The sequence below is a fragment of the Amblyomma americanum genome, chromosome 2, assembly GCF_052857255.1.
Source record: "Amblyomma americanum isolate KBUSLIRL-KWMA chromosome 2, ASM5285725v1, whole genome shotgun sequence".
NCBI lineage: Eukaryota > Metazoa > Arthropoda > Arachnida > Ixodida > Ixodidae > Amblyomma > Amblyomma americanum.
In genome coordinates this window covers 81,074,470-81,198,943 of record NC_135498.1, presented here as the reverse complement: position 1 = coordinate 81,198,943, position 124,474 = coordinate 81,074,470, and the positions used below count along the sequence as shown (strand labels likewise).

Below are 124,474 nucleotides of genomic sequence, written 5' to 3'. Positions count from 1 at the left end.
TTGTACCAGAACGGTCAGAACGACTTCGGCATCTGTGCTCCGGCAGCGGTCACGAACAGCAGGATCATTCGTTTTTCGAAAATAAAATGCAGCTGTTACATTCTGCACGGTGCGCACTTCCCGCACAGTTTCTAATAATTTTCATGCTCTTTTAGGCAGTTCGAGCTGGTGGTGTGCGTGCGACCACTCCCGAATTTCAGCTACGTTGCTGCTGATGCCGAGGAACTTAATGGGGTTGAGTGGGCCGAGCAGCGCGGCCAAGTGCATGGCATTTCATAACTTATGCACAAAACATTGAAAGGCAGGCTGACAGCAAACTCGGTGTTAACTGAACACTTTTACATTTACCAGCCCGTGGTCGATTGCCGCATCTCTGGGACTGTGGTGGCTCAAATTATGTTACCGCGCTTATCAGAGCGCGCGTTTGAGAGCGTTTTCGCCTGTCATAAGTGTCGACGCGGCGATGTGCAGTTCGATGGTAGCGCCACCATTGTTTTCGATTTTACGGGAAAGCCTGCACCGTGCTGCCATCCAGGCGTTTCACCAACACTGTTGAGTCATGAAAAGAATATGAATTGATAACCAAATGTTTTAGCCAACATTTCAAAATTTAAGATTCATTGTTACAGACTATATACTTTTTCTGCTACATACCACTGTTAAAAAATCTGCATTGCCTATTACTAAAATTTGCATTCTTTAGGCGGTTTCAGTATGGGTTATATCTGCTTCAGAATTAAGCTGATGTACAGTGTTCATATTGTTTTTTTTTTTTTTTGGTGGGTTCAAAGCGTGCTTGCATGTTCGATTATTCTACCGATATTTAGATAGGCCTGCTCCAAACTGCATCCAAGTCACCTTGATGGTACAGTGCTTACGGTGCACACCTGCTGACCCGAAAGACGTGGGTTCAATCCTGGTCGAGGTGGTCGCATATTTATACAGGTGAAGTGCTATAGAGGCACGTATAGAGAACTCTCACTGCGGCATGCCTCATAATCATAATGTTGTTTTGACACATAATACCCCGGCAATTATTACACAGACTGCTTCAATACGAAATTTTATCTGCTTCAAATTGCTCGAAAATGAAATTTAGTTTGCTCGAAGAAGCTCCAAAGTGCAATTTTGGCTGCGCCAAACTACTTCAATATGCAAATTTGCCTGAGCCATATTGCTCCAAAACACGAATTTACTTGCTCCAAAAATTGCTCCAAAATCACTTTGTGCAGTCCTGCCACTACAAGTACCAAACAATGCTTGCATGATAATCCACAGCTGTGCACTGATGTTGAGTTCGTAAAGAAAATAATATCCCAAGAACTCCTGTTTTTTGGCTGGAGGACTTTGACCCCAGGATTGTTTGCAAATAAGCACATCGGTAAAAACAGCAGATGCCCCAAAATATTGGACGTAATGCAACTACTGCCCTATGGCCATCAACCTTTTTTGGCAGCAGCTGGCGCTTTCGTTTACCAAGCTCAAACATTATGCAAACTGCCACTCTTGTGGCCTTGCCTGGTTAACACTTGACACATTCATGATGTGCTAGGAGGGGGGAGGCTTTATAGATGGTGCTACAATAAAAAACGGGATATCTTTCCCTGCTTTCGAGTTAGTATACTGTGACAGTTGGGATAGCGCGTTTGTGTGTTACATATAACATTCGGAGTTAATTTTGTTCTACTGCACAACATTACTGCAGAAATGCATGTGCCTTTACTATTGTAATACAGTAGAATCTCGGTGATAGAACCCGGTTGATATGAATTTCACTATGATACAAATTCGCAAAATTGAGGAGTCCGCCTACCTGACTCGTAGAACACTTCAATGAAATAATAAATGTTTTATCTCTCTCTCTCTCCCCAGCCAGGGTGCACTGTGTATGATGTGCGGAATTTCGGATGTTCCAAACTCTCTCCCTCGCCTCTACCGGTAATACGAGCCGCGACCGCACCCTCGAGCACTAAGCGCTGCCTGCACATCGCCGATGGCGCATTCGCTAATCACGCGGTACATACCGCGCGCAGTGAGCAACGGTGCACGGCCCACACATCGCCAAAGTCGCGATCGCTAATCGTGCGGTATGCACCGCGTGCAGTGAGCGGCGGTGCGCGGTCCGCAGCCCCGCACATCGTCAAATTTGCGATCGCTAATCATGCGGTACGCACCGAGCACAGTGAGCGGTGGTGCGCGGCCCGCACATCGCCAAAGTTGCGATCGTTAATCGTGCTGTACGCACCGCAAGTAGCGAGCTGTGGCCGCACAGGAGCGAATAAATCTCATCAGTCGTAAACAGATTTGCATGAATGCATTTTTCATGCTTCCGCATACGAATTTTGTTCGTTTGGATGACACGAATTTTTTCGTGGCCCCGTGAGATTCGCATCACTGAGATTCTAGTGTTATGTCTTCAAAGTTGGTGCCAATTCCTCTCCTACAGAAGCCCATACAGTAGACTGCCATTGAGATGAACTCTGTTAAGATGAACAATGCGAGACCGTTTGGTTGGCTTCCCATAGAACTCTCTAAAGAAAAAAAATTCTCATGTCTTTCGGCTAATACTTCACAGCAACCGCGAGCCATGGAGACTGCACAACAGCACTCACTGGCAGGGCTGAGCACGGTACCTCCTCAAAAAAGCATCTTCGTTACCAATATCAGATACCCTCAAAAGTTGTATTTCTGATACCGATACAAGATACTCTATACTTCACCGCAGTTGCCTATATTAACAAAGCTGGTAATACAGTCGACTAAGTTAAGAAATTTCTCCATGATTTCTGGAATCTTTAGTGTACTTCATATAGTGTACTGTATTTAAAAGGGTTTTAACGAATCCGGCCGTACAGATTCCTTTAAGCTCCATTGTCGGCTCAGCTGGTTTCATAAGAACTTCAACATTGGACTGGAGCCAAGGTTGACATTGAAACAACCACTTTCATAAGTAGCCTAGCAGAATCTTTTTTTAAGCTAATGTTCTTTGTGCGAACTGGTCTGTGGGCACTTGACTACATACAAACAAACTTGAAACTCTTTCTGATGCTTTTCATTTGTTACTGCAGTATTTACTAGGTGATCTCTTGACATTGCCCTGTGGTAAAAGGTGAAAGCTCCTCACGCTTGACAAAACCAAGCAGTTATTTCCATAGCACTGTGTGTAACAGACATTTGACATCAAACATTCTGTGTTAAATGCTGTAGAAGGAAAACGAAAATAAAAGAGCTGAAAGTTTTTATTAGCCAAAACATATTTGGCTCTGTTCTATAGATGTTGCATTTACTTAACGGTATTAAGTAAGAGCATTTGCTCAGACCACCAGTCTGAGAAAGCCCCGCGATGCAGCCATGCTATAAGCTATGAAAAAGCCTCTCTACTGGAAAAGACGAGCATGTTGGCATGTTATAATATAAAGGTGCCTTTTTTCAACGGATAAGAGTGAAGCATAGCCATTTCGACTGAAGGATTCGACTGATTTCCCTAATTTAAGTCAGATTAAATGTCCCGGCCCCTGCCTTTTTTTTTTTAATTCAACGCTGAAGGTAGGAGGCAACCAACGTGTGAAGAGCCAGTCCCCATGGCGGCTTGCCACTCTGCCATCGGCGGAGCGATACATACATCAAAGAGTCCACGCGTATTTTTATTTCCATGGGCCTAATTTGCAGCTACATTGTCTGCGACTGAAACTATTTATTCACAGAAAACTAAAAAACAAAATAAAATCGAAAGCGAAGCCGCCACGGCTGAAAGGCACTCCACGCGTTGGTTGACTACTCCTACCTTCAGCGTTGAGTTCGAAAAAAAGCGAGAGTCTGGACGTTTAATCAGATTTCCAATTTAAATCGGGGAAATCGGCCGCACAGGACAATAATTTGAAGTTTCTGAGAATGCTCGGAACATGTAGATCGAGTTCCGGCGCTAAAAAGATGAGTTCAGATTCCTCTTTAAAGCGCCTTTAAGAATATGTTCCACATGTTCCAGTGAATGTTGTTTTCAACTTCTACATAAACCAGTATATATTTCAACACAAGTATGCCTTGTCCAGGGTGTATCTTGCTGTTTTATTACAGTCAAAGCAGCAGTGCAGTTGAGCCCAAAGATTGCAACCATCACGAGGCACACACGTCTGGTTGTTGCACAATATTTTATTTACGCACCCACCGATCTTCTACAGACACATGGTGACAATGCACATCTAGAATAAATATGTAATGCCCGTTTTTCCAAGCAAAATTGCCTTAATGTCCTGAATTACAATTGCACCAGCATACATATAAACCATAGGGACAAGGAAATGTCAACACCTATCTTATCAGCACATCCTCCTTGGCATTCATTCGTGAAAGCACAACTATTTTACAAATTTGACGAGCCTCATTTAGTGACGCCACTTTTTCACTTTGAGCAAGAGAAACCAGCCGAAGCTTGAAAGATAATGCATGTATTAAGCATGTAGAATGAACTGAAGATTAAAGAGAAACTGAACAGCAAAGAAAAGACTACTCTTAAGGAATTTTGGAGCACACAAAATACAAAGACTTGCAAAAGAAATTAAATTCCAGTTTTAAATGCAAGCATGCCTCTAGAGTTTGACGACACCCTTCGGAATGGTTACCAAATTAGAACACACTTTTTTTCGTTATCACATTCAGCTTTCATTATCATTTTCAGCTTTTGTTTCATTATCACAGATGCTCAGCTCACAGAGCTTACATCACAATAATAAAGGCAGTCAAAAAGGGACAGGTAAATCCCATTGTGAACCAGAAAACATGCCAAGCGGTACGAATAGCATAACGCTTTAAATAACCCTTCGTGTAAAGAAATTTGAGCTGTGTCCACGATTGTTCTTCATTAACACCCTGTTGTTCTTCAAACATTTCAGACCATTACATTTAATGAACTGCATACTGTTTTGCATTTCCAACAGTTCAAGCAGAAAGGCTGAATGGTGAAGAGCTGAAGTGATCTTTTTTTTTTCAAACTGCTGCTAAACACACAGCACTGGTAGCTGTGAAAAAAAGGCAAATAACTCATTTAGGCAGCGCCATATTTAAAGTGTGCCGCTGGACCACGACAGCTTACTTTTCCTTCCCATTTTCCACTGATCTTACTACTTTATCAAAGCTATGTTATTGTAGGTGCAAAAAGCAACAACTTCAGTGAAAATGAAACTATAGGCCATGGGGGACCATTAATGTTCATGACTAGTGCAGCACAAAAATGCAAACAGCAGATTTTGCAGTTGTATCTCATTTCATAATACGCAACGCTACAAGCAAGAAACACAAATGGGGGCAAGTGGTACTTCTCTGCTAAATGCACCCTCCCAGTTTTCAACGTGGAAAAATACTTTGCCCTTGCTGCCTGTTGCCCGATATGCAGTGAAAAGCTTTAAATGTAGCTATTCACTGCTGAAAGCAGAGAACACACTGTGACTCGCATTACAGCATCCGCAGTTGTACTGCATGTATTTTGCAGCTGTTCAAGGACACTGAGGACAACGTATGGTGCCAGTTTGTCCGGCTGTAAGAACGCATTTATCTGCGAGAAAATAGAATTAAAAATCTCTCCACCAGTTGATCAAAACTCATGGCGTCCTCACCAAAAAGGACGGGTTGCCACCATTTTGAAGCGAATGGCAGTGTGGCGTAGCCTGTGGGATCTAAACTGAAAAATCGGTGCTGACGCATGCATTTTACTTGCGAAATCGGCCGGTGATGGCAACAGCTGCATTTTGTCGTTTTTCTCTTTTCTAGCTTAAGAAATCTCCATTCTTGGTGAAAATGGTCTCTTTGTGATCAAAAAGTGGTACCCTATTGATACAAGCTAACTTCTATTTGTCTTCAGTGCGCCTTCAAGACAACGCTTTAACAGCATCTAAGAAATTCGGAGAGAGGCAATACAGAACCATGGCATCATGTGCCACAATGTCACGAAGTTTTTAGTAATGGTCTTGGAAGAGTGTTTGAGCCGTATTTCACAACCAGATTTTGCACATCATAAGACTTTTGCAGCAAGCCTTAGCTGCACCATGCAGGAGATGAAAAAAATATGACAGTCCATGACATCACCTATAACAAAGCTGCAGGAGAGCACAGTACCGTCTTGTATGGGGAAATTCCTCTCATCTCTTCATATGCCCTTTCCATTTAGGTCCCTCTACATGCAACCGATATTGTACAGGCATTTCAGCAAGACAATGCAACTGATCTCTGAATACAGAACCAGCCACAAAAAGTGCAGCACTACAATGACACTTAGCTAAATCTATAGCTGACCTAAAGCCTAGGAGCTAGCAGACATACACCTGCACTCGGCCTTCCATGCTACAGCCGACAGATCTTCCATCAGTGTGCAAGTACAACACCGTTGTCAAGAGTGCCTAGACAAGGCGGCCTCTGAAACCATGTGACTTTTTTTTCCACACTTTCTTCTATGGTATGGTGTGGGTAACTGCTCTCCAATCCTATTTCCTTCCTCTATGAATTACACAACAAAGCACATGTGGCCAACTGAGCCATACACAACCACATACACTATAGCCCTGGACAGATGAGAAAGGTTCACTGCCTTGTACACGGCTAACAGATCTCAATCATGGTTAACTATTCACTCATACAGCATAAACTACGTGGCACATGCAACTGTTATTCAGTTTGTGCTGAAACAGTTCAGTACAGCATGGCTGGTGCAGTTCGCCTACATGACGAAATAAGCGACTGAGAAAGGTACCCGTGCCTCTCCCGTGCAGTTGCAAATTAGATGCAACAGTTACTGGAAACAAGCTAAACAGCGTAAGGCAAATGATTCATTGAGAACATCATTCTTTTTCATCAACAACTGGCCAGATCATTTCTGGCACATAGAAAAGCATGAAGAATCTCGCAAAACCTGGAGTTAGCGTCCCGTACCAGACAGGTGTGAGGAAGATAGCTGTGCTGAAGCATGTTTTAAAAGTTGCAGCACACATTACCTCTGTGTTCGTCGCAAGCCTCCCTTAGAGATAATTGTTTTTCACTATCCACAAGAATCTCACTTAGCCACTCAAAAAAAAAACTGGCACATCTCATACTTTCAACTGCTGGAATACTCTACAGTAAAAGCTTCCTAATATAAGAGTGAATTAAAATAGGATCCTTCATTCTTTTCAAACACTACATACACCACTGCGTACAAAGCAAACTTGCAGCTTTTTCCGGGTGTGTGCTACAGCTAGCAGTAATTTCTTTAAGACAAATGTAGCACTCTTCTATCGCAACTGGGGATGCTGTTCTATGTAAGCTGGCCAATGCAGTTGGTAATATTTCTCAAAACAGACTGATATTGGTATACTCATGCAGACAATATTTGTCACCCATAATGAGATCATTTTATTCTGGGCTTCTAGCATCCTATGCACTTCGAAAAAGAAAATGTACAGTCGATCCTGGATATCCCGAACACGAATATACTTTCACGTGCTTTGCGTCACCACCAAAGAATAGTGTAGAGGAAGAAGTGGCTGGTCGGTTTCACCGTGCTGAGCTCTCCGTCCCCGTCAGAGAATTCACTGTAAATAAACTTCTACCTATGTACTCCATAGGCAACAGTTTTGATGGAAGTTGCAGAGCAGCCCAACACGTATCCCTATGGCTTTTAACGGTGCCACAGACTCGCTGAATAACCACCGCTGCCATTCCGTATGCCATGAGACGGCGAGGCTGACTAGTTTCTCTCTCTACACTCTTCTACACTTTGATGGTGACACAAAGCACATGAAAATACTGAGTTATTGTTTATATCAAACAGTGAGAACATTCCCTCGAAAATTCCATGAAAAAGTATAGCACTACTCTCCACATTTTTCGAACTTGTGTTCACCGAAACATTCGATAAATTGAACGGCACGTCGTGCTCATTAAGTGGCGCTCCTCCTAATGGCACACTTGCAGTCACTTTTCGAGCGTGGACCCAAGTAAGAAACTCAGCCTTGGACACCTGCTAGCAGCACTAGGCACTCGAGAACGTTGTAAAACCACACGACAGAGGGAACATAGATTGCAGTTGTGGATAGCCTTCGGTCTGGCGTGTCCACTTTCCAAGTGACACCACTGACACGCAGAGATGCTGGCCTATGGTGCACCGCTTGCCATGTGGCGAAGCCTACCTAGCTGATCACAAACGCATCCTTCTTGCCCACCTCCTTTCTCCGCGTGCGGGCACATTAGAAAAGATAGTGCATTAGTGAATGGCAGATCCCACTGCCCATGCTCCGGCGGGCGGCATGTCGCTGCAGGAAATGTGCCGCTAGCATGGGTGCACTGTATTCATGCTCCTAGGTCACAGAGAAGCATATCTACTGCCATGTTTTATATTTCGAATTACCGATATACCGATCCTCTTTGAGTTCGATATATCTGGGATTTCGACTGTAGTAATCCCCCAGTCTCCCCAGTGCTAATGTGAAATGACAGATCGTGGTGCTTCTAAGCTAATATTTTAAACCATTTGTACATGCAACGCTTGATATTCCGCACTGCAAAACCAGTTGGCTTTCTTGAGGCTTGCATAAACTGCTTAGGCATTCTTTTTTCATTCTATTTCGAACATAAACAGTGAGAGGAATCTGAAAACTTTAAAGAAGTCCCGAGGAAGAGCAAACATACACCCACAATCAAAATAAAGCATGCGTGGGCACAGTTTTCTATTTTTCTAATCGATGTTTCGTGATTGTGTTGAATGGCCAGAAAACCTCATAAAATCAGAATGATGTCATTAAAAAAAATTATAATACAGGCATTACAAAATAAAAAGACTTAATAAGATAAGCAAAATATTCCTAGATGAAAGCAAGCAAATGTGCATATTCAGTATATCATCTGGAGCTCAAAAAATAATTTACAATGCTTATCGTAAGAACGAAGATTAATAAAAAGCCAGCAAACAGCTCGGTTCGAGAGCAAAAACATTGGTTACCATTTTTAATAATCAAACTCGCTTATATGGCCAGCAAAAACACGGTGTCACTCGGGAAACTGTGTCTGTACAGCAAGAAGTTTAAAGAAGGCAAAACTGAAATGTTCTAAATAAGGAATGATAATATACAGACAGATTTTAATTCAGACGAAAACAAAGCTTCATCACACATTATATACACACGTCATCACAAATTTTCAAAAGCCATAAATAAAATGCTGCAGTGTGCACTGCTTCATTTGGGCGTATGAAGATTGCTGAATTCATTACACATTCTGCAAAAAATCCTGCCCTATCATGCCCGCCTGCTTCATATGCGTTCTATTTTCAGTGAGACATACTACAGTATATACTAGAATTTCACAACAGCCAGGTATACTGTGGAAGTCACAAGGAAGATTCAAGTTCAGGGAGGTCAAAATCCGGCTACAGGCAACATCAATTTTTGTACATGACATTTCTTAAAGATTCACACACAGAAAAACACAGCGTCAGTGTCAGAAGAGTCATTCCCAAGACAGAGCCTTCTTTCTGATTTCTGAACTGCAGTAATGCTTCTATCTCGGCTATTGACACCTGCTTTGATCAGTCCACTTTGGTCACAGCTGTCCCACACACCTCCGCTGAATAAAGCACCCTAAACTATTGATACATAAAGAAAAGATACAAGTGCTAGTTCGTTCTACCTTGGAAATGCCACAAACTATCCCTAGCTTGCACTGCAAGTTTGACAGATAAGGAACAGATATAAACATTAAATACAGGCTAGGTCAAATGCAACAGATAGACTCATAACAATTCTTACTAAGAACTGCTGGTGAGTGTTTCCAAGGGATTCTAGAACATCTCTAAAAAGAACGCAGCAAGCTTTTGTTTGTAAAACCACGGACTCGTCAGACATCGTGGTCAGTGACCTTGACCGTGCCAAGTGTCACGTCGTACTGGTACAGGCTGGCAGCAACGTTGCGCGCGTGGTTGTAGAGGAACACGCCCGCGATGACAATGAGCGTCCCTAGCCCGCTGAGGAATGTGACCTGGTTGCCAAACACCAAGACGGACAGCCAGATCATGAGGGCTCGCTTGACCGTGTTTGCAACACTGCGAGGCAGAGATGGGCAAACAAGTGAATAAGCAAACTGATAAATTCGGGATTGCAGCTCCAGCAGTACACATTTAATAACACATTTGTGGGGTCCTCAGTTCTTGATCTTTATATCTTCTGAAATTCAAGGGGACAAACAGGGAGCTATTCTGAGCCAAAACAGGACACTGTTCTTATCAGCACCAGGTCAGAAATACTGAAAGGAGGAAAATAAAATCAAGAACTTACTATGTGTAAGCTGTGAATCTATACACAACAGACGCAAGGTATAACACAGCAAAGTTGTGCGCACATCCTTCCTTCAGGATTTAGAAGGTTCCTTCTTTATTTCTCTTAAGAAAGCAAGGTGTGGAGCCACCGTTTTGAAATCTTCTGTGATCAATGTCGAATTCTCTAGATTACAGTTTGCATTGTATTCATCAACTAACCTGACACCTAATGGGCACAGTGCAAAGTATTCTATGCTTTCAGCAAATGGCTGATGTCATTTGCTGAATCGGATTTTGTTAACTAGATAATTTCAAACACTCAGAATGAAACAAACAATAGTAGTCTTTCAACGGACTAATCCATGGGGTGAAAAGTCACTTCTTCGTTTAGCCTATCCCACTTTTTTATGTGGGGTCGGTAAGGCTAAGAAGTTTTGAAAATTTTTTCCAAATTACATTTCCACTACATTACCAACTGAACTTGGGGCACCATTCTTTCAAAGTCTTTCAATAGACAATGAATAAAGCATGCTCACATTCCAATAACATAATGAAGCACACCGATCCAAGGATGAACCAAAAAAGCATGTATCAAGCAAAGCTTAGCAAAAGGTAAATGGAATTTTAAGCTCTGGGATTACGAATGTGCTGTGATAGGCACAGCGTGCAGTGACTTCAGCATGATGTGCACCAGCAGAAACTCTGATATTAGCAAGTTCTGTCAACTCACAGGAACGAAACTGCCAATAAAGCCTGTTGCATATGCACGAAAGGAACAGAAAATTAATTAGTCTTATCAGAAGTTTGTCCTAACAGAGGTGCCCCTAAAGAAGACATATGAGCAGGCTAGGTGTGTACACATATATGTTACATAAAAAGTTTAAAAACAATGAATAATTTAGCCTCTCAGAGAGATAGAATAATTGCAAATAAAGTATTTGTTGCACTATGCATGAAGTTAGCTGAAGACGGAACGTGAAACAAGCTCACTTAAAATGGTAATGATTCAGTTTCATTTTTTTTCAGACTTTTTTTTTTCTCACTGCATCCCATAGAGGCTGCTATTTGTTTTCTTTCTTTCTTTCTTTCCATCCTACCCCGAGCACATTAAAGCACTTTGAAGCCAAAACGCGCACCTTTCCGCATGCCGCACCAATATCTGAGCATCCCTGCACCGCAATAACGTGTTACGATACCGCGCCAACTGAAAATGCAGCTCCGCATTTTCATTAGGACAAACTTCTGATAAGACTAAAGAATTTTCTGTTCCTTTCGTCATAAAAGGAGTCTACTGTATATGCAACAGGCTTTATTGACAGCTTTGTTCCTGCAAGTTGACACAACTTGCTAATATCAGAGTTTATGCAGGTGCACATCATGCTGAAGACAATGCGCGGCACGTGACGCGTGCACAGTGCCAAGAACTAACCACATCAGATCTCCGCACCAACATAGGTGCTATGGCGTCCTGCCTTTTTCACAATGGAAAGAAGGCTTCCCTCTAAGAAAGCACGCACCCGCAAAATGGCTCCCCCACAGTTTTGCGCGAAGGTGCACGAAAGCCATCTTGTGGGTGTGTTTTTTCTTGTGCAGAAGCATTTTTTTTTTCCTTGACAATGCCGCACGGATGCTCCATGGCTGCCATTATGCAGGGGCGACGCGTGGTTTTCGATCACCACGAAAGTTCGTCGTAACCGAAGCATACCCGAAACAGTTCATCTTAAGCGAACTTTCTTATAACTGAATCCTACTGGAAACCAACCAAATGGTCTCGCACTCTTCATCTTATCCGAGAATTCATCCTGAATTCGTCTTAACAGGACTCTACTGTATTCACATAATTGCTAGTTGACCCTGCAGTAGCTATACAAACCACTTGTGCAATGACAATGTTTGAACCTTACAATGCCAAAACCAACCATGCTGCCACAGTCAACAAGTTTGCAGTTAAATTCTTGAAACAGCAACAGTCTGTAACAAGCACACTGTCACGGGTTATCTTTCATTATCATCACCACCATGGTAGTTGCATCCACAAATGCGCACCCCAAACAAAATGTGTATCACATGATCAGGGGCTGTTCTGCCATTATAGATTGCACGCTGGTTATTTGTTCTCAACATTACACAGACCCGGGCCGGACGTGTAATGCAGCAAACAGATAGCCGATGGTCTTTTGGGGTAACAGAGTGGATGTCAAGGGAATAAAAATGTAGCCAGGGGCAGCCAAAGCCAGGTGAGGAGACGAGACGAGAAAGTTCGTAGAAATGAGGTGACCACGGCTGGCATGACACAGGGATTTTGATGAGCATCAGGAGAGGTTTTTCTCCTAAAGTGGCCATAATACAGCGGATGCTGATGATGATGACGAAAAGAGCAAAAGCTCTGCTGAGTCACCTCACTGAACGCCAACGGCCGTATGTTAAGTTCAAGCCAAAGCCTGACCAACCTGTGGGTGACAGGCGAGATGTAGCCCAGCAGGATGTATTCGGTGAAGCTCTGGCAGTGGAAAGAAAGGCCTCCGAGCACCAGTGTGCCCACTGTGGTCCACGAGGAGGTCTCCCACACTTTGGAGAAGTCCACCAGAGCCAGCATGGTGGGCACCAAGATGAACACCGAGCTCAGGCTGGTGTAACACTGGAGCTCCACGGGTCTGCAGACAATCCCCCGAGGGGGGAACAGGGTGAGAAAACTGGGTGCAAAACTCAGTCAGCATCACAGTGAGAATTCATTGCGTTTGCTTGGCAAGCAGTGCGAGAGCAAAGAAAACGTGTAATACTGTTAAGTTAGGCATCCCCACCTGTGCACTGTAAGCATAGCCCTCATCCCATTGTCATGGGCTGTTCTCCCACTCTAGATTGCATGCATTCATAATAGCAAAATTCTGCAAAGGTGACCCAACTTTGCAAAGTAACCCGGCTCAAAACCATGACAATGGTTTGGGTTGGTTTGGTAAGGTTAGGATTTCTCCTGTGGTTAAACTAAAGCAGAAAACCTGCCTTAGCATAAGCTCTGTTGGGATACCTGTTATGTATATGTAGCAGGTCAACAACCCTCGAAGATAGACTTCAATGTTGAAAGTTAGACATTACACTGCAGGGCAAGGTGTCAACTGCACAATCTCTGAGTGGGTGCACAAATGAACTGGTGAGTATGTGAAGTGGACAGGAATGTGTAGGAAAGCAGAAAGCACGACTCACAGGAGCTTGACCTTTTCATCAGTGAGCAGGCGCTTGGAGAAGACATTCTGAAAACTGATTGCACAAGAACATAATTAGCCAATCAGGCCCATTTAGGACATGCAAGATGCACGAGAACAAATGAACCAAACATGTGACATAAGCAAGCCCTTTTCTTTTCCGACACTTTCCTTCAGTGGAATGCCAACAAATATGGCTCTTGTTGTCGTGTTTGAGGAATCGGCTTGCAACATCTGTGAACAGTCGTTATGCGTACAGCTAAATATGCTCCATTAGCTTAATTTAAAATGTCACCTCAGAGGCCACTCTTTACCAAGCAGGCCAATGTGAGAGTGCCATCAAGTACAGCAAGTTAAAGCTGCATAACACACTGTACCAGTGACAACAAGTACTCTCAGAAAGAGCAGATTTACTGTTGTGTACCAGCTTACAGATCAGCTTGACTGTTGAAGCCTTGGCCTGCTTCTAAGCACATGCTTTCTTCCAAAGGTGCTTAAGCTCATTACCACCACATCATTGGAAACAAAATCCTTCCAAACAGTACTCAGTGTCGCAAAACAGGCCAGTACCTCAGCAAGCTCAACTTCAGACTGCTGAGCTGAAATGAAGCTAAGTCATCCGGATAAGGGTAAATCACTCGTAATACATGAAACTCGTATGTAATTCTTTTTTAATGCTGACATAAAATATGGCTTGACATAACTTCCCACTCCAATGCTCCGAGAATGCTGAATAAGTCTAGCTCGAAAAGGCAGCACGTAAAGAAAAAAGGAACTGTGAAAAGAAAATGAACAGAAAGCTGCTCTATTCTTTCATCTTTCTAATGGCACAGAGCATGACTCACTCTGCTGCTGCTGGCACTATGGCTTGCAAGTTCTCTTAACAGACTTTTGGAAATTCAGCACTAGTAATCAAAGCCTCGTTTTCGCCTGCATAAGCCTCCAAGTAAATATGCTAATGAGAAACAATATGAAATGACAGATGGTGAAGAGAGATACAGGGTGAACACTTGAAATTTATTCCTGTGATGACAGGAAAATATACAAGCCATGAAAGGTGCGCAAGCACAATACAAAATGAGAAAAAAAAACATAAAAAACAATGTGGAACATAAAAACAAACATAACAAAAAAGTCCAGTGCAAGTGAGCCAGAAAGGTGCAAAGTTCACCTGTCTTTTTGCGCCTGGTCAAAAAAAAGCAACACCGGTGAGAAAGCAACATTGCTCACCATTCCGATAGGTTTGTGGAAAGCGAGGCGATGAAGCCCGGGAGGTTGAAGCTGAGCTCATTAGCGCTGCACAGTGCTAGACCTCCCATCACGGGGAAGAGGCTCATGTTTATTAGCCAGGTGGTTGTCTCGCCCAGCACCAGCCGCGAGATCACCACCGTGAACACTGGTGCCGAGCTCTTCACCGTCTCGGCGAACGACACTGGCACATACCACAGGGCCACCAGGCCTAGGAACACTGTGCTGAACCTGCAATGCACAATAACCGCAGGCAGTGCAGATCACTCATCTGCAGAACATGTGGGAACAAAATAGTTATGCATGGATCGCGTCTCATGGACAAGAAACAAAACTTTCATTGCATGCTCTCTGTTTGTAATGATGTGGAAGACATTAGCAAACAAAAGTGCCACATGAAACTTGCCTAAACTGGCAAATGATTTATAACTGAATTTTTTCTCTCGTTTCAATTTCGGTTTCAACAGCTGAGCAGTGGTTATGATATCACAGTTGACTTCAGGCCAGGTGAGGTATGTCAGTCGCTCTCGAGGGCTCGACTGGGAATAAATGAGAAAGCAGCTAGAATATCACAGTTATTTTATGCCTCACATAACCTAAGTCAACTTAGATGTTATAGCTACCATTGAACATGAGAGGAGGAACTCGATTATAAATCATTTACTGGGCGTACACAAATTCAACATTTTCATACATGGATACTAATGTCTTATGCGGCATTCGAAGAAAGAACAAACGCAATCATAAATTTGGCATCCATACTCCTTTCGGTAAGAAAAAATTCAATTCTTATCTTACAATGGTAGAGTAATAGTAAGGGAAAGGGCTACAGTATGCCACTGCTGACCTGAATATTGCCAAGTACACTAGAATCTCGATGACACAAACTCGGCTGATAAGAATTTTGGGATGACACAGTGTACAATGTGCTGAATTTCAGATGTTCCGAACACTCTCTCGTGCCACTTGGGTGGATACGAATGCACGCGCTGCGACTATTAACAGTGAGCGGTGATGCGCGTCCTGCACATTGCCGGCTCTGCAATCGCCAGTCGCACAGTATGCACAGGGAGCAGTGAGCGGTGGCCTGCACATCGACGACCTCGCAATCGCACGAGTAGTGAGCTGGAGTTGCACAGCCATAAGTAAATCCCGTCAGCCGTAAACATATCTGCGTGAATGCATTTGCCATGTTTCTGCATACGGACTGTTTGTTTTGAGTGATGTGGAATTTCCGATCATACAAATTTTCTCATGACCCCGTACGATTCTTATCATTGAGATTCAGCTGTATAATATCCACCTGCACCAAATTCTTATCACAAGGTCAAGAACAAAAGACTCCCAAAAAAATTGGCAAAATGAAAGCCATAACCTCTGTAATACGCATTTCTGCGGTCTCCAAGCTCATTCTTAAACTTTGAAAACTTGCAGAATGCCTTTCCACAATGCATTCCCAGTGCAAAAGTCTGCTACGGCCACAAAATGTTACATGACAATGATGTCACAGAAAAGGGTTTGAAAACTTTTCGAGCAAGCTCTTTACTGCACAAAACCGTGCTCATAAAAAGGAAAAATATATAAATAGACTTCATCAGTAGCATTAGTCACAAGCATAGCTGGTGTTTATGATACCTTGGTTATAATTATAAGGCCTCAATTCCAGTCAATTCAGCAGTTATTTCAACAATTCTTGGAGAGACTATAACCATCACAGCAAAAGAGCAAGCTGGCAACGTAAGCATGCTTTGCCTAGAAATTGAAGCCAAACACTACGCCTGTGTGATGCCAAAGAGAAAAGCCATAATCCATACGCCAATGTGTGCCAAGAGGCCCTTCGGGTTCCTTGGTACTTTTTCTTGTGCTCATCAATTTATGCAATTTACAATATCCTGGCTTCAACTGCCTCAAGCAAACAATTTGGATAATGTTTTACACTTCGACAGCAGAGGAATCCCTCATGTGACTTCCCTAATGACTATTTTCTGAGCATGAGCACTCATTAGGCAGCCTAGGTAAACAGAAAAATATTCCATTACTTGTTATAAATGAAGCCACCCGATTTTTGAGCAATAGCAGCATCAAACATACTACCATCATCAACTGGAGCAAATATTTAGAAATTTCTACCACAGGAACATGCTTTTACAATGTGAAGAACAAATTGTTACGAAAGGTTACACAGTCTTGTATGCAACTAATTCCTGGCAGTATCTAGAAAAATAAAGAGGGGTGAAATGTTTCTAAGCATAATTTTAATAATTTCGTCCAGCTCTAGCCAAGCAATCAGACGTTCTTCCAAACGTTCTGTGCAGCTAAACACTGTATTCTTACCTTAGTGACCCAACGAGGATGACATTACGCATCTTAGGAGAGTTCTCTTGGGACAGTTTTCGCCTTGCCGTCATCTGCATCTGGACGTAGCCACAGATGAAGCAGCACAGCATCTGAATTGCACCTGAAAGAGTTTGCAAGTCCACAGTGAAATACTCTACAAAATTTGGTGAGAGGCTAAGAGCAGTGAAAATGCAAGCAGTTATAGTTAGGTTAGAAAGGCAGGCAGGTAGTTATGAAGGTAGCAAGCAAGAAAAGCAGCTTGTGACTGCTTCAATATTTTGTGCATTTTTAAGGATTGATTTGAAAACATATCCTTTATTTTTCAATCTAACCAGTGTACAGGGTGATTTTTTTTAAGCATTTGCAGATTTTTATTTCAAAAACTATGACAGATACAGCTGTGTGGTCTCTGCAGGTGGATTTACAGCAAGGCCGACATTATGTACATGATAGAGTTTAATAATTAGATGATTAATTAAGTAAAATTACCTAATCAAATTTGACTTTTTATTTTAGGAGGCAAGATTGTATTGCAAAATTGAAGACTGTCAATGCCTAAGGTGAGCCCAGTTTTGAAATTTTCTTTATAGCAATGTGGTTCAAAATATTCCATCAAAATTGCGCATTTCTAAGCTCAATGCAATAGCAAGGCGGGCGAGTTGGTGATACATATTTGAAAAATTACAGCGCGGAAAACGGGGACTTCAAGGTTTCCTGTGTTTTCTACCCTTGAAGTCCTCGTTTTCCGCGATGTAATTTTTCAAATTTCTAAGCTCGTTGAGTTGGCTCTCCTGCGTTGCTACGTCTAGTATTATCGCTGAAATCACATTAACTACTTCTAAGTCATAAAATACACAAACGGAATCTGCATTTGCTGCATCAGAAATGCAAGCGACACGAATTTATAATATGCAATGCAAGAAAGCCAACTCAATGAGCTTTCAAATGCATAATTTTGACAATCATATTTCAAACCACATTGCCAATAAAGAAAATTTAAAAACTGGGCTCACCTTCGGTGTTGACAGTCTTAAATTCTGCATTACAATCTTTTCTCCTAAAATAAAAAAGTTAATTAGTTAACTTTACTTCGTTAATCATCTGATTATTGAGCTATATCAAGTATGTAATATCCACCTAGCTATATGATACACCTGCAAAGACCACACCAAAGTATCTGTCATAGTTCTTAAAATAAGAATCTGTTCTCTGCTGTGTGTACAAGTATATTATTTGGCTCAGATGTTCATGACAACATAGTATAGTGTTTGAGCAAGTTGATGTGCTCTCCTCAGATGGTGTTTCAGAGCCCCTTTAAACTACGGCACGTCTGTAATGACTGCAACCACCTTCTGGTCACTACATCTTCTGTTTCGACTCATAAGCTGCTGCTCATAATATGCTGTTTTAACTCGCATATAATTTGCAGGGGCCTATTTAATTATGCAGAGGCTACATTTACTAGTTTCGCAATTAAAACTACTTTAGTGAGCGATGCATGAGAGTACCATTTTCAGTAAAAGTAAGCCTAACAATCAGTTCTCTTTACATCTCTACTTTACTCTGCAATAGGCAAAGCGCGAGAGTAGCAATGTCTGCAGGAATCGCCTGTTTTGAGTCGTGTACTTCTCATTTTGCTAAAATTTTTTTCACCAGTTTGATATTTTCACCATGAATCCTACACCTTGATTGTATGGTCGAGGTACTCAAGATATGGCCTGCTTAATGTGGGGTTTAACATCCCAAAGATGCACGTGGACTATGAAGGATGTCGTAGTGGCGGGCTCTCAATCAATTTTTACCACCTGAGGTTCCTTCATACAATAAAGTTGTACAGAACACAAGCGTATTTGTATTTTGCTGCCATCGAAACGTGGTTACTGCAACTGGGATAAGATTCCGCAACCCTGAGCTCAACAGCTGATCGCCAAAGCTATTGAGCCACCTTGGCGGGTATACAGTTTGCATAAATGCCACTTACAGATTGCTCTAAACATATACAGAGCCCTCAAGAGGTGTTCCTAGACTAGATTAATATAGTGGAGACTTTCAGGCACAAATTTTGGCTCTGATAAATCCGCCATCACCTGAAAAGAAGCTTTGCGGCTCTGCACGCCATACATACCCAGCACCACAGGGTCCCCGGCCTGGTACGAGAGGATGCATTTGTTCAGCACCAGCGTGGTAAAACTGAAGAAGTACCAGATGACAAGCACAACCAGTGCTCCACTGCTGTACAGTCCACTGCGCCTCTCCAGGACTGGCACACTGGCCAGTTCAACCTCTCGCGACGAAGGTCCATGAAATGGCAGGCCACTCATGGCATCTTCCCTACGGCCTGCGCTGCCGCGGTGATGTCTACTCAAGTGGTCGCCATACACAGATCCCTTCACCACACAGTCATCCTCAGCCCGGCTGGCCTGTTCACCAACCATGTCGCCCTCCTCTGCATGTGGAAAGGAAAGTTTTGCTAGGAACCTGTGACTAGGATTTTTCTATTAAGACTGGCTTGTTGGTTTCTATTCATCCTCGCAAGGAAAACAGTGCCCACACACACAAGGGTGGAATGGAAGGTCAGATGCAAAAGATTAACTTGCAATTAAATTTATCTGAAGGCACAGTGACATGTATACTTTTCTGCTAACGAAATATAAAAAGTAGGGACAAAAAATTAAAATGCAGCAAAGTGACCAATGTGGCTCCCATGTCCCTTTTTTCAGATACAGTTCTCAAGGCAATGGACTGCATGGTATCATCACACTTCTTTTTCTTATGTCAGCATGGATTCCTCCACCACTATTACTGTTCTAGTGCTTCACTCTTGTTCAGTGAGAAAAATGGGTGGAATATGCTGGCCCATGTTGAGACAGCACCACAAATGAAAGTAAAGAAGGGGTGCAACAGAAAGCAAAGAGACCAGGTAACGGAGTGCTATCTCAAGCACTTTTCTCGTTTTCACATACACACAATTATCCACCCTATGATGCAACAACATTAAAAAATGTCTCAAACATTGAATGAACATGCCACAACTATGCAAACATGAAATAAGATGAGCTAAATCTGGCTAGGTGGCAGTACTTGACACTTCTGGTTATGCACTCAAAAGTGTGCCATTTAAAGCACAGCAGCTAAGCTGACGTTATTTGGCTTGACCGAAAGCGCACGAAAGCCTCCATTAAATCAGCCTGGATAACAGAGGTAAGAGTATTGTGCAGCCGATGGTAGACCTTTGTTGCCACAAGGCGGTATAATGCACCTTGCTGCGTCAGGGCACTGAGCACCAGTCAGAGCCCATGCAAAAGGTCAGCTTGTACTGGCTCACTCTCAACACACGAATGCTCTCTTTGTAATACATGTACCAGTGTAGGCATGACGTGTTTGAAAACAACCACGATTGAACATATATGCCAATGCAACAGTGTTCAATCTAAGCTAACCTATATGCAAAGGTACTTCAAAGGTCATCAAATATGCTGATGGCACAGAATATGTTTAATAGAATGAAGGTTCTTCACCATCTAGTAAGATATACTCTCATTGTATTATAATTGTTGGTGAATGTATTATCCTAATTACAAAAGGGTGCTGGCCATACCTCAAATCTGGTGTCAAATTTTATTTCAAGTGCCACGTTGTAAAACATTCATTTTCATGCATTAAATCTGACCTGGTACAACAACCACACTTAAATAATAAGAGTATGCTGCTACTTGGTACGTTTTACAAATGGCATATCATACGAACTCATTTTAGAAGAAAACACTTTGGGTGGGTTTTGACGTTCACATAAGTACCTCAATTACATTTCTTTCAAAAGCACGCAATGCAGATTTCACTTAGTTTCGCTGAGATCAAATGAATTCGCAGATTTTAAATTCGCACAAAACTTTGTTTCACAGCAAGTGCCGCGGGTTTCGATGTAAAAAGAAAAAAAATGCATAAAATTACGTGGCGTACCCTGATGACATGATGAAGTCCCATTCATTCTACGGAGAAAAATAACACACGAAGCACGGCAGCAAATTGGACGGCGTAAACGTGAACACGTTGAATATACCGACTCGCGACGCTTAATATAAACGTGGAAAGAAATGTAGGCGTTTCGCAAACATCGTCAGGCGTGCCACTTGTTTCGCGCACAGCAAATGAATACCAGCGAAAAAAAAAAGAAAGAAAAGAGTAAGCGCCGCAAAGACAGCGCTACAAGCTCAACGTCAGTGGCGTTTCAAGGCGACGCATCTGTACGATGACGTGCAACGGACCGTAAGAAATGCTTCGCGATCTACGACTACGTACAGTGGTTGCCCCGCGGTGTACTGTTATCGAGTCCGTTATCACTCCGATAAGGGGGCATCGTGAAGCGAATACAGCAGCTAACAATGTATTGCGCTCATCTTTAGAGCTATACCGGTTATACACCGAGCGCTACATCGAGTACGTTGACGAAACTCCGAAACTGAAAGATAAAAATTGCCTTGCAAGCCGCCATACTTGCACCTCGTTGCTAACAGATTAACAATAATAAGCTGTAAGCAACAACGCGCAACAACTCAAAACTTAAAATTTAAAATAAATTCATGTAAAAATTAGCAAAATTTTTTTAAACAAAGATATATTTTAAAACTTTATGTTTTGAGTAGTTTTAGGAGATCTACGCCATCTACGCTAACTGACGTCACGTGATGAAACAATCGCGCTGCTCGTGCGTGAATCGCGAATGACGGAAGGCTTGAGCTGGTGACGGCGGTCGGCGGAATCGTCGGCTTCGTCGCATTCGCTGCCGGAGAGATAAGAAGTCCGTTCGCTGATATCGCATCGGGACAGCGTGATAAAGGTATCGGTGCGTCGAGGAACCAGTGACTCGGTTTCACGCAATCTGTTTGCTCAATCAGCGTACTCAACGTGAAAGCGGCAGCATCGTATTACAGAACCTTCCGGCAGTTGTGGCGTGCTGTTATCCGATTTCCCTCGTATCATTTGTCAAAATTGCGAACTGTAGTCGCACAGACATCACTTGGTCTGCCTGCATCTGTGCAGGCGTGGCCGAATGAGCCAGATATGCTGACCTCACGTTGGTTGCTCGATACGAAGCTGCTTGTTCGCGGCATTGATTGCTCGCGTTGTTTACATTTTCTTGTTGTGTAAACGTTCGATTGCCTTTTTGCTAGCTTGTTGCTACGCGTTCGAACGATAAAAACAGCCTTTAAAGCTAGTATGAGAAACTAAATTCGTTTCTTCAGTATCGGAAGTCTGGCGTGCTGAAAGTATGAAAAGCTAAACAAGCGATCGGGCGATTGCCTCGGGGAAATATCCACGCCGGATCTAGATGCCGGATAAAAAGTGCTCTCGATCGTGTTTGGAAGTAATTACAAGCCAGCTTGTAGAATGGGCTAATGGATCGAGTTCTGGGCGCGGGTGTAAAAAAAAAAGCAAGACTAAATTAGACGAAATCTTGTCGCTTAATTCAGTACCGGTATTTGTGCCGAAACTATCCTTATTGCTTTTTGTGGCGTGCGCATACTTGCCTTGAATATGTTGTTGTAACGCGCGACTTTTTTTTTGCTGTTTTTAGCGATGCTAATTTACAGCGTGCTTTTAGCGATGCCAATTTACAGCGTGCTTTTAGCAGCGTTATTTTATTTTGCTTGTTTGCTTCCTGTTTGTATGCACGTTTTCTGCCTGTGATCCATAGACGGCATGATGTTCATATAGGCCTGCGCCGGTCACGCGATTTAAGCCAGTGCCTGTTTAAGCGTGTCTAAATTAAGCTCTAATGCCAGAAATAGAACATTGAAAACTAAAAGAGAAGGGATCTCTATTGGTTTCCTTAACTTTTCTAGCGAACGGCCTGAACTTCAAGCTCGGTCGTATGATATATCTGTTATATGAGCAGTAGAAATGTACAAAGTCATCTAGTCATCGTGATGCCTGTGCGAACAAGAAGCGTGTGTTATTGTCACGTTTCGGTTTTCTAGAACCTACTGGGCATCCGTTTTTCACTCGGACTCAAAACGACCGCGCATTAGCAAAGGTGGGCTCGCCCTACGGGCGCGAAAGCTAAGCGGGATAACCAGCTTTACGACATGCGCCGGCGTCGAAATTATCGCCCGTCCGTTCACGCTGTTGTAGCGCCGTTCGGAATTGGATTTTTTTTCTTCCTGGATTCCCTGTTGTCGTTGTAGGTACGCTAGGCAGACTTGAAACAGGCCCCTGCTGAAGGAGGGTAGAGGAGAGGTAACCGAGATACACTATCTCGATCTAGAGCCACCACACTGCACTGAAAACCACCACCACAAACATGAGTAGGAGCGAAGCAGTGAGGTATCGCATGTAAGTCGTTTTGTTAAGTTTTATTTTTTATCTATGTTGTGTTTGTCTGTTTCCGAACGATTTATTGCACACTACTGCACCTACACATATTACGCAGGATATCGCAAACCGAGTCAGGCAGTTTGAATAAATTTTATGGCAAATGTGAACCGCGCGGTTTGGTGCACTTCATTTTTAATGCGATAGCGTTAAAAGCCTCATCGGGGGAAAAATGTATCGTCGGTCATAAATTCGCCCATTGGCTGAAAGGAAGTGACATCACTAGACCAGATAATTTTTATTAGTTGAATGGAACTGACGTCACTTCCGGTGAAGGCATCAACAGCTTCTAATGCTATCGCATCGCCAACACACAAAGTATTAGCTGTCCCTGTGAATTTTTGTCACTATAATTATACCTCACACAACCAGTTAAAGTGCCATTAATTGCCACCGGTACGTAGTCAGTGACACAAATGCTAATTGCTGCTTGGCACGTTCATTTCATAAGGGTAATATTGAAAAAAATTTTCTTATTCCTTTTCAAAGGGAACGCATACTTGTGAGCTTTTATCAGTATTGCCTGTCAGTCAGCTTGCTGAATAAGTACTGCAGCGTTTTCGCTTGCATGGATATTGTTCATAACACTCCAGCTGTTAACATGGAGCTATGCGGAGCTTTCTTGCATAGACTTTTGTTGTTCACATCTTCCTCGGACACAGCATGAATGCTTTTGTGTGGTCAATGTGTGAACTCCGTAGAAACATAGGACTTGCTGTTGTCATCAAAAACTGTGGCATGTAGGGGTGTTCGAAGAATCGAAATTTCGAATACGAATTGGATATGATTGTTATTCGGTTCATGAAACTGATATTTGAATATTGTCGTATATTAAATTTCCGAATATTCGGCAGCAATCGAATATGTACCGCGCCGACTGTTATAAATCCGATAATGGCAGAACTACTTTATCTGGCAGATTATCCGAAAATCGAGTTTTAAGTGTCGGGAAAACCGTACAAAGGCGGCCTCTTCGCATTATTCTTCGTCGGACGCGGGCAAAGTGCCGCAAGTGGGCTTTCTCACATTATAGAACGTGACCAGAACGAGATGGTTGGCCTCTGGTTTCGAACAATTCCATCGTGAAAGGGCGTTATTGTCGCTCGTTTAGTAATGTGTAATGACACTTGCTTTGCCGCCATCGCACCTTTTCTTATGTGAGCTCCGCCACATCGTTTCAGTCGACTACGATATGCGGAAAAGCAAACTTGAGGAATTTCACATATGGGGCTCCCGAAGGGGGACGAGTCGAGGTGTCACCGGCAGGGAAAGCGATCGAGTGAAAATCCCGCTTACTTCATAGTGCATTGTAACTCGCACACCTTTGACGTGCGCGTAACACGGTAGTAAAGGAAAGCCCATGATGTGAGGCCAAAAATAGTTTGGGCGCGTAGTTCCGATTTCTGAACTTGCCGCGAGCCTGCGGCGACGGCGCCTACCGGCGGCACATTCATCAGCTATCCGAATCCGTCTGCATTTTGTTTTTAAACACCGTCTGGCGCGTCACTGTAAATTGCTTTTTTTTTCTTTTTAGAAGAAGTCTCGCCGTTTCTACGCCAGTGCGCGTTCCAGGCCTCGCTTGCCTCCTCATTGTTCGTCCAGCACGGTGAAACTGCACGCTCGATCACGGGCTTTTCTCTGTGCGATGGAGCCGCCTCACAAGGTTTCATCGCATTTTCGAATTTTCGGCATTTTTTGTGGGGGAGCGGCCAATTTAATAACGCGACCTTTGGATAGCTGGGACATTTTATTAGAGTCCCTTTAAGTCCAAATTAATAAGGGTTTACAACGAATCATGGTATTCGTATCAATCAATTTGTGTGATCACATACAGGCTGCATATTCTTATGCTGCCTAATCGAACGTAATACGTTTCTCTGCACGTCTTGTTTTTTTGTGTGTGCTGCTGAGTCAGTCTAGGTTTGTTTATTGCAATTGCAAAGACCATACACTATTTTGTAAAAAAAAAAAAATTAGGACAACAAGATTGGCTACTTCATTTTTCTTTAATTTTTTTTTCATACTGGACACGTAGTCGATTCAATATTTGAAGTCATTTTCTCTTCATATTTGTATGCAGTTCGTATTTGAAAATTTCAATATTCACACACCCCTGGTTGCATGGTATTATTTGTTGTGGGCAGCTTCACCCCATGTAAATCATTCGCATGACATCAACTCTGTGCATGTCTTGCAGATGTACTGTTGTGTTTCTCTCATGACTTGGATTAGGCTAATACAATTGGTGAAACATCTGCCTATTGGTGGGGATAATCCATGCATGAGTTGTGGCCTTTCTCTCTCAGTGCTATGTCTATATGTGATGCCCGTCTGGTGCACCAACAACATAAGTGCATTCTCTTGTGGGTGCATGTGCTCCTGCACTGCCTGTTGCAGGGATTCGTGTGGCAGCAGTGGTGAAGAGGCGGAGGGGAGGGGCACCACCACAATGGCCGACTACATCAGGGGCAAGAAGACGTACACTAAATGGGATGCCGACACTGACAACGTGGACATGGATCTGTCACCCGAGGCACCCCGTGTCCAGGTGGCATCCAGCCCTGGATGGTTCTCGGGCACCAAGGGAAGGGTGCTTCGTGTGAGTCTCCAAGTTTTCTTTTTCTGCGCCAGATGGATTGTTTCACACGGTCCATTTGGTTGCATGATCTGTGTGCATTTAAGTAGAGCTGAATTGATCACATTAAGTGTACTAGGACTGATTGTGTGAACTGTCATAAATGTATTTTGGTGCAGCTGAATGGGAACATATTGCCAACTGGTGGTGTCCGGTGGCGCCCGAAAGATGACAAAGTTGGGGACGCTCTCGCGCTTTTCGACTTGGGGCTTGCTGAATAGCTCTTGTCGCTGTGTCTTTTACGTTTGTGAACTCCCCTGTTTTTGGGACATTTTTGTGGAGGTGCTGGGTATTGATCCCGTACCTCACTGCGAGAGGTACGCTACACGGAGAGGTACGAAGGAGGTATGGAGAGGTTTTGAGAAGAGGAATAATGCCACCGGACACCACCACCAGGCGGCAATATTGTGTAAAATGTCGCAAGACAACACGGGTGCACCTTCATGAAATGTGTGAGGCATCCACATGCATTTATGTGCGTATTGACCTCCTAAAGCACTTAAGCCGCCGCGGTGGTGCAGTGTTTATGGTGCTCAGCTGCTGGCCCGAGAGGTGCGGGTTCGATCCCAGCCATGGTGGTAGCGTTTCAATGGAGGTGGAATGCTGTGCAATGTTAGTGCACATTAAAGAATCCCAGGTGGTCGAAATTATCTGGAGCTATGGCATCTATATGGAGCTCCATAGCTCCATATAGATGGATTATATGGAGCTATGGGATCTATGGCATTCCTCATAGCCTGAGTCGCTTTGGCACGTCAAACTAAGGCATTTAAGTGCATTTAAATGGATCTGTTTGATTTATTAACACGTATTTGCTAGCATCAGCTCATTCCAGCAGCCAGCAACTGTGATTGGAAGAAGAGGAGCTCGTAGAACACAGGATAGTGCCAATAAGCGGAAAAAAAAGGGGGCTGTGTGAGGTCTTTACAAAAGGTGCTTTTTTTAAGCACCTTTTTTTTTTTTTGCTAATACAGCAAAAAAATCGCTTCTGTTGTGACAAACAACCTGAAAACATCAGTCACTCTTGTGCTCTCAAGAGGACGTAATCTATCTCTCCATACTTGTGGCATCTCTTGTGGCCACGCCCCGGTTTAGAATGCATTTATAACATATTCTGCTTCTTAAAAGTGCTGTCAGGAAAACATCACTGTGATGATAAAGAAGCACAGTTCATGCAGTCTTTTTTGGGCCTTGCGAGCTGTGGTTGCCGGTGCTAATACCGCTGGCTTGTGCAGGTGCTTCTGGTGGGAGTCATTTTCCTGGTGGGGCTGATGTGCGGCTACGTGGCGCGCAAGAGCATGCGGGATCTGAGCCAGCCGATGCAGGCCTCCTGCCCAGTGCCAGGGGGCATCTACTCTTTCAAGGAGGGCTTTGCAGAGCAGCTACTGACCGGCGTCGACAAGAAGAACCTTGACAGCTGGCTGCAGTTAGTTCTCATCTCTCCCACGACTACTCTAGCTAGGCGCACATTATCTTGCTGATTTTGTCAGAGTCTGTCTAGTTATGGTGTCATAAATGATATTTTGGCCCTTTAATCAACGTTGAAGCTCTTTTGATTGAATTCTTAAAGTGAATTAAAGTAGGGCTGTGAAGAGAAAAGCATCAAATATTCGCATTTTATAGAATTGTCTTAGATTTCGCAAGTATTTAGACTTTGGTCGGTTGGGGCCTGTGAAGCTTTTACCATAGAGGAACAGTATTCACGTGAACGGGACAGCAGGCATATCTTGTTCGCATTAAAAAATTACTATTGCATCCCCCTTTACCGGGACAGTTCACTGAGAATGACAGCAGCAAATCCCATGGATCTAACGAGTGTAGGCTGAGGAAAAGTTGCCTGCAGCCGTTATGCTTAAGTGGTAGCAAAACTGTGTCAGGCAGAACAGTAAGGGTTTATGAGATAGCTGGCACAGACTACTATTACCTCAACACCTGGCCAGCAGAAACGGTATTTCCTAGGCTCTGTATTCGGTATATGCCACATACCTTAACTATCTGTCTTCAAAGCTTACAGATTCCTTTGCGGCAAAATGGACACAGCTCTTATTCAAGCATGAAAAGCTTAATGGTATGCTAGTCCATTGTGCTATGCCCATGTGGGTTCGGATCCCATCCTTGCCCTTGTCACCATTACAGAAACCAGTATGCAAGATGGCCTTCTGATTCCAATTGCCATCCTACTTCTGACACCATGTTTCGACGTTTGTCATGGAAAGGAAATAGCGTGCGGAGCACACCATGTTGCTGCCGACTGACCGTGGGAACGGGAGTGCTAGAGGGCCTTGCTCAAGCACGGGAGTTTACGGTGTCCAATGGCTACACTACCGGGCGCACAAAAAAAGAGGTGGCACAGCGTGCGGGCTTCCAGCGGGTGTCACCTAACACGCTTGCTTTCTCATGGCAGACATACACACGTTTACACAGTGCACATTATGGGTACCATTCCATTTGTATCAAAGAGAGGCAGGAGCAGGAACCACTCATTTGTGCCTAACGCGGTGTTATCGGGATGTGCACATGATGGTGAGTTTGATTTCGTGACAAGCAAATTCAGCAAAGGCAAAGTGAACCCCATAGCGATACTTAAAATCTGTTCGTCATGGGGAAAGGTGGTGTTTTATCCAAAGAATTTGAACCTATGGGGACATTTATTTTCTCCTAAAATACCATGTATACTCGTGTAGAAGCTGCACTTTTTTTCATCAAATTTTCTCAGGTGCATGTTAAACACGAATCAGGCCTATAGCTACACATTAATACACTGTGGTGCCACTGTGACTACTGTGTCAGATAATTGAAAAGGTGGCGACAGATACAAACATTTTATTTCATCATTCATCGCTTCTTTCGCGCTAATCGTCGTCGGATGAGCTCAGCTCATCGCACTCTCATTGCTGTGGGACGAGCTGGCCTCATTGGCGTTTTTGGAACTCGCACTCTTTCCCATGGAAAGCCTTCCGGGTTCGGGCAGTCTCAGCAAGGTCGTGCATTTGCATACATCAGCAGTGAACACACTTTTTGTCGATGTCAAACTTGTGCCCGGCCTCCCGTTTTCCACGTTCCGCAGCGTATTTTGCCACTTGAAGTTTGAAGCCTGCAGTGTAGGACCATCTGCTTTTGCCCATTGCTTTTTGTTCACGTTCAAAAGCATGCAGCCTGCCACACGACGGCACACGCAACACAACAGATTCCACAAGCAGTCCAAGCACTTCAGAACGAAGCACCGGATAGCGGAGACCAAATGGCGCTGGGCAAGGCACCATGAAAACCAGAAACAGAAAGCCGCGGAAGCGTCATGTTGTGCAACGATTGTGTTAATGGATGTGGTGTAGGAAAAACTAACTGGCGCCATTTTGTAGAACCTTGTGGGACTAGGCATGTTTTAGTTGTTTTTTTTTTTTTCAAATTTTTGCTGCCAAAGTGGGGGGTGCGGGCGATACACGAGGGCGGATTATACACGAGTATATACGGTACTCTGAGTGATGGCATAATAATATTGGTTCGCAGAGTGGGATTTCATCTTAGATGGTTGTAGCCTTTGGGAAACAAGCTCTTAATGCTCTATTGAGACCATACCTATGACATACAATGTAATTTTCTTCCTAGTGCCAGATGGTGACAAAGCTATCCACTGCAATGCATTTGCTCTCTGGGATGGTATAGACTGGTGGTTGTCTTTATGGCTTCGATACGAGACCCACTTCACTTCGTAGCACAGCTGTTGACGTCATCTCCTTACGTGCGCCTTGCGGTTTGCCGTCGCAGGGTGATGAATGTGGAGCATCACATGGCCGGCAGTGAACGAGGTCAGCAGCTGGCTATGCGTATCGAGCAGGCATGGAAGCTTTACGGTGTGGACAACACACGTACTGAGACCTTCAAGCCTCTGCTCTCCTTCCCCGACAAGTAAGGGTGCGGACTGCATTGCCCCGAAAAGTTGTGAGAACAGCATTTGTAGGGGCTTTGCCACGAATCAGTCAGTGCTGAACCTTGGACTTGCACTGCGCAGTGTCAGTGCTTTGTAAGGCTTCAAGAATGAAATTCTTGAAAGGTATTTTCTTTGGTCTTGAGTCACGCGTTTAATTGTGTTAAAGTGAAAACCGTATTAAACTGACCTCGTTGCTATGGGAGTCATACAGGAGGTTACGGGGCATACGAAAGGTGTAGAGTGAGAGGATGTTGAACCAGCAGCCTGGGAAGCAGAAATTTGTTATTGATTTAGCTGCACTGCAGTTGCGAGAGTTCCAATAGCAGTGTAGCAGAGGCATAGCACTGTAAAGTCTCTTTGCATATTTTCACATAGAAATCTACCCACCTCGATGCATTTAAGATTTTTGTACCTGTACTTAACTGACATAAAATGGCATTTGCTTTTTTTTTGTAAACACAGGTAAGGCTCCTGAATTTTGTTACTTTTCAAAAGGGCATTTTCGGGTAGCAAACTATCTCTAGACTCATGCTTACTATGGATTAAATTTGCAATAATCTTCAGGACTAGTGGCAGAATAGCTCACCAGTGTAGTCATTTGTTCACTTGTGATATATAACCTGCAGTAATGACAGAATCTGTTTGGCTGTGGTGGCCTTATTGTACATGGATACCTTTTTCGTTTTCATTTAGAGAACACCCCAACGAGGTGCGAATCATGAGGGGCACCAATGTTCTCTTCAACACTTCTGAGACAGGTGCAGAGGCAGCCATGACTGTGAAACCATTCTCTGCCTATTCGCCAAATGGCATTGTCAAGGTAATACATGCCGACTTTGCTAAATCTACTCATTTTAGTGTAAAGGCTACATTTCCCTCGCCAAATATACAGATAAAAAGTTACCTTCTGGTGGGAGGCTTTCATTTTGGCACTTTTTGTTGAGGTCATGGCATAGGGGCAGTGGCATAGGAGTGGGGCATTCATTTTGCATGCGCATGTACTGGGCTTGAATCGTGGTTTGTCTGGAAACCCACTGGTCTTTATAATCGGTACAAGGGTCTTTCACTTCGGTACACTGTGTTCCGAAGCATGAACTGCATGTAAAAAGTACCTCTCAGTTCCCAGGACTGAACTGTTTGTCCATCTCCTTGCACTTTTCCAACATTTGCATCCCCCCCCCCCCCCCCCCCCCAAAAAAAAAAAAGTGGAACACCTAGCTGGGAAATGCTTGTACTTTTTGAAGAAACCTATGGGTAGCAGTGATTCCAGGGGTTTAATGCAGTACCTAGTGTATCTGAGGTAAGGGGTCACTCACTAGGTCGTTTTAGTTCTCTGCTGCTCTTCTATTTAAGCTTCTCTGAGCATATGACCACTTTTACTTTGGACATCAGAAGTTTATGGACTCTGTGGATTGTGAAAAAAATTGGTGAGAAAACACTGTAGTGTGTGCCAATCATTTTTGTGTTGGTTTTAAACGTTTGGCACCATATGTCTCACTTAATTCTGCTTGAGTTTTTGGGAACGCGTCTCCTAGTCGTCGGCTGTTTATGATTTTTTTTTTTTCAGTTGTGAACAAGTGTATGGCATATCTTGTGCACTCATTACACGTTTTTGATATCAAGGGCAAGCCCGTGTATGCCCACTATGGAACAGAAGCCGACTTTGCACTGCTGAAGAGCAAAAATATTGACCTCAACAATACCATTGCCATCATCAGATATGGAAAGATACACCGAGGCTACAAGGTTAGTGTAAAATATATTGTCATGATTTACGGTTCTCGCATCTGATCAGGGGTGTAATCGCAGTTGTACTTGGGAATAACTTTACGTACTCAGCCATCATTGTAGAGAGTAGTCATGTATTTTTAACAGTCACGTATTAAAATGCTCTATGTCATAGCAGGGAAGCAGCTCCTGCCTCCTTGTTGTTTATATAGTAAAACGACAAGCCTGGGCTAGTTTGTACAGACGCATTGTTGAAAAACTATGCCCCAGTCCTGTCCACTTCGGGCTTCTTCTTGTATGCATTTGTTGGTGCAATACAGTTTCAACTAGGGTTTATCTGGTCATGTCAGTGTAATGTGTTCCTGCGTAGCTGCATGTGAATGAGCTTGCATAGTGAAGCGTAAAATTAACATAAGTCAACAGTAACCGAAAGCTTATGAGAGGGTTCTGTGGGCAGCATAGCCTGGAAGACAAGCCCACTTGCGAGCCATACCTTTCTGGTGTACTATCATGTGTTCCCAACCTGGGGACCAACAGAGAACAGACGCAAGCAGTCCAGGCAAACTGTACAAATATTAGGGCACACTAGGGACAGTAAGTGCTTGTTGTTAAGGACACGTAGCAGTAGCTCTAAGGGAAGGACCCTGCTTTGGCATTTGGGAGGTATCTTAAAGGGGTTAACGTGGGGTACGCCTTTGCAAACATTTACTGGCACATGAGCACTGCAAGGCAATGAATACGAGATTTGCGGAGTTTAAAGGAGAGCATACAGCCTCATCTGCTTCCCCGATACCTTTGCAGAATCATGAAAAATAGTGGGGTAAGATTGTTGCCTTCAGTATATGATGAACAACAGTTCAAGTAAGGCTGGCAGTGCTCAGTGCACAGAGTCATGGCTCTGACTTTTGCTTTGGATTTGCTGATCATCTTCCACTGAGGTCACGCATGTCCTGAATGCATACGAGCCTTTTCCCTGTTTCACTAAGAGATCGTCCTTGCACTTCGTGCTGTTGTTTTACATTCATTAAGATAATGAGCACTTTTGCTAACTTGTAGAAAAACAATGTGTGAGTGAACATAGACTGGTGTGGCATCGGAATATAGGCCTAAAAGACGCATAGTACGTATGTACCATAATGAGCTCCTGCTCTTAAGTGTCCAATGGGCAACACATGCAGTGATATTACTCTTTGCTGTTAATCTGGCCAAACAGTTGTAGTTCTGTATAACGAGATGTCAACTTTGTGATACACGTTGGGATAAACTGCAAAGTGGAGTGCAAGCAATGGCTGGCACGGCAGAGTGGAGCAGCTGCTGTGTGTGTTTTGCTAGGACATTCATTGACGGCATTTGCTAGGCTCTACATTGGCAGTTGAACAACTGGTTCAGGTGAAACTGGCCGAGGAGAACGGAGTGGCGGCAGTGCTGCTCTACTCCGACCCCTTCGACAGTCCTGCTGACAGGACTGGCCTTCCCGTAGAGTTGCGGCTGCAGGGAGATGGCGTGGAGCGTGGGAGCCTCAAGAGCTACCCGGGTGATCCTGGCACCCCGTACCTCCCAGCCACAGGTCAGTGCCTTCCTCACGTTTTGCAGTGTCACCTGTTATATCCAGGTAGAACTGCATCGAGGCTGAGGCCTCAAATTTTACAAATTGATGAGAGAAAATCTTCATCATTCCGCGGGAAACCTTTCACATAGCAGTGGTCGTAGATTCCCTCTTCTTGCCTTGCTGCTTCATGTTTCATGTTGCACAGTTCTGTGCCGGTTTGCCCTTTTTTTCCCTTCCCTATTCATCTTCTCAGAGTCCGGCACCAGATTCTTTGCATGTATGTAGCAACTCATTCTCGTGAGTGCATGCCACATGTTTCACCTCAGTGGCCCAAGGCCATCGAGACCTTGGCTTTTTCTCACAGCTCACAAGGCTTGGGGGTGAGCACACTATATTTATAACTTTGTTCCAAATATAACACAAGATGCTTCCTGAAGCAGGTGATTGAAGGGAAAAAAACTACAGAGATTGTTTACTACATTTGAATCTGAGCGAAAGCGCAGATTTGTGCTACATAGAGGACAACTGTGAGCAGGCAGTGCCACGGGATGGAGCAGATGGAAGTTGATGAAGACAACACTCTCCAATGCACAGCGTGAAAGGGTGGTGCAGTTTAACACGAGGCGTGTTGGCTGCGGCGATAGCCCAGTGGTCTCGCTGGGCGGCCCTTAAAGGAGATCTGTTCGCGCAGCTGCGGGTTCGACTCCCGGTCATGGATATTGATTCAGTTTCTTTTTCTCTTTTTCATGGTTTGACCGCTAACTCAGCTGAAGGTGAAAACTAGGCTCACGGCGATCGAAGCACAAAGTCTCGTAGTGAAGCTTTCGCTTCTAAAAACTAGTAATATATTTGTGCAACTACGCTAGTACTGCTTTTAACGGGCATCATATTGTTAGTGTGAAAGCCGCAGTGCTTTACTTGCTAGCTTGTTTGAGTGAAAGGGGGAGCAAGCATATTAATGCATCGGCTGAACTTTTTTTGTTACCAGGTTCTACCTTTCAAGAGAATTCAGATGATTTAATCAATCAAAGTCCTATCATTCTAAAACTTTTGTCCGTAAAGTTCCGAGACTGAGTCCATTAAAAAAATTGTGTTTAACATTGAAATTATCTGCGCAGCACCCCTTCGAAATAGTCTCCCTTGCAGTCTATACACAGCTTCCAACGCTTCTTGAGGTCTTGGAAACAGTTCGAAAATGCTTCTTTTGGCAGGGCTGTCGGCTCCTTTGTCGTGGCGTCTTAAATGCCCTCCATGCTCCCCATCCAGCGACCTTTTAGGGCTCTCTTCACACGGGGAAACAGGAAAAAATCGCATGGGGAGAGGTCAGGCGAGTATGGATGGGGAAGTACAGTAATGCTGTGCTTGGCGAGAAATTTTGTCACACTGAGAGCAGTGTGCGGCCTTGCGTTATCGTGGAGAAGGCTCCATTGTCGAGATGCCCATAAGTCAGGGCGACGGCATCGCAGTGCATCACACGTGTGTTGGAGCACGCGGATATAAAACTCCTGATTCACCGTCTGCCCTTGTGGGACGAACTCGTGGTGTATGACACCTCTGGCATCAAAAAAAACTATCAGCATCGTATTTGTTTTGGTCTTCTGTCGCCGCACCTTTCCCAGCGCTGCAGGGCTTGTGGACCGCCATTCGGCGCTTTGCCTCTTTGTTTGAGGATCGTATTGAAAACCCCATGTTTCGTCGTCAGCAATGATGTTGTCGACAAATGCAGCATCCTTCTCTGCCTCGGAGAGCAAATCAGCGCTCACTGATGCCCGCGTGTCCTTCTGGTCCTATATGAGGGTGTGCGGCACAAGTCTTGCATTCAGCTTTCGTTTCCCCATGTTATCACACAAAATTTGGTGGCTTGTTGTCTTTACTAATGTCGAGAGCATCTGATAACATGAGGAATGTAATGGTGTTGTCTTGCTGTACGATTTTCCTTATCCGAGCCACGTTGTTTTCATTTCGTGAGGTTGTGGGGTGCCCCTGCCTTGTGTCGTCTTCCACCGACGTTCTCCCCAAAATGAACCTCTTGTGCCACTCAAGGTCGTGCCTGCGATAATTTCTCGTTGTCGTAGGCGTCACGAAGGAGCTCATATGTCTGTGTGGCTGCCTTGCCAAGCTTCACACAGAATTTGATATTTACACGCTGTTCGAGGTGGACATCCATCTCTCCACATTCACTCACAGTAGAACGTGCACACGACTAGTGATAACGTATATTTCTACATGTAGTGCCATCCAGCGGCTGCCACAGCTATTAACATAGGTTAGCCCGAAAAGATGGCGCTGCACATATGCACCAACATTTGTTTTGGGGAATCATTTCCAGAGAATGAAATAAATCAGGCTCGAAACTTAACGGACAAAGGTTGTATCGTTCCTACTGATGTCATAAAGTGCAATATCATCAAAAAAAGAATTGGGCTGCTAACTAACTCTGAGTTCCGCAAAAAATGCTTCGTGGAATCGTGGGATACTGAAGGCCTTAATCATGGCATCAAGTGCAGTAGCACACTAATTTACCAGCTGCACAGGGAGAGTTATAGTTACTGGGTCATCATGGCAAGAATAGTGGACAGGTGACAGACGTGGTGCTCTCGTCACAAGTTGTGTCACAGGGCTGCAGAGATAAAGCCTGGCATTGCGTGCTATGCTGCTTTGTCATCAGGCAGAAAATCTTTGGGTACCTTTATGTTGTTCTGTTTTCTTGCTTGAATATATTGTTTTGAAGAGTATAGACTCCATATTTTAGTTGTATGTTTTCTTGTTTGTAATGATGTGCAAGACTTTATGGATACCATGTGGTATTCGCTTACAGCCGCTAAATAATTTATAATTGAATTTATTCTCTCACCTGATTCGGTTTCGGTGTCAGCTGCCGAACAATGGCTATAACATCAAAGGTCAGGAGAGGTCGTGTGAAGCATAAAGAAAACCTCAATATAATCGCTACTTGTTCATTCATGATTCTGTCTCTTGAGGCAGGCTGATTTTAGTGTCTTAGTGAATTAAAACGATAAAGCAGTGATTATGCTGCAGTTTTGTGGCTGTGACGTATGCTGGTCTTTGACGTCACAGCCATCGCTTGGCTGTTGAAATCAAAACCAAGGTAGGTCAGAGAAGAAATTCAATTATAAATTACTTAGCGTCTGCAATCTATGTATGGCAATCTATGGCAATCTACATGGCAATCTATGTATACTAATAGTACCTTGTGCATCATTACAAAAAAGAAAATGCACGGTCAAAAATTAGGTATGTATCTAGACTCCCTCAATTCGAACCACTTTGTTTTTTTTTTTTGTGTTCAGTTTTTAGCCTTATACCACATTAATCGTTCCTTTGTTTGGCAGTGTGCCGTGTGCATGTCTTCTCTGGTAGTGACATCAGTGCTTCTTATATGACTGCAATCTTTTGTTGTGGGGTACTGCGTGGACTCTTTTGACAAAACTCATAAATCAAAAAGTTACTCATGTAACTTTGTTTTAACTAGTTCTGCCAGTGTCTCCAGCACTGCAGCAAGAAAACTGAAGAAAACCTAGTGGGTTGACATAGAGTTTAAAGACAGCGAGGCCTTTTCAGTTAAGCTTTCTGAAATTCACTTTGCCAAGGGCAGTTAGCACAAGGCTATATGTGAGTACTACATGGTTGGTTACTTACGCTTTCTTAAAACATTTGTGCAAGCCTGTTTTTGTGCTTATTCATTACAAAGTGATATATGTATCATATGTTTACTCATCACCTAACTACATTTCTCTTTTCTTCTTCCTTGCATCATTTGTTCCACCTTTCTTCAGACGACGTGTACATGCCTCCAAGGAGTGACCGCAAGTCCCTGGGTCTCCCCTCAATTCCCGTGCAGCCTGTGAGCTACAACGATGCCCGTCGATTGCTCAAGTAATTTATTGGTCTTCCGCATCTTTTGTTGTTTTGTGCTGGTTGGTGCCTGATCTGACCGCACATTGTGTATTGCAGCAACATGTCCGGCAGCATGGCTCCTGTGGAATGGCAGGGAAGGTTGAACATCACGTACAACCTGGGCCCTGGCTACAGCACTGGAGATGACGTGTGAGTGTGTTATGGACCTGGGAGGTGAGATGAGGTGTGGCCCAGATGCATAAGCGAGTGCAGCTAACACACAGCAAGGTTGAGCTTACTCCTTGAAAAAAAAAAAAAAATGCAGTATAGATTTTTTAATCTGTTTTGAAGAAGGTATATAGGTTTCTTTTTAATCTTGTGCATTTTGAAATGGAGGCGAAAGCAATGCTGAGATAAGTCATTCATTTGGTGGAGCACAGCACAAATTTACAAGGTATTTACTAGTCTCTTAGTGATGTGTAGTTCATTCTGAGCACCATTACTACAGACCATATTTTGAGCAAGTCTTCCTTTATTTCAGTCAAAGTGAAGGGACTTCGAAGTTCAATAAGCTGGGCCTAGTAAAACTGGCTTAAAGTTAATGCTTATTGCATCGTTGATATCGGGATTGCTGATGAAAAGGAAAGGTGATGACAAAAGTTTGAGCTACTGATCACCTTCAACTGTTTGCTTCTTTGTTAGTGCCAAGACATAGACAACCGCTGCATCCACCCCCTTGATGATGACTTCATCTCTTCCTCCATGTAGCCAGGTGGAGCTGTCGGTGCACAACATCCTGCAGCGTGCCAACATCTACAACGTTATCGGTGTCATGATGGGCAACTTTGAGCCAGGTTGGTTTTCTCACCTGCATAGCCATCCAAACTCAAATTCTTTGCACTGTTGCTTGTGTTTGCTGCTTCTTTGTAGTATGGCATTTGCTCGTTATAATTTACTAATGATTCATTGCCTGGCCTCTTCAGAGAGATTTCAGTGGGAGTCAAGGCTCTTGTTAGCTGAAATTAGTACCCATGTTCTTTTTCTTTCTCTCTAGCAATATTTTATTGCAAGGCTTGACCAAGCACAAAATAAGATGCAATTGAAGCAAAAGATTCGGTGCAGCATTTCAGTTAACTTGTTCTAGAATGTCTTCAAGAAAAAGCATAACATGCAAAAAAATTTAAACAGCATGCAGGGTTTTGGGTCTTATAGCAGTGCTAAACGTTTCAACACATAGTGTTAAATAACAAAGGCTTGTATCATATTTGGATCCTGCCAATTGGAATGGCAACCTCCAAACAAGGAAAAGGCGAAACTTGGTAACAATGAATTAAAGAAAATGGTTGAATTTTTTGGTTTTGCAGTTAGGTCTAGTACAAGGTATAGCTGCTTGCACATAGTTTATGGTTCCTTATCTTCCGCTGCCAGCTAGAGGAAAGCAGTGGGTTATGTTTGCCTGAAAGTTAGAGCAAAACTTAGCCGACGATTTCGTTTCTTGGTAACGCGATTTTTGCACACAGCTGCTATGGTACTTGAATGATGGCGTCCCTAACGGAGTATGCAGTGCCAAACGGAGGTACTGGGTTTCGGCTGGAAGCGGGCGGTGGCACTGAGAAAGGGAGTAGGTGCCGCAGGTCGCTTTTTTGCTGCATTTTCCTCCCACTGACTTCCCAAGAGGATTCGCAGCATCTAGTCTGTCTGCATGCCGCTTTGCTAACGTTGCGGGGAGGAGGACCAGGGCTGTGTGCTGAAACACGCTGCGCTCTGTGCTTGGTCACGCCGAGGCACACCGCACAAAGTGTGAATGGCCAACTAAGAGCTGTGCTCTGAAATAATGTATATTCAATTTTTATTAATGATTCATCTTGGAGCTAGCAAGGGTTGCTTAGGGGTATAATCCCTTGCATGCTGTTGTCATTGACATCATAACTTATCAAAACATCATGACGCAATGATCATTAGGAGTGCTTATACTGAATTCAGCACTGTTATTTTCATCATCACTATCATTGTAATCACCACCATCATCAAGGACGTTTTTGCAGGCTAGTTCTTGTATTACTGGAATCGGTTTTAAGTGCAGAAAGACGGCACAGGAAGGAACGAAGGTAGTGCTCTGTCCTGTCAGCTTTGTTCGTTCCTGTGCTTTCTTTCTGCGCTTAAAACCAAAACCACCATCACCATTTTTCAGGTGGTCAATACTACAGCTTGTGCATGGTACACCTGTGCAGGCAGATACGTAATTGTGGGCTGCCACCATGACTCGTGGACCAAAGGTGCTGGGGATCCCGGCACTGGTATGGCTGCCCTCATGGAGCTGGTGCGGCTGTTTGGCAACCTCAGAAAAAACGGTGGGTGCCATGCCTGCTCTGTTCCTGTTTAAACCTAAACATCACAAAATGGGCTTACATCGTACATTCGTAATGATGGGTAATAGGAATAATGATGGTTGGCCGCTTTTACTTTTTGCATACTTGTAGGTTTTCAGGGCTCTTGTACAGTTCTTTTTTTTTGTTGTTGAAAGCGAATAGTACAAACTATGATTGGTGTATAAGTGCAGTGGCTAAAAATTGTGGCCCCGTTTTCATTCATTACTTCACGTGAAGTCTTGGAAAACTTTTAGGGTCGTTACTATGACAGCAGCTTAGCGTTTCTGTTATAGCGGCACTTGCCAAAAAAGCTGGTGTTGTCCATGCGAAGCCTCTGCGAGTAAAGCCTCCATGCTCCAGAAGCACTACCCACTTCCCACTATTTTCCTCCGCCCTCCACAAGGCCTCCACCCACTAGTAGTAGCCCACGCAGCAGTGGAACTAAAAAACAACAACAAAATCAAATTGGAAGACGTAGTGGGAAAGCCAGCTGCCCTCCAGAAGCACCACCCACCCAGCAAAAGCATTAAAGGGACTATGCAATAAATTAATTGAGATTACGTAAAGCAGACGAGAGATAGGCATTTCATCACTCGTCACCCCAACGCATGAATATTTAAGCTAGCATCAATAACACCTAAGATACAGACGATTAAAAATTACGCTCCCCCTCTCCCCTTCAACTCGTACACGCGGGGCACCAGACAAAAATAAAGAAAACAGCTCTGGGACTGGGCCCCGCCCATGAATATGTCATCCGCTGACGTTCCTTTTGCAACTTCCGGTTGTCGCTCCTAGCACCCCAGCAGCAGTGTCGGCGGTGTGATTGTGGCGCGTGTCGGGTTTCTTTGCTTGTCATTTGTTGTAGTGAGCAGTAATGGACCCAGACCTCGAGGCACGACTGCTTGCTCTTACGGCCGCGATGGGCATCGAGCCCTATGCGTTCACGCCGTACCGGCTGAACGCCAGCGACGTCAGTAGCGACTCGGCGAGCCACTGCGAGTGGCTCCGGAACTCCCAACAGAAGGAGGCGGCAGAGGAAAATTGAAACCATATGCGCGAAGGCAATGCCCTGGCTCGCGCTTGCCCGAGAGGGTCGCGCGGAGGGTCGTGCGGCGGCACGAGCAGACGATTTTCACGGCTACCGGAAGTGTGCCCGTGACGCCGTGGCTGCCGTGGCTCCAGCGAATGACAGCGTGGGGTGGCCTGGCGACGTCACGGGTACAGTGACGTCTCTTTTCAAGATTTTAGTTTCAAAATCGGTCCCTACGAGCGCACCAATCGGCCGGCGAATTTTAAAAACGCGGTTTTTAAAAATTCATAATAAATTGCCGGCTCAGTTCCGAAGACTCATACTTGGTGTGAATGCTTCTTAGCATCATTTCTAAACATTGAAAACATTTACAAGCGACTTTTTATTCATTGCATGGTCCCTTTAATTTCAGTTAAAGCATCAAAGTGATCATTGAGGGTAAATCTAACGGGTAGCCTTCTTGCATCAGGTTTCATTACCGATGGCGATAAGGCCATACCCTTTTGTTTTTGTTCGGGCGATCACACTAGGGGATCTGACCAGATAAGAAACAAAACAAAATATAAACATAAACACTCGGGGAGAAAATCCTGAAGAATTTCTTGTCTGCGGTGCGGCCGAAAAGTCAACGAGCCGTCAGCTCCCTGCATGTCAAGCCCCCCATCAATTTTTTTGTTGCCTTCCGTTTGCAGGTTGGTCCCCTGGGCGGACACTGGTGTTTGCAAGCTGGGATGCAGAAGAATTTGGCATGGTGGGCTCCACTGAATGGATACAGGTAGCTGCACATTCCTTCCCCAAGTTGCCCTTTACTGCACATTTCTTCGAATACCGTGAGTCCCGGAAAAGACAGTTTAAATGTGTGTGCTGTGCTCTGCTGTCACCTACAGGCACACGAGCAAGAGCTGTCCTTCCGCACTGTGGCGTACATCAACCTGGACCAGGCAGTTTCTGGTGAGGGTGCTCAGTGTGATGCATGCACGTCTTGCTTTTGACATTAAACGTAGCATTAAGCATAGCATTGAGGCTCACATTCTGCAGAAAATCCGGCGGTGGTGGTGTAGGCATTGTGAGTGAAAAATCGGCCGGCGTAGGGTGGCCACCGTCTGGCCAACTAAGGGCACCAAGATTCTGTTTGGCCTCGCACAACCTGCCTTGGTCGAAAAATGAGCTGGCCATGTGACTTCGTCACAACATCCTAGGTCACGTGACCTTGTGGCATCGTCACAACCTGCCCATCGGATGGTGAGCTAACTGCCCACCATGGCAGTTAGCCCATGGTAGTTAGCTCAATGGTCGTGAGAGGCTCGAGAAGAGCAGCTTGGGCCTCGTATGCTCCATCGATGGCAGAGCAGTGGCACGTCGCTTGACCGCTGCACTAGCAGTAGAAGTATGAGAACTCCCAGGGACCTATGTGTAAAGTATGAAATGACCACTTTGGCGCACATGGCCATTAACCAATTAACACTACCATACTTAAGGTGGAGCTTAAGTGCCTCCCCCAATTTTTTTGCTTTTTTGGGGGAAATTAATGCACAAAAAAGACCTTCCATGTTGTCAGTCTTAGGGAAAAGTCTAGCAAATGGCATTGTTTGTAAAGAGGCCGTGGTACAGGTAGTGGGATCATTACTGCTACAATAATTAGGTGTTTGGCTGCTGATCTCAAGGTTGTGGATTTGATCCCGGCCATGGCAGCTGTACTGGCGAAATGCAAAAAGGCCCATGTGCTGTGCAATGTCGGCGCACAGTAAAGAACCTCAGGTTTTGTAAGTTATTCCAGAGCCCTCCTCTACACCATTCCTCGTAGCCCATATGTCACTCCAGGACATTAAACCACACTGTTCACAGTTCAGTAATTTGGTCCACTAGCAGGGACATCCAATGTAACCAACAGCTCAGCATGCATGCTCGCCAAGCATATCCCAGTTCCACCACTTTTACTCTCGCAGTCGCTTCTTAGGCAGCATGCGTCTTCTTCAGCATCACTCGTTTAAAGCATCGAAGTTGAGTGCAGTTGGCAGTCCTGCGCTAATGCCTGACTCATCTTCTTTTGCCTGGTTCCTCGTGCATAACGTGTGCAGGGAACAGCTCACTATATGCACTGGCGAGTCCGTTGCTGCGCCAGGCACTGAAGGAGGCCACGGAGCTGGTGCCCTGCCACGAGGGGTCGCACTCGGACATGAGTGTATACGACATGTGGAGGATGCGCAAGCCCCGCGTCCCCAACGATGCGCATGCACCACCCCTGTGAGCCTTGTCTGTCTGCTTCTGGCTTTCATACCCTCTTCTTCTCGGACATCGATGAGATCTCTTCTTTTTGAAAATTGTTTCCCTAAGCGGTGATTTCCATGTCATCCTTTATCTCATTGGCTCAGTGTCTGTCTGTCTTGCTTCAACTGGCTACCAAATGCACTGAGTGTAACTAAGAGAAACAAAGAAAACTAGATGCAGTCCCGTTTGGTTTTGAACAGCTGAATTGGTGTTTGAAGACAATAGCTTGTTTGCTTCAATGGCAGACTTACATACCTTTCGATGGCAAACTGCATATGCTGGACATTGGAGTAATGGTGATGTCGTATTAATATCGCGGAATATCCCTAATACTGACGCTTTCATAAAGCAGATTATAACATGACTACCGACATTTAGCGTGTCTCTCGTCTTCCACTTCTCTTTTCTCATCTTCCAAAGAGCAACTCACACAGCAGCCAGGGGCAAGTCTTTGCTACGGCTCAACCACTACTGAATTTAGAATTTTCCGTTGCTTTGAACTAAAGCTTTAATATGAACACCACAGCAAGAAAAGAAATCCTTCTTCCTTCTTTTTTGCCCAAAGCAGAGCCTTGGGTGCACATTTCTAATGATATGGCAACAACATGTAGTTTATTTTTTGACATGATGTTAAGAACTGCATTAGACAGGTCATTATCTGGCATGACAGACCTTGTGTGTTACGATTTTTGATTTCTTTTTTGTCTCTGTCCCAGAATAATGCCTCCAGCGTCGGGTTCAGATTTCGCTTCCTTCCTGCTGGGTCTTGGAGTGGCTTCTGCGCACCTTCAGTTTGTGGGAAGAGACCCGGTGAGCAGTAATCATACTCATTGCAGAAGCTAAACATTGCTGTAGCCTGGTACACAAGATGTTGCTGTAACAGTGCAGATTCCCATTTGTTCTTGAGCAGTAAGTCTTTAGGTCATATGACATCCCACTGTTGTGGCCTGTCTTTTCTTGTTAGTTTTGTCAGTCCAGTTATAAAGTGTACTTTTTACTGGAATTTACTCTGACTTACGGCCAGAGGCTTGCTTTCTAATGTAAATGCAGTGACTTTTTAAATGCCAGCATCAATGTTGGTTTGAATGTAATGTTTTGCAAGCGTAGACTTTCTTGCGGTTTGACAACCCTCAATATGCACTTTAGATTGTACGGTTTGCTGTGACAGTGCATGCAAGCAAACACCATTTCTGTAGGGGCTGCAATTAATTTTTATATAAATTATGATCGATTGAAGCTTGCTGTTGCTGCTCCAAAAGTGTTGCTTGAATGCAGTCGAAACAGTATGTTTTTTTTTTTTTTTGTCATGCTTGCAGTCTTTCAGTTTTTGCTATCACAGTGTCTGCTGATACAGTAGACTCCTGTATGTGAGACCATTTGGTTGGTTCCTCATAGGATTCTGTGTAAAAAAATATCCACTTAAGACAAGCTGTTTCGCGCGTGATTTGTGATGAAATTTCGCATCAACCGCGAACCCCGGAGACCCCATGCAACGGCACTCTCAGGGTGTCTGCGTGGCATTGTCGAGCAAAGGAAAAGATATAAAACACTTCCACACAAGAAAGTGCACCCCATCAAGATAGCTTCCGTGCGACTTTCCATGTGCAGAGGAGCTGTCTTGCGGGATTGCACTATCTTGTGGGTAAGCTTTCTTGCTGATGCAGAATAGGCAGGGCACCTTCGCTTCTGCCTGTGCGGAACGCAAAGATGCCAGATCACGATATTGTGCATGTGTCACATGCCACGTGTTGCCACCGGCGGACTAAAAGGCGCAAAGGCGCGAAGTGCACTGCTCTTAGACATAGGGCTTGAACAGTTGGAAGCTGAATTTTTAACTGGCACTTCGTCGCAATACGCGTTATCGCAGCGTAGAGTTGAAGCAAGTGTTGAGGTGAATTATTGTGATCAAGATGTGCTTTGCACTTGAACATAGGACGGCTGAAGCCACCTGTTTTAAGCACTAAATGCTTTCAGACTGCATTCTATGCATATGTTCCCAGGAATTAATTTAATCATACCTAAGTTAATTACATAATAAAGCCGAGTCTGTCTGTGTTGGGGGCAGTCAAGGCTGTACTGGGAAAGGCAGTGGCGTAGAGACCGGCAGCCTACAAATTTGAAATTTAGGATGCTACATCTGAGCACCACAGGACAACAGCTATGGGAAGTTACTAGGAATTTAACAGCAGCCAGAAGGATGCAATGGAAGGTTGTTTTTTTCTTTTGTAGGTGTAAATTCTAACAATGCTGAGCTATTCGCTGCTTAGCCTTCTATGTTTTGATGCACTTTCAGCCATAAGATAAGTGATGATTGAGAGCAATGAAATGAGTGCCTGGAATACCCGCTCACCAACAATTGCTATGAACACATGTGGTGATTCGCAGGCTTCGGACTACCCGCCATACCACACAGCGTATGACACATACCAGGTGGTGGTGAACCAGACAGATCCTGGTTTGCGCTCACTGGCTACCCTGGTGCGTGTGGTCGGTGTCCTGTTGCTGAAGCTTGTGGACTCGCTTCAGCTGCCCATGCACGCAGCCGACTATGCTGAGCAGATACGTCTTGACTACACCGTCTTCGAAAAGTCCTACTCCCAGCTGCTCAGGGACCACAACATCGACCTTGGTCAGTAGTGCATGTTGATGCTGGGTTTCGTGCTATGAACAGCCTTGTGGTAGGAGAAGTGCCGTTAATCCACCTTTGTTTTGTTTTGATAACACTATGCATGTACTGACAATGTCGTGGGTAAGGCATGAAATTCTTTAGCCATGTAAGAAAGCTGCTATTTTGCTCTAAATGCAGGGATGTATGATGGGCACAGGGCCGTTAGTGTTATTTGACTATGATTTATTCTGCCTACTTGTGTTTTTGCTTCAGTTTCGTGTGCCGCCACCTGTACTTTGATGCTGGAAGTAAATTGGGAGGAGCAGAAGTTTTCTATAATTGTACTCGTCAGTGAATTGCAAAAATTTTAAAATTGTCAGTGAATTTTTCATGTTGGCAAAAATCTTGCTTTTCATTTAAGGGTTTGCCTCTCTCTGCCTGTGCACTTCAGAGTACATTAAGAGTAAAGTAATAATCACAAGCGAAAAAGTATTTTGTACCTTTGGCTTGTTAGTAGGCATATGTTCTAAACATCTAATTCTTGCTATTTAACACAATTTTTTCCATGGCTCTCATATTGAATTATGCTAGTTTCTTTGTTTACACACGTCTTATTCCTTGTTGTTTGATATGCATCATTATGCTCTGGGAACTACTTTGTGTTTTTTAGACTTAGCCCAATTTAGTGGGCTGCCTTGCTCATGGTCTGAAGACTTATACGGAGTGAATCTGTTTGGGCTCTTAGAAATTTAAGTAACTGTAGTTGTCGCATAATTATTCATTACCATATAATATTGTTTCAGGGTGCTGCTGCCTTTATAACATAAAAAAGCAGTGGCTAAAATTCCATAAGCTGCGTTTTGTACCAACTGAAATGCATGTTTGATGATATTCAAATTATTCCATATTTGCACACTCTCTGCCATGAACATGAAACATAACATGATATTATGAGGAAGAAATTAGAAATGTGGTCACTAGATGTAGTTTGCCACTGATAATTTAGCTCTCTTAAGAGGTTGCACTGCAGACTTGAAAGGCCCTGAGTGCCAATGTTTAAATTAGCAGACATACAATAGACTCCCATAAAGACGAACTTGATTGAGATGAATCCTAGGATAAGGCGAACAATGTGAGACGATTTGGTTGGTTCTCCTCAGGAATGAGTGTCAAAAAAAATTTGCCCCTGGTGAACCGTTTGGCGTGTGCTTCAGTTAGGACGAACTTTCAAAATGGCTCTCTTGAGATGTCTGCCCGGCTCTGTCAAGGAAAGAAAAAAATATACACTGTCTTCTTGGGGGTAAGCTTTCTTGTCAGTGCAGAAAAGGCAGGAAGACGTCGGATCTCAGCATCACTCCATTGTCACATGCTACCTGTTGTCTCGGGTGGACTAAAAGGCGTATAGGTGTGGAGCACACCCGCTCATTTTAAACAGTTGCATGCCAAATTCTTAGCTGGCACGGCATCGCAACACACATTATCACGGTGCAGAGATGGCCAGATATTGGTGCCGCATGCGCATTGCCTGCAGTGGATGGAAAGATGCGTAGTGCATCTGCTCCTAGAGTGCATTTATGCTGTGGAAGGGGTGAGATAGATAAAGACGCACAGCTACCCAGCTGAGCACCTTTGGAGCACATCTAGCCTCAAAAATAATAAAGATCTGAGGAAAACACAAATAGCAGTCGCTGCGGAAGAGGTAGCGGAAAATTTTTAAAAAAAAATCTAGACCAATTCTCTACTCAAGTAGGATGTGAGCTTGTTTCATGCCTTCATTCTTCAGCTCACCTTATGCATAGTGTCATAATTGTTCTATTTCCCGTTATCCTTGCACTGCAAAGCCATTTTATTCATTTTTTTCATGTAACATTTATTTGGACATGCTTAGTATGCGCACGTATCTTTTGTTGGGGCACTGCTGATGAGACAAACAAATTTTCATGGTCTCTTTAAGCTTGTCTTAGAGAGAGTCTACTGTATTTGATGTGTTTTTCTGTTTAGTGCTGAGCTTTTTGTTACATGTAGAGCTTTTTCTCGCATTTGCCTCCGCTCTTAAAGTTTTCCCTCACCTTTTTTTTTTTCTTCAAAGGTTCGCTTAAAATCCTAAAATTTGGCCATGCCCAACTTGATTTTACCATGTTTGAAGCAGTTGTACCCATGGCATAGACTGATATGAAGACCTTCACTATGCTGCATCGTATACTGTGTGTAGTAATTTACTGGGAATATATCTTTTCTTGCGTTCTTTACAGAGCCACTGTCCAAGGCACTCGTTCAGTTTGAGCAGGCGGCACTGAATTTTCATGACAACTATGAAGAGATGAACAAGAACAAGTAAGAGCTGTTCAGGTTTTTCTATAGAATATATACATAAGTGTCTTCAGTTCTGTGGTAGTCGAGAAAGGCTGAAGCAGAGTAGCTGAATCTTTAAGGTGTGTTGGAGAAAGATTTTGAGCTCTAGGGTGAACTGTGATCCGCTCTGAATATTACTCTAGGCCCGCTTACTGAAGTATACTGCTGCAAACAAGCGCAAATCTAAGGCCACATTAGTTATAATTCGCCTGGAGCATGTAACTGCCCTCTGTGGACCTTGGGCTGAAAAGGCTTACACCCACATTCACTGTACGTTTTGAATGTGTACATGCGGCATTGCAATAATTTTGTGGTACAAATGTATCGTGTGAAAAAAGTAATGCTTTTAATAGTTTCCCTTCAACTGTTGGCTAGTAGATGGGGCATCAGTAATGAAGTGTTTAATCAAGAGTAGTGTCATCACATCTGAATAAGAAACACAGCATCTTTGCTAACTCCAAGGTATTTGTGGAAACCTATGAGGACAGTTTGTCGTTTGCAGAGGTTTGATGGGCATGGATTCAATGTAGGCAAGAAAGCATGAGTTATGAACAGCAATTCATGCCACTTACAAGATCAGCAACATCTAAAGACTAAAATTCATCTAAGGAAACCTTTTTATAGCTCTGGATTTTTGTTGTTTCTTTTGTATGCATGCTGTGGTGGCCTTTGCACACGGGCCAGTCCTCATGTGGGCATGAATATACTCAGATGAGAGTACTGGCCCTACTTGTTGCTGCATGCTTCTGATACTTTTCTCGTAGATATAGTTATGCACCTTCCTGTACAGTGATCCACTGTGCTGACTTTCGAATTTGCCTCTGCACAGCTTGCTCCTGGCCCTTCAGGAGTATAACGACCGCCTGATGCAGCTGGAGAGGGCCTTTCTGCTCCCAGCAGCCTATCCACACCACCCACACTTCAGGTGAGAGCTCTCGATGGTAATATGGCGGTTTCTTGTGATGCTTTTACTGTGCAGCCATTCAGCTCAGCCAAAGTCTGAGTTCGGAGCTTTAGCCTCAACTTTCTCCTTTTGGCTCATCAGCACCACCTGATGTGCACAACACGTTCCTGGACCACTTCGTGTGTGACTGTACAGTCGACAAGAAAGCATTGGTGCCTTTTTTTTGTTTTTTGCACATCATTTCCTATAAAGATGTTATGCATTCAGGAGAATGGCCCTTCTTATACTCTCTTGAGCATCAGACGACTCTACAGTACTTGTCTGTAGGGTTTCTGAAGGGTTAAAGAGTATATTAGATGTTCGTGTTATAGTATACCTGCGAGTGCCTCCTGTGCTCACAAAATCCTGTGAAAGCTATGTGTCAAACATGTTGCATCATGTAACTCTTGTTCTGTCTGGTGGCAACATGATGCAGGCACGTGATTTATGGGCCGGACGTCGACAGCGGCTACCAGAGCGTGCTGTTCCCACACCTGACGGCGGCCATTGCGAGCGCGCGGCAGGACAACCACTCGCCCAGCTGGAACCGGGTGCGCGAGTGCCTCTCCTACGTGGTGCATGCACTCCGGTCGGCCACCAATGTGCTCAGCAGCGCCGTCCTCACCAGGCACAGCGGCGACCGCTGAGCAGCAGCTGCAGTGGCAGCCGTCCCAAGCCTTTACCCCGTTCTGGTCACCCACTGTGCTCTGTCTTTTGTCCCCCTTGTCCCCTCCCGCCACTGCTTCTTCCTATCCTGGCATACTACATCGCAACGTCAACACACGAGCACCATCTAACTTTTGCAGCAGGAGTGCATTCCATTCTAAAAGTCATGCTTGGTGTCGGAGCTGAGTTTGAAAGCATATGCCTCTTTGCGCTGACCTTCTTTTTATGCTGCTAATTTGGTGGTTCCGAGCATTTTTCAAAGCTGTTGTTGGGCAAGGGAGAGTGAATCTGAAAATGCGGCCACCAGAAACGCATTCTCAGCAAGAATTGCCGCAAGATTAGTCACCCCACTCTCCTTTTCGTCTTTCTCAACGTTAATTCTAGTGAACTGCATCCCCCGTTGCTTCCGCTGATGCTAGCCGAAGGCAGGAAGAATTGGTCTGCATTTCTTGCACGCCAGTATTGTGATTTGTGCACCAACGGCATTTAAAATCTTAATTTTAATCCCTATCTTGATGTTTCTCCTGTTTCTCAGTTGCCTCTGCACCTGACTTTGCTTCTTTGCTGGCATCTTAGCCGAGTTGAGGCAGCATTTGAAATGCACTCTCATTGTCGTACTTTCATTGCGCAGTGTGCTTGCAGGTTTGCCTGACATCAAGCCGTGTTTACTGATAATTTGTCTCTGTTCAGTTTAACCCTGAGCTGGCAACGCAGTTTGATAGAGAAAGCCATGTGCATGGGTGATCCACTAAGGCATGGAATGGTGCATTTATAAATGCTTTGTTGTGCACCTTACTATGCCACCATGAAAACTGTAGTTTGGTATAGGCTGGCCAAAAGAAATCTCAAATGTTACTTTGTGGTCACTAATTTTTGCCAATGAAATTTACTCGTTTCCACATGCAGAAATTTTACTAGAGGTAAGACGTAACTTGCACCCCACATGTTTGACAACACTGTATTGTTGAGTGGAATGTGAGGTTCTGTGACCGTCCGCATGATACAAAACATGATATTGCCACATCGGCAACACCCTTCAAAAACATTATTTTTATGGTAACCATGTCACTCAGCATAATCATTTCAAGTGCACCTTGGCTTTCTTGTCTTGCTTAACATAGGCATGCTGTTGTTTTGTGAAATCTCAAAGCTTGCATATGACACATTTTCACTCATCTGCTGTTGTGCTTCTGCCGGCGTGTAAGCTTTTTTTTTTTTTTAATGACTTTCGTTGCTGGCATTAGCTGCTTTAAAGAGCCCACCGAAAATCGTGCCATGTCCATGCTTCTTAACCGTCCTGTCATTTGTAAACATTTCGGCATGGTTAGTTTATGTACCACACTATGGACACGTCATGAGGAACCCAGATTAAAGGTGTATTTGTCACAGACAAGCTGAATCGAAGTCCTTTGCATACAACTGAATATTTAATTTTTCCTTTTTTTTATACATTAGTTTCAATGTTCTTGCACAGCCACCTCGGAGTTTTGCATGTGCATTTGAAATCTTATAAAGGCCAGAGATTACCTGAGTTGGACAGAATATCTGCGGAATGGGAAAGTGACTGGACAGCTTAGGCAAAAACTGAGCCGCAAAACACTAGAATAAACAAACTTTGACATGGAACTTGGCGAGTGGGCTGCTGCTTCTGTTAGTAGTTGCACTGTTTTCATCCCTCTGCTCTCCATCCTTGTCATGCATGCCCTGCTTTGCTTTAGGAAACCTCACAGGGACATTGCAGTGCTATGTGCTGTGGAAGCATGGCCTGAAAACAACTTGTTTTGACAGAACTCAAATTTTTGTCGCTTTTGCTATTTTCATGTGGGGCTTTGAGATAACTGGTGATGTTCACAGCTTTTGATGATAAGAGTTAAAAAGGTGCCTTTCTGGGAGCACTTCTTTCCCTAACATTCGTCCCCAGCTGAAGCTATGTTGATTTGAGGATTTAATGGTGTTGGCGACTGTTGGAGAACTTGCCACAAGGTTTGAAAAAAAAAGGGGGGGGAAAGCATTGTGCTTTCTTTGGGTCCGTGGTTGTGGAGTCTGAAAGCCAAAACCAGGCTATGATGTGTGCTTTCATTGTCTTTTGCACTGTACCAGGAGTGTCTGCACAGTGTTTATGGTTTTGTTTCGTCTGTGTTGATTGCTCAAGCTCTACGAGGTTATGTATACCATGCGTTTTTCAAAGCTCTTCGTCATATTTGTGTTATCTAAAGGCCATTGACTAGGTGAGAAGTTTGCCTTCACGATTTTCTTTGTAGGCTCTAGTATTTTTTCTTTTTCACTTGTAAAAGATGTTATTGAATACAGAAATGCACAAATTTAATTTTTTTATGCGTGCTGTATCATCTGGAAACTGAGCTGAGGTAGGTAGCCCAGGATTTTAGAACCCTTGCGTCCTGCAAACTTTGCATGTGTTGCTGCTACGAGAGGTGCAATACTTGACTGTCTGGGAATTATTGTAAATCTTTTTTTTTTCATGTTGCATTTGGAGAGTAATGGGCTGCCCCTGAGAGTATTCCTATTTTATGTATAGCTTGTCATCTTATATTATCATTGCGCTTTCTCCATTCACAATAGCTCTAGGATGTACAGGAAGTAAATTATCCCTTGTCATCAGTTCTGTTGGGGCACTGATTCCTCATTTTATGTATTAAGCTGCCTGCCATTCGTCTGTGCAGAAGCAGCTCATAACCTGCTTCTTGCATGAATAGTCGAAGACAGGACATTAACTACCGGGCCTGTTAGGTGATCACTCTTGGTTACTACACCGTAAACAGAGAGGAGTGATGCACATGATATGAGCAGTGGTTTGATATGCATCTTTATTGGTTGTTGCTGTTTCTATGCTGTTGTGATAAAGAATGGCAAACTGCTTCACCTAGGGAAGGTCGGGGATCTCAAAGTATGCGTGTTGTTGAGTGCGTTCTTAGCTTTACAGCTTGAGATACCGCGTCTTCTTTTCTGTTACTTTCTCAAACTCAATTTTTTTTTGTCGTGGAGGATAACTACTGTCTGTTAAAATTTACTTTTTTTCATTATTCTGTGCTATAATTTGTAGTCTGTCTTAAGGTTTTGTGTTCTGTTGGTATCAAACTGACACAGCTGTGGTTAACGTGTTCACGCTGGCACTAGTACCACTTAATTACCAAGGAACGCTTCCCTTTGGGAAAGTGTGCACGCAGTTGTCAAAAATAATTTCATGTCAAGAGTTGGAGAACATCTATTTTATTGTTCAACATGATGTCGCAGTATGTTATTTAGCTATTCCTTTTGACGAGTTTGGGCACTAATTTGGTACACTGTCTTCTTTTGTTTGGACTGTGGACAGGTGTACAGGAATTCACTTGGCAACTGTTTCGTACCCATACTACAAATGTCCCTAGCTATGTCAATACAGCAGTTATTCAGTGCACAAAATCCTCTGTTGTTGTAATGTTATTTGTTCTTACATAGTTATTTACCTTTCCTGTTTGTGGAAATTTGTGAACTCTTCAAAACATCATCTTTTAATCAAATGAACTCTAAACCTGAACGTCAACTTTTTATTGCCACAAATGTTGTATGATGAGCTCTTCATCAGACCAGTGCATCTCCTTTCTTTCGCTCTTTTCGTCACATGGTTACCTCCATATCTTCCTATATTTGCTCCTCATTTGCCTGGATATCTTGAAATAGGTGCGTGTAGTGTAAATACCACTTTTAGCACTTTCAGCAATACCTTGTTGTTAAACAGTTTGACTGCCTTCACCTGTGTGACTAGTATTGGTTGCAGCAACTATGCCAACTGGCACGTTGAAATGCATAGACTATCAAGTTCTCCCGGTGTTAGCTCACGTGTCACTGGCAAATGTTTGACAAGTTAAAAAGTCTCCTTTCTGTGCTCTTTTGTGATGGCAGCTAGCGGATGGCACGTTTGCCTGCCATGAGTCTTTCACAGATTTTATGCAAGCGCATAAGAACACAGAAGTGGACAGTGAGTGCCAAAGGTGGCCACTGTTTCAACGACCGAACTTGGTCCTTCTTTTTCTACTCTCAATGTTGGGCATCCTTCATGGGTGTACTAAGAATGTTGGCAGCTTTTTTTCATCAGCTGCTGCCGGTGGCACGGCTGTGCGAGGCAACAATGGCAGCTGACTGAGCTTTCGAAGTCTGCTGGTTATTCATTGTATTTCGCACTATACCATGTCTTGCAAATCACTGCCGCTAAAGTGCTGGCTGCAACTCTTGCTTGATTATCAAGGACGAATTTGAAAAGCTGTTTGTGCATTACAGTGGTGCACTTTTGGACGGTAGTAGTGTAAACTGCTCTCACGTGCCAAGAACTGTGCGAGCTCAGTTTATGATTTTAATTTTGTGGGTTTGGATCTCGGCCATAGTGGCCACATTTTAATAGAGGTGAAATGTAAAGGCACATTGTATGCTGTGTGATGCCAGCATGTGTTCCAAGAACTCCCAGTGGCCAAGATTAATATGGAAACCTCCATTAGGTTTTCTCTGATAACCCACTTGCAGCTTGATGATAGACCCCGACATACCACAGCACACCACTCTTATTTGATGCTGTAAGCAGTATCTTTCAATGTAGTGGCAGTAAATTGTGAGACAGAGTGTAGAATGTGGCGGACATTGTTTTGCTGACATTTAGCTGTTAGTAACATTCCATTAGCAAAGCCCGTAGTACCTGTATAAAGTGTCATTCACCTGTAGAGAAGAAAAGATCAAAACTTAGAACATTTTAGTATTTGTTTTCCTAGAATCTCTTGTAGCATCTTTGCTGTATACGGTTGTGAAGCGCATGCACGGCTCTGAATTCGCTCTTGGCATCTCATTGCCAGGTCGAATCTATGTTCCAGTTCGGGAGCGTTGCATGTACCAAGTTCATGTACAGTTCCGATGGTGCGCACCAAGTGTAAGAAAGGGCTGGCAAGGATGATGGCTTGTGTTGACAGAGAGTGTTTTTGAGACTTGTTGTGCTTTGTTGCTCATAACACGGTACCCAACTCGTATTGCTTCTAAGATATTTTGGAAAAGTTGCAAGTGATCTTCAGTATTTTTTTCAGAAAGTGGATATTATTTGTGATCACCATTCACTCTTCAGTTATGGTTTATAAGTGGGTTTAAAGTGTTAAAAAATTGAGTTTGGGAACTGCGTGTCAAGTTTTTCTTGCTAGAGATGAGAGGCCTGAAAGGGCCGCAAGAAACTACTGTTGATGAATTCTTTGTCTTGTGTGATACATCATGAAATATTTACACAGTCAGCTTTCGGTTATAACTATGGTTTCGGTCTCGTTATAACTGCTCCTTGTTGTGGGCCTTTTTTGCAGGTGGTCTGGGAGCAAAATTAAGTCCTCGCAATCTTTTGAAAACAGGACTTTGCATGAAATTTTTCCTAAGTGCGCAGAGATAATTCTGTTCTGTTATAAAATTTCAAGGCAAAGGACTGTTACCTGTGATACCTCACTTACCAAGGGCTGACTTATCTAAAATAGTGAGTCCCTAACCCCTTTTAATTATTTATTGACATATTTTTGAACATTTTCCTAACAATCTTTAGTGCACTGTGCAAGTCGCGTGAAGCCACAATCTTTCAGAATCTGAATCTAGTGGCTGGACTGTTACTGTGTTGATTTTTCTAGGCAAAGTGTGTATGCGTTTGTTTGTCCAAATACATTCTCAAGATTGGCTCCAAACCTGTAGACCAGCTGCCTGATGCAAAAAATTAGTTTCACTGGAATTCAATTTCAGCTGTTAATGTGTAGTCTACAGAGATTGCTTGTCGAGCATTCTAATAAATTGTCAAAGATTTACTGTTTTAGTTGTCACATTTAGTTTGTGAGGAGTTCCCTTTTCGTCTAGTCTTATACACATATATTGAGTGTTCACAAAAATTATTGAGAGCACTGTCATTATTTACATTCACTTTATTGCGATCTTATTCAGTGGTCTTTAGTTTCTGTTTGGTATTTCCATTCATGCCTATCAAGAATGGTGGTGGTTGTGCAGGTTGATGTTCTGTACATGTTGCAAATAAAAGCCATTCTCTTTACACAAAACTCAACTTATTTGTATTGTCCACACTGGTGTTCAGTGCTGTTTGAACTCTTAACTCAAGAGCTGTTTCACTTTAGAGAAAAGTGTGGATGCAATGGTCATCATCATATTCACACTATCAGATGACAGAGAAGTGGGCAGAATGTAACCAACCCCTTTATATAGCCTTCATCGATTACGAGAAAGCATTTGACTCGGTGGAAACCTTAGCAGTCATGCAGGCATTGTGGAATCGGGGTGTAGAAGAGCCTTATGCGAAAATACTGTAAGATATCCAACGACTGCACAGCGACCATAGTTCTTCATAAAGTCTACAATAAAATTCCAATTAGGTGGGGTGTTGGGCAGGGAGACACGATCTCGCCAATGCGCTTCGCTGCCTGTTTACAGGAGGTGTTCCGAGGCTTGGATTGGGAACAGTTGGGGATAAGAGTTAGTGGAGAATACCTGAATAATCTGCGATTCGCTGATGACATTGCCTTGCCGAGTCACTCAGGAGATGAGCTGCAAATCATGATCAATGAGTTAGACAGACAAAGCAGAACAGTGCGTCTAAAAATTAACATGCAGAAAACCAAAGAATGTTCAACAGTCTAGCAAGAGAACAGCAGTTCAGAAATGGCAGCGATGTGCTGGAAGTGGTAAAGGAATACGTCTACTCAGGGAAGGTAATTTATTTATTTATTTATTTATTTATTTATTTATTTACAGATACTGCAGGCCCTTCTCGGGCCCATGCAGGAGTGGTTACAAGGAGGGAATATAAAACAAAGGGAATACGTAAAGTACAAGGGTACAAAAATAACATTTCATCGCTATAGTGGCACAGGGTACTAATGACGTCAAAGCCAGCAGAAGAAACTAGCGGGTTGAAAAGGAAACACATGTAATTGCAAAGAAAATACAAATGACAGCGGATCTGGATAATGAGAGGGAAATAATTAGAAGGATGGGAATGGGGTGGACTGCATTTGGCAGGTTCTCTCAGATCGTGAATAGCAGGTTACCAATACCCCTCAAGAGAAAAGGGTACAGCAGCTGTATCTTACTGATGCTCGCCTATGGGGCAGAAATGTGGAGGCTAACGAAAAGGGTTCAGCAGATGTTACGGACAATGCAGCAAGCCATGGAAAGAAAAATGATAGGTGTAACGATAAGAGACCGGAAGCGGGTAGAGTGGGTGAGGGAACAAACTTGGGTTAATGACATCCTAGTCGAAATCAAGAGGAAGAAATGGGCTTGGGCAGGGCATGTAATGCGAAGGCAAGATAACCGCTGGTCCTTAAGGGTAACGGAGTGGATTCCAAAAGAAGGCAAGCGTAGCAGAGGGCGGCAGAAGGTTAGGTGGGCGGATGAGATTAAGAAGTTTGCAGGCATAGGGTGGGTGCAGCTCGCAAAGGACAGGGTTAATTTTAGAGACATGGGAGATGTCTTTGCCCTGCAGTGAGTGTAGTCAGGCTCAACATTCTTAGACTGTCCAAGAAGGTTGGTCAGGCTCATCGTTTTGGGCCAGGCTGCTGATGATGATATTTCTTTGTGTAGGGATTGGTGAGTGAAGAAATATGTTCCACAGCTAGAAAGCATTTTCTTTTTTTTATTCTTGTTTGTAGGTTAAAATCGAAAATGTGGGATGTGAGTACTTCATGGACATTACGTGTGAAGCTTTACCTGTACTCAGTGTTGTAGGCGTTACCGAAAAAAAAGTAACTAAATACGTTACTCGTTACGCTAAGAAAAAAGGAACGCATTACCGTTACCGAAAAAAAAGTACCGCACGTTACTTTGCCGTTACCTCATGGCCATTAATTTTAATTAGTGCGTATTCGCCTTATAAACTCATGATAACAATTCCATACAGCTCATATTTCACATAAAACTGCTAGCTCAAAGGACGATTTTACGCGAAATCCTGATTTAACGAGAATACTTTGCACAAATGTGCAGGAGTTTAACAATGCTATAGTGGCATAAAGTTGTCTGTAGATTTACAAGTGATAGATTCTAACTCTGTGACACATATGGTGAAGCCATTTTCTGAATGTGACATTAAACACAAAATGACGCTACATCATCAATTCTAACTTCATAAAAAAAACACCGCTGAACTCTCAATAAATTTCAGGTAACTCTGAAAAATATGATGTTCCAAAATGCTCGGCATGCTTCCACCATAGAGATTTGTGTGTGTGAGTGGTTCGGGAAGGGGAGGTAGGTGAAAGCAAGTGTGTGAATGCGTGTTTGTGCATGTGTTTCGTGCTTTATTCTGTCTTTTTTTTTAGTTGGGTGCGTCGTCAACAGCAGGTGTTTTCTGGCATGCATGCGAGCTGCAACAAAGGTCGTCGAGAGCATCTGTTTGTTTATTTGCAACATCAATTTAGGTGCTCTACGCTTTCTTTTTCTATAAAAAGGGGGCAGAGTCGGGGACAACTGGAACAAAAGTAACTAGTAACGTGACACCTCACGTTACCAAAAAATGTTAACGAAAGTATGTTACCCGTTACAGTTCCCAAATGGTATCGAGTACGTTACTAAGTTACCGAAAAAAGGAACGCGTTACCGGTAGCGCAGTTACTTGTAACGCGTTACCGCCAACACTGCCTGTACTCAACAAAAATAACCGATATCCTAGGCTGTGAGCCTCGTTGACTTTTGCATCATAAACTCTACTAGATAAGACCATATTGATTCGTACTGTGCTCTGGGAATGCAAAGCATTTCAGAGATGACCGAATACTATATGAGATATAAGCTCTAACATTAAGTGGATTTCGGTCGGAAACCACTTGAGTGCAGCTCCTAAAAGAATTTTCATATAGGAAAATTAAAGGTCATGGCCTTTAATTTTCCTATATGAAAATCTTGCTTTATATGTATAAAGTCTTGCTTTATATGTATAGGACAAGACTGTTTTGAAGCATGAATATTTGAGAAAGCTAGCTGCTTTCCTCTTTTTGCCGGGCTTAGCTGACGACATGGATGCCGCCAATTCTACGCAGCTGATAGGCCTTGTGAAAAGCTTATGCAACGGCATATAAACATTCAGAAACCGTTTTTCGAACAGTTATGTCTGGTACTGTATGTAGCGCTCTATGCTCCATAAGAACTAGCCCGCAGTTCAGTGCCTTAATGATGAACCTTATTTGTGTGGCCTAGCTGTCGTACGTAAGCAGTGCCATAAAGCCTGCTGTGTTCCATCTCGTAAAATGTTAGAAAACGGACGAAATTGGTGCGATGTAGCTTGCTGCTAGACACGAGAGACCTATTCCTCTTTGTTGTTGTTTCCTCAGAAGCGATGTACGACCTAACCATACGTTTTCTTTTTCTTTTTTTGCAGGCCACTTGTGCACCTTCCAACTTGTGCTTTATACTATATAGGAAGGCAATAATTTATTCATGGAGATTAAGGTGAAAGGATGCCGTTTCGCTGATAAGCGCGTCTGTGTTTTTTTCATTAAACTCGTTTTGCGCGCGATTGACGATTTCTTTTTTGTTGCGACGTTTTGCAGTGTTGGCGCGCAGTGATTGGCGTTCGCGTCACGGCTGGCCCCAGCTGGCGCCGATCTGCAGCCAATCCTGCTCTTAGCCGAGTTGAGCCGAGGCCGATCCATTGAGCGTAGCCGGCAATCTCGCCGGCATCGCACACGCAGCATCCTAGCGGACGCGACGGTGGCTGTGTACACCTCCGTAGCTTTAGCGGAACGCAGTTCACGATGGTGCGCGGCCTTGTAGCTGTGCTTTTATGCGCCAGCTTGGTTTTAGGAGAAGAGGCGGTACATGAGAAACCGGAGGACACTGTGATCACCCACGCTCGCGTCGAGGTACGGACCTGTTTTCTTTTCGGAAGCTGTGGCGGCTTTTTGTGCGCTCGTGTTTTGCGAAGCTGCCATAAAAAAAACTGCCTACGTGTAACCCTCTTCCGTTTCAGAGCTGCGGTGGATGACGACTGAATGCCTATCCCGAAGTGAGAGCGTTTGTCTACGAAGACATTCCTCAGTAGTATCCTTTTTGTGCGTTCGGATTTAGCTCGCAAAACAGTTGCGTGTTCATATACCTTCTTCCTTTTGTCATAATTTTTTTTTGCCGACATTAAATTGATGAAAGGATCCTTGACGCCCACCACCAGTCACAACGCGGAGTTTAAAAGGGTCCCCGGACACCCACCCGAGATCCTTTTCTTAAATGCAAACGGCGAAGAAGTCGAGGTACGTATATCTCCGTTTTGCCTGTAGACCACAGAGCGAATACCCCAAAAATAAAGCGCAAAATAATTTTGATATGTTCTCTATTCGTTGCGCATACCATTCCATGAAGCGTCGTTCTGTTACGTCGGCCTTAAAGTTGCTTGGAATTTACGAAAACATCGGAAGTTTCTCTCAAAGCAGTTTTTACTTTCTTCTTTGAAAGAGAGGGAGGGAGGGCTGCTGCTTGAAAAACAAAATTGCACGTGGACTAAGTAAAGTTTTCTAGCCCCGAGAGTGAGCAATATAAATTTTCTTTGTTTCACATTTATATGGTTCTTAATGGTTGAGTCAGCTTGTTCCCGAAAGGTGAGCGGGTCAGCAAAAAAGGACCCTTACCTCAGATTGCTGCTAGTTTGGCAATCAAAACCATTTAGTGACTTTTGAAAAGTACTAAGAGAAAACATGCAGTCCATATATGCACAGAAAATGCCACATAGCTGGAAAGCTGCACTAGTGGTGCTGATCGTGTAAACCTTGCTACTGCTGTGAACCTGAGGCGGGCTTGACTGCAAAATATTTTCATTTCCAGCGCCTGAACATGGAGAAAATGACCCGTGAGAAGTGCAACCAGATGATGCTCGACCGTGGGTTCCACAAGAAGGAAAAGGAGCCAGAAAAGGAAGAGTCCGAGGAGGAGCTTGGAATCAAGGGAGAACTTTAGGCACAACTGGAGTGCAGAGCTCAACATGCGCATTCCACATTTCTGCCTGCTGTGCAGCTGTTCAGTATGAGGCCCAGTTGTCAGTCATGCCGTCGAGACAGGAAGCGAGGTTGTGTGCGCAGCTGCGCATGCAGGAAATGCTGCGAAAATGAAAAAAAATAAAATGCAGCCTAATTTGGTGTAGTCGAAAGCCAGCTTAGTTGAAGCCAGTGCTCATGTTTCCCTTTGGCATTCTTAAATTCAGTGTAATATGATTATTCTTTTTAGCCTTGCTAGAAAGTGCAAAGTTTTTCAATTTTCCGATTCTTCAGTTATTCCCGCAGTGGGGACTTAATCATTGTGTAACAATGTGACGCAAACTGCACTATATGCTGTGCACCTTGATGTGTTGCCAGATCTAGTTGAAGCTGTTCCTTAATTTGTTGGGTGGTCAGGTGCACGGGAGCCAAGATAACTTCCATTCCCGACAAACCCACCAACAAGACTTTTCGAGTGTTACTCAAATTAGAAAATTCACTTCACAAGTTCAGAGTATGTTTTATGTAAGTGGATGACTGTGAATCATACTGTAATACGGCTGTACTGCAGGCTATTTGTGTTCCTGCTTGTTGAGATTTTTGTAGAGTTTTTACGCTCCAAAATGTTTGCAGCTCCAATCTTTTATACATGGGCCACTATATGCCAGCTCTTGAGCTTCTTTGCAGTCACTAATCGGGTAGCCTAAATGAAGTTGCTGCTGGAAATTTTCAAAATCGGCCGTGATGGATGTCATGCATCTGGTTTTTGGTTGTACTGGAGCTCTGACTGGTGTTGGTGATGTACATAAATAAAAGATTTGGAATAACCTTTCTTGTGCATGAAATTTTTTTTCAATCAAAGATAAAATCAGCTTATTTCAAAGAATAACAGATTTTCACTTGAAATGCGGGCCAAGAATAATGATTTAGGATCTTTTATTTGTTTGAAGCATTGCTATAGGAGCTTTGTAGGGATCATTTGTGTGAAACATGCCACTATCTGTTGTACATGACTGCAGTCTGCAATGACGAAGCAGTTGCTTCCCATTACTGGTACACTTCATGAAATAAGTTTCTGAAATTCAAGAAAAACGGTCAAATCGAATTCTTGGATGTGACAAACAGTATGAATGTTTGGCTGTTTTCCCACAGAATGGACAGAATTGGCTTCATCAACTAAACGTCTGGCCATCCTCTTATGAACCGCTCAGTGTTTCTTAGTCAAGAATTATCTAGAACAAAGCGGTATTGAATTAAAGTATTCAAGAAATATCTGCGTAGCAGCGCTAATGAACCCAGAGTTTAACCTCTCACAAGCACACAGACGGACGGATAGGTGTATAGTGCTCCTGTTTTATGGCATTTTTTGCAGAATTGCGTGTTAGCCGACAAGGTGCAAGCTTGGGCATGTTGGTATGTCATTATCGTTGCAGCGCAAAAGACTAGGGCGACACGAGTACACAGACACATGGTACAGAGACAGCGCTGTGTCTGTGTACTCGTCGCTGTAATGATAATGTGTGTTAGCAGCCTTTTTTTTTTTTGTTACTGCCGCCGCGGTGGCTTGGTGGTTATGATGTTTGGCTGCTGACCTCAAAGACGCGGGCTCAATCATGGCCGCGGCGATAGAATTTCTATGGAGGCGAAATTCTATAGGCGTGTGTACTGTGCGATTTCAGTGCATGTTAAAGAACCCTAGGTGGTCGAAATTTTCGGAGGCCTTCACTACGCCGTCCCTCATAGCCCGAGTCGCTTTGGGACTTCAAACCCCATAAGCCATCAACTATTTTTGTTACTGAGGTACGTAAATCGTTTCCTCTCGAATAACATTGACAGATGGATAGGCTGTTTAGAAAAGGGAGAATGCACGCAAAGAGCTTACCTAATTCCTTTGCCTCATTCATACACACGATGCTTGCTCACCTTTTTGACTCTGTTAGCGTGCTTTTGTTGACAGCACCCAACTTCGAAAATGCTCCTTCAACATTAGGACTGGAGATGTTACAAGGAGGTTGGGACAAAACAAGGTAGTCGCACGCATGCAGTTTCAGAAACAATTCGGCGACGACCACAGCACTGTCATTATATGGTGGCAAGTTTCTGCCTCTGGCTATAGCTTTTTCAGGCTGGAGTTGTTCGTAACTACGGGTCAGAAGGTCTGATGGTAGTGCATGAAAATCTCTTGCAGCTCTTTCTTGACAATTTGGACGTTTATCTAGAGATAACCTGTGAACTCGAAGTCATTGTTTTGCTAGATGTTCTTAAACAACTTGTTTGATGATATTTAAGAAAGATATACAGAAGCTGTGACCTGGAACCCTAGGTCCTCATCTACCATATTCATTTGACTGGCCACGCTTCAGCGGCCTTCTGCAGTTCCCGATTCCACTTCTTCAGCAGGGCAATAAGCTTCACATCAAGGACAGGACACAACTCATATAGGAGGTCCTTGCTCCGACTGAAGGGTCTGCACAAATTCTCGTATAGAAAGTCCATCCCTGAAGTTTCTGCAAATATTATAGATTAGACCAGTGCTTTGAGCTTTCGGCTCCTCTCTCTGACAGTGTCGGTGCTCTTGAGAAACAGCGAAATTCGGCACTAATGCTTCACAACATCGGTGACAGGATAGAAAATAATCTTCAGGGGCTCACTGTGGAGATGGGTTTTTTGTTGTTAAGACCTAATAAATGATAGGTGTTTAACTTATCACCGCTTATTCTGGTAGCTTTTCATCAGGGCCGACGTGATCAGTTACTCTCTGCTGCGACATTTACTGCTTTGCCCATGAGCTTGGTCAAATTCAAGGTTTCTTCGCTGTAGATTTAAAAATGTGGTGCCACGCATCGACCGGTAAAATTGGTACTAATGACAAAAACTTCCCTTGAATCGAGTGTGCTGCCTGTGCTTAGGTGCTCAGTTGTGCCCACTGCGCTCTTCAAAAGAGGAAACAGCATTGCAGCAATATTCTAGTTGACAAGGGTTTGAAATACCAATGGTACAGTTCTGAGTATCTCCTCACTGTTTCTGCTCTTTGAAAGGAGGTAAAAGTAATACTGTGAAATAAAGGAGTATTGTTTCTCGGTGAAAAATGGCTGTCGGTCAGCCTCAACATGACCAGAAACTGGTGGGTTTCAGTTTTATCAGAATCCATGATTTTTTTACCGGCGTATGTTTATCGGCGTTTTTCGGTTAAAACCATAAATTACTCTGCCTACTCATGGAAGGTTACCCTCGCTTGTGGTTGGATGAGGACGTTTTGAGCCTGCGTTAAATGTTTTTATTTTTTTCATTTTCGTGAAGGCTGAAACTCCCAAGCCCGCAGTGCAACGCTCTCACCACCTTTATCGGCCTATCCTTTCTCCCCATCCCTACTGCCTCTGTATCTTCTGCGCTGTCCCTACGCAGCTCTGGTGCAAAGTTGGCGCGGTCGACACGGCACTTCCCCCCACCCTCCTTTTCTCAGTTTCTGTAAACAAAATCACTCGCACACACTTTTCCCGCGGCGCAGACGCTGCAGCAGGTTCATGTGGTGTTTTGGTGGACATTGAGCCGGATCTCAGTACCCGGGTTCGAACCCGGCGGCGTTTCGCTGGAGGCAAGACTCAATTAAAAGGCGCCCGTGTGCTTTGTGATGTCGGTACACGTTAAAGATCGCCAGGTGCCCGATCTCTGAAGCCCTTCACTATGGCTCCTCTTCCTCTATTTCGCTCTCACCTAGCTCCCTCCATCCCCTCACTGCAGTATGGTAGCAGTGTCCTCCAAGAAGTGAGATGATATAGTTCATGTTGCATATTGAAGCGAAAAGCTTCACTACGCTAGTCAACACCACGCTTCGCGCGAGCCGGCGTATGTCGGAGCACGAGTGACGTCACGCACGGCGTAGGAGGCCGCCGCCGACTCCGTCGCCTGACCATTCGCCGCTGCCGCGCGTGACTCACGCGCGGCGTAGACTGCGGTGTGCTATGCGTCATCGTTTGACGTTCGCCGCAATTTCTCTCTCTCGCTCCCTAGTCACTACTTCGCATGCGCCACTAGATGCACCCAGCCACTGGTGTGGCGCAGCGCCGTGCCTTTCCTCAAATAATAATAATTGATTTTTGGGGGAAAGGAAATTGCGCAGTATCTGGCTCATATATCGTTGGACACCTGAACCTCCCCGTAAGGGAAGGGATAAATGAGGGAGTGAAAGAAGAAAGAGGTGCCGTAGTGGAGGACTCCGGAATAATTTCGACCACCTGGGGATCTTTAACGTGCACCGACATCGCACAGCACACGGGCGCCTTAGCGTTTTGCCTCCACAAAAACGCAGCCGCCGCGGTCGGGTTCGAACCTGGGAACTCCGGATCAGTAGCCGAGCGCCCTAATCATTGAGCCACCGCGGCAGGTTTCCTCAAAAATCCTGGGTCTAGCAAGTGGCGAAGAAGTTGCCACTAGCTATACCCCGGACAAACTAGGACGGCAGCACAAGGGCAGCTGAAAAGATTAGTTCACAAATACCAGGGCACGGCTGAAGACCTAATAGAAGAACTGAGGAAAAGATACCTCAACACAGACAAAGGGGGCTCTTCTCTAGCATACCAAGGACCGACCAGATCTAGAATGCAGAGCTATAGATAGGGACATCTCGATAGCGGAGGTATGGAGAGCAATGAGTCAACTAAGAACCATTTCGGCGGCGGGGGCAGATTCCAACAAAATGTTGTGGAATCTAGATCTAGTATTCATTACGGCACTCAGACTTCCTAAACGAGATATGGAAACAATTAAGGCAGTCTACCTTCAGAATGGAAACATGCTAAGGTAGTCGTTATACCCAAACCCGGCAAGAAACTTGAAGTGGGAAACCTCAGGCCGATATCGCTAACGTCGTGCCTGGGGAAGCTGATGGAACATGTAATACTAAACAGACTCCAGGAGTACGCAGAGGAAAAAAGTATTTTCCGAAACCATGCTAGGATTTAGGAGCAAGTTGTCCACGCAGGACGTAATGCTCGAGCTCAAAACAGACATCATAGAGCCACCCAAAAAAAGGGGGCACAAAAACTATACTGGGCCTCGATCTATATAAAGCCTTTGACAACGTCAAACATGACGTCATGCTAACTAATCTGGCGGAAATTGCCCCTGGTAATTGAGAGAACCTATATGAATACGTTAGGGACTTCCTAACCGAAAGAACAGCAGAAATAAATTTAGGAGACATTAAGTCGGAAACCTCTAAGCTAGGAGACAATTAAGGACACCCCGCATGGCTCAGTGCTGTCCCCTTTCTTATTCAACTTAGCGTTGAAGAACCTACCACCGCTATTGAAAACTGTGAAAGCAATAAAACGCGCTATATGCGGACGATATCACAACATGGACGCACACAGGCAATGATGGTGAAATAGAAGAAAATCTACAACAACTGGCTATCGACATTGTCGAGGAATACACGGAATGGGCAGGGTTAAAATGCTCGCCAAGCAAATCCGAACTTCAGGTGATCCGGGGGGCTAGCAAACGCGATACCAACGCAGGAGACTTCTGGTAGAGTCAATGAGACACCGGTAGCCAGAGTGGGCAAAATCAGGGTCTTGGGACTGATAGTCCAGGACAATAGAAAGAACACAGAGACAATAAACAGGCTTAAGTCGACAATTAACATGACAACCAGGCTGATAAGGCGGATAGCCAACACAAGACGAGGAGTCAGAGAAAGATCTGTGCCGAATGGTTCAGGCTTTTGTTATAAGCAGAATAACATATATATATGCCATCCCCTATCTCAAGCTAGGGCTGGCAGAAAAGAACAAAAAAGAGGGGATAGTGAGACACATGTAGGCATATAAAGCAGCCCTGGGACTACCCCACTGCACCCCTACGGAAAGACTTCTTAAACCTGGGATCTACACCATCGCGGAACTGTGCGAGGCACATCTAATCACACAATTAAGACGGCTCGCCACTACACGGGATGTAAAGATCCTGGTCAACCTATAGGCGTGATAGAATCCCGGAAAAAAAAAACGCGCAGGCAAAACTACCGACTGAAGTGAGAAACTCACTCACTATCAAACCGGTTCCAAAAAACATGAACCCTGCTTTTCACGAAGGCAGGAGGCGAGCAAAGGCCCTTGAAGCCAAGTTAGAAGGCTTAGAATACACGCGGCGGAATACGAGTCGCTAAAAAAAATTTCGCGAGGGGTATGATCTCCAAGGAGACGTACAGAACGAATCCTAAGGCATAAAGACTGGAACCAAAGATAGGTGGAACTAATATGGGTGCCGGCACACTCGGGGAACAGGGGAAACGAGTTGGCTCACAGTATATAGCTCGAGGTTATGTCAGCCGAGCAGTGAGCCAGGTTGAGTCTCCCAATTTCACGAGAGATACATTCATATCCTTTCACGACTACACTAATCACTTTAAACTGGAAAGGAGGATATATCCGCCACCAGACAAGAAGCTCGACAAAAGGCAGGAGGTAACGTGGCGTCGGCTCCAGACGCGAGCCTTCTTTAGCCCGTCAAAACTAGCTCACATGTACCCAACACAATACAATCCAACTTGCAAAGAATGCGGCGAGATAGCCGGATACGATCATATTCTATGGGGCTGCAAAAAGGCGCCGCCACCGGCGGACCTATACCCTTCTATAGAGCGGTGGGAGGCTATACTGGCCAGCCCAGACTCGTTGACACAAGTCCGGGCCACTGAGTGGGCTCACAAGATAGCCGATAACCACGGGCTCGAGGCCATCTAGTATAGCGCCCACATAGGGCTCAATGCTGACAATAAATGTTTACCAATAAAAAAAAAATCCTCAAAAATCCAACTTCCAGTTTTCTCTTTCTTCTTTAATCTCCCTCCCTCCTTTACCCCTTCCTTTACGGCGCAGTTCGATGTCAACTGAGATATGTGAGACTGTTACTGTGCCATTTCCTTTCCTCAAAAACCAAATAAGTGAGCCGACAGCGTTCATATAGAGTTCATTGGCGTTGACAACTTTGCAAAGGCCGTTCATTTTCACGAAAGGAAAGGCGCACAACCAGCTTTGTGGGTCAGTGGAGACCTCAATCTCGCTTTCGCTTTGTATATCTTTGATTAGCTTAGCTAATCCACATTAATTTTCTTTTTTTTTTTGCACCACGCGCACTGCATTCGATCGGGCCCTGCTGGCCGCTTTTCGTTCGGCCATTCTGCGGTGGGAACCGAGTCGATAGTACGTAAACCCAGCGCTTGCCGCCACTCACGATCGCATGGCGCACAGCTGAGTGCGCGACGTGCAACTGGAGTAGCCGCTCGGTCGCACCGCAATTTTTTTTTTTTACAAAAGAAAAGGTGCATGCAGTAACACTCTTCTCGGCAGGCATGTCCGCGCCTTGAAGGAAGGAGTGAAAGAGGAGACACTGTACGTATTTTGGAGGGCTCCAGATTAACTTCAACCGTCTGGTGTTACTTCATATGTGCAGTGACGTCGTACACGGGTGTCTTGTATGTACTCCACCCGCCGTCTTCGAGCTCAGCAGCTGAGCGAGACTGAGCCGCCGCGAAAGGTCCCTGGCGGGTCCGCAGAACAACAGTTGAAAACCTGAAAATTAAAACAGTTGCAGCCATGGTTGCAGCCGTGCAGAGAATGCGCGGCCCTTCTCTCTCCGGCCCTACGGGTTCCGCCGTATGCTAGCACCACTGCCACCATATGCACACACAGACGTACACCTATGTAGTACATGCGAGCACCGCGCATGTGCCATAACCATAGACAGCTTTCTCGCCACATGCACTTTTGTTGCGCCTTCCTCTTTTTCTCCCGAGACCACAACCGCGACCATATTAATCCATAAACGTACGTGCTATGTCACCGCACGTAAACTGTCTTCATTCCAACTAGTTAGCAGCAGTTCCCAATTTTCACCAGGTGAAATTAATCCACGATTCTCCACCATGGCACCCTTTCTCTCACTCCCCTCCCTTAATTACACGGTTGAGATATCTACCGATGTTACTGCGCCTTTCCTAAAAAAAAAAAAACAAATCGAGTTGAGTCACTAACGGCCGTCACTGTAAAGCTACCATGGGGCTAGCCGGCAGGGCACCCTAGCTCGGAGCAGATCTGACGTATCTGGGCAGATATTATTCCGAGAGGTAAAAAAAAAAACAGCGTGGTCGTTGAGACGATACAGTGAGGAAGAGAAAAATTTGGAGGACACTTAATTAAGCTTAGCGTGTTACAGCGTTGCCAAGGAATGCACGGAACGCCATCGCCCATTCTGGGCGACGTTCTGCCTGTCTCACATATCTCGGTGGACACCTGAACCGGGCCGTAAGGGAATGAAATTAAAATTGGTTTTAAGGAAAGGAAATGGCGCCTGTCTCGCTGGACACCCGTGTCACGCCATAAGGGAAGGAAAATCCCTTCCCTTACTGCGTGGTTCAGGTGTCCACGTCGAGATGCGCCATTTTTCGCTCACGGCCAACGCCGCCGACGACACCGCGGCTTTTCTGCGACACGAGCTCCTTAACGCTGTCGCTTTAAATCTACAGATGAAGTTTCCTGGCTCAGTGCAAGGGTACGTTTCTACTACTGACCGGGCCTGTCATGCAGTTGCTGCGTTGCTCTTTTGGGCATTATACTTTCTTGTTCCAACAATTCCAATGATCCATTTCCACACATCTGACATCCTTACATTCTCCTTTATAAATTGGTTTTTTGGAGAAAGGAAATGGCGCAGTATCTCATACATCTGTGGACACCGGGTGCCTAAGGGAAGGGATAAAGGAGGGAGTGAAAGGAGAAAGGAAGAAAGCAGTGCCCTAGTGGAGGGCTCCGGTGGTCATCTTCGTATCGCACAGCACACTTTATATAGGTCACCTTTCAAGCCAATCCTTTGGCAAGATTGCATCTTTAGTCTAAATGCATCTCATAGGCAACCCACTCTGTGCACTAGAGCTACAGATCCAGCAACAAAGCTGCCTTCTAAATAGAACTCAGCGGGGCTTCATTTTGAGTCGCCTTTGCTGCCAGGAGCACGTGTATATTATGCAATGATAGGCTATTTGTATACCGTAAGCTGCACGATTGAATCTCACTGGTTTATTGCTGCGTGTTCATACCTCAGTTTGCAAAGTCGGCTAGTCAGGTTGCACCCAGCAGTCTGACAAATAGAGCTGCAGTTCGTACATGAAACAGTAGCCTGTTATATAAAATCATGGCAGAAAAAGGCCTAGAAGCCAGAATATCTACCACACGCTGCACCTGCTTCTTCAAGAAATGCACAGTGCGAAACTTGCAGAAAGTAGCCACTTTACCAATATAAAACTGGCAGCTCAATTCTGGTCCAGCATGGCGACATCAAGGGCCATTTCTTGTGTTGCCACGTAGGGCATCTTAACTATGGCGCGATGGTAAATCAGTTTGCTCGCTCTTTTGATTTGGAGAGGAACAGCATAGCATATGCACTGACAGAAACCACACTGCTGCAAGCTTCGCAACTGTGGCATGAAAGTTTATGCAGCCGTTTTCCCAAGTTGTGGTTCGCAACAGCTACTGGTACTTGTCCGCACGGTACCCATCCTTGCCATTATCATCATCAGCCCAGTCATATCCTAGGCAGGACAAAGACCTTTCCCACCGTTATCCAATTAACCCTGTCCTACACTGGCAGCAGCCATGCTTGTATCACCACCATGAAGTTCTTAATTCCTGACAGTAATTGTTGACAAAATAGCCATGTTAACGTTACTCCATCCGTACGAGATCACATAACAGTGCTTCGTAAGAGTCGGACAAGCTTGCACCTATCTTGCCCCGAAATTGCATGTAAAAGGCAATAATAATAAAAAAAAACACTTGATCTTTGTTTCTTTTATTTCCCAACGAAAGAAAAAAAATGTCAAAGGTCAACCGCTTAAAATCTACCAATTTCTATTTCCAGACACCCAATGACTTAACAGTCCAGGACACCACAGACTGCAACTTTTCACAGCAAATGTATCCATTTACCATGTATTTTACACAAGGCTATTTATTTACACACAGTTGACACGCACAAGGCAAAAAAAGTGCACAAGTATATATTAATACAAAATAGCAACCCCACTGCAAATGCCTAATGTGCCACTCTGTACATAAAATTCATGTGTGGTCTTTTCGTGGCTGTTTTAAAATGGCCCAGAAGCCTTAAACACCTTTTGTCTTTCTGCCACAGGTAGGAAGGAATGTTAACAACAGGTGCAGAAAAGAGTCTCGGGACTTGATATAAATCTTTCCAAGAGAAAGTCACACAGTAAAAAAAAAAGTAAAAAACTACAGCTGAGCACTCATGGCAGCTAGTAATGCACCAAGGTCACTAGCTGCCACTGTTGCACCAAGCCCAGACGAGAGCATCACTCACACAAGAAACATATCATGCACACATCACACGCATCTTGATCAGTAAAGCTGCTGTTGCTTTTTAACTGTCGTCACTTTGCCCTATGGGGGAAAAAAAAGAAAAAAGAATAGACCAACCCAGATAAGAAAAAAAAAATGAAAACAGACTACAAAGTGACGAAAAGTTACGCCCCACCCGCCTTGCCACCTCCGTTCAGTGATTGCATTTCTTGTCTGCAAGACACTCCGCCACTGCAGTCGGGCGTCCCTCAACTCCACAACCTTGAGAAAGTGGACTGGCTGCCGACAGATATATAAAAGAAGCCTCTGAAAATGAACCCGATGCCACACATCACAAGTTGCCGCTCTGCACATGAGTGGGCACATTTCCTGTCTGCAGTGGAAGGAGCAATGCACACGTCATCTTTGACACCAAGAGACCCCCCCCACTCTCTCTGCCTTCTGTCTGGCAGTAGGACCACCAGTCACATGCACGTGTTGACGGCGTGCAGCTGACGTACAAAAACGAGCAAAGAAGGGCGCGAGACCAAGAAGAGGCCTTCGTTGAGAGTTTCCAACTGCCATTGCTCTCGTAGAGAGAGACCAGTCCAGCGGAGGTGGTGCACAAGTGTTCCCAGAGACTCTTGCGGCTGGGAGCAGTGCGCGGTTGGCGCAATATGTGCCGGTGGGAACCAATCACGCGATGATCAGCCACACCAGGAAAATGCAGGCCACCCAGAGGAACACCTGGGATACTATCTGGTCCTGGCGATGTTCTTGGCTGCCCATGGCTGCAAAAGACGGGGAGGCCTTTGGTCAAGCCAGAAACCAGCAAAACAGTGGGCTGCTCACGCCAATCTTCAATCAAACAAGGGCGAATCAAAAAAGCAAAGAAAAATTTACACAGTCATCAAAGGTTCAAGTTAATTTATATGTATGTATGTGGCAGCATACAGCAGTAGGATGGAAAGCTGTTAAAAGGAAACATTCAGCGGCAAAGCAGAAATGGCCCATCTTCAAGCATATCAACTGTCCTCTCGAACCTGAACACAGACATCTCCTTTTTTGTTGCAGCTGCTGCAGAAGGTTTTACGTAGGAAGTGCACAGGTGCAAGCCCTCTCTAGGATTCTTGTGTCCATTACAAACTTCATTCAACAGCCAGCACCCACCCTGTCTTCCCATTTGCTGCACACCCTGTCATTTTGCACTGCCCTTGATCCCGATCAGAGCAATGTACAAGACAGAAATATATATAATAAGGCATCCTTTTCAAACAAAAGCAAAAAGTTAAAAATGAAGCCCCCAATGCCAGACCTATGGGCACGTGGGACACACTGAGACTTCAATCTTCCCCTTTCCCACCTTAGTTTTTATGTACCACACACACACACTTTTTGCCTTGTTTCCGAAGCACAAATCCCGGATGCAAGTGCACCATGGCATGCGTCCCCCCCCCCCACCTCTGCCATGTTTTTCCTTTTTTTTTTTCAATGCCCGTTTCCAGCACTTCACCAACATCCTGTTACGGACAAGGCGGTTTAGCCGTCTACCTACCATTAACTGCACATTCAGCACTTGAGTCTGTGCTCGCTGCAAAATAAAAAGACCTATCACATTGCAGGATGCGCCGCAATAAAAATGCTACAAAGGAAGCCTACAAGCTGTGCGCATATTGGACTTCCCAATAGAAAGGCCAGCTGCCTTTTCCTTCAAAACACAGCAAGCACGAAGCCGCTCATATCTACAGCAATTAATGACAAGTTTCAGGGCACATTTTCTTTCCAGAAATAAAATCTGTACCAATTTCCAATCTTGATTACGCTGACATGTAATACCTGCAGTTTTTTTAAGGAATACTAGAAGAGACCGAAAACCAAGCATAAGTAGACATGTAGTCACAATGCAAACCAAGCTACTTGGTATGCTTGTGCTGCACTGAGTATGCTAGGCAAAGCTGGTAGGCCCACTGCTTGCATGTTTTGTGCTGTGATAATTTGATCAGCTTTTGTGCCCTGCATGCTGTGGAGCAAAATCCAATCACATTGGTGCACGAGTCTGTACGAGTACAGAAATTCATATCAATCTGTATGCTCTTTCACAGCCAACAATTTCCATATGCCACAGTGGGTACATCGCTAAATTACAATGCATATTTGAGCCACCACGAACTTGTGTAACGGCCCCACTTTTTAAAAAATTCGGGTGTGAATTTTGAAGGTGCAGCCCACACACAAATTAAAAATAAACAGCATATAACAGAATTTCTTTCTCAATTACCTAGTCCACAACCGAAAGTGTGGCCGATACATGGGTGCGCCCCTTGCGCGAGATTATATGGTGCACAATGTGCTCAGAAAGCTTTCAGATGGGACATGTTTAAGGAAGACATTACTACGCATGAATCACCATGTGGTATTCACCCACGACTGCTAATTAATTTATAATTTAATTTTTACTGTCGTGCTGTTTCGGTTTCAACAACCGAACGATGGCAGTGCCGTCAAAGAGTAGTTTTGTCATGTGAGGCATAGAAAAAGGTCGATATAACCGCTCCTCCATCGTTTCAATTCAGTACACTGCTGAAGGCAGCCTTCCTCAAGAGCCAGAATGACAACGAATGTAGAATCAGCGATTCTATTGCAGGTGTTTCATGCCTCATTTCACAAAAAACCACTCTTTGACGTCACAGCCCTCATTCGGCTGTTGAAACCGAAACTGACACAGCAAGAGAAGAAATTCGATTATAAATTATTTAGCGCTCGTAGGAGAATATCAGGTGGCAATCCATGTATAATAATGCCTTACGCATCATTACAGACAAAAAAACCACGCACCCAAAAGTTAGGTGTCCATACTCCTTTAAGCACTGCAGCAGTCACTGGACCAAAAATTTCTCATTTTCAGAGCATTTTGAAACTGAATGAGATTGGAGTAGCTCATTTACAGAAAGGTCAGCTGTGCTTAAACAACAGTGAACAGCAAACTTTTGAGAGCAGCATAAAAGCACCTTTCACGCAACTCTAGAGTAGTTACAAACAGTCACTTTCCAACTGGTGCAGCTCAGTAATAGAAAATTTTGCTGCATCCAGCAGCGACGAAGCAGAAACTTTTTAAACCAGCCTAAAAGTGCTCCTCACCAGGAAAAGGCAAGGTTGACATGAAAAACAAATTGTCGGACGATTATGCTTCTCAGTAATGTGATTTTTCAGCACAGGTGCTGCTGTATTTGAACCGTGGCAACTGCATACGGACAGGCAGTGTGAAATGGAGCCAACTCTGGGTTTCGCTTTGGTAGCACACAGCGGTAAGCCGGTGAGCTTGAGGTATAAACCTTTAAAGACACATTGTCATTAGCTCATTTTGATTTGTAAATGGTTTAGGTTTATTGGGGTTTAACATCCCAAAGAGACTCAGGCTATGAGGGACGGGGTCCGGAAATTTCGACCACCTGGGGTTCTTTTACGTGCACTGACATCGTACAGCACACGGGCCTCTAGAATTTCGTCTCCACCGAAATTCGACTGCCGCAGCCGGGATCGAATCCATGTCTTTTGGAACAGCAGCCAAGCGCCATAACCACTGAGCAACCGCGGCGGCAATGCCAGTTGCCATTTGTGATTAGCACACTTTGGTTTGGACATACTTTCTGAAGTATCGGCAGGCAGGTAATTATGTTTCCATTCAGTTGTGCGGTCCACCAACCCTCTCGTCTGGCGAACGAATGATGGCGTGCGCACTCCGGTGCCTTATTGGGCTGCCGCCATGGAGCCAGTCTTCTTGCTGCCACCATACTCTCTTCTTCCACTTTCTTCCTCGTGTCCTGTTAGCTATCGCTGTACTTTTATTCTTCGCTGTGCTGCTCATTCACTCGGCCAATTGCGACGAGGCAGACGACGAGGGACGCCACTCTACCCATGAATGAGCGCTTAAAAGCTGCGTTCTAAAAAAGTTCTCAGAACACCATGAAAAATCAGTGTTGAGTTCACAGACAATATGATGCTGCATCTCTTATCACCAGTTTGGTGCACTACAGGTGTGGCGTAATTGCTTTGGTTTATGGGCTTAACGTCCCAAAGCAACTGAGGCTATGAAGGACGTTATAGTGAAGGCCTCCAGATAATTTCGACACCACTGGCACTGAAACAGTATACGGCAGTGCGACATAAAAAACTAAACACGAAGCATGTGGCTATAAGAACACTGATGGGTGATGAACCGTGGCCAGCCAATGTGTCCTGACTGTCTCTCAGAGAAGCAGTGCTCTGCTGTGCGCACCAAAGGGCTGTTAAGGATGTGTTCACAACACCCCTGTCATCAGCTCACGGGTGCGTAACCCTTGATGATGCACTGGAGATGGCGCAATTAAGAATGGTCCTCGTTTCACAGACAATTTGACTGTTTGACAGTTTACAGCACAGAGCGACATGCTCACTAGAGTCAATTTTAATTATTTATTCATTCACTTCCCCACAATGCAAGAGAGGATAAGGAAATATAAGAGGGAATGAATGAATCCAGCTTCCACTTTCAAGAATGTTGCCATGCCAGTAACGATTCAGCAGTGATAAGATCTGCATGCCCGTGTGCTGCACGGAGTCAGAGTGCTGATTCACCAATAAATGGTTGACACCAGACTCGAAGCCCTTATGCCCACGTTCAATAAAACGGGCATGTTCATACTTCTGAGAAGGAAGGCACAGTTGATTTCCTACAATCCTTACCCATGCAGCCAGTGACAGTCACTACTGGCCACATGGGTTCATTTGGTGTTTTGGTGCTCTAGGGGCCAATTTATGACTTCCCCTACTTTTGGTGTGATCAGGCATGGAAATGTGAGAGTTTCAGACTGGCACATTTGTATACTTCTCCTGCCCCCTCAAGCTGCTTTAGGACATGCCCAGCAACAGAGCAAACAGTCATGTAAGAGTAGTACAAGGCACGTGGCGGAAAGATGGAGGCAAGGGTACTACTCACTTGGCGGAGGGCGGCCATCGCCAAAGTTGAATGTAGAGGCAAACAAGCCAAAAGGAAAGGCACCGATTCCAAACGACATGTGAAAGCCAGTGTCTCCAAAGCCAAAGGATGTGAAGGACTGGAACAGAAAAGGGGCGAAACAACCCCATTAGCCCAAACAAGCCAGGGCTGTCCTGCTTAAATGCGCAGAGAAGAAAAAGCCACCTGACTCATAATCACGCAGCCCATCGTTTTCAAGTCAATCGGCATGCAGAACTGGCAGCAGCAGAGTCAGCAGCAGAAATTTCTACAGATGAGAAGCTGATAGCAAAACTGAGCAGCACACAATGCGGCCAGGAGTCGGGGTTACAGTGCACCCACATGACAACACATGTAAAGCCACATAGCATCCATACAAGTCAACAAAACCCATGCAGCACTAAGGCAGAGCGGATCCAATTCTTACCCCAGGGTGACTTTCAGGTTCAGATCTTTGCCCAGGTGGTCGCGGTGGTAATTTCTCCCTGTGCGATAAAAAGACACATCCACGCGCGATTACTTACCAATTTATAGCAACGTGTGCGTTGCGCTGGAATGCCAGCACAATATAAAAAAGTTACTTTCTCCAGGTTGTAAAAAGGATACAAATGCTCATTTTCACAAATTCAAGGCCAATTTTCCAAGCATAAACCTAACCGTCACAACATTTATCCTCAAGCCTGCAGGTGACAAGACAATTAACAACTAAGCGACAGTGCACAGCCTTTTTCTTGAAATGCAACATGGCACCTCTCAGCTTGAACTTTTTTTTTTAACGTCGCGGAACTTGCATGGCTACCATGACAGGATGCCAGCTATGTTTGTTGCCCTTGTCTGTCTAGCTGCAGCTAACTTACCATTATAAACAGCTTAAACTAGGAGTCAACTTTTTTTTTTTTGAGCCAGCCAGGGCTGCGAGTCGATTGGGAGGTGGGGGTCTTTGAAATCTCAATATCTGCCAAGCGTACTGTTATGTGAAACAATATGCATACCTAAATAGCGGCCAGCTGAAAGCCACGCCATTTGACCCACAAGGCGCTGATCAAGCCTGTCATTCAACAGCTTCCAAACTTCTGTCTACACGCTAAATTTTCCCAGTGAACAGTTAGTACTTGGCTAAGTCCATTCAACTGTAATGTCACTAACCCAGTGCTGTTATCTGTGCGTGGCAATGCCAATGTGCTCACCTTGGGTCCTGTTTGGAACCGCCCCTACCGTAAAGGGGGATCACTTTGTCTCGGCTGATGCCGGCTTTGCAGACGGGACACACTTGGCGGTTTGGCCGCGTCTCTAGCCACTGGTGCAGGCAAGGCCAGCTGGGATGAAAAACCCAAAACAAATTGATGAAAACAGAACACACTGCTGTGGTGAAGCTCTAACTTTTAAGTCATGCAGCAACAACAGAGTACTCATAAAATTTTACATGACACATAACTAACACGACTAGTTTCCCCTTGATTCCATGGAAAATCGTGGATTTAAGCATTTTTCGAAAAACTGTGTTAGCAGCCACATTACCTTTTTTTATGCAATTGTTGTTAAGGACATCAGTAAGAATGAGAGTATGATGGAAAATAATTCGACTTTGAGAACTCAGGAGCATTTCAAAAGAAATACTGCTTCGATTTATAATGCAATGAACAGTTCAGGCCAACCATAGCCAAGGGCCCCCCACAAAACACGGATGGCATGCTAAAATATGGAAGCAAAGGATACGCCAACGTAAATAAAGGGCGACGCTTCAGATGTGCGCGCCACCATCGAGCGAAATCGAGCCTCTGGTACTCTAATAAACACAGCCTCCCAAGCAGCAGCCACTGCGACTACCGTGCCGCCGCCGCTGCTAAAGTGTTTCGAGCTGCCCAGTCCTGCGCCCATTTGCCCATCATTGCTTTTCCTAGTGTCTCTCAATGACCCACACCACCTTCTTTCCATAGCAACTTTTTCCTTGGCACGTCAATGCCACAAGCTTCGCCCCAAGGTCATTACAAAGATGGCTGCTAGCGGCCCTCAAGTATGATAGTGAAGGTTACATTAGCCACCTTGAAAAGCTTGGAAAAAAGAAAATTCACACTATACTCATACCTTGGTTCTGAATACAACACGAGGTGCATTCTGAAACATTATTACGTGCCTCCTGAGGAGTTTCGTAATTTCTAGTTGTCAATTTGTGGAATTTAAAATTTTTCACCACAGAAAGTTCGGGGGCCTTGCGTACAACACACACTCCTTGCAGCACCCGCCTTAAAACTGAAGCTAACACCCACAGCACAATACAAGAAGCATGTTAGTCCTGCAATGATGGCAGTCAAGGGGTTAACAATGCATTTATTGTTTGTTGAATTTCTTGGTCTAGTGACATTAGTGCACTGCAAGGGCTCAGGCCTAAGTGTAGCAAGTCTGATGCAGGACTTGGCAACCTATCATACTTGTAGGCTACCGCCTCTCACCACTACTTCACACCACAAAAAACTAAAGTTGGCCTGCATGGTTCAGATACAGCTCAAGAGGTTTGCTCCTAGGCTACGTACTGCGGCTCATTTTGCACCGTCAGCGTTCCGAATCACTCAAAGATCCTTGCCCCTCCGAAGTTCAGAACTCCTAGAGGTGCTAAAAAAAAAAACTGCAGTTGTGCCCCATTAATATGGATGGTTAATATAGATATGAAACAGTGGTGGATGCTGCCTGCAGCATCCACCACTATGCATATATGCAGACCCAGCTGGACCATAAATATATTTCCTGAGCATTTCCTTTTCTTCACGATTTGTTATTATGGACGACTAACTTTATGAAGAGTTATGTGAGGGAACTAAAGTACCCATATTAACGAGGCACAACTATACTTAGAGGCAAACACCTTGGTCTGTATGCTTTGTAAATGAAACTAGAAGCTCATCATGAGGCACAATATGTGAAGTAGCATAAGGTAAAACAGCTCAAGTTAAAAATCCACGTCTCCCATGGCAACGGCTTGAACCTCAATGCCACAAAACATGAAGTTCACATGAAATGCACGATCAGAATCTGCTTGGGTGCAATGCCTTTTTTTTTAATGAGGTGAAGAAAACTTAAAAAATAAAAAAATAGCATGAACTGCTGTCTCATTGTACATTGTACTACATATGTCTTTTCACATGAATTTATCTCTGCGTTGTATCCGCTATGAACCACATAGCATAACGGTTGCAGGGATGTTTTCGGAAAAATCAATAACTGCAAAAACTGAAGAATCATGCGATAATTCTAACAAAAAGAAAAAGTCACCCTCAGTGGCTATAAGGCAATTAACATTAGCAAGACAGTCGACCAGTAAACTGGCCATACATCCTCTGATGCACATCACGGGGCCTTCAGCTGTTGCGAGCTTGCTCCTATGTTTCTTTTTAAATCCTTTCCATCTGTTGCGTCTTGTGCTGTTTGATTCTTTTCATGGTTATTCACCAAAAGATTTTCCCATACAACTGTTGTCCCCGTGGCCTCCTTCAGTAAATTGCTGTTTGTAATCACCTTTGAAATCCCTAATAAAGTTCTCATTCTGGGCCTGCCATCTATAGCGCCATGAAAACTAAGCCACCACTGGCCATCTTTTCTACAGAAGAGGATAAGAGGGTGCTCCCACAAGCACACCATCGAACAAATTATAGAGCAGGTGCAGCCAAATAGCGAGAGAAAGCCTCAAAGATTAAGAAACAGTGGCTTTGAACCAGTATTCTTCAGGTGCCTTCGAACAATTGGTACAACCAGCGCAGTTCTTTCACCTCAATGACAACGCGTGTGGCAGGTTGCTAGCAAATCAATCAGCGCTCGCTCGCTTCCAGCACTGCACTGTGCTCACCGAGGCTTTTCCCTGCCCCAGCCTTACCAGAAGAGGTGGCCACAGAGGCTGACCACAGCATCCTTGGCAGTGTCCAGGCAGATGTTGCACTCAAAGCTACCATCCTGCTGGCCGCTCGTGCTGCCGCCTTCGTCGTTGCTTGAAGAGGCTGACGCCCCTTTAGGGTTCTCCGACGTCACGACCATGCCCCTGCACAACAAACAAACAACAAAAGCTCTGCTAACAGGACCTGCAAAGGCCGGGAAGAAAAAAAAAAGGAAAAGGAGGCGACAGTGCTTTTTAATGACTCATGGCCTGACCAGGTGAGAAAAAGCTTCCTTGAAAATAACACTTGATAAATACAGTACACTTTCTGTAGTTTGCTATGAATAGAGGTCATATGAACTACGAGATATGACTTAATGTTCACAAGAGATCAACCACTGCGACCCAAGACAATTTCATCACATGCACCCTATACAGCTTAGTTAAAAAAGAACACAAAACACAAACTGCATTTTACAAATTTACGCCTTACATACATGAAAAGGGAAGTGACAAAAGAAAGGAAAGAAAGGAATCAACCACATGTTCCTTTTATGCATTCCTCACTCTTCCAATGGCCTTAACAAACATTTTGGGCGAGGATAACACAACTAGTAAAATTAGGCCTCAGCTTGTAATTGATACGAAATAATAAACAAACTCGGGGGTTTTTGAAAAGTGCATTCAGATTTCAATACATGGGTGTTTTAGGTTTCAGTTGCCATCACTATGACTGATAAAAATAACACTCAAACTTTTCAGAAAACTGCAACCACAATTCAAAGCACAGGTGCTGTGCAGTCCAGTTCTGCTAAAGGACACCTGTAGCAGCTCAGAACTGACAATGCACACACACAAACAGTATCAGTATGCAATGCTTATCAACCAGCAAAGAAATGCTAAACCACACTTACTAGCCTTCGCTTGCACATGCTTTTTGTGCATAAGTATTTTTCTAGATCTATTTTCAGGCGATAACCGCCTTAAGTGGTGGTGTGATAAGTTTTTGCTTTCTTCAGAAAGATTTGTTTTTTCCTGCCACAAACGAGCAGGAGTGAGCTGCTCTCAGCTGAGCTACAGCCATCTAGGTTATAGGTAAGCGCTAATAAAAATGATTGAAAACCGATTTGAAATGGCCATTTGTTCACCCAATACGAGCAGGTACCACAGACTTAACTGCATGTTGGAAGGTTGCAATACTTCTTTATGAATTGAATGTGCAAATGAGAGAGAAAACGAATAACGAACATGTTTCTCGGCTCCTTGAACACAGCCAACATGTTGAGCAAAGACTAGTTTTAATCATGCAGAACCTAGCAACCCAACAAGTTTTTACGAAGTTCATGAGTAGGGCATACAGATCCATGTGAGCAAACTGTATTCTAGCAGCGTGAACCACCAGCACAGACCCAAGACAAGCTAAAAATGATGCAATACCACATGCACAGCAGGGTAGGCAGTGCACTGAAGCTCAAAATACTTGCGAACATAACTGTGCCTCTAATCCCATTCCTACACAATTAAACGATGCTGAGAGAACACTGCAAAGCCAACTGTTCACTGTTAGGAGTGCATACAATTTGTGCAACAAGGATGCTTGAGCCTAGCAGCAACACATGCATGCTTCCCTTGCTCCTCCTCATCGACAAACAATGTGTACGGCACAGGCAATAAAAATTCAAACCAGCTTACTTTAAACAACCTGAGTACCACACATACACTGCTGCAAAAAGCAAAATAAAACAGCCTTGCACTTCTTGGGCCAATAACAAAAGACAAAAATAGCACAGTGTTTCTGGCCATGAGCCAAGGCTGCCTCAGGTGCGACAGGTGCGACAAAGCACCAAATGAAAAAGAATGTCGACAATAAAATTTCCACATCAGCACACACTGTTTTGAGCTCACATTTTCTGCACAACTGCACTGTGAGGTGGTGCAAAGGCTGAATTTCTCTTCAACAGAGTTTGCCAAGCAGAGTCAGCAAGCTGGCATTCCCTTCTCGCACTTGATAAGAGTAATCTCCACACACCGCCACAATGGCCCGGTGGCTTTGTCATACGGCTGCAGAGCCCAAGGTTGAAGGATAGAACCCCTAGTGTGCAGCACGGCGGCGAGATGGAAAAACATCCAAGTGCTGAGCAATATCAATGCATGTTAAGGAAGCGCAATTGGTAGAGGGGCATTAAACCCCTCGCCCACCTACTAACAGCAAACACCACTGTATTGGCAAATGCCTCAAAGAAACAGGAAATGAATGAATACGCCCTTTGTTAATCTGCTGATTGTGAGATTACATTTTTCTCATTCTCATCTCTTATGCAACCCCATTGTCTATGCGACAAGTCAACACGGAACACTTATCTTCCTTTGCAACAAAACAATGAAACCAGGCACGGAAAAGCACGTGTTTCTGTGCACTCTGCAACAAAGGCAGCAGTACACACTCAAGCTGCACAGCGATGAAACCTCGTCATTTTCAAACTTTCTGCATTTTCTGCAAGTGAAATGCACTGTGCATTTTGTGCATGCCTACATGGAAACATTCAGCTGCAGACCTCATTACAGAGCATATCAGTTGGAGAGAGCTCTGTCCTGCCGCGGACTTCACTCAGATGGGGACGGCAATGCTTCTGCATTATTCGCACTGCGTGAATACTTCTGCCTAACGTCTCACATGCAGGCCCACAGTATTCAATAGAATAAAACATTTTTCAGCTCATGTTTTTCCCGCACTGCTCCAAAGGCAACCAACAAGGTGCAGCTCGTAAATTTATCCGAGAATTCGAACTAGGCAACCCAAACCACATTGTATGCTTTATACTCCTTCATGCAAGCACGCTGACAGGCGTAATGCTCATTGAAGAAGCTTACAAGCCATAATATTAATTTAGATCACCAGGGGTTCTTTAACGTGCACTGACACAAGGCAGGGATTTGATCCTGCGTCCCTGGGCTCGGCAGCCACACCCCATAGCCACTAGACCACCATGGCAGGTAAAAGCAATAATAGATTATCAACTTTCACAGCCCGAGCAACAGCACAAAGCAGCATTAGTATCAAATGAGGATGCTGGAGATAGGAGTTTGCAAAGCAACACCACAGTGGAAACACAGGTGATAATAAGCCTGCATTCTCAGCATGCCTCTACAGTCAATGACTCAGGCTGGTATGACATAAGATGCGACGGTGCTACAGGACATAGTGCACTAGACTCTATTCCAGCAGAATAAATAGAGCCTTGGCGTCAAGAATGCACAGGGATTCCTTTTCTTGGGCACAATGCTTACAAATTCCACAATTGTATAAACTTTTAAAACCAATCTGCCAGGATCCTTCTGACTTTGTATTTTTTAAACCTTTTGCCAGCACTTTCAATTGTTTGGCTGCTGAGTTACGGGCAACACTAATACTGCTGACCTTCTGTGAAACCTGACAACAAAACACAACAAAAGCTTGCGTGCATGCATGCTAAGTGCAAATCTAAAGTATGGGCAACACAAATAATGTCCTAGATGAATTTAGAGGACCTGTCAAGAGGAAAGACTAACTCACGTTGTTTATGGCTCATTTTGCAGCAATGTCCTAGTTGAATGTAGGGGCCCTGTCAAGAGGAAAGACTAACTGACATTGTTATGGCTCATTTTGCCATTATCTTCGAAATGTAATCAGGCAAGGAAGTGTTACTAGCCTACTTGAACTATGTGCATACATTTCTGCCTTTCCTGCTTTATTCGACAAGTATGTATGCAAGGCTCAAACTCAAGGTAGTGCCTCAAAACTGACATAATGGGTGTTTTATGTTTCTGCACATTTATTTGTCTATTTACTTATTTATTTCAGAATACCGCAAGCAGCGACACTGCCCAGGCAGGAGAGGTTACAAGATGAGAATCTTTACTGAGTGTTCAAACATAGCGCCGTCAGCGCATTCGACAACAGGTGACGGCAGACAGTTCCATTGCTCAATGGCATGCGGAAAGAACAATTTCTGAAACAGTTTGGTCCTTGTAAGCAACAGAGCACCTGGTACAATTTTACAGTTTTGTCAACACACATTGTCAGAGTCAAGAAAATAATTGCCTGAACTGATGCTGCAAACTTCAAATTTCAAGCTTACAGGCGTTTATAGAAAATGGGCAGCTGGGTTAGTTGGTAATCATCCGTAAAGTTTCAATGTGGAAAGAGACAAACGACAGACACAGAGGAGACGTAAACACAGTATTATTTAGCCTGAATGTATTACTGCACATTTTGCTGTCAGCAGCTGTAGCACACCGACGGCCCATTAAAAGATCGGCAAACGCAAGAACATCGCATGCGACAAAAAATTTGCTGTAGATGTGCAGCATGGAATGCCAATAAAGGGAAACTACAAACTAACGTAAACTACGCTGGCACTTTGTTGCTGCAGCTGTATCCTGGGGCAGTGTAGGTCGATCGGCGCGCACCGTTCGGTCTTGCCTCCCAACAGGCCGCCCAAGGAATGTATTATAAAACAGGGAACACCTGGAGGCCAGGAATTAATATTACGTGCAACCGCACAACCCAATGACAGCTGGTGGGTAATAAGGGCGACAGAAAGCCATACCAATCTACTGCATCTGAATAGGCGTATGGGGCGCAATTAATAGCGTGGTAACGGAGACGATGCCGGCGGCAGATATCGGTATTAACATCGTAAATAGGGAGCAGAGGAGGGAGGGGTTTCAACAGGCTGCGCCTAGACGGCAAGGTCAGGTTTCCGGCACGGCAGTTCAATGTTGTGTACTACGTGTGCCTGCCCGAGCAACGTCCTCGAACCACTCGCTGGCGAATCAACGACGAACGCCGCCGCTACCACCACAGAGCGCGGAGGGAGTCGTCGCGCAGCGCCCGGTCCGACTCGCGTTCTATTTTTTCCCCTCCGCTGACATCGGCACACCGCGGGTGCACTACCGCTACCTTCCGCTTGGGGGGTGCGACAGTGAACTCAAGTTTCTCTCGTAGGCGTTTACATACGGGCACCGAACTTGGCAGAGCAGTGCGAAGTACAAGCTGTCTGACGCGGGCAGAAGCACGGCTGCAGTTCGGACACAATGCTAGGTTTCGTTTCTCCTTGTCTGCCACGCTAGTGCACAGAATACATACGTGTTTGCCAGGAAGCAGTTGGTGGCAGATAACGGGATGCGAGGGGCCGTTCGTCAAGAGCAGTTTGCCTACTATTTCTTTTTGTCTCCGCTCTGGGGCCTGACACGGGACCGAGAGCTACGCGCTGACGCGCGCCTACATAGAGCCAGGCTATTTCTATATTACGCAGGAAGTAAAAGTCGGAAACGGGCACACGTGCTTTCCGGGCGAGAAATAAGCACAGAAAGAAGCAGAAAAAAAAAAGTGACGTAGAGAATGTAGGTTGTCTGGGAGAAGTAGTACCGTGTGCCGAAGAAACGAGGCGATCCCTTGCGCGCCAGCCTGCTCGGGCGCCTTCTATGACTAGATGCAACTGCTGCTGGGGAAGCCGCGATCGGGTCGGCTGATGTCCGACGAGCAGTAGTTCCACACAACACGTAACACTCGAGGCCGAGGCCCGTTCAAGGTCCCTTGTTTTTACAGCGTGCGGTTATATCATGACGTGCGACAGCGATCTCTTTCGGGAGAGGAGCGCTTGGTGGGGGTGGAAGGAAGGGGGGTCACTTTTGCCCGCACCGCGAAGGCGCCGCCTCGTCGTCGGTCACGGGGCGACGCGGTTAGCATTTCGAGAAAACGCAGGTGCCCTGCTCTAAGGAGAACTTGACGCAATCCAGGGCACAACTTACGTATTTGTCTCGGCCCCTCAGCGCGGGCGGTAGGACGGCCGAACCACAGCACTACTTTCACTCGTAGCGACGAAGCTCCGACGATTCGAATCCCGGCGATGCAGTCTCAGCGCTGCGCGTGGCGTCCCCAACAAGTTCTCACGCTCCACATGGCGCAACAGGCCGACTTACGTGCCTTACCGTGCTGTAACCCTCGGTGTTCGAGGCAAATTGAATTTACAAGATATCCCGTATTTTTTTCGTCAACACACCATCCACAAGCATGGCGTACTTCCGATGACGTAATTTCCTACACGACGGGCGACGTAGTGATGAGAGAAGTGAAATTAACTTTACTTTGCATCGAATATAACAAACTATAAGTGCAATACTTTATAATGACTAATTAGTTAGGACTTTTTTATGAACAGAAAATTCCACGTACCCATCGTCACTGCTGTCGCTTTTGTCGCCGACCGTCAAGGGCACGTGACACTCTGTAGCAGACGACATTTTTTTCGCACTAGAGAAACAGACTACGATGCACAATCTGTAGGCCCCATTTGAACACAAACAAGTGACTTTCTTCGTACACGGCTAGCTTGAACACGATGCCACTGCCATGAGCCAGCTATTGCGTGTACATTGCAGCCTTGAGTCCAAGACGAAACTGAACGAACGGGTCTAGAGCGCGGCGCGCTCCTGCGCTAGTGCTGTCTGCCAAGTAAGCGTGCCAACTACCCTCGATGCTGACCCAGAGATCTGTATCGCCGCATAGCCAATTCGCTGCGTTCCTGCTAGCAGTTGTGTTGATTCGGTGCGTTGCCGCCTCTTGCGGAACGTTAGCTGGAAGTGGAAGAGGCGTTAGTTGGCAGCGGGAACGAACTTTATGTAGCCATGATTTCGAAAACTTAAATTCGGCGCGCGCAGTCACACGACTGAAACGCTTTTGTGCAAGCATGTTATCCCAGTTGGATAAAATAGGCGGGGGAACGAAATATAACCGGTGAGCGGGGGAAAATACACCGCTCAAGGCAACCCACAACGGGTGCCAAGTCCTGCGCTCCAGTTTTGCCGAGCGTTTGCAAGGTGAACAAAAACGAAAACGCCCGCGCACCGCCTTGCTTTTTATCCGGCAATGCATTTCTCTTCATCAGATGCTGAGAAAGTGTGTCAAGCTATGCGGGTATAGTCGGAACTTTGGGTTTAGATGTATACTTCCAGTATGCAGTTGCAAAAGCAGCTTATACTTTCCACCAGGAGATACCTTGATTCGATTAATTGAACGTCTGGTCATATTATACCCGAACCAACACGTTCAACCCCATTCTCTTCTGGACATGCATGATTATATGCCCACTCCTATACATTTGGAGTTTGGAACGGGCTATTGAATCAAATCAACTGATGAGCTTTTTCCAACAGGTTTGTTTCTTGGTTTATTGGGGTTTAACGCCCCAAAGCGACTCCGACTGTGACGGACACCGTTAGTGGAGGGCGCCGGAAATTTCGACCACCTGGGGTTCTTTAACATATGCACTGACATTGCACAGTACACGGGCCTCTAGAATTTCGCCTCCATCGAAATTCGACCGCCGCAGCTGGATCGAACCTGCATCTTTCGTGTCAGCAGCCGAGCACAATAACCACTGAGCCACTGCAGCGGCTTTTCCAACAGGGATATTCATAAAAGGATTCCCACCTGCTGAAAAATTTGCTCTCAGTACGCCTTCGTAATGTGGTGGGCTCATATATTTGACATGTCTTTTCCGCTCGCTTCTGTTTGATCCTCTGAAAGCTCAGGCACTCGTGACTTTGGTCACTGCTGAGTGTATTATGCGGTACTTGACCATATATATGAGCTGACCCAGTGGCTTCTTTCTGGTAGAATACCTAAGTCAATAAAGTGCAGATGAGCTAGCTACTCTTAAATTCTTTAGTTGAAACTGGCTAGTTCGCTCCAACAAACCTACCAGGTTGCAAAATATTGGTTCAAGAACGTGAGAAAACAAAGTATTTTTACAAATGTCATTTCTCGTGTTTCCCATGTAACTCACTGCTCAATGGCTGTTTGTTTTTTTCCCCAATTATGGATATCCCACTCTCAAGACCACAAAAAGCTTACTGAAAGAGCCCATGTAGTGAAGCTGCAGAAAACTGCAGCTTTATTTTTGTTTTGAGGTCACATAATCATAATCCAGCACCTAAGCCATGGTGATTGTTCCAATATGTTTCGAATGAAACAAAATGAAATCAGAAGCAATTAATCCAGAAGTCTTTGTATCTTGCATATATAAAGTGCAAACCAGAACATCTAATCAGAAAACACTAAATTTTTTTACCCATTTTTCTACAAAAGTATTTTCTTTCGCTATGTGGGGCAAAGAAAGCATAACCGTGGATGTTCATGTCGATTTCTTTAGGACATATTTGCTGTGGTTTTACAGAAACAGCAAACTACCTGGACTATATTTCAATGTAACAATGTGCTACCATGACGATGAGATGTTTATTTTTTTATCCAATACCATGTGTGCTCGAGGATCGGAAAATGTAATGCAATCAGAAGATGCGCTATCACAGTTCTCAAAAACTTTATCATCCACTGCAAACAGGTATGTCTAGTATGTCTGTTGCTGCTGTACCAGGTACATGCAGTCATCTGTGTACACTGGCCCAAAGGTTTGCTGCCCTATGCTGAGAGTGCAGCTTGAACTTTTCACTTATTTAAACAAAACAATTGTTTCTCTAAATGCGGTCATGCTGGTTTATCTCCAGGTACGACCTTCCTACACATTCGTAACATGTGCACCACAGCCGAAAACATTAATCTTCTTGGACAGCAAAAAATGGCACGGTGCCTACAAGATGACTACAACACATGAACTGGCCAATATCGGTCAGAAAAATGCTCAGGCCTCACTAGTTTTGAGTAGATTGCGGAAGTGAGCATTGTACAGCTTAAGCATCCGAGCATCTGGTATGGGCTAATGTAGGAAGCGTAGGAACGAAAGAATTGGTGTGTTGATGTCTGGTGAGAATGTTGACAAAAACGTACCATTTCAGTGGGACTCCCAATATCTACATTCACAGATGCCCTAGTTAACAATGTCATTCCTTCACATTATCTTTCTCCTATTTAAGGCACACTTTGCCTTTTTCTTTGCAACAATGTGCTCCATGTAGCCTTAGCTTTTATGAGCAACGAGTCCCTACAAAAAAGATTGCTTAGGATGTCTAAGTATGAAAAAAACTGAAGCTTGAACCACTATGCTGTTCCTGGTGATATTTAGAGGCTGTTAGGACCTGCTGAGCTGTTAATTAAATGAACTCGATTAAGATGACCCCAAATTCAGTAAGGAAAGTTTAAAAAAGGCCATTGTACTTCTGCATGTTTCTTCTGTGGACTCCACAGTGAGCAAAAAGTTGTGAGTACAGGACACAACAGACCACACAACTTTGGCAGCATAAGCAGTATTTTTTTGTGCTAACCAATTGTTTCCATCATGAATGTAGGTAATTTTGTGCATCTATTTGATGCAACGACAGAACCAGAAATGCTTGCCTTTTTGTAGTAACATCTTCCCTAAAGTTTTTAGTGCTGTTTTTTATTTGCAAAGAGTCCAGAAAAGAAACTTTTCGGTCACATAAACAAATGTCCTAGCAGGGCAAAAAGCCAGTATGTCGGGCAAAATAGCCTCTAGAACCTAGAAATGTGCAACTCTTAAAAAAAGAAATCCTGCTCTCTGAGCTTGACACCCATTGCAGAATGAATAAAATTTATATACGTAAAAAAATCTGCACTATTTCAGTCAGCCGAGCAACTAAAGACATGTTCAGTCATAGAGCAACAAAAAAAGCTTTTTAAGTGTGACAAATATTGCAATATGTAAACTGATGTTTAAACTAACTAAATAAGGTCTTTTTACCTATGCTTAAGCACACTATAGAAAGCAAAAGCTTGTTTACGTCTTCTCAAGTTTTCAAAATATGCTTATTCAGTGGACGAGGCTTAGCAAGTATTGGCCAAGCAACACTCGTGCATTATGATTTTTTAACATTCTTCGTCAGACATAAAACTGCGTTAATATCAAAACAGGAATCAATACAAATTTAGTTCTAAACTGCCATATAGTTGTTCCAGTCCTCTACTTTTATTTTTTACATCAACTATAAGGCACAATTATATCTGATTAAAAGTGCCACTTCAGGAGCCAGTGCTGAATTTTGCTTAGTGACCAATTACTGAACATGCATTAGGCATAATAATAAGCCTCTGCACAAATGAAACAAGTTGAAGAAACTGCTTCGGTTTTCACAAATTGTCTTTGATTCTCGGTGAACAGAACACACTGTCTTATTTTCTGTACGCACATGACAAGGCTTCAAATTTGTGTTAACTCTCTACTTGGCAGACAAGGGAAAGTCAAACGGTATGATGCTGGGGTCAGGCTATAAAAAAAAACATAAAATGCCTGTAGCTGCAAAAAAAAAGCAGAATAATCTGCCAGCACCAAAAGAATATTGTGGTAAGTATTTAGTTTACCACTAAGAAAGCAGCTATCTATTTGGAATCTAATATGGTGGGTAGCATTACTTCAACAATGCTCAACCATGTGAAGCACTGTGATTTTTGCAAGCAGAAAGCTTAACATCCATCAAAATCTATTCCTCAACGCTTGTGGGTTATGGCTGCATATTGCAAAGCCAAGCGGTCGGGCCGGTGTAAAATTCAAGAAAAGTGCCACTATAGCCTTGAGATTGCTCCTTACAGGGCAAGTATCTCGCTGCCCTTCAAATGGAGGCTGTCTCCAGATGGACAATGCCAGGCTTCACACATTCAATGCAACCACAAAGGCACTATAAAATTAATCAACTATCCTAGCTAACCCTCTCCAAACTTCAGACAAGGCACTTCCCAATTTTTATATATTGGTGCTATTGTGGCAAAAACTGGCGGGGACACTTAAGCTCTGCCTTAAGGATGATGCGATAGCATTAATGGGTTAATGCCCATATATGCAAAATGGGTCATTCTCTATTTAACGTTCACAGATCTCTAGAGTCCTCATACCACTCCTGGCACAGTGGTGCAGCGGTTAAGCGATGGCACGTACTGCCATAGGTGGAGCTTGTGCTACCTAGGTGGCTCTTCCTGAGCAACCTCTCGCCACCAGTCATTAATTTAACTGCCACCTATCACAGCTTGTGATGATGCCACAAGGTCATGTGACTTAGGTGAGCCACATGCCACTCAGGTTGCTTCTCTGGGAATTTTTCATAGATTTTCCACTCACGGTCAAAGACACCGACACCACCGCCGATGCCGGCTTTTCTACGACATGGGCTCCTTAACGCTATAGCATTAATAAGTTGAACCGTGATAATGTTTGCTGATGAAGTTTGTAAACAGATTTAACTATGACAGGTGACTCGCAAGCCAAGTGAGGGGGCTTTTCCTCCTAAAATCCAACAGCTGCTTCCTACTCTTGAAGGTGCACTGCACAGTGCAAAGATTATGCTGAATGCTAATAATAAACTTTCATAATATCCTTGGTAAACGATAATACTGGATCACTTTTCCAGTTAGTCTTTAACTGCCTCAGCCCCAATTCATGGAGCAAACATTAAGATTCGATTTCCCCTAAAATAACAAAACGTAGCATTTAGTTTGCTCTTTTATTGTGTAACTTGCAAAGTATTAACACACTATTTGCATCCGAAAGAGAACATGTGATCTCAAATAACATACTTATTCTGAAGTCAATGTAGCTAAGGCTTGCTATATGACAGCCTTTTCTCGTAGTAATGTTCTTCCCAGGCCTGTAAGCGGCAAATTTAGAAGCTGCTTCGGCCCTGAACAGCTGGACGTATACAAAAAATACAGACTATACTGACACTTACTTTTTTTGCAGTGCAATGAGTCGTACGTTTAACTCCAGCGTGCTATTTCACATTCAGACCTTGCCTATAAATCAACCTCTGGAACTAGTAAGCACTTAGGAAGCTCGAAGATATTTATGGACACTCAGAATGACAATGTACATGCCTGCAGCCTCTGAAAATGACTACATCGAACAAAATAAAACGGTGTGCCACATTTAGGTCAAGACTTTGCCCACTGCAGGCCACAAAACTGCCAATTTATTCCATTGCCAAGACAATATGTAGCATGGGATGTTCACATAAGATAACAAATACACTTAGTCGCATGATACCCAAAGCCTATGCTGCACGCTTATCAGCGTTTACACACCTCTGTTCCAAAAATGATGCCAGAAAATTTGTGCTGGGGTGTGAATTAACTTTTGGACAGGCATGATGCCTCTGTGACTTTGGTGTGGCCCGGCAATTTTCGGAGGGGCAGCCCTCTCCTCCGCTTGGTGCCATCTCTGCTGTACTCTTCTCTGGATCTGTACAAAGTGTCAGTTTACACCATATGGCATCAAATCTACAAATTGCCAGTTTAACCCAGTCACTCAGACCACCGTTCACTGCAACTTTACCAGTAGGCGAAAGAGATACTTCCAATTTCACCATGAAATTCACTTTCTTCTCCTTGAATTTGTTCATCAAAGCCTGTGGATTGTTAGCAGTCAATGCTTTGCGTCTTACTAGGTAATGTGAGCATCCAAAGGCTTAGACTAACTGCCATGATGCAGTTAGGACAGAATGACACCTCTTGTGCGCCTGCGACTGCCAGCACCAAAATAACATGAGAAACAATTATTGTATATTAATGTTCCAAAGCATTACTATGGGATTAAAGCATGCCGTACTAAGGGCTCTGGATTTTTTTTTTAATATGTGGGCTTCTTTCACCTATAGCAAAATTTCAGTAAGTGGGCATGTTCAGATTTGAACACGGCCGCTGCAGCTGTGATCAAATCTGTGACCTTGTTTGTGATCAGCAGCTGTACACTGCAACTGCCAAGACACTGTGGCAGGCCACTGTGGGGAAATGCATAAAGACATATCAGCCTAACCAGTAAAACAGCTTTGTGTTAGAGTCCTCAGGCTACAAGAAACAGCCTCCAGCTGAATACTATTCCGATCAGAATACCTCACTTGGCCAAAGCAGCTTATTGATTGCCTGAATGTTTTTCATGAAGCAATCACTGATATAACCATGGTTATCTTGTCGTTTCAAGAGAAGAAAACATTATAATTATTTTCATAAGTGCATTGTCCATGCAAGACAGTCGCACTATCTAACATTGCTTCATGCAGTCAGCAGAAGAATATATGAAAATTAAGCCTTGAAAGACGCATTACAGCTGCATTTCCTGTTTCAGTGCAGAACCTGTTAGCAGTATTGTGCATATGCAGTGCCATGGGCTGGAGTCATGTATAGCAGCAAAGCCAAATGCATGTTCAGCAGAGTACGCTATTGCTTTGTCAATCCTGAGGCACCGACTATGTACCGGGCAATTCTGATCTGACCATTCTGTTGGACGTGTTCTGCCACAGACACGGCTCTTGACCGAGGTAGCTTCGTTAATGCTAAAGAGCGGAAAGTTGGGCAAGTTGGTTGAAATGCATAGCTGAAAAAAACGTGAAAGGGGGCACCTTGTCCTAGTAATTATTTTTCTTTGTCCATGTGTCACCTTTCACGCTTTTTTCAGCTATGCATTCGAGCTAAAGAACAAAGGCAGAACTTTCCATTAAAATGTGATACAGGTGTGTTATTCACATAAACCCCACATTGGAAGAAATAAATTACTGTTCTGTGCATCTCTTGGAGATCATACACTTAGAGGCAGCATTCCACAGGTTATGAACTTGGTAGTAGAAGTTTAACATCTGCCTTTTGCTGGTGCCATCAGAGTTGTGCAAAGGAGGGTTCCAAACAGTGACATTCAATCAATATCCTGCATGGCAGGAACTCTAAACACCAAGCATTTGAGCCCCAGTGAAATATAGCACAGAAGCTGCGACAGGATTACAGCAAAGGAGTTGGAATGTGGCTAAGCATCTCTGCATAGTGCCAGGTGGTTTTGAGGTAACCAGTTCGAGGTTACCGATGGTAACATGTGTTCTTGGCACCAAGGTAGACAGGCATTTTTCTCTTTTTAAATCAAAAGTCAATAACACTTGACTTGACTAACCCTTCCATTTTCATGTTTTGTGACAAGTTTGACACAATGAGCAATAGCACACCTGCCAACCTCAAGGCTTTCAAATTTGTAAAACCTTGGCGAACAGGGGGGGGGGGGTAGCCAAGCCAGCACACAATGTTTTTTTTAAACGTCGCGTTTCGTCGCCAGTGCATGGCGCGATGGCGCTGAAGCGTCTTCACATGTGGTGTTGCATGTGAGGAAACGCACAAACTGCGAACAGCATGTGACGAGCGCAAAATTTCGGCGCGCTGGAAGAACGCAAATATCAAGCGAAGTGAATCGAGGGCAGTGCGCAGTTGGTTCACAGTCTTGCCGCAGGAGCAATTAAGATGCTTTCGACAAACAAACAAACAAAAAATGGCCGCGACAACGCAATCGTCATTCTAACCAGCGCATAGCTCGGCTGGCTCACTGATTAGCGCAACCGATAGCCGCTGCCGCCGCTTCGGGCTGGTGGCGAAGCTCCGAAAATGAAACTACGCGGCCAGACGCTCTATCGGCCTACCGCCGGGGGCCTGCCGATCCTCAAAACACCTGCAGTTGAACGGATGTCATAGGGCTGCCGATAGGAAATGCAACATGCAGTTCAGGCCCGGGGACGATTATTTGGGCGATTGGTTAGTCGAACACGTCACAGCGCGACACGGCACCACTTTTTGGGAGCCCGTGTGAACTGACCGATGCCAGCCCATGGGCATCCGAATAAACGAGCTCCCGACGCCATAGCCTTACAGGGACATTTGGCAGGATTGTGATGGCAGGCCGGATTATCTGAATTAACCAAGGCTGAGGAGTAGGAATAAATGGTCATTTAATTTGAATTGAAGAAGTTTTACTCTACAGTTCCAGGTGCTGCTGATTTCACAGATGGTATACATATCCCTTTCTCATGGTGGCGGAAGGTTACCACCGGCAACAGTGTTTTTTTTTTTTTTTTGCAGAATTTCAAACGTTTATCGCAAATAAAATTTATTTTCCATCATATTTCAGGCAAGATTCGCAAAATCGTAAGATGGGTCAAAATTCGTACATTTTATGGAAAAATCGGAAGAGTTGGCAGGTATGCAATAGGAAAGAAGCATTTGCCAACAATGTTTAATTAGCCTGGCAGTCGGTGTGCATGCAAACAGGCCTAACGTGCATCAATAAATTTTTTGAGACTGAATCTAATTAGGTTTGAAACTACGCCAGATGCAAAAAACAGCTTACAATAATCTTGAGTCATGTACCAGTTCTGAGTGCAGATTTATTGACATGACCATATATGTTAAATCGCCACTATTCATTTCAATCACATTGAACATGATAGTTTCGTCTTTTCCCGTCTAAGCAGCAATCTCCTTCAAATAGAACATGAACAAACTAAATTCACAAGCTAAATTCTGCAGTAAGAATTATTGCAGAGTGGACATAAGGTAACTCAAGGACATTGCGACTGTGGCTTTATTTTTAAAAAGGCAAAACTGCCTTAATTTATTTGACTAAAATTATCCTAAAAAGCAAACCCACAGTCAGCGAGTTTACAGGATCAAAAATATCATTTGCAAGCAGTAATGATCATAATCCAAATGTGCTACTTCTGGGAACATCTCATTTTCATTTTGGAATTACACAGCTATGCACTATTCAAAACCCAACATACCCGTCGCTTGTTGTCAGTGTTGTTTGGATATTTGCTTTCCAACCAAAACAAGCCCTTTGGGTGAGCAGTCATGCGGCACCATCTGAGTAACAATAACCTCATAACCACATTCAGCAGCCCTCATCGCCCTGTCTTGGTCTACCAGAGCCATGCAATAATGGCCCTGCTGGCATGTCGGGGTGTCACGCTCTGTCCGATCAGCATAGTGGCACAGCAGAGTGTAATCGTCTTCCGAGATCCCCGTGCCTCTGAACGCGCAGCTCAGAGGGTAGCTGATGCTTGCCGTCGCTTTCATGGCACCATAGCAGCATGGACATGACACAAACGCCGCACCACGACTGATGCACTTCTGCAAGACTAGGTCAGTGGCAACACCGCATGCATGCAGAGACACGCCCAGGTCAAAATCACCCGCGTAATAGTCCATGTTGCACTGGTACAAGATGACATTACGGAGGTCCAGAGCCCTGACCCTCTCTCGGGCACGGTGCATCGACTCCTCCTTGTTCTCAATCATCACCACTCGGGAGTCTGGAAGGAGGTATGCCAAGACAATGCCAACATGCCCGCCCCCAGAGCAGAAATCAACAATAGTGCAACCGTTGAATGCGTGCTGAAGAGCCAGCACAACAAGGTTCTCAATTTGCTGGCATTTGCGGAGTACCCTCGTCTTCGGCAGTCCACCTCCGAGAGGATGTACTTTGTTGGGGAACTCGTCCCAAGGCAGGGGCAGAGAGTTCTTGCCGGGGTTGGGCTTCAAATCTGGCGTTATGTGGGCCTCTTTCAGCGAGCTAATGATGGCTTGCGGGCTCTTGTGCCGAATGCGAGGCTTGGTGCGGTCGGGATGAGACGAGTACAGGCTATCCCTCGGGAGCTCTGATTCCTCTATACATCGGCTCCTGATTCGTTCCACCTGCGCAAGGAGTTTTAGACCTAGAGCGTCTAGAGCTACACGTGTCCGCGCTTGTGCGCTGACGGTTTCGTACCACCGAAACGTGAGGGGAAGCCTTTGCGATAGCACGCCCTGGTCTACGATGGCAACCAGCTCGGTGAAAACAAGGTGCAAGCAGGGAAACAGCACTACGTCAGCTAGCGTTTGGTCGAAGCCCTCGACGAAGCGGTGCTCCAGTTCCGGCAGCTTTCCATCAGCCGTCCTCCGTTTGACGGGCGAGGAAGAATCCCCGTTCTCGCCACGCGAAGCTCGGTAAACTTGCTGCTGCTTCCGCTGCACGTTGTGCGTCTTCACCGGCTGCCGCATGTGCGCCTCAAGTAACAGCAACTCCTCGGGCAGCCGCAAGGGTTCCAGCAGTTCGTGCTCGGCCGAGACGGCGGCTTGAAGCTTTGGAACAACCCTCTGTATGTCGAGCTCGCAGAAGCGCGTCCAAAGCGACGATTCCGAGCAGGCCGCAAGGCAGCCCCCGCGAAACCCCAGCAGCGCCCTGCACAAGGAGTCCTGGGTTCGGCTCCCGAACTGGCCCAGTGCCCAGCGCAGGACGCCGGCGAGTCCGCCGATGCAGGTTGTCGTGGTCCGGTCGGGAAGGTACACGGCGGGGCACTCACAGTCGAGCAGCTCTTGCGGAATCGTGCCGCTCTTCTCGACGCATTTCATTCTTTCGATTACACTGCGAGGCAACGCAAAGAGTGCGTCGTTAGCGTTGCGCCGGACGATAGCGATGTTGATCATTTGCACATCGCAGTAGGCGAACGCGAAGAGAGCGACGAGCGTGCTCTGGGGTACGCGCAGCTTGTCGCCATCGCTGTCGTGACCGCTCAGCATTACGAGATGCTCTATCGCCATGTTTGCGCCTTGGTGGTAGAAAAGCTTCCTTACAGCTAAGCACTCGCTACAACCAATGCTACACGTTGCTCACAATCGCTCGCAACATTCTCGTTTCATCTTCGCACTGGGCACCGCCATCTCCATTCTACCAGAGTTTGCTGCCGCTTCCGTTTGTGGGGCTGAATGCCGCTAGATCAATTGCTCCGAACTAAGAACTAATGTTGTGGCATAAAAATAGGCTCCTTCATACTTTCCAGCCTAAAAGCATCTTATGCTGAGCTGTTCAAGCGCTTTCACCTGCGTCAGTCATTCTCTTCATCCAAATGCCCGGGTTCCCTTTTTGGGTATTTAAACACTTGTAACAACGATACCACCTTCGTAAACTTTTTAATTTTGTTGTAAATGACGCATGGGGTGGCATGGGCAGCATGGTTGGCGTGGGTTTGTCTCATATGGTCCGTCTAAAAGCATCGTGTCTAAAAGGCCGTGGTGCAGCATGAAACGATGTAACTATCAGGTGTGGTATAACTAGTGGAACGTTATGGGAGTAAAATTGGCAAAGTTTATTAGAACAAGTTCCAAAGCGAAAAATCATGCAAAGGCAGCTCATCCCGCTTTGCTCTCTCAAAAACACCCACCCGATCGACTTGAGTTCACGCGAAACGGACTCTATCAACTCGATCTATGGCGAAATGGGAAGGAAAGAGGCGGGGGTGGATGAAGTGCGGTGGCAGCGCTGACGCACAACATGCGGTTATTTGACCGTTGCCTTGGAAACATCAGCTACAACAAAAATCCGGCGGCGCGCCGGCGGGCACCGGCACGGTGCCGGCCTTTTCGCAGCTAGGCCGTCCGGAGCTGCGTCCGGTTTCGTCGGCGCATCCCATTTTCCGCCATCCGGTCTTTTCTCTTTTTTTCTTACTATTCTCATCCCGTCTGGAGACGGTCCTCTGGTTTCTGGGTGTCAAGGACCGCTCCGTTCGCACGGGGTACACGGAAAAAAAAAAGGCGAGGGGGGGGGGGAGGGGGGGGGGGGGGCATATTTTCGCATCGTGTGTACTACACGTAGCCATAGTACACCGTGCGTCGAGGTACGAACACAGTCGGCTGGGGGGTGAAAAATTCGGACAGCATCAACTTTTTTTTTGTTGTTGCATTGGATCGCACACTATTTTTCCCGCTGTCTATACAGTTCAGTTTTGAAACGCTGCGAACCTTGCATCACTGATCTCGTTTGCCACGTCCCACCACAGCTCAAGTAGAGCTTTTTATCCGCCTTCCTCTTCGCTCTGACTCATGAATAAAGATTCTATGAGAACAAATAAAAGGAAGTTCTTTTACAGTACTTCAGTGCATGCTATGTGCAGACACGCTGGTTTAGAAAAATGAACTTAGTAATTTAATTTCACGCACTAGGCCTGTGTTACCGATAAGCGCTGGGCTCTTTTCAAGAGCGTAGGAATATGATCGGCCCCAGAAAAACCGTTAGTTCACTCATTTACAGGTGCAGACATCTGCTGCTGTTCGCAGAAGCGTGACTCCCAGTGTACGACCACGTGGCAGCGAAAATACGCATATCAGTCTGACGCCTTTTGCACTTTTATGAGGGTTTTTTTATCGCAAGAATCAACGAAAATATGCTGCCCTTTTTGTTTCTGCATATAAATCGCCTCACTCACTTCTACCATGCTCTCAATTCGCCGATCAGAAATCGGCAAAACGACGTTGCATCATTTACATCGCTAGATTTAATTTGGCGTGTAGCACGAAAGCCTCACAGCAAAGGCGATGTGTATAGCCACATCACGTTGCATGGCAAGCAAGCTCGTTTTGTGGTGCAGCATATTTGAAACGTATGCGAGAGCGTTGGGCGTTGGCCTATGAGCCACCATCCCCCTCGGATGGTTTTTGTATTTTTCTTTCCATTCATCGCCCCGCCAATTTGCCGCGGAAGGTTAAGAGCAAACCAGCAAACGCCGGTGGAAGGTAACGTGCGCGACATGAAGTAGTGCGCATTGATATGAGAATAGAAGTTTCAGTAACCTAAAAATAGTGCGTTTTATTGACACACTTTATTCTGATAACTTTATATAGAGCGAAATAATAGCCAAAATTATTGAAAGCAAACGGCACTAAGAGGCATTTACGGCACAAAATATAATGCGCATGCGCGCGAGGCCCCGCGTGCCTATAAAAGCGACGCTGACGCCATACTTTTTTCAGACCCACCGGTTTACTGACGTTCCTTATCGACGTGCGGGTAAACATTGTCTGGGCCTTCACGCTGTGAGTAAAATTCGGCTGTTATGTAGGTTTCGATCACGGTACGGTTAACACGCAGATAAGTTTTGAAGGAGTGCTTCCTCGGTGTAGAGGACTGCGGCGGATTTAATCAAAGCTTGTTTGCTTGCTTCGGGCGCCGTCGCATCTTAGGCCTGGTGCCGGCATAGCGAGAGCGGTGCGAGTAGGCTCCGATATTTCTGCTTGCATGCTGCTGCCCGGGTTTGGATGTTCATGTTTCTGTCGCTAGGTTTTTCTGGTTACTCTAATCGTTGCTAGAAGTTGTCCTACTCTGTAATCGGCCAGTCGGGGCTGCCTCTGAATGCTTAGGCCTAACTTTTCGGGTGTGTTGGCTTTTGGGCTTGGTCGTTGGCAAGCCGGTGTCGGCGAGGGCTTGCGCTTCGTGCCCAGTGCCGGTTGCATGTTTTAACTGTTCTATTCTGCGTGCTTTAGGTATCAGCCGAGGGCCGGGCACGTAGTCGCGCCTAGTGTAGGTGTCCCGCTTCCTGTTCGAATTTTTCGAAAAATCCAACATGGCGCCGATTCGCTCCAACGGTCAGCCCCTGTGCCTTGACCGTTGCGCCGGTTGGTTGCTTCGCGGTGGGAGGATGGGGGGCGTCTTGCGTGACCGAAAACCGGCTTCTCGGTCATGCCTCGCCGTGTGTCGAATCTGTCCCGGACCGTTTCGTGGGGCGCGGTTGTGTTCGTATTCAGTGTAGCACAGTTCGTATGCAGCAAGGGACAATGGTGGCTTGCTAGGCCGTCCTGAACTGTGGGCTTACTCGTGCGCCGAGCTGTCTGCGATCGTCAGCATTGAGCACTCACGGTCTGCGGACTTATGCGCACAGCAAATAGCTATTTTGTTGACCGACATAAGCGGCGCGGTTGAGGAGGGCTGCTACCTCGTGCAGCGCCTTTCTCCCGCGTTCGGGCGTGGCACATGGAGCTGCTCCATGGCAGTTGGTCCGCAGCCACGGTGTCGAAAAGCAACCGCTGTCCCCTGACCCTCGGGTCGGGCGTGGGCGGCGTCCCCGCATATTCCTGGTCTTCGTGCGGTCCTTTGGACGGTGGCACAGGGGAAAGACCATGCGGGGAACAGCCTCTAGTCAGCTATGCTAGTCGGGTGCAATTTTGTGCTGGGCCCTTCGCTTGTTGCGAGAAGCAACAGAAACGGGGTTTCGACTTGGTAATTTGAGCGATGTGTTTAAGAATTTCAGCTCGCACGAGCTACTAGGTGCGCGGGTAATTAATAAACGATGCAGGTACGGAATGTGATTAAGCGCGTCCTAGTCTGTTGTGTGCACTTGGCCCGGTTGTGAAGGCGTACTCATTGCTTTTTCCTGGTCTGTTGCAGCTAACCAGTCAAGATGCGCGAGTGCATTTCCGTTCACGTTGGCCAGGCCGGAGTGCAGATCGGCAATGCCTGCTGGGAGTTGTACTGCCTGGAGCACGGCATCCAGCCCGACGGCCAGATGCCCAGCGACAAGACGATCGGCGGCGGCGACGACTCGTTCAACACGTTCTTCAGCGAGACTGGCGCCGGCAAGCACGTTCCGCGCGCCGTCTACGTGGACCTGGAGCCCACCGTGGTGGACGAGGTCCGCACGGGCACCTACCGGCAGCTGTTCCACCCCGAGCAGCTCATCACGGGCAAGGAGGACGCGGCCAACAACTACGCCCGCGGCCACTACACGATCGGCAAGGAGATTGTGGATCTGGTGCTGGACCGGATCAGGAAGCTGGCAGACCAGTGCACGGGACTGCAGGGCTTCCTCATCTTCCACAGCTTCGGCGGTGGCACCGGCTCGGGCTTCACCTCGCTCCTCATGGAGCGCCTCTCGGTCGACTACGGCAAGAAGTCCAAGCTCGAGTTTGCCATCTACCCAGCCCCACAGGTGCGTGTCTTGACCCTGTCAGTGCATCAAGACATTTGGGAGGTGTCGGCGGCCCGGCTTTTGGCCCGGTTGCTGGCTAATCCTGGTGGTTCTGGAGCTGCTCTTCATGGCAGTCGTCCGCACCACGGTGTCTGAAAGCAGTCTTGTCCCCGGCCTAATCATCCCGTCAAGGGACCCTGGCTGGCGTGGGCTAGGCACCTGCATATTCCTGTTCCTCGTGTAGTCCTTTGGACGAGGACACTGGGGAAAGACCATGCAGGGCACAGGCTTTTCAGTGTAGTCTCCGATGTATGCGTTGGTTTTCTGCACCAGGGTTGCGGGGCTGCTCTGTGTTGTCTTGTGCGGTTGGAATTGTGACTCGTCTCTGGGTGGCTTACATTTTCGCTTTATTTCCCCCAACAGGTCTCCACAGCAGTCGTGGAACCCTACAACTCCATTCTCACCACTCACACCACCCTCGAGCATTCAGACTGTGCTTTCATGGTTGATAACGAGGCTATTTATGACATTTGCCGCCGCAACCTGGACATCGAGCGTCCTACCTACACCAACCTGAACAGGCTCATTGGCCAGATCGTGTCCTCCATCACGGCCTCCCTGCGCTTCGACGGTGCCCTCAACGTCGACCTGACAGAGTTCCAGACCAACTTGGTGCCCTACCCCCGCATCCACTTCCCCCTCGTCACGTACGCTCCGGTCATCTCTGCCGAGAAGGCCTACCACGAGCAGCTGACAGTTGCGGAGATCACCAATGCCTGCTTCGAGCCTGCCAACCAGATGGTCAAGTGTGACCCCCGTCACGGGAAGTACATGGCCTGCTGTCTCCTGTACCGTGGTGACGTGGTGCCCAAGGATGTCAACGCAGCTATTGCAGCCATCAAGACCAAGCGCACCATCCAGTTCGTCGACTGGTGCCCAACCGGTTTTAAGGTACGGTGACCCTTGTCTGTTTTCTGTAGGGTGTCTCTTTTCTCTCTACTCTGATATGTGCACAAAGGAAAGATGCATTTGTTGCCACATGCATTGTAAGCGAACATTAGCTTCTGCCCAAGTTGTTGTTGTTAGCCTATCAAAAGATGGCACATACCCACACTGGGGGATCGGCCAAGAATCTGGTGGCTATTCACCTAGTCTGTTTTAGTTTTTATCTTTTCTTTTCAAAATCTTGTTCTCCTCTTTGTGTTCATTTTGATCCTCATATCACTTCCCTCATTTTCCCCCTCTCAGGTTGGCATCAACTACCAGCCCCCCACTGTTGTTCCTGGTGGTGACCTGGCCAAGGTTCAGCGTGCCGTGTGCATGTTGTCCAACACTACGGCCATTGCGGAGGCGTGGGCGCGTCTTGACCACAAGTTCGACCTCATGTACGCCAAGCGGGCTTTTGTCCACTGGTACGTTGGCGAGGGCATGGAGGAAGGAGAGTTCTCTGAGGCCAGGGAAGACTTGGCTGCCCTGGAGAAGGACTACGAGGAGGTGGGCATCGACTCTGCTGAGGGTGCCGAAGATGATGGTGGCGAAGAGTTCTAAAAACAGAAGGGGAAAGAAAAAAACTGATCTGTTGTTGCCGGTGTTTTGCCCTCCTGCTCGGGGCATGGAAATAAATAGGGCAGTCTGAAGGCAGCTTTTGGGTTCTGTTTTATCCTCCTTCCAGGGTTTGTGCGGTCTCAAAGTGTGGTTGAGGTGAGAAATAAATCCATAATGGTGCTTGGAAGCATTGGCTGTTACACCTCCATGCATAATGAAAAGCTCAGAACCCCTATTCACTCAAAGCAATGCAGTTAATGTATGATGGCAGTCCAGTGGAGTTTCCCACAATGGACATTTCAGCAGGAAGCTAGGTGGGAACTTTGTGTGTAGTGTTGAGCTGTATGGAAAAGGATCCTAGAATTTGCTTAGCTATCTTTGGACTCTCCTCTGCCATGAGCTCATTGCTGGTAAAAGCAGCTGTACTTTGTGAACACTCGTGATTTGCAACTCTACATTGAGTTCCCCTATCTAGCAGTGATTCCTATGCAGAATTTTGCCTATGGCGTCTGAGTATATAGTTCAGCATAACTGCTTCCAGAGGAGACTGCACTTAAAATGCTAAAGAAATATTTGGCAAGCAAGTAGTGAAATCGAATGGAACTACAGCCAGAGCTCTAAAGTACTGTTTTTCTGGACACCTGCCGGCGGTCACCCCAGGATTATGATGTAATGTGATGTACCCCTCAAATGGCTCCAAAAGCATCAAAAATTGCTGTGATCTGTGTCCAAATTTTTTGCCCTCTTTGATAATTGCTTCATTATATCCTTGAAATGCAGGTTCAATATAAGACAAACCATGTGCTTTGCTACTTGCCAGTTAAGTATTGAATGCTGCACTGAATGTTAGGTTCTATTGGCTGTCTATTTGGGCACATGTGCTACAGTGGATTGATTCATCTACCAAGAGCTTTAATGTGGGCAATGGTTGTTCTGTCCCTGGGCAAACACTGTAGTGCAGTGGTAGCTATGCAAGACAGCACCTTCCAGAATTAATGAAAACAGTATAGGCCTACACTTGTTGGTGAGTAGTAAACTGCACACGGATGTGGGATAGGAGGTGTGCGTGTTCAGTCTTCCTTGTCCCACCTCTACATGCGTTCTCTGCCATCTTTCTGAAAGGCCGAATTATGGAACAATCAAATTGCAAACCTATCATAAATGGATCAATTGGCCCCATTCCTATTGGTGATATGTCCGCCAGTCCATGCCGATCAATAGGAGCAGTGGTTGTTTTGTGACTGCTTTCAGACAGTGATCTTTACGTAATTTGGCCCCTGAAGTATGGTTGTTTAGCAAGACTTCATGGAGATAGCACACCAGTGGAAGTATTTTCCCTGTGCCTGCAGTTTCTACTAGCTGCAACATTTTCATGTGGTAGTGTGGCGGCAATTTTTTTGAAGGGGGCCGGTACTGCCGCATTTTCAGAATTCCAGCAGTTGTGGTCTGGGCGCCCGCTTCGGCTGTGTGAGGTGGTTGGTTCGAAACCCATCACTGGACACCCACCAGTAAAAAGGGGTACAAGCCCCCCCCGGCTGGCTCGGCGCCCAGCTTCCTCAGGGTTGTGTGCTTGGAGGAGGCTCCGTAAACCGCGCTGTGCCCTTTCGGGGTCAAACCTAGTTTCGAACACTCGCCTGCAGAGGTGGTTCGTGTTTCACTTGTAAGTGAAGAAGAGTTCAACTCAAGCTCGTACGCTCTAACCAGCCTGTCTTAAAAGACGTGCAGGTTCAAACCTATAACTGCGGTTCTGGGCAAGTTGGTTTTTCCGGCTGTCCGACTTTGCGAGAAAAAGGGCCACAAAGGGGCTTATACCGCACGAGGCAGATTTAGGGTTGCTTGATGGCGGAACTTATCTCTGATCCGTCGAGGGAAGCATCTCGCCCTAGAAGAGCCGAGCACCAGGCCGGGGGAAATCTTGTACCATTTAAAACCTGGTGGGTATCTGGCGGCAATGCGCGTCAAACCCAGGCCCTCCCGAATGCGAGACAAATGCTCTACCACAAGGCCACGCTTTGGTAGAAGTTTTCGGTCTACCAAAGAGTATCCCCCAGCCACTCACGGAATAGGCCAGGGCCAGACCACTTCCCAAGAGCGAGTCCCATAAGTTAAAGAGCAAAGCTCAATAACTGGTGGACCCCCACACCAGAGCCTGCTCTTGTGTCAATTTAGGTTTGGTCATCCTCGGGCTCGAAAGCTCTCCCAGCGAGCGCGGCGGATTGGTCCACTACTGCCACCTCTTTGGTCGTGTTTGGGTCCAACCCACGAGCTTCGGACAGGCGGGATCGCTACTCCCCGTAGTGCGCTTCCGTGCTGAGCACCCCTGCCAGATGCCGAGGCGCCCTTGACTTCAGGTAATCTCTGTACCGCGCTCCAAGTGAGAGCCCAATTCTGCCAAATTTTCTTAAGCGTCTTGGATTTGATGCCGGCCCAGGTGTACTAAGTTAGGACCTACCACCTACGTGCCAGAAGCGCAAGTGTGGGCTCCATCCCACACCCATTTGGTTTCACAGTGGTACTACTCACAGACACTGAAAGGACGCAAGCGCCAGTTCTTTCGCTTCGCCCTCGTTCTCTTGGCCCACTGAGGCACCCGCAAGCCTCAGCGTTTCCCAGAGATGGCCCTGGTTTCCCGGAGGGGGAACGAGGGCAGCTGCAAGCAGCGCTCCAGAGTGATTGAAGGGCTCGGGTTACACACGGACGCCCCTACCCCTGATGACTTTAGTCGGCGGGGATTTTCCTGCAGCGATTCTGCTTGAGACTTAGCCATGGCAGCCTATCCCTAGGGTGCCATGGTGTATGAACTCTCTTTGGGCCAATTGTTTCGCCTCTTGTGACGTATCCACATAACATGGTGTGAAGTAATACATGTGCTTGAAGTGGTACCAGATTTATTCAAACATGGTCAACTGCTCAACAATCGAGCTACAGGAATGCAAAATATTACCGCGTGCTCCAGCACTTAATTCGTTGGCCATAAAAGTTGTAAGACTACAAAATTTGTTTGAGCTTACATTCAACAAAACATTGTGGTTGATGGGCTACTGCCATTTAAAAAAAGATGTTTGTCTTACTATAGTCTTCACTTATGAAGTAAACAAAGCAATGACGCAAAGTCCAATGGCACAATTTTCAGTTATGATGCAGTAGGTTGTGTGTGGTTAGGCAACTTTGCAAATTATGCAACTTTGTTTCGCAAACTCAATTTTGTAGCACCTCAATTTTATTAGAGACTTATGGCGATCTCAGCCAGGAGTGTGTCCAATGCAGCCACCAGGCACAGAAGTCTTGTTTCAGGCAGACATGTGCCAGTTTCCATGTCCATGCCAGAAGTCTACGCAATTCTTGAGTAACAAAACATCTCCAAACAGGACGATTGTTGCCACCCTACCAACAGTGATAGTAAAGGTCTTCTTCAGTGACTGCACTGCAATAAACAGCACTTGCAGCTTGTATAACAGTGCTGGCTTTTTCCAGTAACGGAGCCTTAACTAAGCACTTAATCAAAGGCATAGGTATATCCTACTGTTTTTTCCACACACTGCAGAGATCTATAAGACTGAAAGACTTGCAAAGTGACAAAGCAGGAAGAACCCAGAGGCAGCAGTACATCACAGGTCATGAACACCAGTTATTAAGGAAGACAGAAGTTGGCTGCTCAAAACTCAAATGTGAACTGCACGGCAAGTGCAAGACAAGAAACGAGGATGGCTCATCAGTGCTCATGCTGTCCACTTGTTTCACTGCTGCTGTCTTGCTCTCACCCTGCAGTTCCAACGAAACAAACTAAATAGCCCAGCATCACTTTCTTTCAAATGTAACACAAATACAATGTACACAATGGCAAGATGACCTGAGGATGAGTCCTCTAAATCTGTCTTGTAGACAGAGTTGTCCACTGCGGTAGCTCAGTGGGTGTAGTTTTCGGCTGCCGGGTGCGAGGTCACGGGATCGAATACTAGCCACAGCAGTCACATTTCAATAGAGGCAAAATGCAAAGGATGCCTATGCTGTGAAATGTCAGTACAGATTAAAGAACCACAGGTGTTCAAAATTAATCTACAGACCTCCACAACAATGCCGCTCTCTCTTCTTCATTTCACTCCCTTCCTCATCCCTTCTTACACGGTGCAGCTGAGGTTCCCATAAAAAGTGAGTGTTACTGTGCCTTTCCTGTCCCCATAACCAATAACAGAGTTTGATCAATCGTGTCATCATAAGCTGAGTGAAGTCCACCACAGGGAAAGGCCTCTCCCTCCCTTCATTAACCTGTGTCTTGCATCGGCAGTGGTCACCCTAGCTCTGTGTGCATTTCCCTTTGTATGTTGGGCACGAACTACCGCTCCCTGGCAAAGAAAAAAATCCGGCCGGTCTTCGCTTCGCTGAGGCACTACTGATGCGAGAAATGCAGTGTGGTGAAATTCTGCACGAGATTGCAACACGTTTCCTTTAACGAGTCTTGGTGCTGCTTAGCTATCTGTCCGTTCCAGTTTGTATGCCGCACTTCTTTTCTCACCTCTGCTTATGGTGATAGCTAGTACTACCACAACCCCATTTTCGCAGCGCCCTAGGCTGTCCACAGTAGGACAGCAAAGGTGTGCTAAAGGTTAGTAGAGTGTGAAGAACAGTAAAAGGTACAGCTTGAGCAGAAAAGCACCGTGCAGAGGGAAAGGGCACAGCAGCTGAAAAAAAAGCAAGCTGAAGAATGATGAAACTGTTCTGCATTCTACTTGTAATGTGGGCTGTTCATTTTGATTAACAGTTTGGTGCAGCAACTTGAGGGCAGCTTTACTGATGGCTGTGCAAAAACGTTGCTTCTGGGAGTCATCCACAGAATGGTGAAATATGCTAGCTGAACAGTCACATTTTTGTCCACTGAGTATGGAAAAATGTAGCAGGCTGCCCCAAGATAAAAAAAAAAAAACAAGCATGGAAAAGTGACATGTTCAGCATGCTCGTCCGCATTCATGTGCAGTCACAAGGGAGCACACAAGCTGTCCTGACCTGTCCAAAGAAACTTCAGAAGGTGACAAACCAATGGGTGAACAGAAAATCACCAGAATTTTTGCCATACTCAAAATGCATGAAGTGGAGGCCTAGAATGCATTTCTGCATTAAGGCAGCAAAGCACACAGCTTCAAACAAACTAGGCTGGACCCACCGCGGTTGCTGAGTGGTTAGGGCGCTCGGCTACTGATCCGGAGCTCCCGGGTTCGAACCCGACCGCGGCGGCTGCGTTTTTATGGAGGCAAAACGCTAAGGCGCCCGTGTGCTGTGCGATGTCAGTGTACGTTAAAGATGTCCAGATGGTCAAAATTATTCTGGAGGCCTCCACTAGGGCACCTCTTTCTTCTTTCACTCCCTCCTTTATCCCTTCCCTTACGGCGAGGTTCAGGTGTCCAACGATATATGAGACAGATACTGCGCCATTTCTTTTCTCCAAACACCAATTATTATTAACAAACTAGGCTGGCGAACATGTGATGCCATGCTGCCTCCTAGTTTTTCCTTCAATATGCATATCTGTGGGCACAGGTAACCACAGCACTCATTGCAATTCCAACAGCACTCAAGCACTGCCCATGCTTGATGCATTTGCAATGCTATTACGAATGCGGGCAACTAAAGCCTTTTGATGGGCTTTCCAAAAAAGAATGATAACCTTTGTGACATAACAGCATCTGGCACCTGCCATGTCCTCCCAAACCTTTTGCGGCATGGCGTCTAGGATTATGCGCACAAATGTACAATTTTTTTTTTGCAAGCATCTAGTGCTAGTATTTTCATGAAGTCTGTGATGCCAGATACAGTTTAAATTCCTGCTAGACAGAATGGCAGGGTCATTTCATGTCTTGAAAAATGAATAGCGTTTCCATAACAAGAAATAATGATTGATTTTGCGAAGTTCTGTAAATAAGTATTGTAAATAAATAAATAAATAACAAGAAATAATGATTGATTTTGCGAAGTTCTAGGCCTCACCGAGGAACTGCTGTTTGGTGCTATCACGTTTCTTCTTTAACACATTGAAATGTTTTGCTAAGGACACTCCAGCTGGATTTTCATTGTGGAAACAGCTTTGGTTTGGTTTATAGGAGTTTAACGTTCCAAAGCGACTCAGGCTATGAGGGACGCCGTAGTGAAGGGCTCCTGAAATTTCGACCACCGGGGGTTCTTTAGCATGCACTGATATCGCACAGTACACGGGCCTCTAGAATTTCGCCTCATCCAAATTGTACCGCCGTGTTTTTTGGGTCAGCAGCCGAGCGGCATAATCACTGAGCCATCACAGCGGCCTGAAACAGCTTTGGATGATAAGGAAAATAATTAATTGTGCCCAAATGTGTTTTATAGAATAAGGCTGCAATTCCATGAGTGTGGAAGCGTGCGTCGTGTGCAAATTTTTAAAGTTTTTGAGCTATTCGTGTTGCTTTTGTGAAATATGGGGCTCTAAACATACACACACAAATTTTCAGATTTTTCTCCATAATAGAACACAATGTGTGTCTGAAGGGATAAAGCAAAAATTCACTGGCACTAATACAGATTTTAAAAAAGGCATATTTGCACGTGCATGGAAATAATGAAAAGGAAACATGATGCAGTAGATGCTGACAGCCTGCCAAAGTTATAAGAATGGCCATGAGCACAACCTTCTCACTGATTGAGCTAGTTAAAAAAAAAAAAGGTAGACCAGAGATGAGCGTGTCACCACTTAGCTACAAGCCTATCTAAGGACTTTATGTGTGCCAAGGATTAATCCTTGCTAGGAAATTCCCGAGTGGAGCTGAAATGGCAGTGTGCTGTGTTCAGATCCTGCTGTTTCCGCATTGTAATACTAGCCATAAAATTGTGGTCAATCAGAGGACTCCCCGGACTGCAACCACTGACGAAGTGTCTTGTCCATGAGAACATTAACATTATGGTCTATGGGTGACACAATGAATGGTATGCAGCCCAGACCAATGCCAGTCGTTGTCCACTTGCACGTTTTGAGTGGCAGGCTTGAGTAGCGTTTCAGCAGGAAGAGCGAAAACGCACACACCCTGTTGATTGTGATGCCGGGAATGATGACCGATGCCAGGGCCTGCCACACTAATGTGTCCACGGCTGTGTTGAGCAGCTGCTTTCGATGGTCCTTTGCATCCGAGCACTTCAGCTGGAAGCAAGTGGAGGATTGATTAAAATTAAGATGCATTGTGCAGTAGACATTCCACACATATTGGTGACCACAAGTGGAACAAGATGAAAGGAGGCTAGGTGCATCCCCAAAATTGATAACAAAGACATGTCTATACCCTTATAACTATTGATAGAGCACCTAAATGCAGATTCCACAGGAACTAAGCTGGATTCTAGATGATATCAGCACTTTTTTTTTTTGCAGCAGCAGTTTGGTACACTAATCCAGGAACCCAGCTCCCCAGAAATGTGCACATGATCTGTTGTTTGTAAGTTAAAGCAACCATGGGTCCAGAAATCCTGGACAGCAATGCCGGTTGATGCTGTGCAGCAATGAGAACAGCATGCATTTATTTTCATGGCCGCTCTTGTAGACAAGCAATAGCAACAGTAACTAACTATGAAACAACATTTCATTGAATGCCACGGGCTCTACAGATGGCATGAACACCACAAAAAAAAAGCATTTCGTGTTTATTTTGTGTTCAGATTGCTCTTCGCAGTGGTGGTGGTGGTAAAACTTTATTGGATGCACTGGGGCGGGTTTTAGAGGAGAGTGGAGGGTTCCACCGCTCCCGTGCCTGGGTGGTAGTCCTCATTCCGGGACACCATTGGCGGTAGCCGCTGCCCGCGCTCTTTGTACCAGAGCCCTCTGAAACTCCAGGTCCAAGCAGTTTGACAAGGTCGCCTCCCAGCTCGCTTTCGTTGGCTGATTTACTCTCTTTATTTGTGGATTTTTCTGGCAGGCCCGTACCATATGATATGTGTCTGCCCACATCTCACAAAATTTACAGTACCCTGAAAAAGTTGGGTTTATGTGTTTTAGAATCGCAGGGCTTAGGAATGACCCCGTTTGCAGCCTTCTGACGTGTTGTTCCTTAGTTCTATCCAGGCCCTTGGCAGGCTCTGGGAACATCTGCCTACTGAGGCGCAGTTATGTTTTAATCTCCGCACATGTGGTAAGCGGATTCGGTACAGGAGTCCCGACAGGGTCTGGGAATTCAGTGGAACTCCGGGAGAGAGGCCCGGGCGGCTGTGTGAGCAGCCTCATTCCCTTCTATTCCCTGGTGTCCCGGCACCCATACCAATTGTTTTGTTTTCTCGTTGAGCTATGTGGCGCGTTTCCTAAAATTTTGCTGGCAAGCGGCGCTGTTCTTCTTCTTATATAATTTCGACAGGCGTGTTGAGAATCAGAAATTATGTGCGTGGCGTCTAAGTGAGTGGCTACCAGCGCTATCGCCACTTCCTCGGCTAATGCAACTTTGCTAGTTCTCACCGAGAGTCCATCCACCTGCTTTCCCTCATGTACGACCGCGACGGTGCAGGTGCCCTCTTGCGTAGGGTCCGCCGCGTCTACATAATATGTGCCATTTTTGCTGCCGTAATACTTCTCTAGCTCTGGCTTCTCGCCTACCTTGATTGTGCTCGGGATGCATGTTTTTTGGTAGTGGTTTAACTAGTAGTTTATCTCTCCAGTCCTTGGGAATATCCCCTCTGTCTTCTGTTGTTGGTGCCAGCGCTATGTGCAGATCCTCTAGGACTCGTCTACCAACTTTGGTCGTTGATAACTGCATTATTTGGTTTGTTTGGTGAGCTTTGAGTAGTTCTTCCAGCGTGTTATGCATTTCTAGGTGGAGAAGGCGATCAGTGGACGTCTTGGAGGGGAGTCCAAGTCGCTCTGCCGCAGTTTGAGGTAGGGCACAGCATATGTTATTCGGCTAAAGACGAAAGCCTGCACCGGGCGTAAAGTCTCCTTTTCCACGAGTCCACTGTGCTTGCCAGATACCCTGACAATCATCCTACTGATTTGCTCGCACGTGGACTTTAGTTTATTAATCGCTATGGCATTATTACCTTTGTTCTTGATTTGTAGCCCTAACACGCGGATATTTTCTACCTCCAAGACCTGGGTTCCATCTATGTATATTTGAATTTGGTTGCCGATTTTTTATCCCCCGTGATATGAAGGAGCTCTGATTTCGTGGATGCGCACCTAAGGCCACACTCTTCGGCATACTTATGCACTGCTGACGCTGCCTCCTGCAAAGCGTCTTCTACCTGTCCAACACTGCCACCCGACGACCACAGAGTGATGTCGTCCGCGTAGATGGCGTGTCTCACGCCATCTATCGCATCGAGCCTCCCGGGGAGGCCCATCATGGCTATGTTGAAGAGCAGAGGCGACATTACCGCCCATAGAGGCGCGCCTCGTGTTCCCATCTCTATGGGTCCGAATTTACTGTCGTCTATCCTGATGTAAGCCTTCCTGTCCATGAGAAAGTCTTTGACGTACTGGTAAGTCCGCTTTCCGCAGTTTGTGGCATTGCGATTCTCTAGTATCTTACTGTGTTTAACGTTGTCAAAGGCCCCCTTCAAATCCAAAGCTAAGATAGCTCTGTCCTGTTGACTGCCGTAAAGGAGGCCTACGACTTCCCTATTAAGTTGTAAAAGCACATCTTGTGCTGACAAGCGTGCCCGGAAGCCGAACATAGTTGTAAGAAAAGCCCCTGGTTCTCTATGTACTCAGATAGTCTTTCCCTGACCATCGTTTCCATAAGCTTGCTCGCGCACGACGTAAGCAAAATGGGTCTTAAATTGTCCATGTTGATTTTCTTACCCTGCTTGGGTATGAATGTCATTATTGATGTTTTCCACTCCTCCGGTATTTGTTCCTCTTCCCATATCTTATTGATGAAGTCTGTGAGGTCCTCGATAGCTTTGTGGTTTGTCAGCAAACTGACCGTTATGCGGTCATCTCCCGGTGCCGTGCCTGTCTTCATACTGGCTAGTGCCGCTTTGTCCTCCCATGTAGTGAATTTTGCATCCAGCTCCTCATTTTCTTCCCCAGTGTATATCAGTGCACCCGCGTGTTGGTCTACCGTGGTGCATATGTACTTGTCTTCTAGTGCTCTAGCGAGTTGTTCATTTGTACCTTGAAATTCGTGTAATGCTCGTCTTAAGTTTCTACTGTTCTCCCCCCTCGTTTGACTAGGTTCAATGAGGCGCCTCAGTAAGCTCCATGCGCTCTTCGAGCTGAGAGTGCCTCTCATGGAGTTACACTTGGCTATCCAATTGCTTTTTGCGAGAGACGTTACGTATGCCTCAGCCTGCTTGCTGAGATCCGCTATCCTAAGTTTCAATATCCGATTATGTTTTTCTCTACGCCATCTCTTAGTGACAGCCCTCCTGGCCTCCCACAGATGCATGAGGTGGTCGTCCACCGCCAGTGTGTCCTGGTTTGTTTGTACCGTGGTCATATATCGTTCTCTGCTGTCTATGAGTGCCTCAGCCCAACGTCGATACCCCCCTTCCAGAGTAAGCTCTGGAATTTCAGAGTCCCTGAATTTGGTCCAGTCAGTGAGACGCACCTGACCCCTCTTTTTCCTGAGTTCGTTCACCTCAATCGCTACCTTTAGGAGACAATGATCACTCTTTAGCCTCTCGTCAGTGTTTACCCATTCGTATCTTTTTGCGTTGGGTACTAGGGAGAGGTCCGGGCATGTGTCACGAGCCACGCTGTTTCCTATTCTAGTCGGATGAAGGGGATCTGTGAGAATGGTGAAACACATGTCAGTAATAGCTTCTGCTAATTTCCTGCCTTTAATGTCTTCCTTGTTGTACCCCCATTGAAAGCTGCAGGCGTTAAACACCCCCCCCATTAGTAACGGTGCCCTAGCAGCTATTCGAATGGCCGTGTGAAAGATCTCCGAGAAAGTGTCCTTACGTCTTTGCAGTCTACTATATATGTTTAAAACAAAGGCTCCTTGCTGGAGACGCTTGTTCGGAAGGATTTGCACGAATGTGTGCTCGATTTCTTGTGCTAATTGTATGTACGAGGATACAGGTGGATGGATCTACTTGGTGGGTGTTATACGTAATCTAATTTTGACTTCTGTGCCAGCGTCTTCTATTGCAATGACTTCCGGCATCCTTTCTAAGGTTTCCAGATATTGGTATAGTATATCTTTTTCCTTTTTAAAACCCCTGCAATTCCATTGTATAATTTGTAGCCTGCACTTATTTCTCTGAGATTTAGTTGCCATTTCTGTTAGTTGTCCTCTAGCTTGGCATCCGCTGGCGTACCGTATACGATACCGATCTGTCGCTACTCTCCCCCAGCTTCCAGTTAATTTTGACCTCCCATGCACTGAGCTGGGCCTGTATCGGCTCTATCAGAGGTTTCATCATACTTTCAATTATGTTTTGAAGAGTATTTCCTACTTTCTGAAGCAGTGTCGCTTCTAGCTCTTTCATTTCTTCTCGCACTTTAAGTTTAAGTTTGATATTCTCTGCCTATAGTGATTGTACAGCCAACGAAGGAGGGGGGAACTAGCGAGAGGTGCCCAGGAGGGACGTGGCAGCGGAAATGTCAAAGCGAACGCTGCGTCATCTTTGCAGTGGGTACGTTTCTTGAAGGGCAAATGATTTGTGTGGCATTGAGAGGAAAACTGTGTTCTAAGTAAAAATTGATTCTCTAGTTCTTTCTGGCTATGCTGACGTTTGTCCAGAAGCAAAAGAAGCATTTACTGTCGAAAAAAATTCCGCCAGTCAATTCAGGCTTGTTAAGCCCTCACCGAAAATGACGGGCTGACACCACTTTGAAGTGAATGGAGATGTAGCACAGCCTCAGGGATCCATGCACAAAAATCGGTGTCGATGCACACATTTTAGTTGTGAAATTGGCCGGAGATGGCGACACCGTAGTTAAGTTTTTTGGTCTTTTCTAGCTTATAAAAGTTCCGTTTTCGGTGAGAGTCCCCTGATTAGAATGATGTATTCTATCATTACAGGCTAACTTCCACATGTCCCCCAGTGTCCATTTAAATGCAGCTGAAAAGATTCCGGTGCTTTCACTAAAAGAATGAAATTAGAGTAAAATTAGCAAAATTTAACAGTAAAAGATTAATGCCATAATGGTGGACAATATGATGATTTAAAAACAATAAAGTGGACGCCCCCAAGAAATAGTGAAACAGCAGGTGTATCTGTATCTGCAGTTGTGTAAACAGTGCATTCCAGAGGCAAGCGGATACTGCTTGTGAAACAGGGGCAGATTAAGTGCCCCCCCCCCCCCCCCAAAACACAAAGTAAGGCTTAAGAGTCAACAGTGTATACACTTGAGTGAACTGGCACAAATTGATCTACTGCACATGTGGACAATGAGTGCCAGGACCTGGGACATAGAGGTTCCAATGTACACTGCCCCCATGGGGAAAGTTAAAACCAGTGTCTGCCGAGCACCTAGTGTCGGTAAAAAGCTCAGTGTAACAATCGTCAAATGCCTTTTCAGGTGATGCAAAAACTTGCAGGCTCTTCGGCCACTTCCCATGACAATGACAACGATGAACTGACACGAGCACAACCTAGGAGATCACCCACTCCAAAGCACACTTAGGGCACCTGCATCCACATGACCTGCACAGGTCACATTCCTCGAAGTGCCCAATTTATGTCCCATCTGGATGACATACTCGATGACGAGTGGGTGAATGAAAGTGCGTTTGGTTGCAACGTGCAACAAAGGCGCAGTCTACAGCACAGAAAGTCCCTGATAAACCCCACAGCTTCACTTCTGATCAAGCTATTGATCAATAAATTTTTTTTTATGTATTATGTACCAAGGCTGCACTGTGAGCTATAATCAAGACATAGTGGTGAGCTCTGTGGTAATTTTAACCACCTGAAGTTCTCTAACGTGCGTCACTACCTCCATACACAGATATTTTCGCGTTTTGCCTCTAGCAAAACTGCAAGTGTGAAACCATGACCTTGTGCTCAGTAGCAAACTGTGAGCCACTGCAGAGGGTATCAGTGCACTTTTACTTATAACATGGTGTCACAGCTTCCAGTCACCTAAAACTGCTGGCCAGTGACAAAGTGACCACCAAAGGCATCTACTGTCTTTCTCCACGTGACAGTGCCTCACGCAAGCACAGGCTATGCCTTGGGATTCCCATCGCAATGGGAAGAGAGCATGCAAAGAGGGTGAAAAAGGCAAAGAAGTTAACAAGAAGCCGATTTTGGTTCGGTAACCTACACTGGGGGAAAGGAATAAGAAAGGGGATAGACAAAAGACGATGTTAAAGTATATAGGTAACATGAAGTTTCCACTGCAAAAACATAATGTTATGCTTGGGTAGGCGAAGAAGGGATTAAAGCGCAAAGGATAAGAAGAAACTTAAGGATCCGCATGCAGCGAAGTTATAACCTCCATTGCAAAGCACGGTGCCCTCAGAAGCAGTACAGTGCCTTGCGAGCCATCAGGGCCAACTACTGCTGTGGTCATCATCCGATCTCAGGATTTTCATCTCTTTTAACGGGCAAGGATCAAGAAAATCCAGTGCATATCATAGCGACTATCTCTCAGCACTAAAAACATGCCATGTACAATGAAATTAGACCACACTAAAATTGCTGCTTGTGACAGAAGCTGGTGAAAAAAAAAAACCTGAAGCTTCTCACTAGCATAAAATGAGTACACTCCTGATTTTGCCACCCAGTTGAAATACACAGTAGTCATGTTGAGGCTCGATCCTACAGTGCGACTTGTGTAAAGTGCTAAAGAAATGGAGCTGGTGGAATTTAAGTGTAATAATGTCGGTACTGCATGCTTCCTGCAGCACACATGAATACAATGTGTACATAATGCAGTGTCAATGGTATTTAATCGCTGAGCATAAAGATGAAACCTCAGCACGTGATAGTGGTTTAACCATTTCAAGAAAGGTAGAATGCAAAAAAATCCTAGTGTGCTGGGGCTTTGGCGCCCATTAATCACTGAAATAAATTCGGAAGACCTGTTTATAGAGTTCGTTACAGCACACAAAGTATAGTTTCAGGATGTAAAATTATATCAACTGTTTTTACAGCAGACCAATGTGAGCCTGATCCCTAAGAAACTGGAACGTGCGATTCTGACAGTCAGTTTCAAGAGGTCCATTCAAAATCACTTACGCAGGTACATGCTGTTAGCATACTAAGCTCACCTTGTCAACCTTTAGCACTTTATCTGTCGTATCAGCCACCACATATGCACTTGCAACTGCATAGGAGAGACGGACAACACTGACATGGACTAGAGATCTGAAGGCTTCTCCAACTTCATTTGTATAGCCTGAAAAAAAAAAAGGAGTAATTACAATGATTGATGAGGCATTTATTAAGCATGATGTGTGCAGCATGTGCAGCAAGATTTGAAGAGATCGATGTGGAGGCATATATGTGAATGGAAGACATACTTAAAACTGGTTGGCTTGAAAATGAAGCATACTAAGAGCACACACTAACTAAGCTTGATAGTACTAAATAGAGAATGTGACATGTTTTAATTTGAATTAGGTGCACATTTGTATGCTTGTAATGGTACATTTGTTATGTCTGCTTAAGAACAAAAGAAGCAGGCACACTGTTGCAATTAAAAAAAAATTGGCACTTTACTGCAACTTTGCTACAACAAAGTGTTACTGCTCTTACTGTTCATTTTTTGTGCCCAGCTATTTTAAGGCCCCCAGCAGTTTTTTCCAGCGTGGTTCTAAGGTCAGCGTATTTCAAAGAGCACACATTCTGTATTTCAAATTTGTAGAAGCCGTGAAGTCACTCGATTAAATGGCCATGGAATATTTACAACTCAAATAATCCGGAGTGTACGTGCGCGCACTTCGCTATGACTAAAAAAAAAAAAAATGTAACCGTCACAAAATCGCTTGTTCAGGATGCAAAGTACGTTAGCTTAAATACTAACTAAGCGCGTACGGCCGTTTTTAAGCTGTCTGTTTAATTGCGGCTGACTGTCAGGTACCTATATGCAAGTTAAACTAATTAATCTTAGTTCGCAGCCGAGTGTGCACGCGCGACGAGGTGGAAACCGGCGGGTATTTTAGAGGGCAAGAAGGCATACCTAGTAAACGGACCGGCGTGTCCCTGAATATATCAACCTCATTTTGCGACGACCTCGAACTGTTCGCCACATGCGAGTTTGCTTCGGCAGCACGTGAATCGTCCTCAGCCATTTCAAGCGTCTGCATCAACGCGTGTAGCGTGATTCACGGTTTCGCACGCTTGCGTCAGAGCGTAGTACGTTTTTCCTCATCGATTTGCGAAACTTCCCATACACCGCAGGCGGCCCATGACTAACAGAATGGCGGCAGTAAAATGAACAGCTTGAAATTACTCATGAAATTACTGAATATCTGAATAAGAAAAGATAGTTGGGGTCAAAGCTCTCAGAGCGCGCTTTTTCTCGCTTATTATCATCATCATTATCTTTACCACACTTCTAAAAGTAAAACATTACATTAAATCTATATAAAAACGTTGAGATTAAAATTTTAAAAGATGAAAAAGAGTGTTTAATACACAAGCGGCACCTCCATCTGCTAACTAAAAACCAGGCTATATAGAAACCACTTCTACTCTAATGCGTCCCTCAAGGAAAATCGAAAAAAAAATTATTACATGTTTTCTTATTTCAAATGATGATTTTACAATAGCATACATGGGTCACATCATGGTTTTTGCCGAAAATCGATAAATATTTTATAATTGAATTTTTTCTTTCATGTTGTTTCGGTTTCGGCTTTACCGTCCGAACGAACGATGGCTATGACGTGTACCTTACACAATATCTAGATTCCAAAAGGCGATGATTGATTAATGCCGCCACCGCGATAACAGCGAAGAACCGCACGTGTACCGCATCTTCGCACGCCCTAGGCATGTTTCTCTTCTCTGCTAAATCCCTTCCGCACTGCTCAGGCTAACCGAGACTCATCACAGTGCGTTTCTGAAGTTTTGCGCACGCAGTACGATCGTGAGAACCACACAGCCTTGCTAATTCCAGAGAAGCATATGGTGCATACGCCACAATAATAAGAACTGCAGGCAACGCTGCACAATTTTTTTTTTTCACGCTAAACATTCGGCTACTACGTTTCCTGGCTGTTCTGTTGTTGTTTTTTTCCTACTGTAGTATGCAATTTTCCTTTCTCCATGAGTTTAGGTCACGTGACACGTAAAAAAATCAACATATATGTTGATGCGTAGTTTTAGATTTACAACAAACGGCGTATCAGCGGGATATATTGCTTTTTTTTTGTGAATCACGCGACCTAAACTGCAATCACACGTAACAGTCATCGTTCGGTTGATGAAACCGAAACAGCGTCACGAAGAAATTCAATTATAAATTATTTAGCGGTCATAGGCGAATACCACGAGCTGCTGCAATTGCTAGCGCGTCGTTTGAAAGAAGAAAACACGCAAACAAAAATTTGGTGTCTATAGTCGTTTAAACCAGTGCTTTAAACCAGTGCTTTAAACAGCTAGCCAACCACTGCTCTGCCTCTTAGTGGAGATCAGTGAACTAGAGTCACTGGATAATAAAATTATCCAGTGACTCTACAGTGAACCACTGCAGCCCATTACGATTAATAGCAGCCGCTACTGGTGGCGCCACCTCGCGCCAAGAGTAGAAAGCAGTTGCGCGGTTAGTTTGAAAGTGCTTTTCCAACTACTATATCAAAATCGGGCGCAGAAAAGTTGTTCGCTCACGACTTCCACCCTCCTCGCACCTTAAGTTTCTCCCATGTGTTTCTCCGTTGCCGCCATGCACGCTAGAGCGCTCGATCGCCCTGAGGGCGCGTGATGGTGCAACCAGCATCATCACTGCGAAAGGTTACTTCTTTGATTTGCCGTAGCCTCTGACAATGGAGATTTCCGGTTAATTTTGATGCCGCTTCCATCAACTGTTGATCATAGCGCTTATTTTCTTTTACCGCATCAATCGGGAAAAAAATTAAGCGATTGGCTGGGGCGATGCTGGACCGATGATTATACATTTGCTCAGTAGCTGCAGCGGCGGCATCATCTACCAATATTGGAGATAAAACTGAAGCCGTAGACTCAACAAGAGTTTATATACGTAAAAAAAAAAAAAACACTTCTGCGGAGAAGGTGGCGTAACGATTCCCAAAGGAAATTCAGTTCTTTTGGCCTATGCATCGCCACAGACTGGGCGCGCTTTCTGTATTCGGTCGGGAGGAAGATGTAACGCCACCAAACGTGACAGTGAAACGTGAAACCGAATACCAAATCAGCACCGGAAAGAATTTAAGCACGGACAAACAGGCGGTTGTGCCGGGAGATTTGCCTGAGCTAGCCCTTGAGCTTCGTGGACAAACTGAGGTCTGTATACAAATCTCCGAGGCCATGTTTTATGAAGGAGCTTACAAAACGCGCCGGGAGGTGACGGCTTCTATCCACTGCGCTGGATAGTGGATGAGAAAGTCCCCGATGAATGGCGATTAAGTAGAATGAACATGATATATAAGGGAAAGGGGGACAAAGCAGACGTAAGTAACTATCGCCCCATAACAGTGACATCTGTGGTTTACAGGGTGGTGATGCAAATTATAAAGGATAGACTGCAGGCTTGGGTGGAGAACGAGGGGGTGTTAGGGGAACTACAGAATGGGTTCCGGAAACAAAGGATGTTGGAGGACAATCTATTTTCATTGACACAGTGTATAGAAATTGCGGAAAAGGAACATAGGCCCTTATTGCTAGCATTTCTGGATATTAGGGGAGCCTATGACAACGTTACTCAGGAGCATTTGTGGGACATATTGGGCACATTGGATGTGGAAAATGGAGTAATTAATCTTTTAAAAGATATATATAGAGGTAACAGAGTGCTCATAAAATGGGAAAAAAATGTATCAGGGCCTGTAGAGATACAGCGGGGGCTTAGACAAGGATGTCCTCTGTCCCCTTTGTTGTTCATGTTGTACCTGCAAGGTTTGGAAGCCAAGCTAGAGGGGAGTGGACTAGGCTTCAACCTATCTTTTTTCAAGCAAGGGGAATTGATTAAACAGACATTACCGGGACTAATATACGCGGACGATATAGTGATAATGGCTGACAACAAGGAAGACCTGCAGAAGTTGTTAGACATATGCAGTACAGAGGGAGATAGATTAGGCTTCAAGTATAGTAAGGAAAAATCTGCAGTCATGATATTTAATGAAGAGGGCGGCGAGCATAGAATACAGGAGTTCGTGCTAAAAGTAGTGAATGAGTACAAGTATCTTGGGGTGTGGATAAATAACAGTGCTGAGTATCTGACAGAGCATGAAAAATATGTAATGAATAAAGCTAGTAGGAATGCAGCTGTCATGAAAAATAGGGCACTGTGGAATTACAATAGGTATGAGGTGGTAAGAGGGATCTGGAAAGGGGTGATGGTCCCTAGCCTGACCTTCGGGAATGCGGTCCTGTGTATGAGGCCAGATGTTCAAGCAAGGCTGGAAATTAGGCAACGGGGAGTAGGGAGGTTAGCTTTGGGAGCACATGGCAATACACCAAATCAGGGGGTACAGGGGGATATGGGATGGGCGTCTTTCGAGAGCAGAGAGGCTAGCAGTAAGATAGCATTTGAGGAACGATTGAGAAGGATGGAGGAAATGCGGTGGGCTAGGAAAGTTTTCAGATACCTGTATATAAAGAATGTTGACACGAAATGGAGAAAGCGAACTAGAAAATTGACAAGCAAATATCTGGACAGCAGTAAGGGGGCAAATCAGCATTTATCGGTTAAGAAAAAGGTTAAAGGAACAGAGAGAGCGTTGTGGAAAACAGGGATGCTGACGAAATCGGCACTGGAAACATACCGGACCTTTAAACAGGAAATTGTCAAAGAAAATATCTATGATAATTGTAGGGGAAGTTCTTTGCTGTTTGAGGCCAGGACTGGAGTTTTGCGGACTAAGACGTATAGAGTCAGGTACCAGGAGATAGACACTTTGTGCATTGCGTGCGGAGAGGAGGAGGAAACGGCTGAACACTTGATACTTTTCTGTAAAGGGCTTCACCCTACAGTGGAAGGCAGCGGGGCTGACTTACCCAAGGCATTGGGGTTTAGGGATAGTGAGGGGAAAGTGGATTTTAAGAGGTTAGAAGTAACCAAGCGAAGGTTATCTGATTGGTGGCTAAAAGCAAGACAGGAGTAAAATTTCACAAGACATGGCTAGGTGGCTTGAGCCACCGCCCGATGTAAAGTGTTCAGCCGTATCCATCCATCCATCCATCCATCCATCCATCCATCCATCCATCCATCCATCCATCCATCCATCCATCCATCCATCCACCCATCCATCCATCCATCCATCGAGCATCGAGCGCCTGGTGATGTCGTGCCAGAGACTCCATCCAATGCCGACAGAGGGCACCACATTCCCACAGGCGCTCGGGTTTCACGGTCCTGCAGTGGACGACGAAGGAGACAGCTCCAAGGTCAAGAGCGAGGGGGTGCTGCGAACCAAGCGTCGACTAACTCTTTGGTGGAGCACTGTGTTTAAAAGCGCGAAGCCGCAGAGTCGGAAGTGAACGAGGTCGATAAGCGAACCCCCCCCCCACACACACCCGCCTCCTGACTTTAGCCTTTGCGTGTTTTTTTCTTTTTCTTCTTTTTCCATTTTTTGTGCGTTTTATCTTCCTTTATCTCCTTGTGTGCTTCCATCTTCTTGTTTTTTTGTTTTTTTTGGCCGGGTGCCCAACCTAGTGGTGCCCACCCGTTACAAAGGGCAAGGCCTCAAGTATCTATCTATCTATCTATCTATCTATCTATCTATCTATCTATCTATCTATCTATCTATCTATCTATCTATCTATCTATCTATCTATCTATCTATCTATCTATCTATCTATCTATCTATCTATCTATCTATCTATCTATCTATCTATCTATCTATCTATCTATCTATCTATCTATCTATCTATCTATCTATCTATCTATCTATCTATCTATCTATCTATCTATCTATCTATCTATCTATCTATCTATCTATCTATCTATCTATCTATCTATCTATCTATCTATCTATCTATCTATCTATCTATCTATCTATCTATCTATCTATCTATCTATCTATCTATCTATCTATCTATCTATCTATCTATCTATCTATCTATCTATCTATCTATCTATCTATCTATCTATCTATCTATCTATCTATCTATCTATCTATCTATCTATCTATCTATCTATCTATCTATCTATCTATCTATCTATCTATCTATCTATCTATCTATCTATCTATCTATCTATCTATCTATCTATCTATCTATCTATCTATCTATCTATCTATCTATCTATCTATCTATCTATCTATCTATCTATCTATCTATCTATCTATCTATCTATCTATCTATCTATCTATCTATCTATCTATCTATCTATCTATCTATCTATCTATCTATCTATCTATCTATCTATCTATCTATCTATCTATCTATCTATCTATCTATCTATCTATCTATCTATCTATCTATCTATCTAGCTTAAGGTTCCTCTATAATTTTATATTATTGAGGGACTTTAACTGCGCTTGGAGCTCTTGAAACACTTCCTGCAGTGGGCTGCAGGCAGAGCATTCGTAGCCTGTGTCCCTGTGAACCATGCTGTGAACAAACGTGCAGAGATGGTATTCAATGGCTTTTGAATTGCTGCACGGCAGTGGGAAGTCAGTTTCATTCAATTAAGCTTAAGGCAGTTCAATCCGGCCTACTCGGCCTACGTAAGATGTGGTTAATAGTAGTAATCTGGAGCGAAACCCCCACAGGCCATATCTGCCGAAGTATATCCCCATCTTACTGGTCAAAAACTGTCGGTGACTAAAACTAAAACCACTTTATGTTTCAAAGTATCGCCTGCCAGCTGCCCGCGCTGCGCACGACTATTTTTCTCAATAATAGTCGCCACCATTTGCTTGCTGTTTTTATGGCCGAGTATAACGCCTCAGTGAGCAGATAATTTTTAAAAGACGGAACGATGGCATCTGGAACGTTAAAATCGTTTGTGAAGAGGTATTTATTTTTTAAGCCGTCTGGATCGGGTACCTGTAATTATTCCAATAAGGCAATTAAATAAGCATCCGCGACTACTCATGAAAACAAATTGGGGAGCTGCTACGTAAAATAATAGAGTTGTCATGATGTTGGAAGATATCTAAAATAAAAATACTCTTAGAAGGATGCTTGATTTTTATGAACGTAAGAAAATGCTCGTCGACAGTGATCGAAAAGAATTCTGCCCACACTATTTTTCAATGAGCACGAGAATCCATGCTACTGTCGAAAAATGCTGCACGATGTAGAATACATTTCAGAAAGGGGCACACAAAAGATAAGAGTCAATAGCAACCCAGTTTACAAATCCGACATTTTTTTTACAGACATCTATATAGACTTTCGACCAGAAGGAAACGGGCATAGCATCGTGTGAGAATATCACGTTCATTGCGAGTAACAACTCTAAAATGAAAACGAGGCGCTCGCTCACGTGAGCGGTCTGGGCGCAAGCGTTTTTATTCCAACCGCGCCGCTATTATATTCAAATATTAAGAATGGAGCGGCAAATGTCGCTCAGAGAAGGCCGTTCAACCAATGGCGTCGACCGATTAATTGTCATGACGTTGCGGGGAATTCCTTAATCTATGGTTAATGTAATTGCACCTGACAGCCCCCTTGCGTGTTAAGCTAAATGGTTCAAAGGGATTAATCACGGCGTCACGATCGAGAGCTGCCCGACGCCATTGACTGGAAGGCCCTTCGAGGGGCATTGACCGCTTCGTTCTTGAGTTGTAGCCGACAACAGAAATATGCTGAGCATGTAGCGCGGCGTAATTACGACATATGGATCGCGTCTCGCATTGCATCGATGCAAAAGGTTGACTTTG

The 124,474-nt window shown here is 45.0% G+C and overlaps 6 protein-coding genes and 1 pseudogene across 15 annotated transcripts; 3 read left to right on the top strand and 4 right to left on the bottom strand.

Annotated features, from left to right (window-relative positions):
• Positions 1-8,758: 8,758 nt before the first annotated feature.
• LOC144121510 (solute carrier family 35 member E2A-like) lies at positions 8,759-21,570 on the bottom strand. 2 transcript variants are annotated; one of them, XM_077654747.1, is made up of 7 exons: positions 21,019-21,570; positions 19,184-19,504; positions 17,056-17,179; positions 14,704-14,952; positions 13,475-13,528; positions 12,724-12,927; positions 8,759-10,060 (listed from the first exon to the last, which is right to left on the bottom strand). In XM_077654747.1, the coding sequence occupies exons 1-7, from the start codon at positions 21,044-21,046 to the stop codon at positions 9,856-9,858; spliced, it is 1,185 nt and encodes a 394-aa protein (XP_077510873.1). In that variant the 5' UTR covers positions 21,047-21,570; the 3' UTR covers positions 8,759-9,855. The 2 variants fall into 2 exon arrangements, with proteins under 2 accessions (XP_077510873.1, XP_077510874.1); XM_077654748.1 differs by having other exon boundaries at positions 21,358-21,570.
• Positions 21,571-21,763: 193 nt separating this feature from the next.
• Positions 21,764-55,423, top strand: LOC144121509 (putative N-acetylated-alpha-linked acidic dipeptidase). 4 transcript variants are annotated; one of them, XM_077654745.1, is made up of 21 exons: positions 21,764-21,895; positions 23,244-23,391; positions 24,965-25,093; positions 25,828-26,029; positions 27,301-27,491; positions 29,831-29,971; positions 30,687-30,813; positions 31,617-31,739; positions 33,111-33,288; positions 37,068-37,167; positions 37,246-37,338; positions 37,897-37,982; positions 39,360-39,479; positions 41,223-41,305; positions 41,418-41,481; positions 42,609-42,774; positions 43,515-43,608; positions 45,184-45,427; positions 47,659-47,740; positions 48,588-48,683; positions 49,138-55,423. In XM_077654745.1, the coding sequence occupies exons 4-21, from the start codon at positions 25,880-25,882 to the stop codon at positions 49,346-49,348; spliced, it is 2,349 nt and encodes a 782-aa protein (XP_077510871.1). In that variant the 5' UTR covers positions 21,764-21,895; positions 23,244-23,391; positions 24,965-25,093; positions 25,828-25,879; the 3' UTR covers positions 49,349-55,423. The 4 variants fall into 4 exon arrangements, with proteins under 4 accessions (XP_077510871.1, XP_077510872.1, XP_077510869.1 ...); XM_077654746.1 differs by lacking the exon at positions 23,244-23,391; XM_077654743.1 differs by lacking the exon at positions 24,965-25,093 and having other exon boundaries at positions 21,767-21,895.
• A 3,592-nt stretch (positions 55,424-59,015) lies between these two features.
• Positions 59,016-60,487, top strand: LOC144121508 (selenoprotein M-like; annotated as a pseudogene). Its single transcript, XR_013312626.1, has 4 exons — positions 59,016-59,239; positions 59,347-59,417; positions 59,545-59,623; positions 60,192-60,487. The product of XR_013312626.1 is annotated as a selenoprotein M-like (transcript).
• Positions 60,488-70,173: 9,686 nt separating this feature from the next.
• On the bottom strand, positions 70,174-85,997 carry LOC144121507 (E3 ubiquitin-protein ligase RNF185-like). Of its 5 annotated transcripts, none has more exons than XM_077654739.1 (6): positions 85,768-85,997; positions 79,554-79,715; positions 76,876-77,004; positions 76,116-76,173; positions 75,671-75,788; positions 70,174-71,486 (listed from the first exon to the last, which is right to left on the bottom strand). In XM_077654739.1, exons 1-6 carry the CDS (start codon positions 85,833-85,835, stop codon positions 71,392-71,394), a joined length of 630 nt encoding a protein of 209 aa, XP_077510865.1. In that variant the 5' UTR covers positions 85,836-85,997; the 3' UTR covers positions 70,174-71,391. The 5 variants fall into 5 exon arrangements, with proteins under 5 accessions (XP_077510865.1, XP_077510866.1, XP_077510867.1 ...); XM_077654740.1 differs by lacking the exon at positions 85,768-85,997 and adding an exon at positions 85,344-85,631; XM_077654741.1 differs by lacking the exon at positions 85,768-85,997 and adding an exon at positions 84,961-85,619.
• A 5,051-nt stretch (positions 85,998-91,048) lies between these two features.
• LOC144121504 (glutathione S-transferase C-terminal domain-containing protein homolog) lies at positions 91,049-97,141 on the bottom strand. Its single transcript, XM_077654736.1, has one exon. The coding sequence runs from the start codon at positions 96,880-96,882 to the stop codon at positions 95,098-95,100; it is 1,785 nt and encodes a 594-aa protein (XP_077510862.1). The 5' UTR covers positions 96,883-97,141; the 3' UTR covers positions 91,049-95,097.
• A 1,901-nt stretch (positions 97,142-99,042) lies between these two features.
• Positions 99,043-102,660, top strand: alphaTub84B (alpha-Tubulin at 84B). Its single transcript, XM_077654737.1, has 4 exons — positions 99,043-99,150; positions 100,499-101,039; positions 101,442-101,969; positions 102,267-102,660. The coding sequence occupies exons 2-4, from the start codon at positions 100,512-100,514 to the stop codon at positions 102,564-102,566; spliced, it is 1,356 nt and encodes a 451-aa protein (XP_077510863.1). The 5' UTR covers positions 99,043-99,150; positions 100,499-100,511; the 3' UTR covers positions 102,567-102,660.
• Positions 102,661-108,504: 5,844 nt separating this feature from the next.
• On the bottom strand, positions 108,505-117,971 carry LOC144121503 (mitochondrial fission process protein 1). The gene is made up of 3 exons (XM_077654735.1): positions 117,640-117,971; positions 116,729-116,856; positions 108,505-109,719 (listed from the first exon to the last, which is right to left on the bottom strand). The coding sequence occupies exons 1-3, from the start codon at positions 117,764-117,766 to the stop codon at positions 109,417-109,419; spliced, it is 558 nt and encodes a 185-aa protein (XP_077510861.1). The 5' UTR covers positions 117,767-117,971; the 3' UTR covers positions 108,505-109,416.
• Positions 117,972-124,474: the final 6,503 nt, after the last annotated feature.

Bases quoted from the DNA above. Each gene is read 5' to 3' on its own strand.
- LOC144121510 (XM_077654747.1), bottom strand. From the start codon at position 21,046: ATGAATGGGACTTCATCATGTCATCAGG. The intron at 19,505-21,018 runs GTACGCCACGTA...TTCCACATGCAG, and splicing joins GACTTCATCATGTCATCAGG to AGGAGGGCGACATGGTTGGT. The intron at 14,953-17,055 runs GTAAGAATACAG...TGTGCATTGCAG, and splicing joins ATCCTCGTTGGGTCACTAAG to GTTCAGCACAGTGTTCCTAG.
- LOC144121509 (XM_077654743.1), top strand. From the start codon at position 23,360: ATGAGTAGGAGCGAAGCAGTGAGGTATCGCAT. The intron at 37,983-39,359 runs GTTGGTTTTCTC...ACACCTGTGCAG, and splicing joins GATGGGCAACTTTGAGCCAG to GCAGATACGTAATTGTGGGC. The intron at 43,609-45,183 runs GTGAGCAGTAAT...GGTGATTCGCAG, and splicing joins AGTTTGTGGGAAGAGACCCG to GCTTCGGACTACCCGCCATA.
- LOC144121507 (XM_077654738.1), bottom strand. From the start codon at position 81,607: ATGACAAAGCCACCGGGCCATTGTGGCGGTGTGTGGAGATTACTCTTA. The intron at 79,716-81,455 runs GTGAGCTCAAAA...TTTGTTGTGCAG, and splicing joins AGTGCAGTTGTGCAGAAAAT to GGGCATGGTCGTGACGTCGG. The intron at 71,487-75,670 runs GTGAGTAGTACC...CGTCTTTTGCAG, and splicing joins CGATGGCCGCCCTCCGCCAA to CCATGGGCAGCCAAGAACAT.
- LOC144121504 (XM_077654736.1), bottom strand. From the start codon at position 96,882: ATGGCGATAGAGCATCTCGTAATGCTGAGCGGTCACGACAGCGATGGC.
- LOC144121503 (XM_077654735.1), bottom strand. From the start codon at position 117,766: ATGCAGACGCTTGAAATGGCTGAGGACGATTCACGTGCTGCCGAAGCA. The intron at 116,857-117,639 runs GTATGCCTTCTT...TTTTTTTTTCAG, and splicing joins CACGCCGGTCCGTTTACTAG to GCTATACAAATGAAGTTGGA. The intron at 109,720-116,728 runs GTGAGCTTAGTA...ACTTGCTTCCAG, and splicing joins AAGTGCTAAAGGTTGACAAG to CTGAAGTGCTCGGATGCAAA.
- alphaTub84B (XM_077654737.1), top strand. From the start codon at position 100,512: ATGCGCGAGTGCATTTCCGTTCACGTTGGCCAGGCCGGAGTGCAGATC. The intron at 101,040-101,441 runs GTGCGTGTCTTG...TTCCCCCAACAG, and splicing joins CCATCTACCCAGCCCCACAG to GTCTCCACAGCAGTCGTGGA. The intron at 101,970-102,266 runs GTACGGTGACCC...TCCCCCTCTCAG, and splicing joins GGTGCCCAACCGGTTTTAAG to GTTGGCATCAACTACCAGCC.